Here is a 111242-nt window from a genome sequence, read left to right on the forward strand (position 1 = left end):
TGCACACCAGTAATGTTTTTTTCTAAGGCACATTTATAAAAGCTACTTAAATGCTCTAATTGAACAAAGGCCTAATCCTGTCTTAATCTAAAGCCTGTCTGTGAAACCAGGCCTTAATTGTTCATTTTAATTCTCATAGATTTATTATGAGAATTTTCATTATTAACTTTATGATTATAAGTTATATTATGAAATGTGTTAAGCATATCATAAAGGGTATAGGGTGGTTTAAACTGGTAAATCAGTTAGCTGCCTGTTTAGCTGACCCATGTCCAATATGGGCCATATTTAAAAGGTCATGTGAACAACCTCACAAAAAAAAGGATTTGAGCAGAAAATCTGAATTTTGTACTTTGGCTTGAGCAGTGAATGTTGTTTATGTGTGTGTTTGAGGGAACAGTGCTGCTCGTCTGCTGGTGACGTATGTGCTTAATCACTGTCTCTATACAGAAAGACCCACTCAGCACACACCAATCACACACAATCATGATCCCACACAGGACAGGACAGGGAAAGGTTTATCTGACTCTGCAGCTGGACACCAGCTGGGCCCCCCACCATATATGTGGACCACCACGGGAAAAAAATGAGGGTGGGGCTAAATTACACTCCTTCCACAGATACATTTACTAACCATGGACCCTCCCCCACGTAGCCAACCCCTCAAAAAACGGCTGCCACACACACACACACACACAAAAGGCTTAAGGGTCATGTTCACTTGCAGATGAATTGCCTGAAGTTAGTAGACACGATAGTGCAAAGAACACAAAACAGCAGCTGTGACACCTTTGACATTGAGACATTACCAAGTGCATGTCTCTAACCTGTAATTTCATCAGCTAAAGTGTAATGTGACTTCTCACATTAACTAAAAAAAGCCAGATTAAATATTCATGATTTTTGTGAAAGTCACTGAAGGCTCATTCAAGAGCTCACAGAGTGAATGGCATTCTCACTCGAGTAATACTTAATAAGAATCACAACTGAATTACTAATTGAATTCTGACACATTCTGTAACTCAATGACGCATTTTGCTAGCATAGCAAGAATTGTTTGTGAGTCCAGTCTTGTGTTTGAAAATGCATACTTCCCCACTATACAGTAGACAAAAACAGTAAATGAAATGATTAGTGAGTTAGAATTTGTAGTATTCGTAAAATAGGTGAAAAGTGGCCCAACTGATACCGCAGGTCACATGACAAATGACAACATGGCAAATGTTGTACATCCTGATTTAATTCCTACTACACACATTTATAATACAAACATACTTTTTTAACTGTTGCAAAGTTTGTTACTCATTACCCCCACAGGCGGTATGCGATTTTAGATGTAGCTCATGTATTTGTGTATATGCTTTGGGCCTAATGCCATCCCCAAACCTGCAGATGGGGTCTAAAATGCATGTGGAAACTCCCTCGGGATCAACCCTGAGGTTGAAATGACATGACCATGTATTCTCTGAGGACAGATGTAAGTTCGTTTGAGTCAGAATCTCTCCAGCATCAATTATCTTTAAACAGACAGGACGACGCTTGACAACATTGCTCCTTCTCCTGCTAATATATGAGGATGCGTTCAATACATTAGGCTCGTTTAGATGCCAATTCCTTGCTTGAAAGTGAGGGGAGGAACGAAATAAGTGCAGTCAAGATTCTAACCCAAACAATGAGAGGGAGAAGGGAAGAAATTGGGGAAATGAAAGAGTGAGATGATGGATTAAAGGACTTAGAAGGAAACAGGATGTTTTATTGGGAACACCGCATCCCAAACACCTTTAGGAAAGTACACTTTTAAAGGAAACTGACAACTGATTTGCTTGCCTCGAGTTTGCGCCTCCTCCTGAGAGAATCCTGTGCACGCAGTATTCTCTCAAAAAGAAGGACAAGTAAAGGACAGTATTCCCACAAATGAAAACCAAATATAGGACATTAATCATAGCACAGATGATGTCAGACAATCTAAACCCAACATTCACATCCTAACAAGGCTGTGCTTGAAAAATGAGAGCAGGCCTGCAGGGCTCAACACTCACGCACATGCCTGCTTGGAGGATGTTTAAATTATAATGAACATGCAAGTATTCTAATTGCAGAACATCTGTTTATCTGTCGTCTTTTGGAGTAACATCGAGAAGAGAGTTTAATAATCAGACCTGGAAGAACACTCCTAATCCTAAACAACCTGACTAATCTACTCTCCACCCTGTTATTGCTCAAATCCTTCATTTGATTTCTGTCCAGCATGTCTTGTTTGTCTGCGGGGAGCCACATATAAACACATAGTATACTCACAAGACATGAGGTCTTATCAAGTACACAGAGATCATAAACAATATATATATAAATATGCTTTATTTTGCTGTATGCAAAAATAAAGGAGCATTCATGGTAAACAAAAGTAAAAAATGTTAATATTCAAAACAGACTGCTTACGGCTTATGTTCAGCACATGTGAATGTGTCGCCTTCTGCTGGTGGTAGTGAAATTACACTTCAAATTCAGTCTGATTGGACTTGCACTAATAAAAATGTACAAATCAAAATCCTGTTGTGTTGTAAGACTGGCTGAACCTTAAGCTAAGTTCTAAATCAAAAGCTAAATCTCTTTATTTTTTTGGTTTTCTGATGATTTTTATTTGTACTGCTGTTTTTCCAAACCAAATATAAGTAATCATAGGTTGCAAATGGGCAAAAAGCATTGAATACAGTCCAGAAAAATGCAAATGTAACAAGAGTTAAAATGATCAAGCGTTATAAAACATACTGAAAACCTAGTTTTTATTTGGGCTTTTAAAACAATTTTATAACAGCCATAATTCAAAAAAGGAGAAAATTTTACCCTTTAGAATCGGTGTAATACCTGAACGGTAAGCAGCATTATTGTTTTGGAAGTTGTGAGACTTTTATAATGAATAACTGTAGTGTTAAAATAGCTTTTGACCACAAATACATTTCTTATAGCACCTTCAGCCCACATCTAGTAAGCTAGGAATCCACATGTACCAGATGTGGCCCGGATCTGGGCCGACAACTATGTTATATCTGGGACTGATGAGAGGCTGCTCACTGCAGAGCCAATGGGTGGAGCTTGAAGTCCAACTCTCTGGATGTAATGGTTGGAGCTTGAAGGTCCTGCCATTCATTAAGTCCAGCGAGGGGGTTCTGGATGTCATTTGTCTCTGCAGTGCAGTGAGCACCACTTGCCGCTGTCAGCTGTTTATATCATAATGTGTGTGTCCCCGGGGCCTAGCACACAAAATAGCAAACAGACCACACATGATGTGGTACATTGGCACAAAAAAATCATTAACACATCTTTTTCTCTCCACACAGACAGACAAAATACCAAAAGACACAAGCACGAACAAACACACACAATCAGGGCTTGACATTAACTTTTTTGCTCACCAGCTACAGTTTTCCAGAGCTACTAGCCTCTTGGCATTTTCACAGGCTACAATTTTGTTGTTGGGAAATTTCGTTTTATTTGAGGTATGCGATACATATAGCTTATTAGGCGAGGCGTTCAAGAACACTACCCCTCGGTTTCGCAGGCAAGGTTTAAGATAGTCCCAGACTAGAGGAGACAATTGCTGAGAGGGGTGCTCCCGAAAAAGAAGCCGAACACATAAGCTATTATGTTATTACAAATAACACAGGAGATGGGCACTAAAAACCACATCTTCCACTCATAAGGGCTTTGAATGATTAAGTTGAAGTGAATCGCTACATTCAGCAGGATCAGATGAGTGCAGGCGAACATGTAGAACTGTTGGCGATATGGTGTCTTCACCAGATTTAGAACAAACATGCAGAACCCTGTGAGGTACAAGGCAGATGAAATGAAGTGATGGTATTTGCTGAGCATGTGTATGTACTCCCTCAGCACCCGAGTGAAGAAATAATCCATGACCTTTTCTCCATAGAAGAAGTAAATCATGCAGAGCAGGAAGTACCAGCTTAGGGTTCCTAAACACGGCATGTGGTAACAGTGATGAACATTATTTTCACAACTAATTCTGATAATCTGATGGAAGTACTTGATCTGAATGGACAGCACACTCATCATCAGAGCCTTCAGACCCAGATAAATAGAAATGAAGATGAAGGAGGTCATAGCCAGAGTCATCCATTGTGAGGATAGGCCTGAGAGGACTTTGCTGAGAACATCTGGTGTGTCATTGGCATGAACGGGAACTTCAGGAACCCTGTAGTCTGATTTAGTCTCATTGTCCGAGGCTCTATCTCTCTGTTGCCGCTCAAATGGAAGGGGTTCAGAATAATCCTCCTACAAGAAAGATAATTCTACTGATGCTTAGATGGAGATAGACATGTAAAGTTTCTTGAATTCAATTCTAAGCATGTAAACGACAGCATGTGTGAGAGTTCTAAGTAATAAATATGAAAACCTCACCTGAAGGCCATCATCCACAGTGTCCTCATTTGGAGTATCTGAAGCTTGAATGACATCAACACTGCAGTCTTACACGGCAGAGACTGGAAGTTTAGGGACATTAAAGTTGAGAGAGTTGACATGAAAGTCACACATGACATCAAAGATTTCAGGGTGAGCAGTGATTGGTTCCTCTGCAGTAGGGAGGACTTCCGGGTCACTGATGATAGGCTGTGAAGTCTGACCTAAAGAGGGTAATGACATCCACATAAATACATAGTGCAACTAAGCTTGCAGTAAAAATGAAGTGACTTTTTAGGGGGGCATTCATTTATTCATTTATTTTTTAGGGGGACACATTTGCTTTCCACTTTTTCAGTTGTCAGTAAATGAGGATACCGTTTTGCACTATTCTGCATAGCCGCTTAATAAACTGTGTCCTTTACTTTAGAACAAAATAAAACCACGCTATCTGATTGGTTAATTAATACTTTGTTACAAATCATTGGCGATTTAAAGTCTTTTATAGGTATGGTCTATTGGCATGTATTTTAGGCAGAGGTGGACAAAGTAGCCTACACAACTTCCTTACTTGAGTGAAAGTACACATAGCCTACTACTGGACAAAATATTACTTACAAGTAAAAGTTGTAAAGACCGATTTTTAAGTAAAAGTACAGAAGTAGGCCTACTCGTTTTAAAAGTATAGCCTTAATTGTTTTATTATTGTTGCGTTGTTGTATGTAATACTTACAGTACCTTATGCCTATGAATCTATGCCTGCACCCTCATATCAATATCACATTTATTTCTAGAACACAGTTCCAGAAGTGTGTGATTGAATGTGAGATTGTATAAGTGCACTCAATAACATCCACAATGGTTTCGGACACCCAAATGGCCGTTCCTTCAAATAGTGCCCTATTTAAAGTTTTTGGGCTTTTAGTATGAATGTGTTATCCTTGCTGTTATCTCTAAGATAGTGTGCTCCAAAACAATGACAAAATTTACATTTAGAAGACCAAACCCAACGTTGAAAATGAAAATCAGGCTGATGTCAGAATCCGCTGTGCGTCACTGTAGTCATCCAAGTCTTAACTAAGGCAGTGTACATTGTAGTTTATATAGATTTTAGTGGGCAGTGCTTAGATATGGAGACAAAGCACCTGGGTGACGACCTCAAACAAAGCATGGAAATTAAGTAAAGAATCCAGGGTTAGGAACCCGCCCTAGACTCTATTGTTACCAATTCTAATCCAATCAGCATAACTATTCAACGACTGAGATTGGAGCTCCAAGAGCCATTAAAGAGAAAGGGTGAGAGTCTCAGTAATCTGACTCATTTAACTCACAATAGAGAGAACAGGACTGGCAGGAATCTCTTGCTGGAAATTTAGCTGAAATTTGTTGTGCATTTTGAGACAAAACAATGGCATTGACATTTTAAAGGTGCAGTCTGTGATTTTTAGCGGCATCTAGTGGTGAGGTTACGAATTGCAACCAACAAAAGTTACGGTGGCCGACAGGAATTGTCTCATTGTCTGAGACAGCAGAGAGTAGCCAGTTCAGCAATGAGGTCTCTTTACAAGGATACATTAAGAAATTATGTTTACTTAATTATTCAGTAAAACTATATGTTATTGTGAATATTATTGTTACTTGTTCATTATTGTGTCCGTGTTAATATGAACTAAGCTTGCTTCCTTCCACGAAGAGCAACATAGTAATGAAACGCGTTTGACCGTTTAGGGCTACGGTAGAAACACGAAGACACAATATGTCGACCTCCATAGAAGGGGGTGCCCACGGTTATGGAGATATAAATGCCTCATTCTAAGGTAATAAAAACATAACGGTTCATTATGCAAGGTCTTTATACACCACTAAAAACATAGTTATGGATCTTATATTGCATTTATTTGTCAATAGATCCTCAGAAATATTACACAATGCACCTTTAAGATATGTCAGTGCAAATTGCTTTCAGTTAAAAAAGCTCAAACATGCATTTTAGTCTGGGACCAGTGTTGGGGGTAACTTATTACAAGTAACTTGAGTTACGTAATCAGATTACTTTTTCAAGTAACTAGTAAAGTAACGCATTACTTTTTCAATTTACAACAAAATATCTGAGTTACTTTTTCAAATAAGTAACGCTAGTTACTTTTTCACATTTATTGACTGACAGCTCTCCTGTCTCCATGTTGAGAGAAATAAAGTGAGGTGTTGTGTGCATTTGCATTGAACATGCATTTACTCATCTCACTTGAACAAAAACATTCAGTATTCCTCAAAATGAATAAAAACAGTCAAATGCAATCACAGAATTTTGTGCAAAAGTTTTATAATTAACTATGTTAAATTACACAAATATACTTTATGTATTTAATCTCACTTTATTAACCAATGTCTTTGCTGCTGACCTACAATGATCTAATTCAACCATACTAATAAGCAAAAATGACTTTAGATTAGGTTTAGAAATAAGAGTGTTGAACTTCCTTCTCCTGTAGCTGAAAGGTTTGTTTGAGCGGCGCCCTCTACTATACAGTAGTAAATATGCATAGTAAATATGCATTTCCTTCAGCCTTACGCTTATTCATTTAACTTTTGATGTGAAAGGGCCTTAACAATTGGCAAAAATAGATTGTTTTAGCTGTTATTAAAAAACAAACAAACAAGCCCATGCAGGTGAGAAAAAGTAACGCAAAAGTAATGTAACGCATTACTTTCCATAAAAAGTAACTAAGTAACGTACTTAGTTACTTTTTTGGGGAGTAACGCAATATTGTAATGCATTACTTTTAAAAGTAACTTTCCCCAACACTGTCTGGGACTAGTTTAATATTTGTCTGTGAAACCGGGCACAAGTGTGTTTAATTTAGGATTCATTTAAGCTATTTGTTGTTTTAAAAGGATTACAATCTTGTTTCTGCATATGAATTAATGATCTAGATGGTTCATTCAAAGATCATCCAGACACATTTATACTTTCATCTGTCCATTTTTAACTGCATTATTCTCCATCCTGTTATTGCTCAAGTCTTTAATTTAATTTCAGTCCAGCATATTTTGTTTGACTGCAAAGAGCAAAGGTAAGACGTCTAGATGGATGGACACATACTGACAGGACATAAGGTATAGCATGGTTATAAAGTACACAGAGATCTTAAACAATATACATCTGCTTTATTTTGCTGTATGCAAAAATAAAGGTGCATGCATGGTAAACAAAAGTATAAATATTCATCTCAAATGAGAATAACAATATTCAAAACATACTACTGGCTAATTCACAGATGCAAGATTATGGTTAACATGTTCACCCCAGGTGAATGTGTCGTCTCCTGCTAGTCAGTGATTGTGAAATTACACTTCAACTCAGTCTGATTGGACTTACGCAATTAAGCACATGTTATGCTGTAACACTGGCTGAACCTTAAGCTAAATACAATTTTTTCTGATGATGTCTTATTACCCAAATATTAAGCAATCATAGCCTGAAAATGGGCAGAAAGCATTGAATACAACCCATAAAAATGCAAAAGTTACATATGCATTGAGATAAAATGATCAAGTGTTATAAAACATACTAAAAAACTAGTTTCTACGTGGCATTATTCAAAACAGAGGACATTTTATTCATTTGAATCGGCGTAATACCTGAACGGTAAGCAGCTTTAATGTTTTGGAAGTTGTGAGACTTTTATAATGAATAACTGTAGTGTTAAAATAGCTTTTGACCACAAATACATGTCTAATAGCACCTTCGATCAATCTGAATGTAGAGTATAAAGGCATATCAGTATAATATAGAACTGAAGGCACTGTGGCAAACACCAACACACGCATCTATACATAAACTCTATAGCATGTGGTAAGTGTGAATTTCATCTTTGGCAGAACAGCTGTTTATATCATAATGTGTGTGTCCCTGAGGCCCTGCACACAAAGTAGCAAACAGACCACACACAACTTGGCACATTGGCACTGAATATCATTTAACACGTCTTTCTCTCTATACACAAACAGACAGAAAAAATACCAAAAGACACAGGCACAAACATACACGCAAAATTATAGGATATGTGCTACATTCCATCATCTGGACCGCCAAGTAAAAGTCCATGCTGCATAAAAAAATATGAATGCAGCGAAGAGAATAGCTTCAATACTGTGGATTGAGATCGAAAGACCGATATAAGCGCAAAATTAATGACATGATTTCATTTAAGGAGTCAATACTGAAATCAGCACGTGAAAGGGTGCAGATCAAGTCCAGTGGTTTTTAAATCCACACACTGCACATATTCCTCTGCAGGCAGACATTTAAATCATGAACTGAGTGTATCCCTCCGCCCCTGTTACGATAACATCCATCCATATTCTCATAGCTTCAGGAGACGGTGCCACCATGAAGTAGACACGATCGTGAGTCTTCACACTGAATGTTAGGGAAGGGTTTGGACTCTGAGAAAGAGAGAGAGAGAGAGAGAGAGAGAGAGAGAGAGAGAAGATTACAGTTTGGCCTCAAGGGGGCAGCATGGCAGCATACAATTGTCTTACAGCAGTCATTTAAAGAATGTATTAATTAAAATAAAAGTAAATTATTAATATTTTAAATTTAAATATAAAGCTCATTATATTCATAATTTTTAACAGCACAGGAAAAGTACCTTGTGGGCACTCTTTAAGTGGTCGTAATACACTTCCTCTATGGCCTGGAAATAAATCACTCCTTTCAGTTTGGCCTCGTGTTTATCTGAAACCATAACAAGTACAAAAAGTCAATATTGATGTCATGTTAATCGATCAACTTCATTTGGATAATCATCTGACCTGCATAGTAGCTCAGGGTCCTGCGGTTACGGTCGAAGACAAACCAACGCTTCTTCCAGGTTTTGATTTTGCCGCCCATCTTAATGAGGAAGCCCCTGCAGGTTTTCTCTGTGATGGAGACGTGGTAACAAGTCTCTGTGTTGTGGCCGGCCGAGTCTATGTGGCCACGAAGGTCAAAGTCGTCCTTCCTTACAGGTAGGTAGCGTGTCAATGGACGAGACTGTGACGGGGACATGTAGGACGTTACAAGGAAGCCATTTTTATTGTGCTTAAATCAATCTAAAACTAGATTTTGACATTTTCTAGTCTGTATTTTATGTGGTTACTAATGTGTTCTGAGTGTTTTAACATGTTATGCCGTTTCTAAAGGTGTTTAATGTGGTTGTTTTAGCATGTTTCTGGGCAATTACTACAGTATTATGTAGTTGCCAATGTGTTATAAGTGTTACAGCATCTTGCTATGTGGTTACTAGGGTGTTCTTATGTGGTTGCTAATGTGTTTTGAGTGTTTTTAGCAAGTTAAGCAAGTTGCTAGGGGCAAATTACAAAAAGTTAAAGGAAATTCAAATGATGTCATTAATTACTCACCCTTGTCGTTACAAATCAGCAAGACATCTGTTCATCTTCAGAACACAAATAAGGATCTTTTTAATGAAATCTGAGATATTTCTATCCCTCCATTGACAGCCTACGCAAACTACTACCATTAAAGTCTTACGGGTTTGTAGCGACATGAGGATGAGTAATTAATGACAGAATTGTAATTTAATGATGAACTCACTCTTTAATATTTCAGGTTAGGAGTTTGTTTAATCTCTAACCCTAAATATGAGCACTAATAATAGCGATGCATGTCTTATCACAGCGCTCACCTGTACTCGCTGTTTCTCGCGCAGTTTCACTTCTCTCTCAATGAGTTTCTGCCTCCTGGTGGTTTCTTCTTGCAGCCGTTTCTCTAGCTCTTCTCGTCGTCTCCTCTCCTCTTCAAGGGCCCTGCTCTTGCTCTCCATCTCTCTCTCCTTAAACACAAATGACACCGTACTGTACAGATATGCTCCCAAACGAGTTTCTTTTTAAAGCTTCACACAATTAGTACTCTCCGTTCCAGCACAAACTCCCATGAACAACATCAGAAACAGGAAGAATGTCTCGATTCCCACAGTGTTCCTGCATTTCAAGCCGAATTAGTTGCTTTTCATGGCTGACCGGAAAACTTCTAACAGAGCAAACAAGCTTCTAACAGAGCAAACAAGCTCACGGTTTAATATCCATGAAGCCAAATGGGGTTCATGCGGGTTTATGGCGTGCTGAAAGACTGGACTGTGAACCTGACGTGGCAGGTTTGTTTGGCTGTTTCATTACCCTGTATTCCATGAGCTGGTGCTTCTCTGCCTGAGCCTCCCGGAGAAGACGCTCCATCTCCTCCATCTTCAAAAAGTTGGAGGTGCTGGCGCTGTTGAAAAATATGAGATGAGGCATTACGTTTCACTTCTCAGAGTGAACGCTACGACAACAAAAAAAATCCAAACCAGGCACTAAAACTTCACATTTTACCTATGGCGAGAAGAATGCATACACTTGCAATTGTAAACATGACGTATTTGCACTGGCATGCATGTTTATATGCGGAAGAACACAGAAGGAATCAATAAACCTGGTTACTAGAACACATTAACAATCCAGACACAGAGAGCTTGAGAGTGCGGCCCACAGTCGGATGTCTGATGCTTTCCATTTAGACTTTAAAAAGAACACGTGGAATAGATCTGACCAGCCCCTCCTTCCTGTAAAACTGTAAATTTCCCCTACAAACTTCACCTCACCGCTTGGCTCCTCAATATTATCCCTAAAAACCTTCACCTGTAAAGAATATATGGGAATCATCTTCCATGTCAAACCCCATATGCTACCATCCCATTTGTCATATAATGGCATTCCCCCCCCAAAAAACAATTAGGTTTTCAGTAACAGATGCCTTTGTGATGTTTCTAACCATGTCTGCATGAAGAAAATAGCAGTGCTTGCAATGCAAACCACACAAGAAAAGGGCAAAGTTTAAGCTTAATTTGTTTTGCATAAATTAAATGCACTCAGCGTGTCGGGTGTACATAAAAATCAACACAAAGTTGTAAAGGTGGCTATAAATGGTTAGGCAGATGTAAGAAAAAATAAGACCAATCAATATCCGGTATGCAAATGAACATAAGGAAAACCAATTGCAATTCACTAAATGAATACCGATGACATCATAGCTGTCAGATACAATTTTAAATTACAGTGCCAGCCTTGTAAGGTACAATTATTTTTTTTCTAGTTGTTTCTGTGAGCATGCTTTGCATGGTTGAGTCTAAAGCTGAAATTGAATGGTTTAATCTGATGATGGACAGCTGTCAATCACTAACAAGATGCCTCTGCATGCATGACAGAGAAGTCTTTCTTGTTCTTATAGTATGAAAAAAGCTTTTAGAGTCTTCTTTTAAAGTCTTATTGGTTAATTTTCATTTAAAGATACAATTCAAAGATGATCCAAAATGCAAATCAAGACAAACCAATCATGCAAACATTAAACCCACCATGCATTTTGTGGACGACAGATTTAAAGTAAAACATAAATAAAATTATTTCTGATCACAAAGCAGTAACATCTGGCCACCTTATTTCCATTTTTTTCTATTCACTTGCACACATTGTATTTCACTCATGTCCTTCATCAAAGAGTTCTTTCATCTTTATGGTATCTTACCAGTGGTGCCGAGGATGAACGGAGGTCATTCGTGATTTAGAACCCAAAGATCCAGCAGAAAGAAGTGGAACATACTACACAAAGACCCAAGAACAGTCCGAACCCGCGCTCTGCGTCTGATTACATTCAAACTCAGGGGGGAAAAACCCTGAATCTGTTTCCTCTAACTGTTCCTGCTGTAACCTGAGTGGATCCATCCCCGGAGCAGAGGAGGGGGTACCAACGGTCCTTCTCGGGCCCCTCAGAACTCACATTATTCAAGCAAACCACTCAAATTACACAAGCCGCCAGCACACATGCATACAGCATAAACACACATCGCTTTGAGAAATGACCTCATGTGGTCTCATCTGTCAAGTCTTTTCACTTAAGTCTTTAACTAGTCACTCTCAATCAGATTTGAGGTTTATGGTAACCTACACCAGAACATCCACCTGAGCATTCAAATACGGTTCCTGGATTTCAGTCTTTCTCTCTCTATTCTTTCCTCACACATTGCCTTTGTCCTCAGTATTTCATTCCTTGTACCCCAGACAGAACTCTTGGCTTGAACTACAATAGGAGCTGCATGGATGTTTTCGATTACAAAAACATGGTATGTGTCATGAGTTTATATGATCCGTCTGGTGGTCTGGAAACACACAATAGAATCGAAATGGGCACATAGCACTTCTGTTGTTTTCATATAAATACAAATACTCTTTATATTTATCTTTATTCCATTTACAACTATATACACAGACACTAAAATTCAAAAGTTTGTGGTCGCTAAGATTTTTTAAAAATGTTTTGTTCTTCCGTTCACCAAGGCTGCATCTATTTGATCAAAACTACAGTAAGAAAAGTAATATTATTTAAATTATTTATTAAGCGTGCTGGTTAATTTATTAAAATTTAAAATAGAATATAAGCAGAAACAGCATATATAAAAAAAAAACACACACACACACACATATATATATATATACACCCACACACACACAAACACTACCATTCCACTGACCCCAAATATTTAAAGGAAATAAATTGGTGTAGAAATAATTTTCACTCAGAAGTTGCCAGTTAATCTCAAACAATTACAAAGAAATGGTAAGAAACACATTGAATTAAACATGTAGAGAAATGTATTCTAATAATCTGTTATATTTACAACTTCAAAAATATTTTTTTACAGTATCATATGAACCCTTTTCCAAAAAATCCCCAGATGCCACTAAAACAAAGGTTTTGTCAGATTTATCTAACTTCCCTCACCTGGAGACATTGTCGGGCGAGCAGGCGGAGATGCTGGTTTCCATGCTGTCCGAGCTGTCCATACTCAGCGTGTCGAAGGCACGGCCGTTGTCTTGGTAACCAAAAGAGTCTAGGTAGACGTTGTTCTGGGAGGATGTGCGGCCACTGATATTACTCAACCTCGTTCGGTGCTCCTCGCCAATGTGCTGCTGACTGTGCCCTAAGACACAATCCAACCAATGAAAGAAAATAAGAATTTATTCAGCAGTAATGAACACTGTGGAGCAGCACCATTTAATATAAAGCATCCCAGAAGTCCTCCAGCCTGTTTTCAGGGCTAACTCTGCTTTACCTGAGAGTGCAGCATCACTCCCAGGAGCAGATTCTCCATTCCTGCTGCCCAGCTCAGTGTCCTCCGGCCGGGCAATGCCCAGGGCACCCTGGGGCCCTTCACTGTGCTCGCAAAGACCAGCCACCGTGCAATAATATCCTGACGCCCTACACTACTGTTCAAAAATTTGGGGTAAGATTTAAAAAAATGAAAAACTTTTATTCAGCAAGTATGCATTCAATTGATCAAAAGTGTCAGTAAAGACATTTTTAACACTACAAAAGATTTCTATTTCAAATAAATGCTGTTCTTTTGAACTTTCTATTCGTCAAAGAATCCTGAAAAATAGTAATCATGGTTTCTATAGAAATCTTAAGCAGCACAACTGTTTTCAATATTGATAATAAAAAATGTTTCTTGAGTACCAAAGCACCATATTAGAAAGATTTCTGAAGGATCATGTAACACTGAAAACTGGAGTAATGATGCTAAAAATTCAGCCTTGTCATCATAGGATTTTAAAATGTATTAAAATAGAAAATGTTCAAATTTATTTTAAATTCTAATATTTCACCATATTCCTGCTTTTCTGTATTTTTGATAAAAAAAATGCAACTTTGTTGATCATAAGAGACTTCTTTCAAAAACATAAACCCAAATTTTTGAACGGTAGTGTATGTGAGAGAATACCTTACTCTGATTCACAGATTGGATCCCAAGCCCCTAATGACGTCCTTCTTCAGCTATAAATCCAGAATAAAAAGATGGATTGATATATTTGCACTTGATATCCATTCAGTTGCCGTCTAATGGAACTTGTAAGTAGAACATCTAGTACTGCTAGAATTAGAGCAGTGGATGAGACTCAACTCCACTACAACTACTTGATAACATCAAACACAGAGACCCGCCTCTCTGATGATCCTACCCAGGGGACCTTCAGATAAACCATCCAAAAACACAAACTCAAGCTTTTCCACCTACATTTGTAAAGTCATAATTCTCACATATCGCATATCATCAAAAAGCTTTAGTGTATTAACATTAGCAAATTAATAAGAAAAGGGTCACATTTGTACTTATCAGGTTGAAAAGGAATGCAGATATTTGACTTAAAATAAAATGGAAGCATTTCCTGTTTTTCATCTTCCCAACATTCTTTCACTATCACTAACACTATCAAAAAGTTTCCACCCAGTTGCAATAAAAAACATTCTATTGGAGAACATCAATGCCTTATAAGGCATACTCACTTTAATTAAAGTATTGATTTGCTTGTTTTGATGGTCCAGAGAGTCTTAATTTGGAGTTACTACACAACACTATGAGGGGACCATGGTGTTGCATGCTGGGTATTTGATGAAGCCCAAAGTTATTTATTTCAGAAATCTAAGGGTACATTTACAGGATAACAATGTACTAAAAACAGAAAAGTTTGTCAAATCAGTTGTCAAAACAATCCCAGTTCACACGGATTCAAGAAACTGACTAAAAATGCTGTTATGCTGCCAGGCCAGTAGATGGCGATGTCACTTTGTAAGGAAAAACTACACGCCTATAGAGTAAAAACACAATACGCATGATGTCACCACTTTCACAAATTCACGTTTTTGTAGTTTACACGGAGACAATAACGGTATCGTTTTCAAAAACCTGCACTTTGAAAACAGTTTTCAAAAGTGTGTTTTCAGGCCCCCAAAATGCTGTTAAATGAAACGCATTAAAAAGTGTTCCTTTTTTTAGTTGAAAACGGTGTTGTGTAAACACCACCAAAAGGTGCGGTTACATTTACCATTGACTAGCAAATTTTTGCAGGCAAAATCCCATTCATTTGATTGCACACGATTGGAAATTTCGTGTGAGGGCGGAAGATTTCGCAACAGGTTTAAGTCGGTTAAACGGATTTCCCCCATTGACCAAAAGAAATCTGCTTGGTTTGAAAGTGACTTTTGTGTGAGCTGTGCTTCATCCAGTGCTATCGCATTAGACAATTGACCTTTTATTTGCCTGCAAAATTTCACTAATGTGAATGTGGCCTTTTTGCATTCTGCAGAGAAACTCTGAAGAATTTTATAGAAGCCTCATTCCAGCCAAAATACACCCACTATCAGCCCTGTAGTCCATAAACGGCAGGGTGACATAACAATTAGAGTCTATGAATAGAAATAAAATGAAAACAAAATGACTAAAGACAAACACCCAATCATGCAGAACTGAATTACTAAAATAACAATACCATTGTATGAAATTAATAATGTCATGGCTTAGTAATATGTACAAAATAGCAGCTTTATTTCATACAAGATTCAACCTCATATGAGAAGACCCATAAAAGACGCTGGTTAACAAGGGTGAAGAAATGCTACAGGTTTCTCCATTTCAGTAAGATCAGACTTATTAAAAAGCATTGAGACAGGGGCTGACATCAGCCAATGACTAATGCAATGAATGTCCCCCAAAGGAGGACATTCTTCACCAGAGAGGACATGCTAAAAGACTTTGAAATTATTTGAATGCAAATTCAAACAGGCAGATCTAGTAGGCAGACTACTGTACCTTTCTTAGATTTGCCTGCAGGATAGAGAAAGTCATCCAAGATTAGGCAACATTTGACTAAAGCACCACTTTTGATAAGTATGATGTAATGCTACATAATAACACTGTATATTTTAAACAGTGTGGGTATGAGGTGGAGAGCCTTACCCTTGTGCAGGCGGTGTGTATCCATGTGTGTCTCTTTAGGGGAGATGGCAAGGGCTCGATTTAACACACTCCCACAGCTAGAGCTTTGAGCTAAAGGTGGATGAGACTAAACACAGGGAGTGATGTTAGAGCCGGCTTTTACTTCATACATACATTACCATTCAGAAGTTTGAGGTGGGTATGATTCTGACATTATATTAAATTATATTATATTATAATATTAACCATTGTTGCCAAGTAGATATTTAATATTTAAATAAGTAAAATGTTTAAAGTAAGAAGTAAAACAGAAAAATACACAAAAAAGCATATTTGACACTTTGTTGAACTAAATAAACAAGGAAGAATTATATAATACTTTTTACTTAAATGCACCAATATAACAAAACAATATAGTAATACACAACAACAATTACCTAGAATATATTTTTAATAAAACATTTTAAAGCCAGGTCAGGAACTTAAAAGTTACTACACATTTGTTAGAAATCAATGCGACACTCACAAATATTGGATATATTTTATAATTGCAAACAAAATACTGAATATATAGTAAATATTCAGTATATCACCCATCCCTTTTATAAGTATTTATTTACTTTGTTATGATGAATTTTATTTATTTGATCCTTGGTTTGTTTTTGGCTACTTTACCTTTAAGACTAAAACACACAATATGTAAATGCCCAAAACACACATTAGAGACTTCTATGCATGTATGTAAATGTATAACATATCCTTACTTTAGAGGGTATGTTACGACCCAGGGTGGCACAGGTGAACTGTGGGGTTACAGTGGGCTGGGTCTTCTTCCGAGGAAGAGTGCCACTCAGATGAGCTCCGCCTTCCTTACCGTACCGTTTTCTTTCCTCTAGTGTGCGGAAATGCTGAGGAACAGAAGGTTTAAGGTAAGAAATGTCATTTGATAATTGCACTCATATGTACATACGCACTAGCAAGGTTTACCTGCCTGTGGCGGCGCTGTTTTTTGGCAGGTAGAGGAGGAGGTGGAGGAGAAGGGTTGAGAAAGGTGACCATGTCTTCAGGCCAGTGAACAGAGGGAGGTTTAGGGTTGGGACGAGAGCATGCAGTGAAAGAGGAAGAAGGGATGGTTGCGGACAGTGGACAGGAAGAGGGTGAGAGCTTTGACAAAGAGAGAAAAGGAGAAAAATCTGAAAATAAGGATGCCAGAAGAAGGTAGACCGATAGGATAGTTGATTTAAAGAGGTCATATTATGGAAAAATGATTTGACTAATGTTTTACAATAAAAAAAGCAAAAATATAGTCTAAGATGGAAAAACAGATCATCCTGAAATCTGGACAAATTATTATATAGTTCTAAGAATTATAGTAGTATGATATGACCTCCTTAATATAAAAAAAAGTCAAAGAGAAAGGGAATCAAATTGTATATATATATACACACACACTCACACACTCACACACACACGCACGCACGCACGCACGCACACACACACACTGACCATGTAACATGACCTTATACTCAATGTTTTCAGTACTTGGCATGTGTAACTAAATCCTGGACATGCTTCATTTTGAATTCCGAACACATATAAACCATCCTGATCACACACCTCACCCTCTCCTGGTGGGGCAGTGCTCTCTGAAGGACTGGGGTCAGGGCTGAGGTCAGTCCCTTTTGCAGGGGCGTCAGGGGAGGACTGGGTTTTGGTGGGGAGGGGGGCTTGGGTGGGGTCTACCCCCAGCTGAGAGTACAGTTCATTGATCTCAGTGACTGTAACATACCCCTGTGGAACAAAGCATTCGGAAAATGGGGGGAGAGGTAAGGGGTGAAAAGAAAGACATTCAAGGAGGTTAAATTGATTAATAAGCAAATTAATAACAGATTTTTAATCTAAACTTTTAATCAAATTTTAATTAAAATGTAAATAAATAAACAAGTAAATATAGCTAATGTTAAAGAGATAGTTCACCCTAAAGCTGAAATTTCTGTCATTACTTACCCACATATTGGTTCAAACTAGATATACTTTCTACTGTGAAACAAAAAAGAAGATATTTTGAGAAAAAGTTTTGGTACCACTTACTGCATGTACTTACAATAGTAATAACAGTAAATTATGCATAATTAAGTAACTAACCCTAAACTAAACCCTAACCCTATAATAAGTTAAATAACTCTTCATGTAGTTAATTAATATTACTCCACATGTAATGTTCCACAGTAGACGAAAGTCATTCAGCTAATGATTTGGGTGAACTACCTCTTCAAAGGATCCAAAAAAATGGAACTTATAGGAATTTAAAACATTAATAAAACCGTAAAAGAGGAAATAATTAGGATGTTACTTTCAATATCAAGAGCGTTATTAATCTTAACTACCCAGAGAAGTGGCATGTTAGTAGGTATTTTGGAAAGCAGGAAATGAGCAACATTATCTTGCATGCACATTGCTAGTGTGTTACCTCAGCGTTTTTGATAGACAGAGAGGAAAGAAGAGAATAAAACATCAGCAGGTCAGCAGGAAGTGGAGACAAGGTTTTGTGGGTATGGCAAAATTCACTATGAGGCGGACACACGTCAGCCAACTGGAAGCAGTCCTGGAATACAGGGGAAAAAGACCCCGTTTCCACGGTGAGGAAACACCAACAATTCTCTGCAACTAAAGATTTCCAGGTTGCAAGGGTTGTGATAAGGGCATGGGCGAAAAAGAAATGAAAGTGAAGACTTCCTTATTTACTATAGTTCATGGTGTTATAGTAACCTTTTGGGGCAGCCACACATGGTTGAAGTGCTCAGGCCCATAACACATGTGTAGTCCAAGAGAGGATGCCATAGTCCATGTCAAGACAAAGAAGATTTGCCTTAAATACACCGAGAAGACACAATCCTATCAGGCTTACCTCTTTCATACTGATGGGATTGACAGGGAAACCCAAAGCCCCAGTGAGCTCGGAATATTTCTTCTCCAAGTTGACAAGATTCTCCTTTTCCTGGAAAAAAAAGCAAGAAAGAGTGTCATGGTTCAGAAGCACCAAAAACTATTTTCAATTAAGGGTACAAAAAAGGAACCAAAAGACACTGTAGCATGGCTATATGGTGATATTAAAAAGACAGACCTGCTGTAGCATCATCTGAAGATTGTTCTTTTCCTTCACAAAGCTGTCCTTGTCCCTCTGAGCCTGCTGGGAAATCTGGGTACACTGTTTCTTCAGGGCCAGGAGCCTCTCCTAAAGGTGTCACACGTGTTGGAAATGAATGATCAGCATATTTAAAAAGCAGATTTTGTTTAAGTCTCAATTTTAAAGATGAGTCAAATAGAGAATCATGGTAGAAGCTAAATGGCATCAGTTTATTTAGTCTTGCATTCATTTTGTGAATGTTTACAGTGCAATATACATTAGTTTGTACTCAGTTTGTGTACAACTGGCAGATAACTAAAAATCTGGCCAGAAAATATTACTCATTCGCCACTTTAGAAGAGACAAGCTTATGATAAAACTGCATTTCCCATCATTCTCTGCGGTAGCACTAAAATGCTAAAACTACAACTACTGTTCAAAGGTTTGGGATCATTTGGGATGGGGCAAAGGTTTGGGATTTTTTTTAAAGAAACTAATTTCTATTCAAAGAATCCTGAAAAAAATTATAGATTTTCCACAAAAATATTAAGCAGCACAACTGTTAAATGTTAACATAAGAAATGTTTCTTGAGCAGCAAATCAGGATAGTAGAATGATTTCAGAAGGATCATGTGACACTGAAGACTGGAGTAATGATGCTGAAAATTCAGTTTTGCCATCACAGGAATAAAATTACATTTTAAAATAGACTGAAATAGATAACAGTTATTATAAATGGTAATAATATCTCACAATATTACTGTTTTACTGTATTATTGATAAAAATAAAAGCGGTCTTGGTGAGTATAAGAGACTTATTTCAAATAGATTTAAAAAGTCTTACCAACCCCAAACTTAAAAAGCTAAAACGTAATTACACACCTAATGGATGTCTTTTGCTCTTCATTTTGCTGGATTAAAATCTTCCAGTGTTTGTCAATAAGAGAAAAAGTCCCCATCTCATCACCTTTTAAACACAAATAAGTTCTTACTCATAAGTAACTCATAAGTAAGAACTTCTCAGGATGACTTGAAGGCACCTATAGGCTGATGAATGCATATCTAGGGAACTCACCTTGCGTGTGACGGTGCTCCGCTGGTATTCTGCGATCTCCCTGAGAATGTGTTGAGTCTGAGTCTCTTTCTCCTCATCTTGACGACTCTCTCGTTCCAGCTGTTGAAACTCTAGGTCTTCAAAACGCTTGGTCTCCACCTCTAGCGTCTCTGCATCCTGATACACAAAAAATATGACCGTCTACATTTATGCTAGATTCATATCTTCAAAGTGGAAAGGAATTGAAGTTGTCATACACCCACAGTTCAACCAGCCTCAAAGAAACCAACAACAGTTCACACCAAATCCCCTCTGCTCCACCACCTTCCCCACGGGTGGAGAGACAGGGGTTAAAGTTTCACTCTACTGGAACCAAGCCAAACAAGCCTTCAGCCGCCACATGCCAGTGAACAGAGCTGCCACAACTTTCACCCGTGACCACTGAGCTTTAGAGATCAATCACGTCAACACTCACATAACATGACTTTCTGCGACAAAGAAACTCAGCAGCCATTCCACTCTGCTACAGAAACAGCTCTACTCTACACTTTCATTCAATTCCCACCGGCTTTAAATAACCTTGTTCCTTCCCTATAACTTAATTAACAGTTTATGTGGTCACTACCAGAGAATGTGCATCAGCCTATCAGGGTGAATCTAATGAAACTTGTCAATAACATGTCTGGGACAAACATGAAACTGTATTTGTATATTTTTAGCATTGTTACATTATCTTCATGACAATTAATCACCCACTACCATCTTTCAATATTGTAATTTAACAATTTAATAATTTAATTGACTAAATTTTGTTTATTTCGATAGTAATTTATGTATATCACTCTTATATCAGTGAATTCAAATAATCTTTATTATTGTAATCTTTAATGTAATTTTTTTTGCATTACAATATGAGATATACAAAAAACACCATCTTCATTCATTTGAAGAAAATATACGTTTTTTCTTTAAATGATTTCCGATTTTTTGCAATATGAGATATGTATAATGTAATGCAGAAAAACATTACATTAAAAATATGTTTTTGATCCTATGCATTACAATATGCAAATTAGATTTTTTTGGAGGGGGGGTTAACAGTAATGTGAATTTGTGCTTAATATTGTCACATGCAAAAAAAAAAATAGTACAATTTTTTGTCTTAAAATGTATTTATCAAATGAAAATATAAAATAAACCTGACTTTACCCATTGGTGCCAGAACTACATTATTACATTATGTAAAATAAAAAATGTATTCAAACATTAAATTATTATTTACAGGAAGTGCATGCAAGACAGCCCAAATGACTTTCATTGAAGCGAGACACATGCAAGCATTAGTGAAGAAGAGGAGATAGACTCGGTTATGAGGAAGAGGGGGATGAAGGCTGTTTGTGAGTACTGACCCTGCAGAGCTGCAGCTGAAGTTGCTCTTTCAAGGCTTCAGGGCAGGTGTCCAACTGAGTCTTCTGCTCTGCAAGCAGATGCACCAGTCGCTTTAACTTTACACTCTCCGCATCTAGCTTGGCTTTGTCCTGCACGCGCGCAAAGGATGCAGGGAGAGAGGAGAGAAGGGTTAGTGCTGGGGAAGGTGGGTTGGGTAGGGTTAGTTACTACATAATGTCAGCAACAGCACAAGTGGGGTATGATGGATATGGAGGTGTTGAATTAAATGGAGAACATGAAAATGCAGGAAAATAATCATTTAGAATGAATATTTTTGTTGATTACATCAGCATTATGCCAAACACCTGAAAAATACCTCAGCAATCAGTTCAAACTGAACTACAATTGACAACATATTATAGTTCTCTCAAAATATTAGTTCTCCCAAAAATGACAATTCTGTCATAATTTACTCACCCTCATGTTGTTCGAAACCTGTAAGACTTTCGTTCATCTTCAGAACACAAATGAAGATATTTTAAATGAAATCTGAGCGATTTCTGTCCCTCCATTGACAGTATAAGCAACTGCACTTTGATGCTTCGAAAAATGCATAAAGAATTCGTAAAACTAATCCATATGAATTGAGTGGTTTAGTCCGAATTTTCTGAAGAGATACGATCGCTTTATATGATGAAAAGATTGAATTTAGGCTTTTATTCACATATAAACATTCATTAACGCACACATCAGATTTGGTAAACAGAAGCTCAGGCATGTTCGCTTAAGTGCGAGAACCAATGAGGTTTATTCTTGTGTGTTACGCAGCACGCTTGAACCAATGAGGCTTGTTCTTGTGGGTCAAGCAAGTAAGGTTGAGCTTCTGTTTATGTTCGCTGATGAATGTTTATATGTGAATAAAAGCCTAAATTCAATCTGTTTGTCATACAAAGCGATCCCGTCTCTTTGTAAAATTTGGACTAAACAGCTCGATTCATTTGAATTAGTTTTACAATCTCGCTAAATGTACATTTTGGAGCGTCAAAGTGGTAGTTGCATAGGCCGTCAATGGAGGGACAGACATCTTTCAGATTTCCTTGAAAATCTTGATTTGTGTTCCCGAAGAAGATGAACGAATGTCTTAATGGGTTTGGAACAACATGAGAGTGAGTAAATAATGAAAGAATTGTATTTTTGGGTGAACTAAACATTTAATGAAAATGGCCACTTTGCATGCAAGCAACACACACTGCAAAGAATGGCCACAAGTGGCAGCAACTGCAATATAATAACAGACACCAATGTTCAATAAATGACTTGCACCAAGTAATATTGTCCAACTGTAGGCAGCTTATGTTTGCCAAGCAACAAAACACAATATAGTATTCACTTGATAGTTGTTACAAAACCTTGTTACAGTAGCTCCATTGCCAACATAGCAGCATCCTAGACAGAATGGAACTTGATCAGGGAACAAATCAACCATTCTCTAACAGATAAAAACGTCCCAAGGGTTTGTATATCGAGTGTCTCTGCAGCTGCCAGGCTAAATGGAATGAGCCGGAAGTCAGGCTGAACTTGAGACGCAGGTGCCAGGGTCCTAGCTCAGAAATCCCTCACATCAACACAGTGTGGGGTGTCACTCAGTTTAGCAGGGGTGTATTTACAGCAGACACCGGTATTTCCAACTGTGACACCAACTGAGAGGCTGGCAGGAAATGCAAGCGTGTCTGTGTGTGAGAGTCTATAATTGATATTTCAGAAGTAATATGTATTGTAAACTAAATTTTTAGGGAAGGATACTTTGAAACCGCATCTTCGCAAAATTTTTAATTAAACTACGATTGTAAAAAATGCAATTAGCAATACTAGTAGCAGCCAACTTCACTAAAGCTTTCCATCAGATAATACAACTTCATCACTCAAAATAATACAGATCATATTCCATCAGATAATACAAATTAACAGCATTTTGTTTGGCACACAACCAAAGAGAATTTCAATAAGGGTGACATCAATAAACTTGAAAAGAAAAACGTGCAATAAAAACTATAACAACTATTCTAAATTCTACATCGGGGTCCTAAACTGTGATGAACTACAGCATTTGACAACAAAATGCCTCACAGGGACTTCCACAAATAGGGCCTCAAATGAATCAGTGATTCATTTTGGAAAATTGTACAATAGGATGGTTCATATACACTATTGTTCAGAAGTTTGGGTCAGTTTTGGTTTCTAAAGTTGTTGTTTTTGAGTCTTACTCTCACCAAAGCTGCATTTATTTGATCAAAAACTAAAACTAAAACAGCATTTAGAAATCTTAGGCCTGGATTCACAGACAGCTCAGACTAAGCCAGGTTTAGGCAAAAGTTCAGTTAGGACATTTAAGTAGCTTTTATAAACATGCCTTAGAAAAAAAACATTACTGGTGTGCATCTTACGACAAAACAATAGCACTGGCATATTTACTGACAATAGCACTGACAACATATATCAGTGCAGGTTGCTTTCAGTTAAAACAGCTCAAACATACATTTTAGTCTGGGACTAAGTTTAAGCCTTGTCTTTGGATCAAAGGGGAAATGTCTTAACTTAAAGCAAGGATGGATTAAATTGATCGAAATAATTTCTTTCAAAAAACAAAAACAATCTTACTGAACCCAAATTTTTCAACAGAAGCATAAAACAAGTGGCACACATATTTATATGAACCATCTGAATGAACTGATTTCCTAAAATGAATCTGATTTGCCAATACTGCACACTAAAAGAAAGGACAGGTCAGGAGAGCACATTTGAGTAAAATGAGTAGTGTCCCTATACAGTTAGATAACTACTCCTCAACACTGACGAAGACTTCATCATGTCCACATACCTGAGATTTTTCAATCTGCGCTTTGTTCTCGATGTCAGACATCTTTTCTTTAAGTTTCTCCAGAGCGTCTTTCTCCTGCTGTAGCTGAGCCATCTCAGAATCCTGCTCGCCTTCCAACAGAGCCCGTTCCACTTCCAACTACACACACAAATTTTGAAGTAATTTTTACTCAATCTAAAATTCTACCATCAAAACAATTGAAGTCGCTTTTAGTAACTACAGCAACGTATTCAATGATTTTGTGGTCAACTGTGATATTATGTCACCACGTTCAGGACCACCTAGAAGGTGCCTCATTTCACACAAATAAAAAGAGGCCCACATTCTGAGCTCATAAATGCCCAACCTCATAAAACTACATCACCACACTGATATTATGGGTTTGTTGAATGGAAGTCTAATGGAACAGCTGACTTAGCAGGAACTGCTGGCACGAGACCAATCAAATTAGAATGCTTTTTGATGGATCATATGATACTATAAACTAAAATAATGGCTGCTGAAAATTCAGGTTTGCCTTCACAGGAATAAATTACACTTTAAATATATTTAAATAGAACACAGTTATTTTATTTAGTAATAATATTTTAGAATATTACCGTTTCTACTGTATTTGTGATCAAATAAATGCATCCTTGGTGAGGATTATTCTTTCAAATACATTTTTATATTTCATACTTATTTCAAACTTTTGACAGGTAGTACAAATTCAAAACAAGTTGACCTTAAAAAACAGAAGCAGTTTGCAGAGGTCTCAATATGTCAAAGTAGGCTAATAAGAAATGCTGTTAGCCACTGCAACAATTGTCTACACTACTTTGAAGAGATATCATTGCATAATTGTAACATCTATTCTCTGACATCTAAAGTTGCTTGTCCCACACAAAGTTTCTTCTCATTGGTCCATTGTTTTTAGACTGACTGCAACAGCCAAAGAAATGCAGTAACAGAAAGAGTTAACAGTAAGAGTTTGTCTGGGCCTTCAAACCTCACAAAGAGAAAGGAGCAAATAGGAGAAATGAGGATGACAGGAAGGTAAAGTGCATTACAGTGGAGGGAATACAGGATCATTCAAAAATTTAAATCAAATCAGGGATGAAATCTGTAGTTTAAAGGGAAAAACAGAGAAAGTGAGGCTTGAAGTGAGAGAAAGTAAAACGTCACAGCTCCTGATTACTTCACCACATGCACAACTCTCCCACATAGACACTCTTCTTCCATTACTCCCACCATCCCTGATCTCTCCCACTCCCTATGACCTACGGATGTGTCAACTGTACCTCTCGGATGGACTCCTCCATCTGGTTATCCAGGTCTTTGATCTTCAGCTCTAATTCTTCCATATTGTTCAGAACCTGGATCCTCTCCTCCTCTATACGTCTTACGTCCAGCTTCAGCCGTGTGTCGTCCTCAGAACCCTGTTCAAGACATGATACTGAAAGCAACTACATAACTACACTGTACTGTACAATGCAGTAAGAATTAAAATATATTATAAAAGACTTTAGCCAAACAGTGTTGTATTTGTTGACTAAAACTGAATTTTTTTTAAAACTAATAAAAATGACTAGCACATGAAAAAACTATTAAAACTAAAATATAAATATAAATATTAAAATAATAAATACTATAATACTATGCAAATAATGCTGTCTAGGTAGGCAACTCATGATGGTTTTTACTTTAGTATTAAGGCATTATAGACTGTTCTAAAAAGTAGGCGGCAACTTCAAAGATACCTAATTGTGGCCAATTTCTAAGATAGTATTGCATGTATTTTGTACAGATTTAGGAAATCCTTGACTGCACTGCGAACTCTGTGAAAATCTTTGATGTTAGCACAAAGGTGTTTTTGAAATGGTTTGATTTACTGTATGGAGTGCTGAACCATTTACATGGAGGTCCTCCAATCCAATTATTTTTAAGGCCACATGTATAAGACGAGCAACTTTGGATCTTAATCTTACAAATTATTGTGTCAAAAGTTGATCAAAGTGCTGCTAACGACAAACCATTGTTGTTATTATTGGCTATTATTAACTATTAAAAATTGTTTGCATTAATTGAACTAAAGACAAAATCTTTACTTAAATAAAATCAGAAATGTTTTCTTGTCAATTAACTGAAGATGGGCAAATTTAAGTTGAAGTACTAAAATTACCAAAAAAAATAAAAAAAAATAACAACAAAATTACTGAAACTAGTAATTCAAAGCAGTCACTTATTAGGTTGTGTTTCAGGTAGGACACTGCCTTAGAGGATAGCTGCCTATGTAGAAAGCACCCGGCAAGGCAGCTCGCTAGGCTTCGGGACTGGGCTATCATATGCATTTCTCTTTCATTCAGGTATGTACACGTTTCAGCAGCTATTAGAGAATGTTTAACTTTCCAAACTCAATTTTTTATTAATGCTGGGCTTTGTATTGATCCCTAATGCTACATTTAGAACTGAATTCAGGGCTATGTCAATGCAAGTAGTGTAAAGCCCTTTAATGCAATCTATAGCATGGACATGCCCCCTTCTGGCAGCTGCACTGGTCTTTAGCTCTGCGAAACAGGATTTACTGAATGAACACCAACGACGAATGGGTGAAACGGAAACTTTGAGGAACAGAGGGCTGGGGAGATACATACTCGATTTCCTAAACCAATTATTTATCTAGGTTTTCAATATCCGTGAAAGGCAATCTGCTTATTTTGAGTTTTATAAGCTACAAGCTGACCTGTGACCTGGAAGAATCCAAATGCACGTGCATGTATGATTAGGTATAAGTGAAGACACTTCCATTGTGTGAGGCAGAGATCAACCAAACACAATGCGCATGACCCTGCTATATTTGGACAGTGATGTTTATATCTTCTCATCACAGTTTATACTATGGAGGGCCTGTCTCTTGTGCTGCTTCGGCTCTTTCTGTGCGGTCTTAAAGGGAATTTATAGTTTCTATAAACTGGTTTCTAAAGTCATGTTGTGTTCTATAGCATATATCTTTATATGGATAAATAACAGAACCAACGCATGACTGCTACTCCTGTGCGGAAGACTAATTAGATTAGTCTATATGGTAGTTGAAGGGAAGACACAGCACATTCCTTCACAAATTAAAGTGTGCATGAGGTTATGTGCATGCCAAGGAAGGGTGGGAAACTCTTAAATCCTCTCCAAAAGGTCACAGGAATTAGTAGTAAGGAAACAGCCTAGCTTTACAAAGGGTTCAATTACCTAACAAAATTAAAACGAACACTGTATGCAGAAAAGACTTCCTGCATAAAGCCATAGCGGAAAACAATCTGTCGGAGTAAAGCTGAAGGTCATCTGACCGGCACAGACCAATCAAACAAACACAGTTCAGGTCCTCTCAGAGTATGATTGTAGAGGCCTAATATGACGAAACAAAAGTCCATGGTTTATATAATATAATATATATATTTAAAAAAATTATAAAAAAAAAGAAATTCATTGTTTAATAAATTAAAATATGTACATTTTAATTTAAATATAGATATTATATTATATTACATTTTATTATATATTCCATGGCCCCAAAAAGTATTTGGACATTTAATTGATGGACTTGACGCAATGCAAATGCAATGACTGCCAAATGGTCCCAATTAAGGTGATTTTTAATAGATGCATGAAGTGAGTTCCTCTCATTCATTCAAATTTAAAAATAGCTGAAGTGGCTTTACCAATTACCTTGTTTATCCGTGTCAGCTGAGGAGAAGGGGTGGGGGTGGAGCCAAGGACAGCTGTTGTCTTCGCCCTAAGTTCTCTGTGTCCACTGTTCTTGAACTGTCGTACCTGTCTCTCCTCGCTGCCCTGGGTCTCCCGGGCTTTAAGCCCATAGTCGTTTTCAGCAGAAATGCTGGCTGACAAACTTGCAGAGTCTGAGAACGTAGACTCATCATCTGACACCTGTAATTTCTCCAGCTCCTTGTTGATCTTCTGCAGGTCTGCGACGGCCAAGCCAGTTCTGTCCTGCTCTGAGCAACCCAGGCCAGAACACAGATTGAGGATAGTCTCCAGACGCTGACGTTCCTATGGATCAGACAGAAAGAGAGAGAAAAAAATAGTTTGACAAAATTCATTCATACTCATGCAGCATCAAACAAAAAAAAACACAAAAAAAATCAACTAGACAGCTGGAGGGAATATGTTTGGAAATATTTCTCACCTTTGAGATGCACACAGATTTACCTGCAGCAGTTCTAAACATGTTAGCATGAGAGTTTTCTCCAAATAACAAACATTTCACACTAATGGTCCATGGGCAAAATACAGGAGAGCATTACTTCTATTCCTTCAAACATCTTCAAGAAGATCCAATATCCAAACATCTTTGATTCAAACGTTTAAACGAAAAAATGCGGAAAAGCAAATTTGACAGCCCCAAACTGTGGTCAGAGAAAGATCAGATGGAGACAACCAGGCATATACATCCAAACAACATCCTGGCTTATGAAGGAGTGCACTTGGCTTAAAAAAAACCATGCATTTATCGACTGATATGGAAATACAAACAGCAAGTTCAGGCGAGCATTTCCAGAGCCAAGAAAAATGATCACACAGGTTCATATAACTGTGAATGAACAACCTGACCTGCATCATAAGCACATTAACAGTTATTAAATCAAAAAAGAAGACGTTTCCTTGTAAACTGAAACCTGGTCCACAAAACAAGCCCAGCATTTTTACGCATTGGCATGGTCCTATTTATCAGAGAGCTCTACTTACCTTGTCAACATATCCAGAGGTCAGAGGGTACATGGTGACCTCCTCCTCACAGGAGAAGATCATGCCATCATCAAAAATATGCTAGGTTCAGTAAAGTTCCTCAGCACAGTAGGCATAAATGACAGAGACATGAACTCAACAACTTCAGCGCCACACCAAGCTGGTGTCAGAAAACAAAAACCCTCTGATGGGAGGTCGATGAGCCGGTGGGAAGGGAGATTGCGAATGGGAGAGAGAAAGAGAGATGGAGATGACGGTGCTCTCAGGAACTGGGCAGAGAGTGAAACTGGACCCAATAAAAATGCTGGCACTAGATGGGAAAGGATATACAAATAGTGCATATAAATAGTCATGAGTAATAACAAATATTACTCATGACACGCTATCAGCCCCAATGCATGAGCGAAGGGCAAAACTTCACTGGATCCTCTACCAGGGATATGAAAGGCAATATGAATAATCCTAAACAATTTACATACAATTTCTGTATCAATTCAAGGTCAATCTATTTTATCTATGGCACTCTTACATTGTGAAGCTGGCATGTTTTAATGGAAAAATGCGTCTCTGTTCACTAGACATTCAAAGTCATTGTTTAATCAGTCAAAAAATTTCCAATTAACATATTAATATTAATTAATTAATGGGTTAGGATCTATAAAATTAGATCTCAAATGCATGAAATTTAATTTTCCAGTGCTGCTGCCATAGTTTTCTCTCAATATTTTAGACCGCATTGGGGTCTGAAACAGAAAAAAATATGAAAACAAAACACAACCGCTCATGCTATGCAACTGTGTGATTAAATTAATGTTTTTTTGTTTTTTTAAATCATGTACGACCAGGTCTAAAGTCTGTAATATTACATTCCTCTGAGAGAGTATGTTTTTCTAAGAAACCCTGTGAAAGTCTATGTGTGGATAAACATCTCCACCTGTAGCGGCCTTGTTTTCACTCAGTTCTGGCCTTGTAAATATCACCAGCCTGTAGTTGTGGTGCTAACTAATGAGTGGGCGGCCTACGCTGATGGTTTGGCCTCTGCCCAGCAGGGCGGCGCCACAGGTGGCCTCCCTTAACCACAGCATACAAAAACTCTGATGCCTTTCATTTGAACCCCACAGAGAGCAGCTGAAAAGCAAGAATGGAGCATGTTAGCATAGGCAATTTGCCAGCATCTTCTGCAGCTGTGGGCGCCCTCCCAGAGAGAGTGTGTTCAGGAGGCCAGGTTCAATGAAAGTGGATGTGGTTCTGGGCTGTCAAGCGGTCTATTAATAGGAGGTTTATACAGCCACACCTCTGCTTGGGTCTTCCACCGCATCCACTACAGAGAACGAGAGGGGCCTTCCTCCACATGGTCTGTTTCTTATAACTGAGTGGAATGCCAGAGCACAGGTTTAGTGGGGAGATTAATTATACTGCTGGTGGGATCCCCTGTATCTGAGCTCCCTCAAGATCCCTTATTGCAAGAAGAACTGAAATATCACCAGCTTTTCACTTGATACCCCTCACAATGAGGAAAGTAAACAGGATTTCTTCTAAAATATTCAACATTCCTCCTCCATGACCCTATGTTCTTATATTAATTGAGTTTTAAGAAGAATGATACGCTTACAAAGAATTTAAATAAAAAGGAAACGGATGATTGGACATGCAAATGATTGAATTCTTCTAAAATGATTTTGTGTTAAAGTCAACATGAAACAGAATTTAAAACCCATTTTAAGAAAAAAAGGGTGGGATTTGAGTCATCGGGAATCGATTGGATTATGAAAGGGGCAGTCAGAAAGGTATCACAGAATGGAGGCAGTACTTCATTAGATAAGGGTTAATCGGCATTAAAATAAGGTCAACTATCGTCAGGAGTTAAAGAGGCTGTATAGTATGTACAAATAGTAATTTGGCTATTGATTAATTTATATGTACCTGACATCAGCAGAAAATGAATGATGTTCAGAGGCGGAAAAAGTTCTTAGATTAGAATATATGATAACCAGAAACATGTAGGCTACAGTAAATAGTTAATTTTTTTTAATTTTGACTTTAAAATCGTGATTGAATGGAAGTAGCAATAGATCTTTTCTTCCATATTATGACGTACAGTGAAACAGATTATCGTGAAAAAAAATATGTAGGGCATCTTGGTTCCATCCACTGGTAGTTGATTGGATGGAGGCAGATCTGAATGCAAGCTTACTGTCGATTGTAAGTAAGGGGTGGGGTTTAAGCCGATACATACTCATAAATCTTGCATATGTCACCAAAGTGAAATCTGTTGTTTCAGTCAAAGGTCACGTTATGACATTGGTTAAAATTATGAGCTCAACAAATATAATAAAATAAATGCATGGATGAATCATTCACAATAAGATCAATAACATGCATTTAAAGCAACACATCAACAACATAAAGAGACAAAAGTCTCTCACCAGTCTTTCGACTTCCTGTTCCCGCAGTCTTTCATCCCTCTGTCTCTGATGGTAGTCTTGAAGCTCTTCCTTTCCACTGAGAGAGCTGATGCTGCCCTTTCTCTCCCTGAAGCCACTCGGCGGACCCAGCCCTGCTTTTCCGAACGACTGCCTCCTTTCCCCGAGACCGATCTCCAGAGCTTGTGAGGGACCACACATGGCTTGCCTGTCCACTTCTGAGTAGGAGCTGGTGGAAGTCAAACTCACCTTCTTGGCTTGCCGGGGGCTGGTGGCTTCTTCTGATGTCATGGTGACATCCGGAGGGGCTACTGTGTGTTTGGTACCAGGTCTGCTGGACAGTGAGATGGAGACTACTTCAGAATGACCATTCTGGTGTTTGGGATCAGAGGCTCCAGTTGGGTGTGAAAGATGGCCGTCGGGACACCGATAGCTTGGTGGAAGGGTGAGTTGGACATCGTTGGGTCTATAGAGGCGTGGTAGGGAACGACTGTGTGAGCTCATTCCTGTAAGTGACCCAGCTGAGTACTTTCGTTGCCGTGGAGCGGGGTCGAGTCCAGCGTTACGTCCTGCATCTGGGGTGTGGAATCGACGAGCCAGACGGGGACTGGAAGGCATGCTAGCTGCACCACTAGCGCTCCCTGGTGCTGGAGGGAGGGTGCAATCAGTCCCACTGGTGGACGAGCCGTTCCACATTGAGAGTGCTGAGCCTGCGGTTGCAGCATGGCGACTGTCTGACGTATTGAGGAGCAGACTATCCTGAGATTGGTTCCGGCTCATGGGTCGAGAATAAGGAAGTGATGCGTCGCGATCACGAGGGTCGGAACTGCGAGGAGACGGAGGCATGCTGCTTGATGAATGCATTGGCACTCTGGCCATAAGCGGTGGCCGTTCGGAGCTGTACAATCGGCGGGCTTGTTCCTGATATGATATTGGAGAGGATGAGGTGATGGGTGACAGCAAATTGGGTGTGGTGGGTGGAGACTGTGTCATGCTGAAGTAGGAGGGGCTTGAGTCCCCATTGGCTCGCAAGCTGTTCTCCAACGCCTGCTTCTTTTTTTGTAAAGTGTCCATCAAATCACGGAGCTCAGAGACTGAGCGCATCCCTCTTGAGCCAGAGCCACCCAGACAGTGACTGAAGTCACTGCTGAACTTCAGATAATCTAAAAATAAACACAAGAAAGGTTCTTCAGAACAATAAACAAGAGTTTTTTTACTAGCGGCTTCATTTTTGAAAAGGTCAGACTATTACAAGCATGAGAAAGTGGTTATGAGAGTTATATAATTGTCTGCTTGGTGATTGTTAACTCCAGGAATTGCTTTACTTCCCATACAAAAATGTAATATATGGCCATATATGTACTTATATTTTAAATAGCATGACATATATCTATACATTTATTTGACTTATCTGAGAACACAATATATGCCTGCAACATATATGAACATTTATGTGTCCAAACATGTGAAGAAAATATTTGAGTTCATCCATATATGATACCATATATCTGCATATATTACAGTATAGCATTGGTTTCTCGCATATATGGACAACATTAAGTATAAATATGTGACATAGATATTTGTTTCCCACATATTTAATAAATGTATGTAAACATACATGCATGTGATACTGATGCATTGAAATAAGTACATATATGCATATATACATATATGCGTCTTACATATATTTAACATTTATGTGCATATACTGGAAAATATATGGCACTTACATGAAAACGGCCATTTTTGCTATATTTTGAAATATATGTTTCATATATGTTTATGTCTTTTATATATATGAATTTTGCATACATTCTCATATAGGCAGCAGACATACATGGGCACTGACATTATATATGTAAATTACATATATTTACATATATTACATTTCTGTATGGGTTGTTTGCAGGAATACAGGGAGCTCTGACTGCTGTACCTGAGAATCATTTGACCTGCAATGAACTGGAACAAAAAGATCATCAGTTTTCCCTTAGGGATGAAATAAAAATAAAGCCTGTCCGCCTTGCTGAATACTATTCCACATAGCTCTACAGCTTAAACTTGCATAAACCTGGTCAGTTAAGACATTATCTAAAAACAGATACTGACCAAAGTCCAACATTTTTTAGAAACAGAAAGGGAAACTGACCAAAATCCAGTCTTTACACAATATTGCACAATGAGGTAGGCTTGGAGTGCAAAAGTCACAAAAAAACTTCCTTAATAATCATAATTTGTTTAAAACTATAATTTAAAATAATGCAGATGATCCAGCACAGGCTAAGAAGAGATTGGATAAAAGATAGAAATGTTTGATTTGGCCTCTAGGTTTGCTATTCTATCTCCCTCCTTCACAGACACAATTTTCTCATCTGCTTTCTGGACAAGAGTTAAGTTTCAATCCGCCACGTGCCAAGACAGCGAAGATCAAAGAAATCCTACTTCAGATGACTGACGTGAATGCTCATAAAACACATAAACCTGCACATGCCAAGAAAAATCCCTTTATCTCTTTAAGGTGTGTGTGTGTGCGTATTTGGCTGGAGCAGAACTTTAATCATGGAAGAATCTCACACGTGAAGGTAACAAAGGAAATAAAGCATAAACTGAAAGATATATCACAAGGATGAAAGGTTAAAGGAAAGGCATGCAAGATCACACAAACTTTGACCATATATGGGAAGATTCTGGCTCACCATTTAGCAACAGGCTCACTTTTTATGGCTACCTTAAGAAACTGATGCATGCTGCTGATGTATATATACCACCCTGGTAAACTCTAATCCCTATAAACAAACTAGACAGTAACATAAGGTTTAAAGTTTACCTTATACCACTATAGTGAGCAAAGTCAGTCCCAGAATGTGTGTTTTTCCCAGGTTTACTATGTACGATGCACTTTGAGTGAGTGGGTTCACTTTTGTTTATGTGAAGATTCATGCCTGCTGTCTAGCAACCCAGTGTGAGAGCGAGAGAAAGACTGAGAGGAGGTGGTAATGATTTATGTGTTTCTCTCTACACCTCACTCAAAATGTTCAATCAATCAACGGGGTGAATCCAAACCACATCTGTTTACAGATCACACATTCCATGAGACAGACTGGCTCCCTAAGTGTGTGTGGGTTTGCTTAGATATACTAGAGTTAGTTAGCTAAATATATATATATGAGAAGAGTTCAGATGCAAAAGCCTCTAAGTGCCATCTGAAAATTTCTTCTAGAATGATCATTTTTATCAAGCTCGTATATTTAAGTTCAGTACTTTCACTTAAATGACTATTAATAGGTAATTTCCATTGTCATTTTATTGAAATTACTGAACTTAAATATACAAGCTTGATAAAAATGATCATTCTAGAAGAAATATTCAGATGGCACTTCTAAACTCTTCATATATATACACACACACTCACGGTTTCCCAGATCTAGCTAACTCTAGCGTTTCATTTATATATAAATTCTCTTTCAGGGTTTGGGTTAGAGTTGGTCCAGCAATTGTGATAACTTAATTGAAATAAACAAATAAAAGTCTATTGTATGTCCTCATTAAAGTCATCTTTATATTGTTTTTCTGGCACTGAATATGCACCATATATACACCATAAAATTGTGCACATTTACAGTTTAATGCTATACAAAGACATAAATAAATTCACACAATCATTACTGTTTAAGAAATTAATGTTTTAAATATGAAATTATGAATATTAAAAAATAGAAAAAAAACTAAAGAAACTGAAATTATAAATAAATATATATAAATACATTCAAAAATCATAAATGCATTTACATATTTCAGATATTGTTTTTGAACTAGTTTTAAATATTACCTTATGAATATAGAAACTAATAAAACATACAATTACAGATAGAATTATACATTTAAGCCACGCATTTACGTGACTTAAAGGCATTTCAGACAAAAATGTAAAATATATATTTTTTAAACTCTTTCGAAAAATATATTTTTTAATCTGATACTAGGTGCTGAGGTGAGTCATATTTTACTACTGCTTTACCATGTGCATCTTTACAAAGAAATTCGAGCAGAAACTGCTCCGAGCTCAGCTCTGTAAAGATGCCTTGTAAAATAGACGTTTAGCAATCTTAAAAGAGTTCTGCTTCATCAAAGGCTTAGAGGATCCTTTTGCAGACTGGAAAAAAAGAGCTGTGACAGATAACTGAAACCAAGTATTACACACACACACACGCACGCACGCACACACACACACACACAGAGAAGATCCTCCATGGATGAGCTGGCATGTTGTGATATGGGATACAGGCTGTGTGTGTGTGCACAAAATATCGATGGTTTCAGTTCCTGAGGGGGTTTGGGTGCAAAAGATGGATAGTTAAAGAAGAAAGATGAAGGAAAGATGATGAAGAAGGAGAGGTTACCTGTGCTGTAAACCAGCGGAGAGACGGGACTCTTCTGAGGAAGCATGCTTTTCATACGGCTGGCCTCCTCGGGATGGTTAAAGCGAAAGATATAGGATTTACCAAGACAGAGTGTGTAACCTGCAGGGAGAGGAAAATAAACACACACAGATCAATCTGAGAAAGACAAGTTTAGTGTTCAAGTCACTCAAATCCACAGTCCATTGAAACGGACAACAAGACACAGGGAAACTAAATTGTGAAATAACACAGTCATCTTCAAAACATTGAACCATTGATGATTTTTTCAACCATATCATTCAATTATTCAAGTTGTTACTCGGCATGGCTGCACATACTGAATCCGAAAAGCTTGTTTCACCATACAAACTGACTTATACATCATTTTTTCTGTCCAGTACTACTTCATCAGTGCCTGGGTCTGTTCTTTCCACTAATCTGAAATCAGAGACCACAGAACACTAGATGGATGCGAGCCCGGAAAAAAGTCATAGAAAGCGGAATAACAGCTCATGGAAAATATGTAGGACCTCTTTTTCCTCCTCAGTGAAACCCCAAAATATTTGCCTCAATGTTTTTTTGCTGGATCTGAGGATGTAAAAGCAGACATAACTTGTGTGAGCCTAAGAAGAGAACAATTCCATCAAAACAAGGACACATTGTTTGTAGACACATCTGCACATTGTAAAACATGATATGATCAATAAGTCATGGTGATATGTTTTTTCCCAATACTTTAATCAAACTGAACCCATTTCATCATTTTGAAATGTTCAAAATTTGAAATGACTTGAACAGCCAATTTTATAACACTTAGGCGAAATACAATGCAGCAACTGAACTTAAGCTTTTAAGTTATATGTGGAAATATTATACAGTGCATGTGTTTGTCCAGCACTTTTACTCAATGATGCTACGAACATCCCGGCTTGTGAGTCATTACATGCCAAACCCCTGACATTCTTAAATCTGTCTCACACATTCTGGAGTATGGTACACTAGCAGAACATTTCTTCAAAGATTTCTCTGGACTTCCCTTTAATGTGTCACAGAATGGACAAATACAGCTTGAGCTGCGGGATGCATTGATTTCATAACAACAGATGGACACAATATGCAGGAAAATAAAACCCTGAGTCAGTCACTTCCAAAGGCATAACACGTCCAGAGCGACTCTCCACAGTCATGAAACAGAAACACACGCACGTGCGTGCTCACACACACTCATAAGTGTTTAGTCTACCCAGCTGTGCTCCTAAGGCTAAATAAATACACTTTCAAAAGAACAAAGATATACACATCTAAGCTTGGCAACCAAGGTGACTGTATTGCAAATCTGTTTCATGTACTTCCATGCAGAATACATTTGTGTAGGTTCATAAAAATGTTTCCAAGACTTTCATGAAAAATTACTTGTAGTTTATAGCAAGTCCTTTCCTGCCCTTCTGTCCCACAAATGAATCCACAAACACAGCTGTTTCATCTTATAAACTTTCTCTTTTAAAGTCAGGCTTGGATTAAAAAAAAGATCCCTTTGATCGCATAATCAAATGTGCATGTTCCTTTAAGAACAGTTCCGTGCTCAAATTATTGGATTAACCCAGCACCACAAGGAAACAATCTTCTAGTACAATAAAACATTTAATATATCTGTGTAATGCTATAAATTAGAGGGGAGAAACAGTTAAGATCATAGCATGGATATTAGGTAAATGTTATTTGATAATTAAGAAGAAGGAAATATTATCTGGCCTTTTGCTCTGGAAACATAATCGTCACAGTTTATGTGCTGACATGCAAACACCACTAAGAGAAAACAATACAACAACACCCAACCATATGATACTCTAAATATGCATGCAGTAATCAAACTTTGAATGGCATCAAAAATTTCATAAATGTTAAATAATTATACCAACTACATTTTCTACTTTGAATTAAAATGAAACGGGGGTGGCAATAATTATTTCAAATATATACTTTTAATTTGATTATCACAATAAATTCATCAAAAAAAACAAAAAAAAAAACACGCTGACTGACAGTGTAGCAACAGACTTTCTTGACAATAATTTACATAAAGAGATAACCTGTGGATTTCTAAACCACATATAAAAGCTAGATCCACATAGCGCAACATTTTTTTTTTTTACAGTATATGGACTCCATGGTCACGCATGACAAAACATTAACAGTTTAGCCTAAATATTTACATATTTTTTTAAATTATGGCATCGTAAAAAAATAAAGATAAATATTAGTAGGCTTTCGCTTACAAGCAGCTCCAAAAACAAAGTTTTACTAATTAAAAAATAAGTGGCACTGTGACGTGACACTACGATACAGTAAACGAGCAGGTATAGGCGGCTTCGTTGATCAGCGTTCACGTCCTTGACATGCAGTGTAGATAGATTTAATGTAAAAGTCTAAACAACATATCTAATCAATTAGCTGGTAGAAAACGATGACTAAGAAAGAAAACAAACCTTTCAGGAAGTCACATTAAGCGAATATCTCAAAGCATGAGTGTAGTTCTGCAGTCAATTAGTGTTTCACGCCGAAAGCCATGACCCGCGTGCGCTTCACTGATACAAACCCGCGTGTGTCTCACGCGACCGCTTCACTTTCCACCTCTCCTGAGGTCACTCAGAGAGAATAAAGCAAACGCTCCAAACCCAACCTAAAGGGGTGGTGCTCTTTACATACTCGAGTACAACATAGGAGGGAAGTCCGGCTATTTCAACTTGTAATTTGAAAGTAGATAAAAGCTTATTGTCTTTAAAAGTTTCATAACATGGACATGGGTAGTCTCGAAAGTTGTTCTGTTTGTTAAAGCAAACACTTGTTTAGTGAAAGGGATGACTTAACCCCACCCCCTCCATTTTCTTTGTCTACCTACTCAGAGATAAAGTTACCTGATGGAATGTTCAGAGGAGAAGAAACGCTATAAAATAGTACCAGAAATGTTTATCAAAACCCTTTCTCCAAGATATTTTCCGTTCCCTCTGCAGGATTTGTCTGTTGAGTAATATTTTGCGCAAGTCTGACTGAAACAGAAATCAATTGTTCCTCTTGCACAAGATTGAACATAATCTTGATTAATTTTCTGACCTCTCCACATCATCATGGGGATGTCAGCACAAAACCCCCAGCCTTCATCAATCATAATGGTGTATATATGCAGACAATGAGAAATCTGATTTCAGTCTGGCTCAAGGACGTCAATTGCACAAAATGTATAATGTATGTATAAAATAGTTTTTTTCTATAGTTTTCAAACTTTTTAATGACAAGAACCCCCATGAGGAACGCCTATAGATGCATCTATATATTTTCATGTACTGCATACAGACCTATTTATACTGTAAGATATAATATTGATTATTTACTATTATTTGTAAGATAATATATTGTTTCTGAAAATAAATTATCAACATAATCTTGTAGCAATTCGTTATTGTTTTATGTTTTGGTGGCTATAGGTCGTATGGTTCAGATTATCTAATTTTTTGTGCTAATAATCATACTTTTCGTATTTTGATTCACATACATATTCATATGAAATCGCCTCCTCATAACATCCCAGGAAATCAGGTTGGAATTATTAATAAAAACATGATTATTATTAGAATACTAGAGAAACATTTAAAAAAAATTAATTTGTATAGCATTTTTCACAATTAATATTGTTATTAAAAATATACCATACAATCAGCGTGCAAGCTAAAGCAGATAGTTGATGAAGAAAATCTTTCTAGAAAGATACAACACAAATAAAAACTGATCTTGAGCATATGATTGATTATGAACATTTTGAAGTACAGTTCCAAAAAGTATATATAATAAGACATAAAAAACATGCCCTCTGCGGTCTGTTTTTAATAAGGTTTCTGCTATTTACATACCAGACACCTTAGTCAGGATTAGATAACTACCCAACAGACTCACATAGTCTGGAACAGTCTAATAATAGATTGAGTCTGACACCAATCAAAGAATTTGCCAATCAAATGAAGTTTTGTAATTGCCCGGGGAGACGTGACGTCACAGTGAGTGGTGGAGGTGAAATAGACCTCTAACTGAGCTCTGCTGATTATTACCAGTCCTATAGCTTCTGTGCTCAAAGCATTTAGAGTTATGGGAGGTTAGCCTCAAATATGCAATTGTTTTTCTCATTGACAGCAGAGCATCATTTTAACTAGCATGCGGCAGCTTGTTGCAATGCAGATGTATAATATGAGTTCCTCCACAACTGGGTATCTTCTAAAAACATTCAAAAACTAAAATAAATTTGTTTTAATTTGCATCACAGTCGTGCCTGCTGACATTCCCTCCAACAGAAACAAAGACAGAAGTTGAGGACCCATCTTGCAATGCTGTCAAATATTTGCATTTCGTGACTGAAGAGTGTCAGAATAAGTCTGGTAAATGTTTATCTGACTCCCTCTCACTGAGATGTGAAAGAAAATGAGCATGGAGAATGTTGGATCATTTGTTGAGGAACACGCTGAGGCTAAAGAATGCAGCAATTATGGGAAAATAACCTTAGGTTGAAAAGCTGAGCTCGGGAGCTTACTCTTAACGCTTCTTGAAGCTCTGAGTCACAGTGTCGCATTAAGAAAAGATCCAAAACCACACCAATTAAACTCTGAGTGACATCCAAACCAAAACCCTGCTGGATAGACACATCATGCATTTCCACTATAGCACACTTCATTCCCAGGTCATAAACCTCTTCCCCTTTTCATTTACTCAGACACTTTGTTTTCCAAAGCAAGCAAACAAAAACATGCATGCAATGCATGATGATTCTTTGTGTTAAATGCACTTTGCACTGTTTCAGATGCGCTGAAGTGCTGCAGTCATACTCATAATTCTGTTGTGGTTACCTTGCGTGAGTTGTGTGGGCCTGGTAACAGGGACTCCATCGAGTGAACACAGGTGTCCGCATGGGTCAAGAGTGACGAACCCTCCTCTGTTCTCAATCCTGCAGTGTTCTGCTTCAATGCCGGGACCCTCAATAGTGATGTCCTGAGGTACAGGGGCATCGTCACGGCCTATGCGTGTCACTCCTGTAATAAAAATCAACTAAATATGAAGTATGAAACATTTAGTGCTGCTGATTTAAATTAATCGTAGTGTAAGAAATAAAGACTGTAAATAAATACATTTGTAGTTATGCAGTGTGGATATGTATGTTTAAATCAGTTCATCTGTAAGACAGTTACTAGAAAAAAATAAGTTTGCGATAACTTTACAAGACAACAATATACTAAAAACCAAAATGTTTTTCCTTTGAGTTTTTCGTGTTTAGACGACAACGTCGTCAAAATGATCCCTGTTCAAGCGGATCAGCGAAAACAACTAAAAACGCTGTATTATGCATGCCAGGCCAGTAGGTGGCGATGTCACTTTGTAAAAAAATACTATGCGACTGAACACATAATACGCATGCAAATGACGTTACTGTTTTCATAAGTTCGTGTTTTTGTAGTTTATGCGCCGACAATAACGTAATCGTTTTCAAAAACTTGCAGTTTGATTCAAGGGTTTGTGTTTTCAGGCCCCTAAAATGCTGTTGTGCAAATGAACAGCCAAAATGCATGAAAAGTTTTTAGTTTTTAATTGTAAACGGCTCCTTACTCACAAGATTTTGTCACTGTCACCTCAATATTTTAAGCAGTAATCAATAAAATATTATTTTATACAATTTCATACAATTAAACTGTTGTAAATATGTATTTTTAATTGCATTGTCATATGAAAAAGCTGTCAATAAATTTATTCAGACCTAATCTCAATCCTACAAACCTCAAATACATATTACGGGACATTATCAGGGGACATTATGATGGAAAAAATATGAGATGGGAATAAAATGGCATTCCCCCGAGAAACTGCAAAAGTTTGGCAAGAGAACGCAAAAGTTTTGTTAGGAAATGCAAAAGTTTCACAAGCTGACGCAAAAGGATTGAAATGTTATTTATTCCCTTCATATGCAGGATACACTTGTTCAAGCTCTAAAACTGTAAGTAACTAATTCCACCTCACAAAAAAAAAAAAAAAAAAAAAACACTTTTCCAATTAATGGTGTGTTTCACATTTCCACTCTTCTCTGACCTCTGCTGGCTCACACACTCAACCAGTGACGCAAATCGGCCCCATACAGTTTTACTTCAACACCTCACAGTCTATTACTAACGGATATGTTCAAATATTTGCTCTTTTTAAATCTAAACATAATAAGGCTGCCTTAAAACAGCCAGTTAAAATCTTTGTGTGTGTCCAGCACTATAGAAGTACTGTAATACTTGTGATTTTATTACTCAGTCCCATGGGAGGAAGTCAGCTTGACTCGTTGTCCTGTCTCTATTCTGATAGGTTGCACACTTTTTTTCCTGAGCCATTCTGAGATTGCATTCCAGAGTTTACCATAGTGACCATGATAAGAGGGGCGAGGAATGAGTAGGAGCTTTATGTTTGCAGATGTTGTGTCATTAAGACAAGCTTGAAACTTGTGTGTAATCAGAGACAGGTGGACCTGTCTTCCCTGCCGCCTTACTTTTCTTTAAGGTAAAGATTAAATAAGACATATTGGGTTCCTGCATTGGGAATATTTGCATCAGAAAATCCCCATCATTCCACCCTCTTCTCTATGATAACCAAAGTGCACTTACAATAAAAGCTCCATCCACTGTTTCATGAAGGCATGTATAGACAGGGTCTTATTTACAGATCTATTCTTTGCAGGCCCTTGTTCATGGTTATTTGGGGTCGTGTTTGTGAGAGAGGGAGATCGAGAGATAAAATCAAACAGAGAGAAAAAAACCACATACCCTCCTTTAGAGGTAGCAGAGTAATGGCCACACTTAGCCTTCCGCTTCCCAGGCTGACAAGGTGAGGGGTGGCTGTTTGTACCTTCAGTCCTTTTCCTGTGTCAATCAGGTCCAGTGGTGGACTCTAAAACAGAGCATTAGAGCATTAACAGTTCTGATCTCAAAGAAAAGCTGAACAATTGGTCCACTAACCTTAGGAGAACCAAGGCTCTGATCTGACTCCGGTTCGAGGACATTCGCTGGGCAGTTTGACTGTGTATCCTGTATCACACAAGGAGGTGCGAATTGATCAAAAATACAGTAAAAAAAGAATATTGTAAAAATATTATTACAATTTAAAATAACGGTTTTCTATTTGATGCTAAGGAAACGCGAATATGATTTTAAAGGTCTGGTGGAAGGGAAATCTTTTTTTCTGTGAATAAGGGACATCAGTTTAGATCTGTGGATTCAGAAGACCTGGAATATAGTTAATAAGCATGAGTAAATATTTTTATATTGTGCTTTTTTGTCTTTTTTTAGAGCTCAAAAGTGCCTCAAAAAAACCTTTAACTTTATATGGAGAAGAGCAACATGAACATTCTTTAAAAATTTGTTTGCGATTCTTGGAAGGAACAATAATATACAGGTTTGGAAAAGCACGATGGTGAGGAAATAATGACAAAATTATAATTTTACTTGTAAATGATGTTTAGAGAATTATACTTAATACTGCAACATGGTGGTTTAGATCATGTGAAAATTACATTAATAAACAACAGAGTGTATCCAGGTAAGGAAAAAGATATTATTTTTAATGGCAGTCCAGTAACAAGATAGATACCATGCACATAGACACTCACAAACAGCCTCTGAGGGCAATAGACATCAGAGTGAACATACACTCTCTAATCCAGCCGCCACACGTAACATAGGTTGGAATGTGTGTGAAAACAATTCCAAAAGGGCAAAAAAGAGAGTGGGAGGAAAAGGCAGGAATTTTCCATGTCTACTATTTCCCATGAGTCATTGGGAGTGTTTGGCATACCATGCCACTGTATTTGTAGTGAGAAATGGCCCCTTGCCTTGGTGCTGACAGTTGCAGTTACCATAGAGAGGAGGGGGTCCCATACAGTACATTGCAGTTAACCCAATTCACCCAAACAGACACATAGACATGTCACTGTAAAAAAAATCCCGTTGTTTTTACGGAATAAAACCGGCAGCTGTGGTTACCAGAACTTTACCGTCAAAAATACAGTATCAACGTTATTGGTTTTACAGACTTAACGTAAAATTTACAGTAATAAACCGTATTTCATAATCTGATTTAATGTTAATTTACCAACCCATTGAAAAATTAATATCTGTTTTGTACCATTGCAATACACTGAGAACCAACAATCACCACAGCAGTGATGAGAGTCACGTGATAAATCAAAGCTTATCACAAGCAATCTTCCACAAGAAAGTTAATACTATTATATAGAAGCTGCACAGTGTCATTCGCACAAACATTAAACACCATCACGGTAACACACATGAAATTATACAAATGCAATAAACATTAATTTAACAACATTAAATGTGACATAAAACCCTAATGTACATAACTGATTAGAAAAGAACTAAGAAAACTAAGAAGAAACATAGTTATTTCAATAAAAATACATAAAATGTGAAGTGTCATGCAGGGAATTGTGGGAATGTCAATTTACAGTTTTTCACTGTAAATTATACAATGAGTTGTTCTTTTTCACTTTCAAAAACTGTAAATTTAACGGTATTTTACAGTAAAATTATCTATCACAGTTATTTACCGTATATAGTAAGGAAACTTTCTGTTAACCAATTAACAGTTTTGCACTGTAGCATTTTTACAGTCTTTTACTGTTAAAATCACGATCATTTCACTGTAAAAAAGTGCCCTGTAAAATAACGGTAATCTACTGGCAGCTGTAGTTGCCAGCAATGTACTGTTAATTTACAGCATTTTACCGTTAATTTACAGCTCTCCTTTTTTACAGTATGTTACCGTAAAAATACCATGGCAGGTAACTTATATAATATGGAAATCCGTTAAACAGTTCAAGTTCAAAAACTAGTATTTATACTTATAGTATCGTAAAATTCCTTCATTAGAGTCCACTGAAAATGAATATCTCTTTATATAAAACTGCAAACACATATGTAATAGTGAATTAATTAAAAACATTTTAACTAAAGTCTTTGCAGTTTGTATACCAAACAATAGCACACATGTATGTGTTAAAGAACATTGCAAGGAGATTGTCACTACATCAGCAACTACACAGTTACTGCTTTTAAATAAAGCAACAGGCAGCATAACATCACTGTTTCTTTGCTCATCTCTGACTGAAGCACGGGCTCTACTCTCCAGCACAATGGTGACCCACAAAACTAATTAATTAAACTAAAAGATCTCTCCTATATCATCTTGTGCAAAACACATAAAACACTTCAGTTTCATATTTACTCTCCTTATCAGTTATTGACTTTGCATTACTTTTTTTCTATGAACTTTCACTAATATTTCAGTGAAATGAACTTCTTTTGTTTAATACATCTGACTGTTACATTTTACAGAATATTACTGTTTTTCCTTGATTTTACGGTAATCTACTGGCAGCTCTGGTTGCCAGTAAATTGCTGTTTTTCTACAGTTTTCTACCGTAAATTAATTTACAGTTGATTACCGTTAAAATAAGCTTCACTCTGTTTTTTTTATCTGACACATTTAACCCTTTCATCCCCACTGCAAATTCTTTAGTTTTAAATGAACACTTGTGTGTCCACACTACATAGAGTTGGAGTAACACTGAAGCAGTGTTGAAGTTAATTATATAATTCAGTGATTAATCAACTGATGATTGAGCATTAGTGATGAACACCTGATGTTAACAAGCAGAATCACTGAAGGACAGAGGAACAACAAGAAAATTAAAAAGGGAAACACAAGAACTACAACTGAATTCAGCCACAGAACACATTAAATCTCTGAAGATCTCAGCAGAGGAGGATTAAATAACTCCAAAAAATAGCATTAGCTTCACTTATTACTAACCAGATTGACTTTATTTTTTCATATGTCTACATTAATTCCTTTTGAGTATTAACAGAGGTTTAGATGTTGTTTTGTTTCATTTGACGTTACCATTATGAAGATCAGTGTTTGCTTTAGTTGGGCTCTTGACCCTTGACTATAGCTTTAGCTTATTTTTGCCTGCTTTAAGTGTGTATTTTTAAGACACATTTGTTGTGGCGAAAACAAAGCCAAAAAAAATGAGATCAGGTGTTGATGATCATGATGTCATTATATGATGTTTGGATCACTAGTCTCAGCCTGTGTCTATTCCTTACCAATAATGTGTAAATTATATTACTAGACTGTGAAACTACAGCAAAAGATCAAGCAGTACTGCGTAATCAGTTCTGAAGGATTTTTAAACTCATCATACACTAAAAAAAATTGAACTACGGCTTTACTTCTACACACACTAACATCAAGAATCAGCCAATGAATCTCAGCAATGGTGACAATCAACAAAAAAGATAACATTAAATTTGAACATCTCAAAATACGCAACTAAAAGTCAACACAAAACCAAAAGCAAAAATAAAAGCAAAAAGTAAAAATTAAAGCAAATAACCAGAAAATTCAGCTGCATAATTTATTCATGCTGCAATGCATGCTGGGAGTCATGGCTTTTTTTTGGTACCCAACATGCATTGCAGCATAAAACTTAATGTTGTCACCATTGTTGAGATCCATACACCGATTATTGATGACTGTGTGTGTCTAGCTGATCAAGAAGTTCAAAATGTTCTGAGTATAACCTTCTTAAAATCATTAATATTTTCTGGACGTCAAATCCCCGATAGATCTCAATCTGTAAAATCACAATGACAACAAAATCAAAACTATGAATTGATGACTGTGTGTGTCTAGCTGATCAAGAAGTTCAAAATGTTCTGAGTATAACCTTCTTAAAATCATTAATATTTTCTGGACGTCAAATCCCCGATAGATCTCAATCTGTAAAATCACAATGACAACAAAATCAAAACTATGAAACAGTTTTACTGTTGTAAAATGTAAAATGGTAACATTTAACAACTTCAGGCAGCAAATGAGATCAGTGAATCAGGCCGTTATATGATGTTAGTGACTATTAACAACCAGCCATTGTCATCCTGTTGTCTTCGGGCTTTGTGCCATAGCAAACGTGTTTTAAAGTCAAAGCTACGGCAGCCAAAGAAAAACGAATGCTCAATAGTCAAGGGTCAAGAGCCCAACTAAAGCAATCACTGATCACCATTATGGTAACATCAAATGAAAATAAAATGACGTCTAAACCTCTGTCACCTTTTAATAAGAACTTCTGTAGACGTCTGACAGAAATAAAGTCAGTCTGGTTAGTAATAAGTGAAGCTGGTAATGCTGTTTGTGGAGATGTCTAATCCTCCTCTGCTGAGATCTTTTGTTAAGATTTAATGTCTTGTATCTAGATTTTATCTTTTTTTCTGTTCTTCTTGTTCCTCTTTCCTTCAGTGATTCTGATTGTTAACAGCAGGTGTTCATCAGGGTCTCAATTAACTTAGAAAATTAACTGAATTATTCACTCAGTCAATTGGAGTATATTAGTGAACTAATGTAGGGAATAGTGAATGAGGGTGTAGGATATGATTTGGAACACAGTCTCTGAGTGTCGACTTTGAGCGCTGTTAATTCACAGTATATTCCTGTAGGCTACTTTCTCGAAAACAACAAATATCACCCCGAATGCATTTTTTCTACGGTATATTGCTGTTTAAATGGAAAACAGCATATTACTGAAAAATTTGGCTGTTTTTTACGGCAATTTTTTACAGTGTTTTTACAGTGTACAGATGCCACAAAATGTATATGGACACTTAATGTAATAATTTCAATGCATTAAAAACAAAATATCAAACCAAGTGGTTGCAGATGCCATGCTAGACTGCAGAACTAACCTAAGTTTTCTGAGCCATTTTTGTAAATTGGTTACATTATGATTTTTAGGATGTACTGTATGAAATTAGTTTCCTTTATGTTTCAAAATTGAAACCTTAGAAACATCTTTTTTGTGAAATAGTTTGCTTCAAAAGATTGTTTGTGCTCATTATTTAAAATAAAACTATTTGTATATATTTTGCAATATATTTAAGAGTTTCTTAAGTGCCCACATATACTTTTTTTATGGTTTCTCCAGACCTGAAAACAGCCATTCCTATAGCATACTTTAATGTGCTATTCCTACTCAGCCTGAGAGGAATATTTGACCATTACCGCCTCACGCTGTTCCCGTTTCCTCAGATACAAAACTGACTTCCTGAATGAGGTCACTGCTGTTCAAACACCCTTATTTCCAATCCACACGCCATGGTCCAATCAGATTGCACCTACAACCATGCTTTTATACTACTTCTGTTTATTATATTAGAAACATGTTAGCAGTAGGCTACCGTTTTGCTAGTAAGTTTACACACCCCTTGCAGACTATGTAAGATTTATGTTTTTTCTTAAAGTGGTCATAAAAATTCATTTTTTTTATGTAGCACACTAATAAAGCTTTTTTTAAATAAAACAGACATTTAAATAAAATATTTAACAAACAAACATACTAAGAATGAGAAATTTGTAAAACTTTTTAGGCCTGCGTATAGGTACACTATTCTGTTCAAAGTTAGTGGTCAGAAAGATTTTTATATTGTTTTTGAAATAAGTCTCTTATGCTTTACAACCTGCATTTATTTGATCAAAAATATAGTTAGAAATGTAATATTGTGAAATTAAATTTTGTAAATTCCCTACTGTGAATTTCTTTCACAGTAGGGAACGGTAGTGTATTTCGATAAGGTTATTTATAAACCCTCTTGATTTAAAGTAAAAAGAAATGAAACATTACTGCATTCACTGCATTCAAACTAAGGTTAATTCTCTCTGAAAAAGGTCAACTTTATGTTACTTAAGTCCTTAAAGAACTTTTAGACCCCAAGTTCACATTTGGCCACATCCCAAGGGGGCACTTGACAATAACATGACCCACTTTATAGCTCAACAACAACTGCACATGAACCATAATCCCCTTCCTCAACTTTCTTTGCCCTCTTTCCAGACAGGTAGACAGGCATGCTCCTGCAGGAATGTCCCAGTGTTTTTCTTTTGCAAACTACTTGGGTATGTCACCCCAAGATGAAAATACCAGCTACATTCCTCTCTAGCACCTCTCCGTCCAATCAGCTCTTAGGATTATAGATGTGGGCAACTGTGGGGCGATAAGAGCAGGTTTGCTGTTTACACACAGACGGATCTTTGTTAGGTGACCCTGACTATGGCTTTAATCGTAAAGACCTCTTGTTGCAGGTAATGTTCAGCAATGCAATGTTCAGGCATGTTCAGACATCCACAGCAAACAAAGAAGCCAGATCTTTCATAAAGACTGCGGTGGGTTAATAACATGCAGGAAAGAAATCAAACGGGGGAAGGAAAAGGGGGAGAGTGTTAATTTGAAAACAACATTTGTTTTATGAGCCAAGATAAGACTGTGGAGAGAAAGACAGAAGTGCTACGAGAACATTGAGACGTCAGATCTACGATGAAAAAACAGAAGGAGCAGACAAGGCCAAAATCTTACAACAAAGGGCTTTTTGAGTCCTTTTGCTTTACGCATGGCATGATGTGGGAGGACATTCCTGACAACTATCAGCTCAGCTGTAACGCACATGGGATGATCAAAGAAGGATCACACATTTCATAGTCTCACCCAGAGCTGCAGGACGGGTGGTGACAGCCACAGACAAGTTTAGCATTTCGGCGGACGGGTGGGAGATTTAAAAAGGGAAACGGTCTGTCAACCTCCCCCTGTTTTCATTCCTTTCCCTCATCAGATCTAACAAGAACTCTGGCAGAAACATGGTTGCTTTCCAGGTCATTTCCAAACGCGTTTGACGTAGGCTGATCTTGTTTGTGATGTGATGGCTGGGTTCATCTTTTTGCCCTACATAAGGGCTATGTTCAGAATGGAAAACTAACTACGTACTGTATACTGCCACTTTTAAAAGTTCTTTGTTGATCCTTTCCGTTGCAAGGTTTTTAGATTACTAAATTGTTCTTCACCCTATGAAAAAATGCTTCCTTTAAGAGTCATTTACTGAAATGCTTTTTGGGGAACCCGAAATGGTGGTTCTATGGCACCGCTATTCGAAATGACAAATTTTAGGCATTATAGCACATTTTAAAACAGATCCTTGATTCTGATTGGTTGGGCTGTGTTCGAAGCCATTGTAAATGACTCTCCGAACCTGGCTGTGACCTCATTAAATGAGGCTGTTCTAGATTCACTGTAAACCACGGCTTTTTGAATGAAAGTTTACACACTTGCATCTTTAACAATATCAGCATAGAAAGCCCATCTGTTCGCTCGAAGGTGACAAAGCAGCGCTGCTTATTTAGTCCAGTCTGTCACATGTGACAATGATCTCATTGTGCCTGGACTTCATATGGGATTCCCTTCATGGCATGCAGCTCATTTACCAAGGGTTGAAGCAGCCCTCTTGCTTCCCCTGGACACACTCAATGATGCGAGATCTTTTAGGTGGACAAACCACTCTCTGTTCTGAGTTTCCTCCCCTTCTGCAGTCTTTCACTGACTATCAGGCCACTGAAAATCATCATGTTGCGTAAGGAGGGTGATATTAATGCTGTTATGTTTAAAAATAACAATAGTTGGCTATAAAGACTGTAATTACGGCAGCAATTTGGAACGGTTTGTAGGGGTATAGGGTAAATGTGACTCGCAGATATTTTGCTTTTTAATAAATGCCTTGAGGAACTGAATAATAATTCGCCTGCACCATTATAATGCAAGAGTTTTAAAATTGTCTGAAAAAAACATATTAAGACTTTTTAAGTCATTAGTCCCAAATTCCAAAGTTAATAAATGAAAGAGTGTGGAATGTTGTTACAGCTGCATCTGGCCGCAGGGATAAGAACCGTAAGGAAATCCACATTAGGCTGCAAAACCTTATGTAATATTATTTTAACAGTATTCCTCTCTATAGCAAAGATTTCTTTGAAGAAGCCATTACCATCATATACAGCTTTTCACAAAGTCACTTTAGTCAGTTTACAAATTGACGCTAACTCTTTACACTGTACGATTGTTGTTGTTTTTCTGTCAAATGACATTTGACATTTTTGACATTACATTAACATTCACTAAATCCTCCTGCACTCTAATTCAGTAGGCTACTTCTTCATATCAAAAATATAGTAAAATGAATGTTCTATATTTTGTCTCAATAATATTTATTCCTTAATATTTTGTATTTTGAGGCGATTTCTTGGTACTAGATTACTAAATGATGCACCATTTATTTAATAAAATACAAATAGTTCAAATAAAAAATAAAAAAATCATATTATTTTCAATTCATGCAGTGATTAAGTTAAAAGTGGAGCAAAGGTATTTAAATACCTTAGCCCTATATATAGATATTTACAGAGCTGTATTCCTAGTTGGATTTAAGAGTATTTTCAGACATTATTACTTACTTTTAATAGGTTTTGCATTTGGAAATATATTTAGGCATTATCAAAGACTACTTCACTGTCCATTTAGCCTTTTCTAATCATGTCCCAATTTTTCTGTGTTCATAAAGCAATTGGCGTAAAAGCCACCAAGTTTCGTACCATTCAGACAAAGTAAAAAATGTAACAATTTGAAACTTTTAAACTGATTTTTTTTATTTTATTCATTTTAGGGTTAAAAAAGAGAGGTTGTTTACAGGCATCTATGGTTTCATAAAGAACCTGTTGCATCCATGAGACATTTTCAATGTACAAAAGGTTCTTTTGAACTCTCTTCACAGTAGAAATAATAGTTTAAGAATTGGCATTGTGTGAAAAACTTGTTTTGGAACCAAGAGTATATGGTCCATGATTCACCTGACTCTGAGGTGTTTTTGAATGCAAGCAGACCTCATGCAGATGTTTTTTTCTTGTCGCAACTGATTGACAGAATCATCACTCAACACATGCAATTACAGTCTTTGTAACATCTGCACCATACTCAACAATGATTTCACACCTGTCCGCCAGTGAGAGCTCTGTAAGTCAGCAGGATCACAGGTTAACACACCTGAGCCAATTGTAAAAGTGTTGAGTGACGAGTCCAATGTTTTCACAACCATAGCATCTGGTTCACTAATAGCATCTGCATCCCTCTCGTCTGTCTACATGTTTAAATCTTTTCATCATCTCGCATTGACTCATGAAATAATTGCTGCTCTTATGCATGTTACTTATAACAATTGTGTGCTTAGTGTAATAGACAGTGTTTTTACAACAGTAACATCTGGTTTGAGGGTTCTAACGCTATTGTTTTTGCAAAGTGCATAGGTCGTTTAAGTCAACAACAAAACAATGCACAAAAACAACAATAAAAACAACTATAAACCTTCAGTTGTTTGTTCGTTTCAATTTGATTGATTCTTTTTTTGTCAGAGAGAATGAAATCCCTCGCCTCACGGCACAAGTTCTTGGTTTAAAAGAAGGCTATCATTGTCTCTGGTGTTTGATGTTTATATGATGCCAATCTCTCAGTTCAGAGTCATGATTCAGTGCCCATGATGAATTCAACAAACAAAACACATGCCAAATTGTGCCGAGAGTCGATCGTAGAACAAGTTAAATATAGACTGCGGCCAAAATAAACATTATTAGTCATATTCAATATTCAACAATATTAGTCAAAGTAGTTTCTTTATCCATTAGGCTTCACCAAACAGGTGAGTGATTCAGTTGGGGACACTTAAAATTAATTTGATATTTACATGTATACTTATTTATAGAGAAGACTGAGTCACAATACTGCTGTCATTACCATCACACCAAGCAATTTTTCATACAAAGGTTTTTTTAAAGGTCTATGATGGAAATGAAAGTGATAAAATATATCATAAGTGAACACATCTGCCAGGACAGCAGAGAGACTTTTTTTTTTTTTTTTTTTACATTCATGATATGAAAATACACTGTAAATTGTAACTTAAAGAGCTTTTTTTACTGGATTTAACACAAAAATAATTTTGTTTGTATAAATTATTGTATTTAGGTTGTTTCAGCAATATTATATATTTGTGACATTAATATTAGGCCTATTTATATTTTTGTACTTTTTGTCATTACCGAACCAGTCATATAATTTCATTAGACGTCACTAACACTGTCACTGCAATAACAACAATCCATCACACATGTATGAGATGTATAATATAGACTTTAATCTTCCAATATTATATGTAAATGTCCCTAAGTAAAGAATCACCCTGTTCATTATAGACAGAGACAGTGTGCGCTTATTTTGAGTAAACAGACTTTTACTTCAAGGTTTATTTGTGTAAATGATAAAAAGTCTCACCATTGCCGAAACGATGTCTGTCATCTTCAATGGCAAAAGACACTTATTACTACTTGAAGGTACGCAGCGCTCTTTGCCAAATATCCTGCGCGCTTCCAAATGACAGAAAGAAAAGCCTATTCAATATTTCCTCTTCTTTGAAAACTCCAACTCTCTGCCGACAGTTGATGATAAAAATTAAAACAAGTGTAACAGTCAGACCAAAATAATTAATTTCCAAAGAAATTAAACCAGTTTGTGTCTCTTTGGTGACTGGAAGGCGCTGCCTGTCGCTCTTGGCCAGCGGCGACTCCGCTGTGCTGTGGAATGCGCAACAGCTGGAGTGCGCGTGCGCATTGGAGCCCCCGGCGCGTGCAGTTCAGCCAGCACTGTGCACTATTTGTTGACCAAGGGATAAAACATTCATCTGTCATCATTTTTTTTTAATTAATCAGACTTTGTCGATAGAATGTTATTAACCCAATGTATACGATTTCATGTTTTCTGTTCAATTTATTACGTTGTCGTTAACAGTCTCTACCCCAAACCCGCCTGCCCTCTGACCATAATTTAGTAGGCTACTACTACCACTACTACTACTACTACTACTACTACACACACACACACACACACACGAATATGTGGTTTTATACTGTACAAACTGTATATTCTATAGCCTACTGTTTTTTTTACATTGCTTTAACTCATCAAAATAAGTTATTTTCAACGTTTTTCTAAAGATTCAACTCGTTTTTTAAGTCAGTCTAATCTAATGTTATTTAAGTTGAAATAACAAACATTTAAACATTTAAGTACAAGTTGATTGCATTTTTTTTACAGTGTATCCCCCTACACTAACCCTACTCCTAAATCTGCCCATCAGAAAACTTATCTGCATTTAAAAAAAAAAAACACTTAATGTTATATCAGGAAGTGTCCTCATAAACCATGTTTACGTGGTAATACCCAAGTCAGTATACACGTGTCCTCATAAACCATATATCATAGTGCATCTTAGACAAATAAGGTGAATCAATTCCAATTCTGACAATGATAAAATCAACCAGCTTTCTCCGCTCACAATTATCTAAAAGTTAATTACAGCTGTCATCTCAAAATATCCACTGAGAAACTATTTGTTTAATTAACATACAGAATCTACAATGTGTGTCATGCATTCTCACCCACCGTCGTTCACACCCTACGTCCAATTTGTGATTAGAGGTCTCATGTGACTGAATTCTTCAGTAAACAGGATGCTCCAGCGCACACTCATCCACGCTTTTCTTATCTCAGAAACGGGACCAATGCCTTTTACTAAATAAATAAGCAAGCTCTCCACGTGAAGGTTGTCTGCAATGGCATAGCTCTATTTTATACAAATGCAAATGCTGTTATTTTAAAAGATTTACTTGGAATCACCTGCTTTATGCATGTATATTTTCCTAAAACTCCATCAAACAATCTATCATTACTCTTTACTCTTTACAGTCCCCGAATGAGATGGACAAACAGTGGGAATGGAGAACTGGATGACATTTGGTCAGTTCACAGATGGCCAGTGTTGCCCATACAGCCTCCCTTCACCCTGGAGAACCCTCAAACAAAAAGGTTGAAGCTACGAGTGTTAAGTGAGTTAGAGAAAACATAGAGCATGTCCACTGTAGCAGTCGTTACCCACAAGGCCACAGTGGCGTGTAATTACACTGCAGTTAGTGTCCCTTTACTTAAGTTACTGCATTGCTGCCGACATGAAAAAAACAAACCCTGACATTCTTTCATGATCTGGAATGAAATAAAATGGGAGTGAAGAAAGGGAGAGCCCAGAAACAAAGGATGGAGAGAAAGAATTTTGTTTGTCAAGGTCTTAAAAAGACCACAGGTGCACACTTTCATGGAGAGAACAAACAATCTCATAGTTTGAAATCGTAGCTGGCCAGGTCACCATGTCTTGAGCTTCTCAAAAATTTGGCATAATGTTTTTTAAAGGTGCATTTTGTAATATTTCTGAGGATCTATTGACAGAAATGCAATATAAGATCCATAACTATGTTTTCAGTGGTGTATAAAGACCTTGCATAATGAACCGTTGTGTTTTTATTACCTTGAAATTAGACATTTATATCTCCATAAACGCGGGCACCCCCTTCTATGGAGGTCGACATATTGTGTCGTCGTGTTTCTACCGTAGCCGACAGCTATCATATTTTCCTGTCGGCCACCGTAACTTTGGTTGGTTGCAATTCGTAACCTTACCACTAGATGCCACTAAAAATCACACACTGCACCTTTAAGGCTTGGAATTACATATCAACTCATTGATACAGAAGGGTCCAAAAGTCTGATCACTAAAATTCATGTATTCAAAATCTAAATTTTGGAACATTTAAAACAAAGAAATTCTTACAAATTAAGCTTCCAAAAGGGCAAATGGGGGTTTTCACCATGATGCCATAGAAGAACCCTTTTTGATTCCTCAAAGATCAGTGAACAGTTCTTAAAATAACAATTTTTCTTCATTTGAAGAACACTTTAATAATCTAAAGAACCTTTTGTATACCTTTTGCAATATGGAAAGTTTCCATGGATGTTAAAGGTTCTCTATGGAACCATAGATAAAGAACCTTTGTTTTCAAGAGTGTATGCTGTAAAATAAATGAGAATTATGGAGTATTCTGCACTATTTCTAGGAAATTTAAATTGATCATGTGACTTCTTTGTACAGACAGTCAGATGTTCTTGCTTCAACTAAGCTCATTTGGGACATCTCAAATAATCCTAGAGAACATGATCATCAGATGTTACGCAAACTTATGTGTTATTTCAGTTCAGAGACATTGAGGATCAATGATTGTAACTCTAATGATTGTTACGTTGATAATATAATTTGTGATGAAATTACAAAGAAGTAAATACATTTATTTGCACTTGTAGATGTTTGGACCATGTCTTTTGATTCAAAACTGGACTGCATTTTTTCAGGTAAAATTCATTATGAATATCCAAACTAAAAAAGTCAAGGGGAAACATTCCCTTTGCGAGAACGGCGGCGAACAAAAACTGATTTTAAAGCCAAAGAGAACGAGAGCAGCTGTGCTGATTAGATCTGTCTCTTTCTCTCTTCCTAAATACCTCCATGCTTTAAGCACATAATTGTTCCTTCATTGGATTGAAATGCTCTGTGTGGACTCGTTCACATGGTCCTGATCATTATCTGATGTCACTGGAATGTGGACATGGTCACAGGGAAGCGCAGGTGTGGAAGAACCCAGGCTGCAGGGCCCATTTATGTGGAGCCGGTCACATCGTTTCTGTGAATACTGGTAGGAACAGTTTTTTAAATACTGAAGAGCAAAAAAAAAAAAAAAAAACTGAGATTAACTTAAGATGATTACACCTAATACTCATAAAAAAAGAGAAGATTTTCAGCATATCATTTAAAGGGCTTATTGGGTCAATCTCACAAAGACTGTCATGCTTTTTCACACTAAAATCAAAAAAGTATTTTTATATTTATAAAGTCACCATGGGAATTTTTTTTAAATTTAAAATTATAAATACATTTTTGTTCCAATAAAAGGTTATTTATTGGTTACCCCCCCCCCCCCCCCATTACTTTAATGAGAAATTAAATTATAAATGATTATCCGTCATGTCAGTATTTATTATAGTGCCAAATTTCAGAGAAAAATCAAGGCAAATTATAAATTAAATTTTTGTAACAATAAGAAGTTACTGAATCTATTTATTGGTAAAATGCTATTTTTTCACAACTTTAATGAGAAAAAACAATGATATATTAATAAAATTATTATCCATTATTGCAGTATTTGTTATATTGACAAATTTCTAAGCATATCTTGGCAATTATAAAAAAATGAATTTATTGGTAAACCCCCCCCCCCCCACATTTTCATAACTTTAATGAGAAAAAATAATGATGTATTAATTAAATTCTAAATTGTTATTCATCATAGACATATTTAAAGTGCCAAATTTCTGAGAAAATCGAGGCAACAGAAAATACAAAAACTCTTTATCATTATGTACATAATTATCATTATGTACATAATTATCATTATGTATGTATAAAAACTCTTTATGTTCTTCACCAGCTGTAAAAGAAAAGTGGTTCCTGTCGTGACCATGGTCCACATCTTCACTGTTAAACCACTCTAAGTGCTGAGATCATACAGAACACAGGATACTTTCTTTTTCATGATGCAACATAAAACTCAATAAGCCTGCTTCTTCTTGCCCTGATATTGTGATTTCATATATTTTTATATGACAGAATAAACATTTAATATTTATTAAAATGCATTCTAAAATATGAATCATAATTACACTTTTTTTTTCAATGAATAAAGTACGTGAAAGTGCTGTTGCGGTAAAATTATCAGACTAATGGCACTTAAAGCTCTGTTGAATGAAATACAAAAAATGGCCAGTTTAGCGTTTATTTGGTATCCGTCGCCTCTTGATAATCACATGCAGTGACATCCATGTGATCCCAGTTCTTCGTGGTCAGCACAACTTCAGTCTTTGCGGTGCTCAAATAAAAAGTCATGTGCCTGACCGATCTTGAAGCAGGAGGTTATTTAAACTAATGACAGTGTTTGCGAAGTCCACAAGTTCTACGAAGTCTGAAGTGATGATATTGACCCCATCTATGCCTGGCTTTTGTGCCCCAACCCATGTCATTATGGTTGGAAGGTTCCTGTGAAAGAAACAACAGAAGTGCATGTAAGAACAGACGGGTAGGATGCATTGAATAATGCATATTCTAATAGCATGCTGATTTATAGTGCTCATACACAAATCAAGCCTGCATTTACACTCATTTTCCACTTTATCTCTTCAATGAAAGACTGAAAATTGTATGTACACTACCTTTCAAAAGTTAGGAGTCCGGAAGATTTTGTTGTTGTTGTTGAAAGAAATGAATACTTTTTATCCAGCGAGAATGCATTTAATTGATAAAAGGTGACATTTATAATTTTACATTTATAAGACATTTATAATATTACAATATATTTCTCTTTCAAATAAATGCTGTTCTTTTGAACTTTCTTAATCAAAGAATTCATTTAAAATGTTTATCTACAGTTTCCACAAAGCAGCACAACTGTTTTCAACATTGATAATAATAAATAAAAATGTTTCTTGAGGACCAAATCAGAATATTAGAAGGATCATGCGACCTAAGAATGAAGTAATTATGCTGAAAATTCAGCTTTGCCATCATAAATTATATTTGAAAATATATTACGAAAATATATTATATAGAGAACAGTTCTTTTAAATTGTAAAAATATTTCACAATATTACCGTTCTTACTGCATTTTTTATCAAATAAATTCAGCCCTGGTAAGCATTAGAGACTTTTTTCAAAACACTTTCAAGGTTGTATGTGTATAGATTTGCATAAATACACATGCATGTTTAATCAACATGATAAAACCACACTCGTCTACAGGGAAGTAGCTGAAGTAGTTTTAGCAATCACAGAGTTAGTTCTACTTCAGGTCAGCTCAGACTCAAATTAAACTTCCCAAGCACCACAGCCATCTACAGCAGTAGCCAAGACAAAACCAGGAAATGGGAAGCTCAGGCTGTGTTTTTCCTGGAATAATAAACAATCCAACATCCACACTCAGGCAGATTTAAACAGCTTCCTCCGAGACGGCTGTCTCACTAGGATGTCCGCTAAGACATAGTACGAGGCTCCATATTTCTGTGTTGGTCAGTATATGTGCCACTATGTCATATTAAGTCAGACAGCCTAAGTTCATGTAGGGTATATTCAAAATAGTATACAAAATGTGGTCTGAATACTATATGTACTGTATGCAAATATTATGCATTGATCAAAAGCCAGCCCTACATTTCAAGGGGCCTTGGAATTTTTTATGGGGGGCCCTTTCAGCCTGTGTTAAAAAAAAGTGGGCTGGGACCTTAGCGGACCCCCTCAATGTGAAGACAGGTTATGTTTGTGCTCAGAAGGGTTCCTCACTCTGGTCCTCCTGACATTTACCAAATATGGGGCTGCCACCTAGTGGATCATTTGAAAATCATTCCAACATTTATAGTTTATTCCAATATGTGTGTGTGTGTGTGTGTGTGTGTGTGTGTGTGTGTGTGTGTGTGTGTGTGTGTGTGTGTGTGTGTGTGTGTGTGTGTGTGTGTGTGTGTGTGTGTCATAGATATACAATTATAATTTTTGGTTTTAGTAATTTTGTTGTGCGTTTCTGTCATTTTTATTAGTTTTTGTTTTTAAACATGTTTGAAATATATAGGGTTTTTATTAAGTTTTAGTTTATTTAGTTCGAGTTATTTTAGGGTATGTTCACACTTGACATGTTTGGTTCGATTAAAACGAACCCTGGTGCGATTGCTCGGTTCATTTGAATAAACAAACTCGATTTAAATATGAACATGACACGGACCAAAGACACCTAAAGAACCAAAGACAGGACGTGATGTTACAAGATGTGAGCCTAAAAAGGACAAAATGCTGAAGCATACCTGGGGGTTTTTTTTCGTCATAGAAGCTACGTTGCCCATTAAGCCTACAGTTCGGCATCAGAAACGCTGTTTCCTTGCTGCAGATATTTTCTTTTGTGTGCAACGGAGGAATTCCTCGCACGGTTTTGACTCCTTTACACATTTTATAAACTCAAGTTCTCAGCTGGTCAAAATACCATCATACATATGCACATACAACGAGTGCATTTAGCCCAGGACACAGCATTGTTTTAGATGTTCGTTAAGTTCTGTCGCAAAATATATATATATATATATATATATATATATATATATATATATATATATTTATCTTTAGGTTCGACCTAAAAAATGACAGTGTGAACACTAAGCGAACCAGGACTAAATATATTATTTTCTGTTTTGGTCCAGACCAAAAGAACCAAGAGAACCAAACTAAAAGTGTGAACACCCTAAATAATTCAGCTTAATTGAAAAAATTTTCCTCAACCTCAAAACTCACCTCTCCACCAGGTAGTTTCTTAGCCCCCGCACCAGCCCCCTGGCAATGGTCTTGACACGTGGGGTTAAAATGGCCTGAGATACATGGAAGCTGCCGTGTTTGGCTCGTTCACACAGCGTGGTCTCCAGGAACTGGATGAGCTTGGTAGTGTCTGTGGTATTGGCCCAGGGAGCGGGGATTTTACTACCAGGCCACATCACAGGGCAGCCCTCAGCAGATGGATGATGATAGAACACTAGGACCTGTGAAACCAAACACAAACTTGAGAAACTGAAAGAGCCATTATTCTCTAGTCAAAATAACATGATGGGCTCTAATGATGATAATGCTAATTTTATATTAGTGGTGCTTCCAAAAGGCTTGCTACGGCTCATATTTGAACTTAGTGAACAATCTGTATTAAAGTATTAAACCTTGGTGCATATCTCATGCCGTTTCCACAAGTCATGAATTATCGAATTATCTGAATTATCAAGGAGTGGTGTGCTGTTGCTCTTGGATAATAAAAACGGACCAAAAAAATCTCATAGACTTATATTGAAGTAGGGACTTAAGCCTTATATAGGGACCAAAGTAAGAGACTTGATGGTGGGTTCTAGCAAGTCAGCACTTAGTAAACACCCAAAACACCCTAGAAACCACTTGGTAAAACCCCTCAAAAAAACTCCTCAATCATATAGAAACCATCCACGAAAATCCTATAGACCAGTGTTTCTTAACCTTTTTTATTGTCCACAACATTATCCGATGGCTCCATGACTTTTCCAGTTTTGTATGATTTACTGGATAAGGACTAAAGATTATAAAAAAAAAATTGTTATGCCTTTTTCAGCCCGATAAAATATTTTAAATAAAAAATTTATAATCGTTATAAAAATAACCATGAAGTTCTAAGATTTTATTTTCCTAAATGAGACTATGACGTATATGGCGGAGAAATGCAACCTCCGGAGGACGCAGCTTTCGAAATGAGACACAGCTAAATACACTAAAGACACGGCTGCATCCGAAATCGCATACTTCCCTACTATATAGTAGGCGAAAAACAGTATGTGACAAAAGAAGTATTCACAGTACTCATAAAAGAGTACCCGGATGACCTACTTCATCCGATGAGATTCTGAAGTGTGTATACAATGGACACTTTACTATCCCATGAGGCCACGGGAGAGGATTTATGAATAGAGGTGAAGCGACGCAACTGACGCTGGTAGGTCACATGATAATGACAGCATGGCGAATGTAGTGTGTCAGGATTACATTCATACTATATAGAACATACTTTTTAGCTGTCGTGAAGTAATTACTAATTCAAAATAAGTACCTACTCAAGAGAGTATATGACTTTTGGTGCAGTCACCATTTGATAGCATGTGCTAACAAAGGCGGTCGACAGATGCGCACTAGAAAGGTTCATCTTTGTCCAGTGTCTGCACTATTTTTCTCCAGAAGTTATGACCAATACAAATGTCTTTGTATTCTTTTGAACTAAAGTTTCGTCTTTCTCATAACCACCTCACACATGTGCTTATCAATGCGAGTGTCTGTTATGTTTGCAGTCTCTGGTATTTTGTTGTTGTTGTTGTTCTGTCTCTTTAGTTTAATTTTCTACTGTGAATCAATGGTCTGAGCCAAATTCAGTGTGCATGTGCGACCGCAGTTACAAAAATCGAGTGTTGAGCGTACTATTCTATGGTGACAAATGACAATTTGCGGACCCTCGCGTACGCGTACAAACAGAATTACGTCAAACAGAAGGCTTCCTTATATTTTATAGTTTTTCAGGACTGTGGGATTCTGGGTTCTTCGAAATAAAATTTAATTAGAGGATGAATTAAAATAAGAAATATCTTGGTTTTTAGATATTGGCTTATTCTAATGCTTGTTTTTCAACTATATATTTTCAAGTTATCTTGAAGAAGTTTGGAAGTTCTCTTACGAGAGGTTCTCTCGTATTGCGTAAGCTAGCTTACGCTACGGGTAAAGTCATCTTTTCTCGAGATATTGAAGCCAAAAATCATCCCTAATTTTGCATTTATTGTCAACGCAGTGCAGCAGCCAGCAGACCTAGAGCAGCCAATCTTGCGTGCTCATTGGCTGCCGTGCGGCAACTGCTGCAGCCTACCGCGTGACGTCGCGCCCTCCACGCATCACAGCCCGCCAAAATGGGGGTGGCTTAGCTTATAAAAGCCAGGCTCGGATGCTGCGTCACTGATTTTCATCATCTTCAGTGAAGCTCTCCGCATCGCTGGATCTTGAGAGAAAGCGTCTGCCGTTGAAAACTAGCGACCCTCCGTGCCTGCTACGCCATCCGGCGTTGAGTATCCTTTTTGTGCCTGCCTTCTGTGACTGTTTGCCGCTGCGACACAACTCTCTCTCACTAAAAAGAGCGCGAGCGTTTTTGTCAAAATGCCTCGCCTTTCCTGCGGCTCGTGCAGAGCCCCGCTCAGCGCAGGAGACCGCCATGTGATTTACGCTCTCTGCCTGGGCCCAGACCACTGTGATGCGCTTCCGTTGTCAACCCTGCGGGCTCGACTCGAAGGCTTAACCCTGGACGCTGTCACTCCGCCCTCTGGACCGTGCAAGAAGAAGCGCTGTGCGCAGAGGATGCCGGAGCCTGTCCCGCCAGCCTCACTCTCTCCTTCTCCGCCCCTCCCGGACGCGCAGCTGCCGGCTTCGGCCCTCACTGCCGCCGCCTCATGGGACGAAGCTGAAGGAGCGTACCCAGGTGACAGCTGTTCTATCCTGGCATCGGATAGCGAGGAGTGGCCGAGTTCCCATCACTCCGCCTCCTCCTTGATCCAGGAATCCAGCAGGACTCGGGCTGGCGTGAACGCCGAGCTCATGCGCCTCCTTTCGAAGGCAGTCGACCAACTCGGCCTGGATTGGTCACCGCCTAAGGAGCCCGCGCCCAATAGGCTCGACGGCTGCTTCCTCCACAGCCGCCGCCCCCCGCCCGTTTCCAGATCTGCGCCATTTCTGCCAGAGCTTCATGCCGAGCTTTCAAAGTCGTGGAACGCACCATTCTCCGAGAGGCTCCACTCATATATCTCCTCGGCGCTCTCCCAAGTGGACGGCGCCGCCGAGAAGGGGCAAGCTGCGCATGCGCCCGCTACAACGCTGGTTGAACACCCATGTGCCTCACCAGGCTTGGGTTTCAGGCTACAGACGAATCAGAGTGACTAAGAGCTGCGTTTTGGCTCTGCAGCCCTGGTTAGCAGCCGACTGGTACCAGCGGGGAGTGACAATAGGGGCTGTCTCACACCGAAAGGTCATCTCTACGGACGCCTCCAACTTAGGTTGGGGCGCCGTCTTTGAGGGCCGACCGGTCTTTGGCCTGTGGTCAGACCAGGAGAGACGCTTCCACATAAACCGTCTGGAAATGATAGCGGTCGAGAACACGCTCAAACGCTTCCTCCCGTTCATACAGGACCACCATGTGCTAGTCCGCTCACACAACATGTCTGTGGTGTCCTACATAAACCGTCAGGGCGGTGTCAGATCCAGAAGCCTCTGCCATCTGACGGAACGCCTTCTTGTATGGTCTCAGTTCCACCTGCGCTCGCTGAGAGCTGCGAATGTGCCAGGCCACTTGAACGACGGTCCAGACAAACTGCCCAGGAACCATGTTCCCCCAGGGGAATGGTCCCTGCACCCCAGACAGTCCAGTTACTGTGGTGCCTTTTCGACAAAGCGAAAGTCGACCTGTTTGCGTCAAAAGACACTTTTGACAAAGCTTTGTGAACGCTTTTTGATCTTTCATTGTTCCTAGAGGCCCTGAAAGCATTCCCATTTGAACCGTTAAACTCCGTGGACCTAAAGTACCTCTCGCTCAAAACCGGTTTTCTGAAAGCTCTGTCATCAGTTAAACGTGTGGGGGATTTACACGCGCTATCTGTTAGCGCCGCGTGTCTTGAGTTCGCGCCAAATGACTCTAAGTCATCCTTAAGCCGTGACATGGTTATGTCCCTAAAGTGTTGGGCACCCCCTTCAGAGCGCAGGTCATTTCTCTTTCGGCTCTGCCAGCATCCGATAGTGAGGGTGATGTTAATCTCCTCTGCCCCGTCAGGGTGCTGAGGGCTTACATTAAGCGCTCTCGCCGCCTCGAAACAGAGCCTGTCCAGATGGATAGTGAAGCTATCACATCTGCTTATGAGTCTAAAGGTCTGCAATGCCCCTTGGGCATCAGGGCGCATTCCACCAGAAGTGTGGCCTCGTCGTGGGCTTGGTCCAGCGGAATTTCCATTAAAGACATTTGTGAGGCGGCAGGCTGGGCCTCTCCGTCCACATTTGCTAGGTTTTATAACCTGGAAGTTCCCGCCTTGCAGGCTAGACTTCTGTCAGTGTGAGCGGTGTGTTTGTCCTGCCCAGATTATCATGCGCAGACTACTCTCATGCGACGTTAGCTCTCCTGGTTGAGCTGCACTATATGGTGAATAGTTATATGGACCGGCGACGCCGCTCTGTATACCCTGTATGTGCTTATAGCATGTGCTGGCCCGCATTGCTGGCCAACTGTTTCCCACTTATACATGTTCCCCGAGAATCCCTGGGACTCATGAAGTGGAGTTCCCGTAGCGTAAGCTAGCTTACGCAATACTAGAGAACCTCTCGTAAGAGAACGTACTCGGTTACTTACGTAACCTCGGTTCTCTCTAGAAGAGGGAACGAGTATTGCGTAACCCGACCGTGCAGACGCCACAAGCGATTTTTGCTTCAGTTGATGAAACCAGTGACGCAGCCTCCGAGCCTGGCTTCTATACGCTAAGCCACCCCCATTGGGTGTGACGTCACGCGCGAGGCTCAGTGGTAGGCTGCAGCAGTTGCCGCAAGGCAGCCAATGAGCACGCAAGATTGCCTGCTCTAGGTCTGCTGGCTGCTGCACTGCGTTGACAATAAATGCAAAATTAAGGATAATTTTTGGCTTCAATATCTTGAGAAAAGATGACTTTTCCCGTAGCGTAAGTTAGCTTACGCAATACTCGTTCCCTCTTCTAGAGAGAACTGAGGTTACGTAAGTAACCGAGTACGTTTCCTGAGGCTCCCTGGTTAAGAACCACTTCCTTCATTCATGGAACTGTTACTACTGCACAGGCAAACACCCCTCACATTTTCAAGAAGATTTAAAAAACATACCTGAACATATGTAACCAGCAACTCTGCCAGAACATTTAAGATCTTGGTTCACCACCTTTTCTGTTACTAGCAGAATCAGAATCAGTAACTGTATGTCCATAAAGACTAACATGAGAATCTGCTAATCTGAAGCTGTTCACAAAGAGCATAGTGCTTGCAGGGGATGTGAGTGTCCAGTGTTTGCCATTTCTACACCTGTCTTCCTCCATCAGAGTGGAAGTGAGACGTTAATCTGACAGTGACTAGGATCAGTGCACAGCAGGAATAGCTGACCCTTTGGTGCAGCACACCACAGACACACAGAGTCAGCACGTCAGCACTAGTTCACACACAAGTTGCTAACAAAAGTTTAGTATAACAGTCAAATGCAAACCCACACAATTTCCCCTCATTTCCATAGTCATTAGTTCATGCATTCATGACCTCTAGACTAGATTAATAATGCATTAATAGCTGGTTGTCCTTCATCCACAATAAACAAGCTACAATTAGTCCAAAATAATGATCATATAACACCAATCTTATCATCTCTACACTGGTTACCTATTAAGTTCCATATCAATTACAAAGTATTGCTATTGACCTATAAGGCCCTAAATGGTTTAGCTCCTGTGTATTTAACTGATCTTCTATCGCCCTACAATCCATCATGCTCTTTAAGGTCACAAACCTCTGGGCTTTTGCTATAAAGTTACCTAGAATATCTAAGTCCACTAAAGGAGGGAGAGCATTTTCACATTTGGCTCTTAAACTCTGGAATAGCCTTTATGGATCCAGTACGGTGGCCCAGTAGTGCACAACACAACGAAATTTAAAAAGCAAACATAAGTTCACAACACAACGAAATGAAGACACAACACAACGAAATGAATCCACAACACAACGGAAATGAGCCACAACACAACGGAAAATGTACAACACAACAGAAATGAGCAACAACACAGCGGAAATAAGCCACAACACAACGGAAAATGTACAACACAACGAAATAAAGCTGCAACACAACGGATATGCTCCCGACCACTAACGTTAGAGGACTCTCGGAGCGCGATAAAGTTAGTTTTCCTTGCCATTGTTCTATATATCAATACCAAGATTAGTTTTAACAGTATGTACCTATTGTATACCGACATAAAATATTACTTCAAAATCACCTACATGAATTATAGCTTCGTATTTATAGACCAATTTCGAGCCGACGTCACAATTACTTCACGGCGCTAGCTGGAGGCAAAACAAAGGGAAAACTGCAGGCGGCTAATACAAACCAGCACAGTTTCGGCTACATAATAAGGAGCTTAAATTACTATTATTATTATTAAATGTCATCTTGTTGTGTTGTTGGATGCAAGAATCAATGAAAAATGAATATGCTGTATATCTGGAATTTTTATTTCTAGAAAATATTCACATTATTAAAATTTCACCGTAATGTCACTCTTTACATTGACGTCTTCTTGGTGCTGGCTAGGCAGAACTGCGGATCGTACCACACAAGTCTTGTACATGACCATTCATCACATAGTTATAGGCATCTAAAGATTTATATGACCCCAGTATGTCTTTACGCTCGGTTTCTCTATCGGATAGGTGTAGGACTGAGCCTAGCGTTAACGTTAATCCTGTCAGATCGTCCATCCATTGCCTGAGCGTGTACGGGTCAGCCAATCTGGTTCCGTCTGTTAAAATTAACTTTTGCAAATAACAATCGTGGTCCTGGACAGTGAGTGACCTTGCACATTAAGATAAAATCAGATTTTCTCCAGTCATTGTTAAAAAACAAGCTAACAAAACTTGCAAACTAACGTTAGGGAAGCGGCCAGAGGGATCGTTCTGCAACCACCTAAGCTCCGCCCACAGAAAAACGTCACCATGTTTACCAACTGAAAAGGGGTCTATGTGAGCACGTCCCAGCCGGGTTCGCACTTATTTGGTTCCCCGGAAACATTTCCGTTGTGGTCTGTGTTACTTGCAGCGAGTTTCTGTATTTGGTTGTGTGGTGAACTTTTTCAGCGCGTTTCTGTATTTGCTTGTGTTGTGAGTATTTGGAGCACGTGTGTTGTGAAACTGATGAAGCTTCAGTGAAACAGCTGAAAACTGTTTTTTTTAATTTGGTGGTGTTTTTTTCTATTTGCATGCATCTTCTTTAGGTTGCAGCAGGTTGAGCTCTCTCGGCCACCGTAATTTTTAATGTTAAAGTGTAAAGTTAATGAAATTAATTTAACTGTGTGATTTGTTTATTTACATTTCTTAAATGCATAACTTAAAAAGTTACCTCTGACAACAGATCACTCTAAATTGTAATGTAGACACATGCATTTTCTGTAAAGCTGCTTTGAAACAATGTGTATTGTGAAAAGCGCTATACAAATTAATGTGAATTAAATTGAATTATAGTTGGTGCAGATACAGATTGTCACAGTTCTGCTGAGTTAGCTTGTTTTCATGGACTTTCAGTTGGTTTTCATCACGTGTTCCATTGTTCCTTGTCATCGTAAGTTATCATGGACACTCATTTATCATCACAGCTGTTTGTCATTGTTTTATCACCACCGTGTATTTAAGATCCTCCTTTTCATTCAGTTCAGTTGTCTGGTATTATTTGTGTAACTGTGGTGGAAATTTTAAACTGAATATTAATCAAATTTAATTGAATATTACTAACCATGTTTCTAACATCTAACCTTATCTAACATATTAACACTTTGAAACACCATGTATTAAAATGCTCTGTGTTTTTAAATGTTGTTGAGAGGGGTGGGCGATACTGTAAAATTCGGTATCAATCCGATACCAAGTAAATACAGGGCCAGTATTGCTGATATCGATACCGATACCAATACTTTTTATTTTAAAAGCATGCACTTGAACTTACATGCACTTTCCTGTGCTAGAGCAGTGTGTCATGATTTATGAGGTGAATGCATCATTAATATGCTAAATCTGAATACGTTTTCATTACCACTAAATATTTTGTGATTTGTGCTCTCAACTCGCCTGTAATTAGTCAGTGACTTTTACCAAACTAAAAACCGTTATGTAAACTTTTAATTTGTTTATTGCGAAATAACTCCCGATTGTTTCTCTGTCATCTAAGCAAGGCTTCTTTGACTAGGAGACTAGGAGAAATAGTTCTACCCTACACAATTATTCGCTAACATTCGCTTATATTTAAACTTAGAAGCTTTTTTTACGCACTGAATTGCGTTCTAAATTAATAAAAATTACTGGTAAAAAAAACACATTTGGATCGATATTTTTATGTGAGGATCGATCCTTTTCGATACCACGTCAGTATCGAAAGTATCGATACTTCAGGATCGATCCGCCCACCCCTAGTTGTTGGCCTATGTTGCCATACCCCTGTTGAGTGTATAAATAACAAATATGGGAAATGAACCTAGACAGATGTCTAAACTTGAAACCTTGTTATTAGTTACCAAACAAAAAAAGAATTTGCTCCTACCTGGTAACAGAAACGTTTGCATATGAAGAACCAATCAAATTCATATAATTTTACCTCCCTATTCTATAAAAACTGTTGTATCTGTGTTAACTGGTGGGATTCACAATGGAATGTGTCTGAGATCCTCCGGCCTTGCTTAAAGCTTCTTCTTGGGAGAGATGCACTGAGAACTACTCAAGTACTCCCCCGGCCGTGATTAAAGCATTTAAAGGACATTTGCTGAAATTTCTTTGTCGATTATCCCTGCGCAGGAAGTAAGCCATAGTTCGAATTACAGGGGGTACTGGGGGGTACTATACCCCCCAATGAAGACCAAGTACCTCCCAAAGGGACAGAAATATCAGTTTTGGGGGGGGTCAGATAATATTTCTGATATTGTGAAAAAATATAATTCGAGTTACAATAGGCTACAAGTCAACTCATATTTTCACTGTAGGAACATTTTAATGTAAAGCGATTTCAGACACCCCTATTGTGGACCGTACCATTTTTAACCACCGTGGCTAGAAGCAACGGAGATAGAGAACGGTTTGCTGCTGACGTGCATGGATAAATGTAAGTTGCTAGCTGACGTCTAGCTTGTTGATTTTATAACCTTCATTTATTAACGTGCTTTGTTCTTTCATTGCTCATGTCACGTCTTCATACATTGAATTACCGGCTACTTACCTGCTACTTACCCATTGAGGCTATTTAAGTGGACCTTATTTACCAAGGTTAGGTAGCAAGATAATTCTCAATTTAAATCAAGCTTTACATTGTGGTGAGGTAAAATCAGGGGCGGATCTACAAACAACATTGTTAGTGTATTAGAGGCTTGGGCGCGATCGAACTGTGTGTGTGTGTGTGTGTGTGTGTGTGTGTGAGACAAAGAGAGAGAGAGAGGCGCGGGCGCGATCGAACTGTGTGTGTGTGTGTGTGTGTGTGTGTGTGTGAGAGAGAGAGAGAGAGAGAGAGAGAGAGAGAGAGAGAGAGAGAGAGAGAGGCGCGGGCGCGATCGAACTGTGTGTGTGTGTGTGTGTGTGTGAGAGAGAGAGAGAGAGAGAGGCGCGGGCGCGATCGAACTGTGTGTGTGTTTGTCCTATGACTAAATCTGTTCATATTTCCTCAAAACTCACTAGAAGACATCATTTGAGGGGTCTTTTTTTTTTTTTAAATCTCCTGGGGTGCAAACCCCAAGAATTGCTTTTTCACAAAGTACAATTTAATTATAGACTACACAGACTGTTGATAGTGATTACACAGAGAAAGGGTCCACAATTCACAAATTAAGACCCTCACCATCCAAAAACCCAGCTACATCTCTGATTTGACTCCCACTCCGTGTGATGTAGTGTAGAGAACAAAACACATTCAATGAAAACCGTAGCATTTTAAATTATGAATAATGTCCATGGCCCCCTTCCTGAAACCTCATGCCACCCCTTTGCCACCCCAGGTGGTAGTATGGTTTTTCATAGTATGCTCCTTAATCACATTAAAGATTGTGTTGATTTGACACTGACTACCATAGACTACAATGGAAAATTGGTTTCTGTTTATACAGTATATGAGAGGGTTGGGTCTTACCTCCAGGTCTTATGAAATCTAAAAATAAACCAAATCAATATTTCATGAAATAGGCAATAGGCTTCTTGAAAAGGTATTACTTTTACTAGTAATTAGAATGGTATTTCAGTGCACTTAACTTCTAACTTATGGGAGTTGATCAAAACAGTTCTTTTCTGGATATATAATAACAATGAGATATTCTGTAGCCTACTGATTATCAGTTTGTCGCATGTTTAGACCTTGTATGTGTGTTGCACAACACATGTTGCACTTGGCGATCACGGTGGGGATTGATATGGTAGTGGACCGTGATGGTCATATAAGAAGTGAAGGGGCAGTACCCCCCAATTATGGTGGGGTATTTCGCACTCTGAAGTAAGCTAGTTAATTGAACAAGTTATTTAGCGAAACACTAGAGACCTTACTACCAAGTGATAGTGTGGAGCGTGTTAGGAACACTAGTATGGGATCAAATTCCCGCCAAATGTATTGCGTCCACGGATCAAAAAATAACAAGCATGAAAAAAAACTTTAAACACATTAAAAAATATTTTTTACAAAACTTAAACTTGTGTTCATGCTTTCTTTAAAATTATGTTTTCCTTGGTTTTTATTACTCTGTACTTTGCGCTCTCTTTCATTTTCTGCTCATAATTAATTTTTTTGTACGCTTGTGCTGTTTTTCTCTTCGCTCTTCTTTCCATGTTCTGCGCTTGCTCTTCCAAATGTTGCAGTTCGAGTTTCATGTAAATTAGGGCGGGCTTAAGCGTCACCATTGGTCCACTAGTTCTAGATTGACAGCTCCTCCTCTAGCCAATCAAACGAAGAGGGGAGTTGACGTCACTCCAATGCGACTCCCGCTACTGATGTTCTCTCGTAGCTACAGGTGAAGATAACCATCAGCTCAGCTGGCAAAAATCTTTCCGTGGCAGGACACCGTTAAACTGTATGTGTGCCTGCATCTCGATCTGTTACGTCTACCTGGCGATCCGTTATCGTTAAATTCGTCACCCTAACGACGACGACATGTTGTGTCGTCAGTTAACAATTGTGCCTGTCTGACGATCCATCATATTCACCTTTAATGCCCTGGCCTTACTTCTGGACCTTGCACTGTGAGCGTCGATCTCCTGCGAGCCACACAACAGTGTTTCATTAAAGAATTCCTGATTTGAACGAGAAGTTTGAATGACTCACTCATAAAGACAGTATAACTTGCCACCACCCACTGGCTGTTTTACTTTCATATTTAATCTATGACATGGAAGGGCGATGTCGGTCCTCCTGGGTGCAGAGTTTAGCTCCTCCAACCCTAATCAAACACACCTGAACCAGCTAATCATCCTCTTTAGGATTATTAATACTGCTAGCTAGGTTTTTATCGGAGTTGACGCTAAACTTTGCAGGACAGCGGCACTCCAGAAACGACGTTACCTATCCCTGATCTTTTCAATAATTTTCATGTTGCTGTATTAAAAATTGAAGCTATATTTAAAACATTAATCCTAAAGTAATATGCAATTATGTAGCTATGTAAATGAACACAATAACTATAATAAATCACTGCATATCAAATCCACCTGGTTTCTGTAATCTCCTCTGTACACAGGCCCGGATTGGCTAATCGGGAGCACCGGGAGAATTCCTGGTGGGCCGGTCTGTTTTATTGCCCAGGAGGGCCGGTGTTGTCATGGCACTGGGTTGAATGCTCCAGTCTCAGCGCAGCACCACTATTTTTTTATTATAATTTTCTCGCAGCCCCACAAAAAAAAGTCAGTTGTTAGAGATGTGCGAACAAAGAATAAGAGATGCAAAACATGGATAATAGGCGCAAAGGCGGCGCTGAAAAGGCCAGAATAATAAAACATCTCTAGAAACTCAAGCGGCCAAATAGCCTCAGAGCCGTACCGACCATTGTGGTCTCCGAGGTCCGGACCTCGGTCATTTTTCTGAGTGTATAATGAACTTTGTGAAATAATTGCCTAATACTCTAATTTGGTGCTGCAATGATTCGCATATCGCGACGATAACCGACCTCATAATCTGAGCTGCTTCAGTAGCTACTCAACACCGCTCGTCGGCAATGGCAAAATGTTTGAGATGACCGATCAAAGCAAGCGGGATTTATGTTAACAGAAGCGCGAGCCGTGGCCGCGCGCGAATCCCAACGCGACGCTTCAAGAGATTAGCAAGTGGAACTAAACTAAACAGCTGTTTTACGATAGAAGTTTTAAACGACCGAAATAAATAATCAGTTTGCAAAGACTGTATCAATCAAAGCTCAGCTTCGGGAAGGGGAGATTTACAGGTAACCTCAAGATAAAGAGACTGAGAGAAGAAGAATGAGAGAAGGAGATGAGAGAGGAGAGCAGGAAGAGCAATAGCCTATTGCATACTATGCCCAGAAGGAGAATAACTTTATTACAATGGATTCCTATTTAACACAGATACATGTTCTTTGCCAATGACAGTGGAAAAATAATATGCCCCCGAACCCAGATCACGTTTGGGACCTTTGTATTTATGTACGGCTATTGCACTGAATAGACAATTATATTTTTTGAAAAATACAATGAATTACAAGGCTGTACAGAACAGTGCACTATTGCAGACTTATATACTGAGGGTTTAATTACATTATTTTAATATAGTCGGTCGGGAACTAAAGTGGGCCGGTCTAAGGTATGAAACTCCAGGGCTGAAAACAAATCCCACTCCGGCCCTGTCTGTACACTATAATTTTCATTAATCTTTTGTCAAATGGTACATCTAGTCTAGAATTAATTTACCAGGCTACCTAGGCTATATGATCGCTTAACAACAACAATTAAGAAAATATTTCAGGATGGCGTATTTAACTGTAATGGATCACCAGGTAGGCTGTGCGTTTTTTTCCCTTTTACAAAGGCTACAGGTTTATTTTAAATGTTAGTTGTTGTTGTTCTTTGTTTTACATACTCTGAACTGTACCACAAATGCCTTTGTATTTGTCTTGTACTTTTTGCACTGTATGCCTTGTTTGTAATGGAACTAAATAACATATATATATATATATATATATATATATATATATATATATATATAAAGGTAGGATGTGTGTACTAGCGTTGAAAGGTCAAAGTCCTAAATTCTTCAGACGGGTAAAATGGCCGTTTTTAACTTAATTTTTGCAAAGAAATGTAGTGTTTCAAAACGGCATGATGTTTTAGAGCTGCCTTAGCATATTAACATCATGAGCCAAGTATTGTTTAACACCAATTACCAGTGTGCGCATTAAAATGTAGGCTACCTCAAAAAAGAGGAATTTAATAATTTGTATATGTCCAGAGTTCAGATAGCTTTACTGCTTAAAAGTCCTTGTAAAGTTTAAAATAAACTGTTGTCTTCCCCTGTACGAGTGAGCATCAGTAGCGCGAGTCGCATTGGAGTGACGTCAACTCCCCTCTTCGATTGATTGGCTAGAGATGGAGCTGTCAATCTAGAACTAGTGGACCAATGGTGACGCTTAAGCCCGCCCTAATTTACATGAAACTCGAACTGCAACATTTGGAAGAGCAAGCGCAGAACATGGAAAGAAGAGCGAAGAGAAAAATAGCACAAGCGTACAAAAAAATAAATTATGAGCAGAAAATGAAAGAGAGCGCAAAGTACAGAGTAATAAAACCAAGGAAAACATAATTTTAAAGAAAGCATGAACACAATTTAAAGTTTTGTGAAAAATATTTTTTAATGTGTTTAAAGTTTTTATTCATGCTTGTTATTTTTTGATTCACGCTTATTATATTTTGATCCGTGGCCGCAATACATTTGGCGGGAATTTGATCCCATACACTAGAGACCTTATTCCCAAGTGATAGTGTTCGATAGGGGACGAGACGTCATTCGACTCTTTGTGAGACTCTTAGGCGGGGTTAGATTGTGTCAACTCGCGTTCAGAGGTAACTCAACTGAGTATAATATTTTCAGGAGTCAAGGACACCAGGTTCAACCTAAGTCAGGTGCGTAGGGGAAAAATCTACCACAGTTACACGCCGTCTTTTTGTTTTATTAAACTAAGTTGATATTGATTGTAGGGTATCTGGCTAAATCATAGGTCGTTCATCTGAACACATATAAATGCACATTCCTTCTGAAATCACAAAGCGTTTAGCCTCTGAAACTCATGGAGGCAAATTATGCATCAGGCTCCGGCCAGTCTGCAATAGACGATTCGGGTGACAATTTTATGGCACCCAGAGGTTTAACAGACAACAAGACACCGAGCTTCACAGAGATGTTGTAACTCCTGATCCTCCTCCGGGGATCTTTTCCTTTGTTTGTTTGTTTCTTTAAGTTTTTATTTTCCATTTTCGAATTCTCCTTTGTTCATTTCCACCGACGAGTGAAATGAACTTAGCCTGAATTTTCAACCGGCAACTTCACCTCAAACGGACATTCAAAATCGCCGCGCTTGGCTCGCTCTGGAAGAACGAGTGAACACGTGACGCTCCCAGGATCGAGACACACACGCCTTCTTCATATCAGCCACACAAAAGACCTATAGATGTGCAAGTATTTTGTTTACTAAGCTTTCATAGCATTAAGATTTGTTTACCCCCGTTTAGGGTGATGTTGATTTCTTGTGGTCTCTCAGAGGGTTTTGTCCAGGTGAATTTTGCAGAACTGTGATCCTTACGGATCTCTCTCTCTCTCTCTCTCTCTCTCTCTCTCTCTCTCTCTCTCTCTCTCTCTCTCTCTCTCTCTCTCTCTCTCTCCCTCTCATTCTCTCTCTCATTCTCTCTCTCTCTCTCTCCCTCTCATTCTCTCTCTCTCTCTCTCCCTCTCATTCTCTCTCTCTCTCTCTCTCTCTCTCTCTCTCTCCCTCTCATTCTCTCTCTCATTCTCTCTCTCTCTCTCTCCCTCTCATTCTCTCTCTCTCCCTCTCATTCTCTCTCTCTCTCTCTCCCTCTCATTCTCTCTCTCATTCTCTCTCTCTCTCTCTCCCTCTCATTCTCTCTCTCATTCTCTCTCTCTCTTTATTGATGCATTCTCTTTCATGGTGTCATTGCCATTATTGTGTTTGTAAATACATTTATTGTTTGTTATATACGTAACTTTGCCTTTATTAAATGCATTATATTCATTTATTGATTCTTTCTTTTCGCTCATATACAAGTCCCTTTAATGTATACGATCCAGAGCTACAAGCTTTAAAATTGTAGAATACTTTAAATAGTATTGTTGCAAAACAGGAAAACTATCTTTCACGGCCGGAAAGATTGTCTTTTCCTGCGAGTCCCTTAATGGTAACTTCTCTATAGGAGTTGATGAAGATCGCATGATCAGTTTGCTGGACAAACAGATTCTTTCGATGACGAATTAATTCCCTTAGAAGTTATCCTGGAAACCTATATATTCTGGACAATTTGTATAGGAATGTTGAATTATAATTCGTTATGATTTGATTATTGATATATATAATTGATCTATTTTTGCCAATATGGGGGATGATTGATTATAAATCCGTTGTATTCAGTCGTTCATACAGATTGGCAACGTATTATCCCTTTTTTGGGAGATTTAACATGTATGATTATCTGGGTCAAACCGTATGAATAATTATTAATTGTGAAATTACTAATTTTAAAATACATATCCCCAAAGCCTGACCCAGGTTCCTTACATGATCCTGTCTTCAGTCCATCTTGTTACAGATCAAACACACATTTATGTAACAATAAACTGACTGAATTAATATCAAAAGTTGGTTATTTGATGCCATGAGACAGAGCTGGCATTTGAATCAGTAACAGGAAAGGTGTTTTCCAGTTTTCGACAGCTGTTTTTCAAGTATTGTAGACAGTTTCAGTATGAATGATCGCCTAATCTCTTCATAGATCTTTAATTAAAGTGTTAAAAAATGTAAACATCTTCTTATTAGTGTCACTCACACCCGGAGCAGTGGGGGTTGGGTGGACTAAGGACACTTCAGTTGTGGGTATTTAGGTTGGAAGAGATTGCTATTCATTCACTCCCTCACTTACATTTTCCTGCTATTGAGGATCGAACCCACAACCTTCGGGTTACCAGTCTGACTCTTTAAACATTAGGCTACAACTACCCTATTGAGTACTGTTATTATCAGATTACAAGATTTTGCTGCTTTGTCTTCTCGTCAAATTACATTTCAAAATTTTTGTCTTTATGTAAAACCGTCATTATTATCATCAGATTTGTCTAATGCGCACAACGTGGCGTCCTTAGCTCACCTGGTACCTGTTCTCCCACAGATAGTTTAGAGTGATCTCCTCCACCACGTCAAGCTTGCAGAGCTTGTGACCAAAAACGTCCTTCAACATCTTGATTAGGTATTGATGATGCTCCTCGCTCATTGCATAATGATGATTAAAGTCTAAAAAAACAACCTCTTTCTTGTGCACGTTCAGAAAATGGTTAATGTCATTAAGGCCATCACGTACTTTGTGTCCAAACAGCCCATGTATAAAGTATATCTCGTGGCCTGGTTCTCCTGGTTTGGTTGACACACGCAGGTCGAAATAGCGTATTCCTCCCTCGAGCTGTTCCCTGAAGGTGAGGTTCTGAGTCATGGACCACTTCTTCATCACCTTCTTGGCAAGAAAGCGGAATATCCCAGCTAGGTGCTTCACATATGCTTTCTGGTCTGGGCCGACTGGTGCGTGCTCATCCACCCAGAAGCTGAAGGAGTCATGAGACCCTAAAACATGAACACAAAGGCAGAATCAATAATACAAATTCAAACATTTCAATATGCATTTAAAAAACAGTGACAGCTTCAATAATCAATTGCTGACTATTAAAATAAATCACAGAAACAGGTTTGACCATTAAGACTGTCCACTAAGGAAACAATAAAAAAGGAGACATTCACATCACTGAAAGGATTATGATATCATTGTGACATCATTTTTTTTTTTTTAATAAAGGGGATTTTAAGTCTTAAAAAAATATATAAAATAACAAAAATGTGTAATATATTTCATTATTTAATATGTTATTATTACAATTAATACATAATACATATAAAAAGAAAGGGAATATAAATAAATAAAACATAAATTAAAAAGAAATCAAGTATACATTTAAATTATATATTTTATTAAAATGAACAATTAATGTGAAGGATCTACGGATTCTCAATAGCAACCTGTGTGTGTATCTTGCTTCAATAATAATGATTTAATAATCATTTATTCATATTATTATAAGATTTATATTATTCATAATTTATTATTTATTCATAATTTATTATTTATTCATAATTTGATATTATTCACTATCCATTTATATTACCTATTATTTTACTTCCTTGTTCCAACAACGTTATTTTTGTTTTATCTTATCTTAATCTTTTTTGTGGTTCAAGAGGGGAAATTACGTTTTCGAGGTATAGATAAGATTTCTCAATTTCAAGGTTTTTAACGTCACAGGACGATGCTGAGAAGCAGTATTTTTCCATTGTTTGTGCTTTGGTATAATAACAGTTGTTGGATTTGAACTGGTCTGATGTTTGAGCATTGAAACACATGCAAGATTATTCTATAAACTCTGCTCTTTTTATTATCATAACTTTGTCTCCTGCTTCTACTCTTACCTGGCTTTCTCAGTCAAACTCTCAGGCTGATAGAAGACTGTTAATAGAGTTTCGGGTACCAGATAAGACTTGCTGTCGACTGGTTTTCCTGGTTTTGGACAAGACTAAATTGGTATCTTTTGATAGGAACAAGGAAAACCCAAACAATTGCATTTAATCCCTATTTTAACTAAATAAAGTACACTGTGTTTAATTATTTTTGTTTCTTAGGCTTACATCTATTTGAAAAATGGCCAATTTTTGAATTCGTCGCTGAATTAAATAGCACTTAATGGAATTCACTTTAGTTTTTAAATTAAATGTCAAAGGTCAGAGAAGTCCTCTCACCAGGAACCGCCAGGTGCTTGAGGGGCATTGATGTGAGGGCAGGGCACAGGGAGCCCATCCAGTCGGCGTTGGAGGTGCTGCCTTTGGGTCGTGTCTTCATTTCCTCTAGTAAAGCCTTTCAGCGCTAGCATGCACGATCACGATGCCAATTCAATACGATTCAGACCAAGCTAATCCAGCAAACATTGTTACTCCTCGTGAAATCATTAGGCTACAGTCAATCGGCATCAACGGGCGATTTAAATCAAGATAACAATGATTTACTCATTATCAATATGTGAGGCAAACTGCAGATGGAAAGCGAGCTCGTCTACTAAGTTAATCTTCTTAAACTGGAATTACAATCCTTATCCTCCTCCCTGCTTCCCTGCTGGCGTTAAAACGTCTCGGTCAGGGCTGATTACCCCCGCTCTCTCTTTCTCTCCCCATTAGACAGGTAACAGATGGGACACTTCACCTCCAGTACTGCAAGTGGATATAGCTTGTAATGTTTGAAGAGCATGGATACTTTTGACTTACTGACCCCACCAATGAGTGTGATCCATTTCAGCATTTGTTGCAGTGAAGAGCTGAAATTGGAGACTTGTCATTGTACTACCACGGAAATTAAATGTTTAAAAGCACACAAGGTAGTGGTTTTGATTTCCAAGTAACTGAAATATTTGAAATCACTTCACTTCAAACAAATATTTGAAATCAGCTCACCCTTTCTGAAAGTAACATGTTGCACCATGCGGGAGTCAACTAGATGTGAGTGTAGGCTAATAAGTGCGTCATTGAAGCATCACTCAATAGATTGGTCTCCAAGTCGACCGAATAATAGCAACGTATAAGCAAATCTATGTTTTCCTTTCACTGTTGAATATGACATTATTAAGTTACAGTAAATGATTAAGAGATAAACAAATAGCCAAAACCTTCAGCAGTTCAAAGGGAGAACTTAAAAGGATAGTTCACCCAAAATTTTAAATTCTATAATCAAAAGAAGATTTTGAAGAATTTCAGCCTAACCAAACAGTTGATGGGCCACATTGACTTCCATATTACTATTATTTTCCATACTATGCAAGTCAATGGTGCCCCACAAATATTTGGTTACCAGCATTCTTCAAAATATCTTCTGTGTTCAGCAAAAGAAATTCATATAGGTTTGAATCAAATTGAGAGTGAGTAAATAATGGCAGAATTTTCATGTTTTGCTGAACTATCCCTTTAAAGTTGCAGTATGTAATATTGGCAGCTAGCGGTTGAAGTGGGTACTGCAGTCCAAATTCCAAATATTGGAGTATTGGGTCTCTGCGGAACAAAAGTGGGCGTTTCTAAATGTGTGGGTGTTTTCAAACTGGTGGGTATTTATAACTCAAGCAATGAAAATGATGCCCTTTTTTACCCGACCCCACCTCTAAACCACCTTCACTGTGACGTGGGCAAATCAGGTAGATCGGTGAAACGCCCCTCTGTTTATGGCCTCGCTGATGTAGTAACTCCCCTATGGTAACTCCTACTACTGTCCTACAGAGACGGAGCGTATTTAGGTGACGCCCACGCCAGGGAAAAAAACAATCCAAATGAAGAGGAGGGGGCGGGGGAAACGACTTTCCGAATATTTTAAGAATCTCACAGACCAAAACAAACAGACAGTCCGACGCGGAACACGTATTTCAAAGTAGAAGAACTGGCTAGCATTATTTTTCAGTGAAAAGTGCATGTGAACTTAGCATGTTTCCTAAATACTTGCAAACATATGCTATTTTTTATGCTTTAGTACAGTCAAAAAATTACATACAGCACCTTCAAGTGAACCAGAAGTTCACTTAAAAGATTCGTTCAAATTCACCGACTGGTTCACCACTATTATGAAAGCTGAAAGTTCAGGTGCAGACAGTTCCTTTCTTATAAGGGTATATAAGGGGGAAAATGTATATAAACTAAGATTGGAAACAAAAGCTATGTCACATGATTATGTGACTGAAAACTTCCCAGATGCAACATACTGGAATCCACATTCAGATGTGGGCCGAATCTGGGCCGGCACTGTTTCTGTCCGTGTTCATTTTAAATGTGTGAAAACTCCCCTAAAGCAAATTTTTGAAGTGAACATGCTATATCCTACACTGTAGCCTATGTTTAAAAAACTAGCTATTCTCGTATCTCTATAAGATAAAGACAATTTCATGTAAGTTAAATTAATAGAGGAATTTTACAATTCTTCAGTCGTGATCTACTTGTTGCTTTTGACATATTACACTTCCTTGGCTTTGACCACTACTAAGCACACACACACACACACGCGCGCGCGCAAACCGACTTCCGGTGTGAAATTAGTTGGTTCGCGTCTGCATTATTTTATAGTCTCTGATGGAAAGATGCTAACACTGGCTTGAAGTGTCTCATAATTTCTGAGTGTGGGCATCAAGGAAGTTTCCTTTCGATTCGTTTCTCTAAACTGCATGTAGTTTTGCGGAAGAAGACGTGTTTTGAGCAAACAGCAATGAATTGAATTGGCAGCACTCATATGTGCGATGTGAAACATGGACCATCCAGCGTATCATGGGCCGATAAGTAAACAGAGATGCGAGGAGCTGCTTTGCAAGAAAGGAAAGGACGGGACTTACCTCATTCGTGACAGTGAGACCATTCAGGGAGCTCTCTGCCTCTGTGTTTAGTAAGAAGCCTACTGTTTCTTATTCACTATTTTTTAGGAACTGACTGACAAATTGAGTAGACTCTATCAAGGCAAAGTTTTGGATAGGCTATATGTAGACCTATTCTTTTGGGTATAATCTCCTGATTTTCCATTTTCCTCTACCATCATCAGATACAAAAATAATATCTAGCATAAATTAATGAATGAATTGAGACTGCAGGATGGGTTAAGCTGATTTTTGGATTTATCAGTTGAGTTGTCACCACCATCAAATTTAACATATCAGTAATGACAGCTATAGTGTTGACAAAAATAACTAAATGTTGCATTTTTCACACAAATGCAGTAGCTAGTACGTGTGTTGCTGACTACTGAGACCTATTATGGAAATATTATAAATCCCAGATATTTTCTTCGCCAATTTTGGAACAGAGTTGATATAGTAGAAAATATAGCCTAAGCGTGATTAGCTAAAATTATTTAAACAAAACAAAGAAAAACAACAAAGTTCACTCACTAAAGTTTTTTATCTTTTTGAAAGTTTTAATATCTGATGGAGTGGAAAACAGTTTATGCAAGTGAACTTGTATAAACTGACATGTGGTTTTCGCAGAAGTGAGTGATAATATAAATTCATATATATTTTTATAAAATAAAGAGAAAATCAGTGAGCTCATTGTTTCTGCATTAAATTAATACATTGTTTAAATGAATACCTTTTTCACTAACTGTGATTTTGTATGTACATTTCTGAAATACATTACTTAGAAAGTTAACTCGGATAACAGATCACTCTAAATTGTATGGATTTTCTGTAAAGCTACTTTGAAACGATGTGGATTGGATTGTGAAAAGCGCTATACAAATAAATGTGAATTGAATTGAAAATCAAAGCAAATGGTTAAGTTGTATTTGGGATATTATAGTGATTATCTCTAATTAAAGTGGAAATGTTGTTACTTTCAAAACTAAGGGTACATAAATTGGAATATATTATGTAATTTGGAATATATTTTGCTATAAATATGTTTAAATCTATATCTCTTCTAACCATTCGTTCCTAGACGTGCATTTTTACCGCAGTATTATTTTTAAATTGGTCCAGTTGACGCATTCACATTTTTGCAAAAAAATGGCCATATTTGGATCTGACAGCATTTTCCACTTCTGTATCACCTACATACACCAAACTTTACAGTCGTATTCCTACTGTGAAGGTTTGTCCAGAGGGATTTGTTGATATATCATTCTTGGCCTGAATTATATGACATTTTATGCCTAAAAATAGGGCGGAAATCTATTTTTTAAGGCTATTGGCAGTATTTTCTGATTTACAGGGTAATGAAAAGAGATATTCATAATCCCCTCTGGTAATGTATTTTCATTGAATATATCAACAAAATGCTAAAATAATTTTGAACCTTGCTTTTTTCAATGGTCAGATTCGTCACTTCAAAATATATGCAAATTAGTACATATTTAACTAGATATGGTCTGATTAGCATATTTAAACATAAAATTACAGAAAACTTGCAATAAATTTTTTCTCCTATTCATGCGAGTAATCAACTGGCAAAGTTTCATGGTGATATATGTAAGTTAAAATGTTTACCCTATTCATCTGTAGAGTCCCGCCTTAATAGAAATGATACCCAGATTTTTAAAAACATTTTAAGGGCTAGTTTCATAAATTAAGTAAAAATGTATATCATTGTGGGAAGTTGTCTAACTGGAAAGACACAAACACAATATATAATTAGATATTTATTCCACAAAATTTTCCTAGTCTAAATTACATTCTATAGATTCTTTTGGTGCGGTTCAGGGTGTTGCATTCAACAAACGCACATTTACAAAAGGGGAAATAAGCAGCTCTTTATAAGCGATAAAAGAGAAGCGGTAGTTCTAGTTATTCACAGTAGTATCGTTGCACTGGAAAATATATACACTGCTCAAATACTTGAAATGGTAATCATAAAGTGCATGGCTTTGTAATAATTGTTTGTTTAGATTGGGCACATTGAATACAATGAATGACACATATTTAATATGCTGTCAAATTAGAAAAATCTTTCTGAAGTCCCCTGCGTTCTGTTCCATTCTGTTGCACTTCAAAAAACACATCTTGTGCTATTATATATCAGTTGCATAACAGTAATCCAATGGTTACCGTTTCTAATTTCTTTGTGTTCTTCTGAATGTTTTGGTGACAGAATATGATAAGACTGAAATTAGCAAACAGAGGACAATTGCTCTGTAGTCTTTGAATGGTAAATAAATGTTGAAAATGTAATGGAAATCAGCTATAATCTATGTGTTAGTGTTACTGTTATTTTCAGTGATGATAAAGTAGCCTTACATTTTGGCAACATCTTAGCCATCTGCTTATTTATTGATGCTGTGATCATTTATATATGGCAGTGTACAGAATGCACTCTAGACAGATTGAAAACAAAAAATGAAATCTAAGCTTCATAAGATTTTTAACAGCTTCTAAAATAACTTAACGAGGATACGGAAACACTTATCAGTGATTCTACCAACCCAAACAAAGCATGACACTTAAGAAAGTGTTTGGCAAGAATATACACAACTACGCAAGAAATTATGATGTCAGTTACCATAACTGTGTTGTCTTTTCGTCTAAAAAACTGTAAAAAGGAGAAATTAGTTTTTTTTCAGTGTTTTCATTAGTGGTGGGCATAGATTATTTTTTTTAATCTAGATTAATCTCACTGTAATCTTGGAATTTGTCTAGATTAAAATGGCTCATTTGAATTCTGTCGAAGGCATTCAGAATATGTGTGCTACCCAAATAATGACTAAAAGTAGGCCTAAGTCTTTGTGAACGCTCCATCTCAGCTCCCAACCCAACTTTGAGAATAGATTAACGTCGATATTTTTTTTATCGCCCGATAAGAGTCTCACGTTAACACAGCACGTTAACGACGATAATGGCCCACCACTAGTTTTCATACAATCAAGGTCATAGTATCAATTCTTACACAATTCTTACATTTAGTCAGCATAAAACTGAAGTTGCAATGGTCTTTTTTTTCCTTTTGTGATGTGTATCCAAGTGAACCAGCTTTTGAACAAGAAAAAATGTAGAGCAGAACTTGAAGCTCCGGAGCAGCTTATGTTCCAGGGTTAGTTTACTTCAGAGGTGTTCAGTGCATACGTGCCCTATTGATGAGGCTCCACTGGGCTTGACAGATAATATTATATTTTATAGTTGTATGTATATGGGTAAAACAAAGACTGTTTTTTTTTGTTCAATTAGCATCAAACAAACAATGAAATTCTAGTTCATAGTGATAAAAAACTGATTAAAGGGATAGTTCACCCCAAAATGTACAATTTGTCATTACTTACTCACCCTCAATTTGTTCCAGACATGTATGAGTTTCTTCCTTCTGTTGAACACAAAAGGAGATATTTTCAAGAAACCGAACAGTTGATGGCACCTATTGACTTCCATAGTATTATTTTCCTATTGTGGAAGTCAATGGGTCAACTGTCAACTGTCTGGTTACCATCATTCTTGAAAATATCATATTTTTTGTTCAACAGAAGAAAGAAACTCATACAGGTTTGGAAAAACTTGAACAAAATGAAAACTTCATTTTTGGGTGAACTATCCCTTTAATGATTAGGGATAAAATTTAAAAGAATTTGCACAACTGCCCCGTAGGTGCATGGTGATATGCACCAAGAATGTAAATAACCATTAAACAAAAGAAGAAGAAGAATAGCTTGATTTTTTTTTTTTTGCATCCGTTTCCATGCTCGATTTTATACTCCATGTTGACTAAACTTTCACCAGTCAAAGGTTTTGGATCCTGTGAGTAAGCAAGGTTACTTACTTCAGTAAGTTAGTTATACAGTTATAATAGAAATTATTCAACCACTAAACCACTTGAAACATTTGTTGTGTTGAGCTATTTCAATTACTTTTGTTTGATTTGATCATTGCAAACAGCTAAAAGTCAGTCAATTTAGCTAATAAACCTGATTTACAATGGGAGTTTGATTAAAGGATTAAAAAAATAATAATGATGTGCACGGATAAAAAAAAGAAATTGTCAATTTTGTTTTCATGTTGACCTTAATTACTTACTTTATTTATTTTTTTATTTTTACAGTAAACAAAAAGTGGTCTATACTTATAGGATCCTTCAAACTCACTCTGGATCCTACACTCTACAGGTAGGACACACTAAAATAAGATCTCTGTGGTTGATAACTTTGGCATAACAGATTTAGCATTAAATGAAATGAATAAATATGTATAAATTAGTAATTATAAATTAATTAATTTACAAATCATTAAAATGTCACAACACTATTTGTTTCAGGCTAGCTCAGGTGTAGAGGAGAAGTTCTTCAAGACGATGAAGGATCTTATTCGTCATTACAAGCAAAAGAATCAAGGACTTGCAACACACTTATACCGTTCCCTGAAAAGAAAAACATTGCAAGAACAACCTTTGCCATGTCCAGAGCCAGTAGTGCCTGATGAGGAAAACGAATATGAAAGTGAGTGTCAACTGTTATAATATAAGAGATTTAACAATCATGAGACAATTACCAATGTCATTACAAGTGATGGCGGTAACGCATTACAAGTAACATGAGTTATGCAATTACTTTTTCAAGTAACTAGTAAAGTAATGCATTACTGTTTAATTTACAGCAAAATAACTTTTTCAAATGAGTAACGCAAGTTACTTTTATTGCATTACTTTTAAAAGTGTCTTTCTCCAACACTGGTCATTACAATGACAAAACATCATTAGTCGATTACAATAACATATTTTAGCAGGAATCATGTGTGAATTAGAACCAAAGCTGTTCCCTTCCCCTAACTAACTGTGAACCTTTTCTCTCTCTCAGATGTTGATTGCTCAGGGGACTATGTTGTTGTTCTGCCAGATGATTTAGTCACAATGTGATGTTCGGCCTGGATAACGGGATTATCTAACACGAAGGATATAGATGTGCAATTCTCGTAATGTGTCTCGTAAAGAACTTTCTGGGCTGTTTCACCTCAGATATGGAAATTGCAAGTGATCGCATTACATGAATCACATTTTATCAATTGTAGGATTTTGTGCATGGATGTGCATTTCAATGCTGTAATGTGGATTTTGTAGTCATTATAAATGTTATTCTCATCATAATAATTTGAGCTAAAAGTTTGGTTTGGTTTGCCGAATGTCTTTTGTTACGTTTTGCTCTAATGATAAATGATTCAATATACAGAGGATTTTACACGGTCAGTGTTTCAAAACCTAGAAATAGTGCTAAATTTTGTTTATTTATTTCACAACATTGTGGCAATTCTATATTTGTAGAATCTACATTTGTGTCAAACAGAGTCTATTATAAAGTATGCAGTGTAAATATTTTGTTCCTAATGAATGTGCTATGTTGAGAGGTTTTACATGTAAATATATTCCATTTACTTTACCACTTAAATGGGCCCACATAAGAACAGTTTCCTATGCACTGTTCCATATGGCCAAATAGAGAACTGATGTCACTGCCTAAATTTAAGTTAGGTTGGTGTCTTTTAATAAATCAGTTTAAAAAAAAAAAGAAGTCAACTTGTCTGCCATATTTCTCCAAATGCTTCATTTCTTATTATAGGCTAAATTAGCAAATATTTTTTTTTCTTCAAAAAGAGCAGAGGCCAGTTGCATAAGCCCATCCATGTTAAGACTGCATCTTAAAAACTAGTCTGACTCTTACTTTTTTAGATTTTATTTAACTGATTACATTTTTATGTATTTGTAACTGACTTAAGTTTACGACCAAAATTAAAGAAATAAATTGATGACTAACTTACAGTTTGACTAGTTAAAGTGTACAGTTGTATTTCTTATATTCAAGTTTGTTTGTTTGTTTGAGGATCTGAAAATACAAATGACTCCAAATATACCATTCAAATACAGGGATAGGATAATGAAACTGAAACACTGGTTAAAATAAAGTGTTGAGGTTTCACACATATGCCTGGCATGGAGACCAATCTTCACTTATTTTACATTCCATCAGAAATAGCAGTGTGGAAGTTAAATTAGCATAGCAGTAACTCAGCTGTACATAAAATATTGCAATCCACATAACATAATTGGAGACATATCAGAGGACAAACTGTTGGTGCGAGTCTCGTTGGCTCTTCTGTGACCAGAACACCACAACATAGGATGACCAACATCCAACAGGTGTAACTGTCGACGCAAGAAGCTTTCTGAAAAGGATGTCTAGGTACTAACCCGGAATGTATCCAAAATACATAAAGCCACAGCTGCCCAAATCACTGCAAATTAAATGTGCAGCTCGACTCGGTTTCCTATAAAGAGCCTATTGCTATAGATAGCCAAACCTTTGGTCACTCATTCCAATGACAAATGTCGGCTTCATTGCTGCTAACAGTGCAAATCTTGGGCCATGGATAATTTGTAAGCCAAAATGGGGTATTTTGGAGGGGCAAGTAAGACATGTAAGAAAAGAAATGTCCACCTCCAGCATCACAGTGACCTGGCCACTGTTCTGGGTGATGAATGGCTCAAAATCCCTCAGGCCACTGTGAAGGACTTGTCATTCCCAAGACGAATTGATGGTGTATTGCGGCAAAGCAAAGGGAGACCTATATCATACTAATAAATTATTGTGGTCTAAACCCAGGTGTTAGAATTTCATTGTCCAACCTCTGTAAATTCTTTATCTAAATATGTTCTAAAATGAAGAGAACAACAACCAATGCTTCTGACGTACACGGGTAAATGAACGTAGTTACGTCAGTGTGACGTCAATTTCTGGCTGTTAACCATTTGTACTAGATTGGGGGGTTGTAAGCTTTCCTAAGAACATAAAAAAATTGATTAATATAAAAATTTAGAGAAAACAACCAAAAGTTCATTCATTTATCTTTATGCTGCTTGGTAAAATGTTTCACCCTATATCTTAAATCTAAATATTTAGACATTTGCAAATTTCGCCAGCAACCCCCCTACGCCTTTCGGATAATGGACTCTTCTCGCGATTCGAAGTGTTAGCGGGAAGAAGTTGCTGTTGTAGCATCGGATAGTGCTGTGGGAAACTTATTATAAACTTTTAAGTAAATACTACCTAAATAAATACTAGAGAATGTCATTTAAAATACAACAAACCTCAATGCTTGATTAAAGCTTTGTATGGGAGAGAGTCATCTAACGTTATATCCGTTATTTAAACTCAGTAACATCGTCTATTATCAACTAGCATAGCCTACTGTATGTTTAAGTTACAAAACCGAACGTCAACTTAACTTAACGTTACATAGAAACATGTTTATTATAATTTTTTTCTTCTTTTTTCAAGGACGCCATTGACCGTCGTTGTGGGTAAAGATGGATGTATCGACCTGTTTGAAGTCTCTTCTGTTGGCCATCCGTCAGTACAGGAATAACAAAAGCGTTTTAAATGTATCACAGCTGCAGAAACACATTGAAGTGAGTGAGAACAAATTTCTATGCTATAACGTTTCTATGCTAAAACAATCCGTTTTATTTGTGTGATCTGTCCAATTCGGTCATCTTTTCGTCACCCACACTTTGTTCCAGAGTCGTATGACTTTTTAATAATGTGAAGTACAAATGGAGTTGTTAGGGAATGACAGTTTCAGTCAACATGTCCATACATGAATGGTGACTGAGGCTGTCATTCTTCACCTTTAATGCTCTCACGGACATACATTATTATATAGTCAATATACATTTCTTTTAGTTATGGTCTAAAAGTGTTTTTTAATCTTATAGATGCCACAGGCTCTGAAATATTATCATGAGAGAGACCCACATCCTTAAATTTAAAAAGAAATTATATATATTTTTTCACGTATAAAGACTTGTTTAAAAATATATATTATAAATATGTGTGTATTATATTTTTTAATAATATAATATTTTTTCTTGTACTTCTAAATGTACTTAAACAAGGACAAGCACCCTCATTCAAAAACAGACAGACAGAAACTCTGATCCTCTATCTTTGTGAGGACTCTCCATTGACGTAATGGTTTCTATACTGTACAAACTGTATATTCTGTCTCCTTACAGTACACTAACCTGACCCCTAAAACCTACCCATCACACATTTCTGCATTTTTACATTTAAATGTAAAATATTTTTGTATGATTTATAAGTTTGTGTACCTCAATTTAGGTCCTCACAGTGACTTGAGTCCCCTTGAGTCTGTGTGCATTCAGGTTTAAGTCTCCACCAGGATAGAAAAACATGTACACTCTCACACACTGCATAGATACATTATTTAATCAAACTGGCTTCACAGCAGGTTGTGTTGGCTGTAGTCAGATGAATTGAGCTTTTTTTGTTTTGTTTTGTTTTGTTTTTAATGTACCAGTGGTCACTCTGCTACAGCTGATCAAAGTAAACTAGGCATGTTTAACAATTTCATCTTTAATATGAATTAGTTTGTCTGAATTTTTCATAGTTTTTTCTTGTATACGTTTAAGTTCCATTTATTTGGTGCTTTGTTCAATCTCAAACCATCATTTTATTTTTACTATTAAGATGTCTGCACAAGAGTTAACTGTAATCTGGGCAAACATTAAACTTTGCTGAAATTAAGCGTCTCGCTTTGGGCTACACTGGAAGTTTTCTGTTTGCTCTGCTAAACTATAATTACTAAAACTAAAACTGAAACTTAAAAAAAATAAAATAGAAATGTGTTGGCAAAATAAAAACTAAATTAAAACTAACAAAACCATTAATGAAACTAACTAAAACTAAACTAAAATTTAAAGTAAAATTGAAAACGATATTAAAATAAAAACTAATTTAAAAAGCAAAACTATAATAACCTTGTTTTGTACTATTGTATTATTTATCTTATTTTCTACTTGTCATTGTTTATATATATATTTGTATTTACTTAAATCAAAATGATATTATTTTTTATTAATTTTAATCACATTTATATTATTTATTTTTTCCAACGGCCACCATTTGAAAACAGTTTGATTTTCAATAAATTGCTCTGTGTGAATGCAGTCTCTATTTTGTAATAACAAATGACTGGAAAAAGGAAGAAGTTCAATTGTCAAACACTCTAACTCAGTGTGGGCAGAAGTGACAAAAACGTTTTAATTTTAAATATGATGTACTTTAATATAAAATATCTAATATACTTTTTTTTCATTCTGCAGGAAGTTTGTGGGCTGAAATGTGGTGGAGTAATGTTCTCAGGTCAGGTGCTGCCCAGCGAGTGTCTGAGTGGACTCATTGAAGTAGCTGGAGACCCCAACACCAATCACACACTGACAGGGACCATTATATCCCTGCTGGCACAGTTTGGTACTAAACTCTTTAACATAGTTATTCAGTCAGTACATAGTCACAAACACATCCACAACTGTTTACCCATGCATTTACTTTTCTTAATGGCCCAGCAGCTTCTGATGGTGAGGCCAAAGAGGCTCTTCACAGCAGCTACAACTTCACCGGCACTCTGGCAGCCATAATCCACTGCAACAGAACCACACCAGAAGAGCCTCTTGTGCTGCAGGTGAGAGTCCTGCAGTTTTTTAAGAAGTCGTCTGCAACTTATATGCGTCAAAACACAATACCGGTCTCTGCTTGTTGGTAACATGGACATGAGGACATCTTTTGACTTAAGTTGACCTAATTGTCCATGTTACCAACAAGCTAAGACCAGTATTGTTTTTTTTATTTTTTGTATTCATATTTAATCTGACTTACACTACCATTTCAAAGTTTTGGGGCAGATTTTTAAAAATGTTTTCAAAAGAAGTCTCTTATGCTCACCATGGCTGCATTTTATTTGATCAAAAATACAGTAAAAAAAGTAATATGTTGTTATAAATGTAATTTAATTTAAAATAATGTAAAATAACAGTTTTCATTTATTCCTCTTATGGCTTAATGTTCCAGTCTTCAGTGTCACATGATCCTTCAGAAATCATTCTAATATGCTGATTTGCTGCTCAAGAAAAGAAATGTTTCTTATCATTATTGAAAACAGTTGTGCTGCTTACATATTTTATCAAGATTATTGGATGAATAGAAAGTTCAAAAGAAATCTTTTGTAACAATGTAAATGTCATTACTGTCACTTTTGATCCATGTAATGCATCCTTGCTGAATAAAAGTATTAATTTCTTTCAACAAACCCCAAACTTTTGAACGGTGTATGAATTACTTTATTAAATGCCATTTGATTGCACAGATGTTTTTCAAGGTGGGTTGAAGTAAAAAAATAAACAGATTACCCTGGGGATTATTTTATTTGGTCATGTGAATAATGTCTCTGATGGTCTCCACAGTGCCTTAATGTGCTGCAGCGACTGACCTACAACGTGAGGACTCTTCATTGCGTCTCTCACATCCATGAACTCATCAGCTTTCTAATGCAACATGTGTAAGAACTACAACATTCATTTTTCCGCTTTGTGTGTTCATGTTTGTGTAAAGTAGATGGCTCAGCCACTTTTTAGCAGAGCATTCTTCATGTTTATAAATGTACCGATGGTCTATATAACTACACTACTGTTCAAAAGTTTGGGGTTAAAAAACCAGTGGTGAAATAGACAGTTCTAAACAAAAGCAGCAAATGCATTTTTTTTAGCACAATAGGGATTTTTATAGTAATACACACCAATACTTTCAGAGTATTATGGTCAGAGCATTTTTCAGGTTACAAATGATAAAAATCAAAAATAAAACCACTCATATTTGAGGGAAGTGCTGTCAATAAGGGCCATATATAAAATCATGATATTGACAAGTGGTCCCTAGTCTTCTATGAAACGCTTTTTGGTTTCTCGTTCAGAGGAAACAGGCTTGTGTAGTGGAAAACCACAAAACTGAATTGAAGTGTAGTTTTTGCTTTTAATCATGGGGGCCTGTCTGTCTTGAAGCACTCTTTATAATGTGGAAGATGCATTGAACTATTGCACAGAAATGCTTACACGAGCAACATTTCACAGAACTGTGTATTTGACACCCTAAATTAGAGCAAGTATACTAAGACGAACAGTAATTGTTCCTTTTTACTTATTTTTAAGTATGCATTTATTATCGGAAAAAAAATACTGAAATGCTTCAGAACGATTTGATTGTATTAAAATGCAATGCTTTTAATGTTGTCTTTAGCCAGTCATGTAATGATGACACTGTAAAGGCATGCCTGGGCCTGATGGCCAACCTCTGTCGACATGACATCTCAGTGCAGTCACACATCAAATCTCAGGTGAGAATCGGCATTAGCTCTGCATATAAACTCTCAATATGAACTTTTATCATTTTTGTTCGTGAACTAACCTGCTGATAAATATTATGCCTACTTTTCTTCTTTTGCAGAGTAATGTGAAGGCTTTCTACAGAGCCTTGATTAATTTCCTGGGTCATAACTGTCTGACTGTGGTCGTCTTTGCGCTGTCCATTTTATCAAGTTTGACTCTTAATGAAGAGGTTGGGCAGAAAGTAGGTCAAGATACCCAACAGTTTGAAACACAGAGCGCTGTTGCTTGTTAAGCTCACGTATCTTTTTCATCATCTTGTCTTGTGGATGGAAACAGACCTATACTTGTTTTCATGTGTGGTATTGAGGTTGTATTAATTTGATGGGTTTTTTTTTCAGCTGTTCAATGCAAAGAACATTCATCAGACCTTTCAGCTAATCTTTAATATCACCGTCAATGGAGATGGCACATTAACCAGGAATTATGCTGTGGACTTGTTAGTGGATCTCCTGAAAAACCCCAAAATAGCTGATTACCTGACAAAGTATGTGTTTATTGGAGTTCGATGGCACTGTTTGAAATGGCTTTTTAGGAGGAGTGTCTGAACATGTTTTTTTCTCACGTTAGGTATAAACACCTATCGGTCTGTCTGTCCGAGGTTCTCGGGCTCTTACACAGCAAAGATCCTGATACTGCATCAAAGGTGAAATACATTGTGTTTTTTTTTTGTTATGCAAAATATATCAAATTTTAGTCATTAAACATTAGCTTGTAGATCTAATGGTCTATCGAGGCGGGTGGGGGTTGGGGGGGGGGGGGGGTATATAACCCCTGTAAGATCCCATTTACAAATCACCAGTAATCTCGGTGATGTCTCAGAGAGAGCTTTATGATTGGCCCAAAGAAAACTTCTTGCGTCAGCACATCCTGCCATTCTACATGCTCATACCAGTAATCCTATTCTTTGTTCACACATAACTCACTCATACTGTTAATTTATTGGTAATGTTACAACTGCCATTGCCAAAAATAACTGATTTACTGTAATTGAATTTACCAATAAAGACTGTATGTGTGAAAGGGGTTAATGAGAGACAAATTCTAGTCTAAACTGGTGCAGATAGTAATAAGTTCTTGTCTGTGCAGGTTATGGAGTTGCTGGTTTCTTTGTGCTCAGTCCCTTTCCTGCGTAAGCTCGTCTGCCAGACGGTGCTCCGACCTCCAGCCCCTCGAATACAGCCTGGTACTAGAAAAGGTGTCCAGGCTCGAGGGTCTGAGCCAAGTTTAGCACTCGTCCACTGGGTCACTTCACCTCTGGATGGTCCAGAACAGTGCTACATGCAGGCTCTGTCCCTGCTGACTGAGCTTTTTGAAGTATGCTGGTGTTTCTTTCTATTCAGTTTATTTGAACAATGTTTTCCCAACACCCAAGTTAATGAGCTCAATGTGAGAAGAGAACTCCCTTAGATGTTTTGTGTACAAGGTAGGGATGCGCTGACATAATTCTGTCCATAATTATAAATGATTCATTCATTTTCATATTTTGGCCAAGAACTGCTGTTAGATAAATGGATAAAACCAGTCATTTTAAATGCCTAAAATTAATTTAGACATCACAACATTATAATGTACAGTATGAACAATGGATATTCATTTCAAGATTACTTTTTAGTGTTGTTAAATTGTTTGTGTTTTTAAAGATTAACTAAATAAGCGTTTAATGTATGATGCACAATTAAATATCCAATTTTGACCAATACTGATAAATTAAAGAAATTGTGCATCCTTAATACAAATAATTTTAATAGATTTAATCAAATGTTTTATTAAATTATTTGTTGTATATAAATTATATTTTTCTGATCATTTCTATAATATTTTTCTGTAATAAATTAGGATTCCATGCACAATTCAAATAGTTGAGATGTAGGTTGGGATCTGTTATCATGTTAGAGACTTTCCGCCTTATTATTCCATTAATTTTTGCTTGTGTTCATCCAGGAGGCGATTGATTCCTCTCTGTGCAGCTCAGCTCAGTCGTTTGTGGAGCTCCTCCTACAGGAAGTGTTGGTTTTGCTGCAGTCTCCAGACTCCACTGAAGGAGACCAGCTGCTAAAGAAACACTGTCTACGTGCAGGCCGTGTCGTTGACTTTCTGCTAGATATCCTCACTTATTCAGCGCAAATCATCACACTTCAACACGCATCACAGATCAAGCCGTCTGTTTGATCTGTTAGTGTTAGTAACCGATCGAAATGGGCTTTTCAAAGGCCAATATCAATATCTACACAGCCGATGGCATATATAGTATTGAGACAAGCTAAACATTACTGATATTGAATAAAAATGTATTGACAGTTTATAAATAAATTAGAATATGTAGTGAATTAAATAATTACAACCAAAAGTGTCAACATAGAACTAACAATATGGGAATTGTTATTCACTGATATCAAATCTCAAAATATCTGCTAATTTATTATTTTGGCTTATATATATACAGGTCCTTCTAAAAAAATTAGCATATTGTGATAAAGTTCATTATTTTCCATAATGTAATGATAAAAATTAAACTTTCATATATTTTAGATTTATTGCACACCAACTGAAATATTTCAGGTCTTTTATTGTTTTAATACTGATGATTTTGGCATACAGCTCATGAAAACCCAAAATTCCTATCTCAAAAAATTAGCATATCATGAAAAGGGTTTCTAACCGAGCTATTAACCTAATCATCTGAATCAACTAATTAACTCTAAACACCTGCAAAAGATTCCTGAGGCTTTTAAAAACTCCCAGCCTGTTTCATTACTCAAAACCGCAATCATTGGTAAGAATTCCGACCTGACTGTCCAGAAGGCCATCATTGACACCCTCAAGCAAGAGGGTGAGACACAGAAAGAAATTTCTGAACAAATAGGCTGTTCCCAGAGTGCTGTATCAAGGCACCTCAGTGGGAAGTCTGTGGGAAGGAAAAAGTGTGGCAAAAAACGCTGCACAACGAGAAGAGGTGACCGGACCCTGAGGAAGATTGTGGAGAAGGACCGATTCCAGACCTTGGGGCACCTGCGGAAGCAGTGGACTGAGTCTGGAGTAGAAACATCCAGAGCCACCGTGCACAGGCGTGTGCAGGAAATGGGCTACAGGTGCCGCATTCCCCAGGTCAAGCCACTTTTGAACCAGAAACAGCGGCAGAAGCGCCTGACCTGGGCTACAGAGAAGCAGCACTGGACTGTTGCTCAGTGGTCCAAAGTACTTTTTTCGGATGAAAGCAAATTTTGCCTGTCATTCGGAAATCAAGGTGCCACAGTCTGGAGGAAGACTGGGGAGAAGGAAATGCCAAAATGCCTGAAGTCCAGTGCTGCTTCTCTGTAGCCCAGGTCAGTTGCTTCTGCCGCTGTTTCTGGTTCAAAAGTGGCTTGACCTGGGGAATGCGGCACCTGTAGCCCATTTCCTGCACACGCCTGTGCACGGTGGCTCTGGATGTTTCTACTCCAGACTCAGTCCACTGCTTCCGCAGGTCCCCCAAGGTCTGGAATCGGTCCTTCTCCACAATCTTCCTCAGGGTCCGGTCACCTCTTCTCGTTGTGCAGCGTTTTTTGCCACACTTTTTCCTTCCCACAGACTTCCCACCGAGGTGCCTTGATACAGCACTCTGGGAACAGCCTATTTGTTCAGAAATTTCTTTCTGTGTCTTACCCTCTTGCTTGAGGGTGTCAATGATGGCCTTCTGGACAGCAGTCTTACCCATGATTGTGGTTTTGAGTAATGAAACGGGCTGGGAGTTTTTAAAAGCCTCAGGAATCTTTTGCAGGTGTTTAGAGTTAATTAGTTGATTCAGATGATTAGGTTAATAGCTCGTTTAGAGACCCTTTTCATTTTATGCACATTTTTTGAGATAGGAATTTTGGGTTTTCATGAGCTGTATGCCAAAATCATCAGTATTAAAACAATAAAAGACCTGAAATATTTCAGTTGGTGTGCAATGAATCTAAAATATATGAAAGTTTAATTTTTATCATTACATCATGGAAAATAATTTTTTGAGAAGGACCTGTGTATATATATATATGAATTGACTACCAATTTTATAGTCATACTTTTATTGTATCTGTCTGATTCTACTGTGTGCAATAGTAGAGATATCCTTGACTCTTTCACTGCTTTGCGGCGATGATGCTCTGAGGATGCTGGTGTCTCAGCGGCTCAGTCCTGAGGTGTGTGTGTCACAGGTGGAGCTTCTGCTTTCCTACTGTCAGGATCTTGCTGGGTCCACCTGCTCGACCTCCAACTACCAGCTCAGGTAATTATATATTTTGGAAGAAATACCATTTTTGAGAAAATATTGACACTTGCACTACTGTTCAAAATGTTTGCTGTTTTTAATAGTTTTTAAAGAAGTCTCCTGAGCTTACCAGGGCTGGATCAGAACAGTAATATTGTGACATTGGTTTCTATTTTAAAATGTAATTTTGTAATGTGATGACAATGCAAAATGTTCACACAATCATTCTAAAATGCTGATTTGCTGCTCAAGAAACAAGTCTTATTATTATCAATGGTAAAAAAGTAGTTGTGCTAATGTTTTGTGGAAATTGTGGTGTTTTTTCAGGAATAATTATTTGAAACCGAAATCTTTTTTAGCAATGTAAACGTCTTTACTGTCACTTTTGATTAATTTAATGCATCCTTGCTGAATAAAAGAAGTAAATTCTTAAAAAAAACCATTAGATCTACAAAAAACTTTTAGGAGTGGAAGTGAAAGTTTTCAATGAACACACTATAGTAAACACAGGTATTATGGTTTTTTTTAAAGTTGTTAACGTATGTATCTCTAGTCAGGTTTGCTCTGAGGTGGTGTTGAAGACTCTAGAACTGATGAGCCACCTCAAGCAGCAGATGCCAGACATGGAGACGTCTTTCTACAGGATCCTACAGGTACAAGACTTATGCTGCCCTTCCTCAGAGTTTCTGATCAGTCTGTATTAGTTTTATAACACTACCTTATACATGACCTCTTTTCCATTTCATGCAGGATCAGCGCATGGTGACGCCTCTCTCATTAGCTCTGACCTCGAACTGTAGAGAGCGCGTGCAGGTAGCGCTTCGCATCCTTTTTGAAGCGGCCCCACTCCCTGACTTCCCCTCTGTCATGTGAGTCAACAGAATACATCGCCACAGTGTGAACAACTTCTCTAAGGTGTCAAAACGTTCAAACATTTTTTTGTTTCAAATCCGAATTAATTTCTTTCTTCTGCTGAACACAAAAGATATTTTGAAGAATGTCGGTAACCAGACAGGTGACGGCAACCATTGACTTCCATAGTAGGAAAAAAATAATATGGAAGTCAATGGGTTCAGTCAACTGTTTGGATACCGACATTCTTCAAAATATCTTCTTTTGTGTTCAGCAGAAGAAAGTAATTCATACAGGTTGGAAACAACTTGAGGGTGAGTAAATGATAACAGAATTTTCATTTTTAAGTTAACTATTCCTTTAATGATTGAATGTACTTAGGAACTTGATTAAAAACGCTCAGAAGTCCTTAGAAATCACACCTTGGTTATTACCCACAACACTCTAGCATTGTGGTGGGAAGTTTTTGCACTTTCAAGTACTGTTTTCGTCTAAAATTGTGTGAATGTTGTTTAGCTACCAAATTATACACTACCATTTAAAATGGGGGTAAGATTTTTTTTGTTTTTGAAATTAGCTAACCTAAGCTGCATTTATTTGATCAAAAACACAGTAAAATTGTGAAATATTATTACAAATTAAAATAACTGTTTTCTAGTTTAATATGTCATTTATTCCTGTGATTCCAAAGCTGAATTTTCAGCATCATTACTCCAGTCTTCAGTGTCACATGATCCTTCAGAAAACATTCTGATATACTGATTTAAAAAAGCATAATATATTGTTTTCAGGATTCACTGATGAATAGAAAAAAAACAGCTTTTTTTTTTTAAACGGAACTTTTGCAACATTGTCTAAATAGTATACTGTTACTTATGATTAATTTAATGCATCCTACCCAGTGTTGGGTAAGTTACTAAAAATAATCCATTACAAATTACTAATTACTACTTTAAAATTGTAATTTGATTAGATTACTGATTACTGCAAGTAAAAAGTTATCAGATTACTAACTACTTTACTTTCAAGTTACTTTGAAAACCTATTAAATCTACAGTAATACACAAAGTGAAACTCAGTTCTTTCCGTAATTTAATATTGCAGACATCCCAAGTCTCCCGGAAGCTCCGGGAGTCTCCTGCATATTGATAGCGGCTCCCTGATGCCCGCAAATTTTTTAAAATTTGAGTAGGAGACCTTGCGTGTGTGCGCGCCTCACGAAGCGGTAATTCTACGGTAATTCATTAAAGCGCATGCTCATTAACTGACTCAGCCGGCCAAACGTGATTAGAAATGCATTTTACTAAATATTATTTTCTTAACAATACATTTGTAACGCAAGTAACTTAATTTTATTGACATCAGTAACTGTAATAAAATTACATACATTTTAAGTTACATTACTGCGTTATCACGAAAAGTAATTAGAATACAGTACAGTTACTTTGTAATGCGTTATACTCAACTCTGATCCTACCTGAATAAAACTATTTTTAATTTCTTCAATCTTTCATTTCTTTAAGTCTAGGGGACAGTATTGCTGCAAATAATGCATATCGTCAGAGGGACAGTGAGTTGTCGATCCGAAGCAGTTCTGCTTGTGATGATGTGTCCTTCGCGGGGAAGAGTTTTTCCATGATGCATGCCGAACCCTCTGGTTCTGCTTACCACAGTATAGACAGCCTCATCAAGAAGCTTCGGAACGGAGTAGAGGTGACTGCATGTGTCTGGATATGTGCAGCTGGCAGCTGAGTTAATAGACCTGTGACCACGATGTCTGCAAATGTTCCATCGTGGGTTTAGCCGCATGTATTTCCGAATAGACAATAGAATTGTTTCAACAAGTGGGTGGCATGATTGAATAATGAACCAAACATCGTCAAAGGCATTTGAATCAAACTCATGTTTTGTTTTCTCATGTTGTGGTGTTGTAGTTACAGGAGAAGGTCAAAGATGTACACATGTCTGAGGTCATTGATGTGTATGAGCAGAAGCTTTCTGCACTTGCGGTAAGTGACCAAGCATGTAGAATCTTCCTGTGTATATTTAACTTGTGCAGATGTTTGTAATTTTATGTACTTTGTCTATGTAGTGTAAAGAGAGCCGTCTGCAGGACCTTTTGGAGGCCAAAGCAGTCGCACTGTCACAGGCTGATCGACTTATTGCCCAATACCGCTGTCAGAGAGCTCAGGCGGAAGCTGAGGTTTCACAAATAGACATAAATATATTTTTTTCCCCCTGCCTACAATTTCCACACCACATTTAATAATGCATGTTTCTTGAGTTGCATATATGAGCACATTTATTTTTAGCACATTTAAAATGTATATATGCGACTGTATGAGCACATTTATTTTCTGTCTTATTCTCTTGTTTATTGCTGTTTGGCTCTTTTCAAAGTTTTCATTTCTTCCAATCTTTTTCCCCCATTCTAGGCACGTAAATTAGCCTCTCTCCTCAAAGACACAGAGCGGAGGAAAGAGGATCTGCAGACGGAGTTGAATGATCAGCTGCTGGAGGTGGAGAGGCTGAAGTCGGACAGCCAGCAGCTCCTGGAACACAACGGGCGTTTGCAGGCAGTGGCTGACCAGCATCAGGAGCTGAAGGGCACATACAACCAGCTGCTCAGTAGGTCAGTGTCCCTCTCTCACACACTCAGAGACAGCTTCTTAGTCATTCAGGAATGCATCCGTCAAGTGATTTGTTATAGATAAGCAACCTCTTCTTTCTCCTCCTCCCTTTTTTAGGTATGACAAGGGTGAAGGGATGCTGAAGGAACTGCAGGCTGCCCATATCTCTCTTACCCAGCAGGCCGAGGGGCTGAAAAAGATCAATGAGGGATTTAAACTCCAACAGGAGAGGTCAGTGTTTGAAACAGTGGTTTGAATGTCAGGGATTATTGACTCATTCATGGGGGGCATAAAGCATAACCCAATTCTAATAATAATCATAATCTTAATGATTATATTACTATTATTTTTGCTACTATTATTATTATTAAAAAGGTTTTAATCAAATATTATTGTTTTATTATTTGTTGTTATTATTAAAGTTAGACTGTGCTTCATGCCACCTTTAAATTAGTACAATTATTATATTATGATTATTACATAATCCAACTCAAATAATAAAAATATTATTGTTATTATTATTATTTTTTTTTCTCAAGCTGGGTTATGTGGAATGCCACCCTTGAATTAGATATTAATATTATCATTAATAGTTGTTGTTATACTTTTAACAATAACAAAACAAATAATAATAATAATTTATTATTGTATAAATAACAATAATTATTATATATAAATATATTTATTATACTTTATTTATTATTATATATGTGTGTATGTATTTATGTATGTATATATATATATATATATATATATATATATATATATATATATATATATACAATTTTAATTAATATTAATTTAATGAAAATTATTGTTGTTATTTTTTATTGGAGTTAGTTTACCAACCCTGAATATGTCAAGAATATTATTATTATTATTAGTAGTATATATTAATATAGCAATAAAAAAACTTTATTACTACACTCAAAATAATAATTAACTTGATAAAACAAAAAAACTTGACTGTTGATAGAAAATGAATACCTATAAAATTATTGAATGATTTTCAAATATTTGGTGTTCTGTCTGCTCAGGAATCTTGCAGAGATGTCAGAAAAAGAACAGCTGATAAAGGGCCTAAAGTCAGACGTGCTAGAGAAAGACAGAAATATATCAGGTGAGAAAAAAGCTTGAATCATATGGGTTTAATGCACGTTGTGATGTTTCTGTCATACACCCTTGTGTGCTTGGTGAGAAGTATACAATAATGTGTCTTGCTGTGCTGTATTAGGTCTTCAGAATGAGCTGAAAAGACAAGAAGAGCAGATCCATGAGATGGAGGAGAATATTTCCAGCCTCAGGAAAGAGCTTAATAAGACAGAGCAAGCCAGGAAGGACAGCAGTATCAAAGTACTGTCAACACTCATTCAAACCTCTCAATTCATACTGTCTATTAAACAAAACACACATAAACGACAGATAGGCCGCATAATGATCCAGTGTGTTTTCTGTTGTTGCACTCATTTTGTAGGCTTCCTCTCTGGAGCTGCAGAAGTCCCAGCTAGAGGCCAGGGTGGAGAAGATGGAGGAAGATCTGAGCAAACACACACAAATGATCGCCATGATACACAGTCTCAGCAGCGGCAAACTCAAGGACGTCACCGCCAACCTCTCTCTGTGACACACACATTCTCATGTACACGCGATGAAATACTTCACACGCTTAATGAAGTGAAAATAACTTATTCTATCTGTTTTGTCACTTTTAATCTGTATTCTTTTTTAATTGGTCACTAATCTATCTGTTCAATGATTTCATACTTTCGTGAGTTTATGTATGTATCAATGAATTCTGCTTTCATTTTGGATTAAATTCATTTGAAATTATTTCAGACTGAAATTATTCAGTGGATCATATGTGTAGGATTATGAAATATTAATCCTTGGCCACGAGAGGGCGCCGTACAAGCACAGTTTTTGACAGACACGATTTAAACCTTTTCCCCCTTTTTGTTTTTCAATTGTATAATTGAAAAACAGAATAATTGAAAAACAAAGAATAATTGTTAATGCTTCAACTACAAAAAAAAAATTAATAATTAGAAATTTTTTCCAGATCATCATAGAATGTCTATCAGAGGCATTCTGGCCAACTGGATAAATTATGTTCCTACAAAAGTGGTTTAAGGGTCTTGCACAACAGAGCAAATGTTCAGAGATCATTCTGAAGTTTCACTTTGATAAGAATAATGTTTTACAGCAGAAAGTGTGTTTTATCAGGGCCATTCATGTTAAAGGTATGTCTTCCTTGTTAAAATGATTTCATGGAAAAATCACTGATTTCACATTATTTCTGTTTATTTATTTCATAAGTGCACTCTTCCATTTAAATTATGTTTATTGATTATTAGTTTAAGTTTGAATTACTAGTGTAGTTTAGAAAACTAGTTTGTAGAACACAACATAATGTGCAAATAAACCAGAACAAGTTCAGGTATACAAAAGCGTAACTCTGAAAAGGACTGAAATAGTATTTTTTGTGTGCAAAATATTCTCCAATAAATTGTTTTATTTACAACTTTGAACAATTATTGTTTGCAGTATGTAGAAAAACAAAAAATGACAGTATATACAGCTCAGAATTTTTTTTTTACTCTTTTAACATTCAAGTTTCAGTGTTGCATTTGACTTTCTGTTTTGTCAGAACCTGACTTGTTACATACTTTCATAGTTTTGACTAGTTGATGCCACACATTGGCTCTTTGAGTGATATTCTGACACCTGAGTGTGAATGTTTCTTCAGTTAATCTCACTTCTGACTGTTTGAACATTCTCTCAGATTCTCACAGTTTGTCAGATTAATGCACTAACTGATAAATCAGTAACCACAAACAACAGACTAAAAAGGAATTGTGGAACCATTTTCTTTAAGTTAAAGCTGTACTTGGAATAAAAAGCTTCCTGTAAAAAAATTTCCTGTAGATTTCCTAGACTTTAAATTTAAGAACAATTATTTTTCCGTCACCAAATTCTGATTTATTTGTAAAATGAATCGTATGATGAAGAGTTGTTGTTTTATAGCTGGAGGTGTGTCTCCGTTTCAGGCTAAAGATATTATTTCCTTTATGACTTGATTCGTATGTGAGTCAGAGTTTCATAAAGTTTACAGTGACATACCAAGCCCTGTTATAGAATGAGGGAAATTACATAATCATTTTAGAAAAGTATTTATTTACATCATTACATTCATTGCCAAGTTGATCTTCATTAAATTAAATAAAACTGCAATTTAGACTGTAACCAAACAGTTTACATGTAAAAGAGCAGCAAAAAAACAAACAAACAAACAAACAAACAAACAAAAAAACACGATTGACTCTATAAAGTCCCTAGTTTAGTGTCTTCATTAATCGACAGGTGGATAGACAGCTTAAATATGATAATCATTGTAGTGTTGGTATGTTGTCATAGTAACTAAGCTTACTAAAATTCCTAACTTGCTATAGAGGGACTGACTCTGCTGAGTTTTGTTCTCTTAAGAAAGTTGGATTAGTTTGGAATCTGCAAAAACTGGTTTCATGCTCACGTCACGGAACTGAGAACAGAATGACAAGAATCTGATCTATCCACTACTGTAATGTAAAATATTTTAAAAATGGGAAAGATAGAAGAAAAAGTCCTTCAGTATGCAGAAAACATTGTCTTAAACCTCAAAGCGTGGAGGTCTGTAAACTGGCAGTGAGTTTCGAAGGACTATCGAGTCTGGGCAGTGACTGCTTCAGTGATGCTTCAGACTCAAACCAAAGCTAAAACTTGGAAATTACAACGTGTTTCATAAACACGTAAAGTCTTTGCCTTCAATAGTCTTCTTATTTATATTCAGGCTTTAACTGGTCCTCATTTAATTTAAGTCCTGAAATAATAAATATGAATACGCAAGATAAGGTGCTGGGATTTCTTGTCATTTTGCCATCCACAAATTGTTAAATCATCTCCAAAGGACTCTGCATGGACTTGATGAGATGTCATGTTTTTGATTGTGTATTATTTTCCTATTCAGTCAACGCAACGCTCTCTTTCTCAGACTTTGGATCTCCGGAAAATTTCTGTGTAAAGGCACATGGCAGCTCAGTTTTAGGTTAGCATATTGAGGTAAAATGCATACAGTTCTGAGTTTAAAAGCAGATTAATTTGAATGAAATGAAAACAGTGGATATGGTATATATAATGGTCCTATCTCTTTGGACTCAAAGCTCTTTACATTTTTTTGTGTTAAATTTCAAATGTATAAATAAAATTCTTACATAACAATAAAAAAAAACAAAAAAAAAACTCACCTTCTTTTTCTTCATTACAAAAAAAATGGCAATGGCAATGGCAATGGCAGCAACGGCAACAATAATGCCTGCTATGGCTGCTATAATGCCGGTCCTTGCCGATCCTGTAAAGTTGGCTGTTCCCGAACCTGTACGGAAAGAAAAGAGGATTAAATCTCTTCGACTGAAATCTCAACTGAAATATATATATATTGGTGTTTGTTTTATTGCTTTACCTAAACCAAACCTGAAGCTTTCTATAGTAGAAATGTTGATATACCTCTTGATGAAACTGAGGCTTGCATAATGTATCTGTCCTAATCTGCACTGTTGCTGTGTATGTTCCCAATTGCTCTTTAATTATTAAATTCACATTTCTTATATATTTGCATAGTGCTTTTTACAATACACATCGTTTCACATCAGTCCATGATGACTCATCCTGCACTCCACAGATTTTTGACCAATCAAATGCTTCAGAATAAGAATTCCCCACCCCCTAATACTACTGTGGTGTAAACTAACGGCTACTGGATATTTCTTCCATTGAGATTTCAGAAACAGAATATGTTACATTCTGATATCACTAAAAATGTTCTGTGGGCTTTATTTTCACTTTGAGAGTTTTATCTTATCTCTTCCAAAGCAGTTATTTCCTTCAATGGAATTTACAGTAGTGGAAAATGAAACTAAGATAGAGCTGCCTTTATTACTCACCTATAATCTTATATATTCTGTAACTCAACAATATTTCAATTTACCTGGCTCTTCCAGAGTAGCTGTCTTTGTCCTGTCCTTACTGGTTATCGAGCAGGTGTATTTGTAGGTACTACTGATGACAACTACTTTTAGTACACTTGTCACCATAAACAGTTTTTCTTCTGTTTGCTGGAAAGTATTCAATGTCTCGTTCGCGGGGGGGTCTGAGGACCACGAGACTTGTGGTTTTGGATAAACTCCACTGGTGTTGCAGGTGACGGTATCATTTTTTAAAGTGATATCCACTGATTTAATTGGAGCTAAAAACAAATAGTGTCACAGTATTATTTTCTCTTTCTAAATAAGGTCATATTGGTTGTGTAATTTTAAATGAATATTTCTAATGCTTTTCCCCCACTATATACCATAAGTATAGCATCACATTTAGACTCCTAGGAAAGAACATTCATGAGATATGACTAGACTTTCTTTAAAAAGTCATTTTTTCAAGTTTTAATTTAAAAGTTAAAGAAATTCTTCCTCTCACCTTCTACAGACACATACACAAACTTCTCTTCATTTGTTTTTTCATTGGCAGTGTAGCACCTGTATCGGCCTTCATCTTGGACCCTGAGGTTTTTTAGTAAGAGTGATAAATTTCCATTTTTGATTTGAGATTCCGGTAACAGGGAGGTTCTTCCCTTATAGTCCTCGGACTGATGGCCCAACTGGTCTTGATTGTAATAGAATGAATGCACTGGTTTACTATCCTTGTACCAGTGGATGATGTCAAGGTTGGTGGATGTGCAAGGTAACAAGCATTCCGCAGAGTAGAGACAAGTGACATAGATGTCTGCAGAAACACCAGTGTCAAAAACAAAACACAAACATACTGTCATAAGATTATACAGGTGTATTCAACCACTGTCATGTGTGTTGCAAGTCATTTTATGTATATAAATCATGAATAAAACATAATAAAAATAAGGTCATGGAGAATTAAGCTGAAATAGACTGAAAATTGACTTCAATTGGCCTCGATAGATCATCTGGTTTCGTCTTCAATCATTTACTTTTGTATCAAAGTTCAAATCTGAGTAAGCCTATTCTGATGTGTTTACTTTCAGCTGAAAGTATTTAAAACAATCTTTTTTTAAATTATTGATCATAACATTAGTATGAGAAAAAAATGATTCATCTAAAATGTAGATGTATTACAGTACTTCTGAGGTCGATAACAATTATTTCTGTAAACAATAAAAACAATCACCCTGTAGTTCATGACGTTTACATGATAAAAAGTTAAATTAACATTGATACAATTAAAGATTGAATTACAGAGGAGCTTATGTGACAGAACAAGGTTGAGTTAGTGAGACTTTTGAGGCTGTATTGATCTGTATCAGACATGCAAATAAATGTCAGTATATATTTTATACATATTTATATAACTTTAGTTTCTTACCTCCTAAAGTTACAGGCAGAATCCACAGCAAGATCACCAGCTTCATAATCACATAATATTAAACTATTTGTGTGTCGTGTAGTCTGTCGGCTAGTTTTTTCTTTTGATTTGACATATCTCTGTGCTGACTAACAGAGAATTGTCACTAGAACTCCTCCTACAAAGCAAAACGCATCATCCTTGATCTTTGTTCAATTACCTGTAATCCCAACTCAGGAGTGAGACACTAAAACCAACCGATGGTCGTGTATGGCATTAAACATACTAGTCTCTATTTTCATGCTACTACTTATTTTTTAGATACCTATTAAATAGATACTAGTTCTTATTCATTAGATACTTATTGGGGATCCGTCATTCAGATATCGACTATTCAGTTCTAACTAGTATGTGTTCCATTTGTGACTAGTACATGTATATTAGATACTAGTAATTATTCATTATGTAGTACTTAGATACTATAGTACCTATTAATAGATACTAGTATTTATTTAATAAATACTAGTACTAAGTCATTAGATACTAGTACCTATTAAATAGATAGGCTATAAGTACTTATTCATTAGATAATTGTGGTGTAGAGTAGCCTATGACACAGTGGTTCTCAATCCTGGTCCTGGGGACCCACAGCTCGGCACAGTTTGTATGTCTCCCTCATTTAACACACCTGATTCAGATCATCAGCTCATTAGGAAAGAGCTCGATGAACTGAACTGGCTGTGTCAGATAAAGGAGACATATAAAATGTGAAGAGAGAGCAGTGGGTCCCCAGGACCAGGATTGAGAACCACTGCATTACAACATATAAAATATCACAATCATGATTATTTAATGATTTGCCGCCTCCTACTGGATTCGAAAGGAATTACAATTTTAAATTACTTTTTTTTTATGACTGAAATGAAAATGAAATCTCAGATTTTAGTAATGCAAAGTACAGATACTGGTCAAATATTACTCCATTACAAGTAAAAGTTGTAAAGACCGATTTTTACTTAAGTAAAAGTACAGAAGTAATCATTTTTAAAAGTAGCTACTTCAGTATCAAACGTAAAAAGTAAATGTCAATGCATTGTTTTATTATTGTGTATATGGTTTCAGATACCCAAATTGCTCGCTCAAATAGTGCCCTTTTTAGTTTTTTTGGCTTTTAGTATGAATATGTTAGCCTCAATGTTATCTACAAGCTAGTGTGCTCCAAAACAATGACACAAAAATTCACATTTAGAAGACCAACGTTGAAAATGAAAATCAGGTTGTCAGAATCCAACGTCAGATTGACGTTAACCTCCAAGGTTGGACAGACGTGTATTGTGGTTGAAAACGAAAATCGGGTTGACGTCAGAAACCAACATCAGTCGGGTCCTGACGTCAAGACTTTTATTTACAATCAAAATACAACATCAAACCGATGTCGGATTGACGTCAATACTTTGTTACTATCCACATCTGATTATTGCAGTTAAATAAAATACTATGACAAAGCTGTTAAAAGGTAGACTGATTATATGCTTCAATAGCCTATAACAATATTACAAATATATTAGCATTTAACATAAAAGTTTAAATAAGTGAAAGTTGATATTTAAAGGTAGCCTAGCCTATGCTACACCATAACTTTTGGCCTTCTCGCCAACATTGTTTGGTTGTGCTTTGGCTCTGCGACTGCGGATGAATATGATTATCCTACTGCTCATAAAACATTCACTACAAGGCTTAAGAGATATAACCAGTTTAGATGGAAAAGATCTCAAGTTGACTAGCTGAAGACGTTTAGTAGGCTACTTCCTTGAAAATAAATTTCAGCAAAGTGCTACAACAACCACAATGAAATGACCTTTCACAATCACCCGCTTCGGATGTTATCACCCGATTGAATGGACATTATCAGTGGTTATCGGCCCATTGGTATGGGCCAGTAGGGCCTTACTGTGCCTCCTAGCAGGTGCAGTATGTTGTCATCATCTATTCACATCGCTGATCGCTGAATAAACTCTGTTAAAGAGCTATATGAAATTTTTGTTCAATAAAATAGGCTACCACCTGTTAAGTAAAAACGACATATCCGTGTCGCTGGGCGATATGAAAAAAATAAATTAAACAAAAATAAAAGGCTACAATTCAGATTTTTTTTCAGAATGATTGACCGATTCACAATTTAGATTTTTAAAAATGTTTAACTAGTCAACTTAAAAACGTAACTACAGCATTAAGTAGCCTAACAGATAACAATATAGGGTCCTCACACCATCGGTGCTCAGGTGCCCTAATTACTTATTTGTTAAATATCTTTGCATAAAATATACATGAAATATGAAGGCAAATGTTGTACAAACATATCTTATACATATTCTACACACTCAGAAATAATATAAAATAAAAATGCTAAATATTTCTTAGCCAGAATGTAGTAGGCTAATAAATACCACCAGTAATAGGCTATAATAAACAGCAAATACTTTGTAAAAACAGAAAATAACAGCAGCTTTCAGTCTGTCACCATCATGTAGCCTAAACATGAAATATCAAATATACAGTAGGCCTACCTAGTAGTTCATTACAGGTTTTTGCATTCCATTGCGTGTTGCACAAGTGTCTCCCAGGGGCGTTTCCAGCATTGAAGGACATCCGGGGCTTAGCCCAGACCATTTTATGTAAATACAGGGAGCACTCGAAGAAACTTGCAGATTAGCGTCACGTAAAGGAGGGGTTTGGAAAAATTTATCTTTGAACGATTCATAAGGGAAGTCGCTGAGTTAATCAGCTAAAAATAAATGCATATTATAAGACAACAAAAGTGTTTTTTGTCATTGCATGCATGTAAAACTGTTGTTGGGGACTCCCAAAACAATATTAGGAACATTTTAAATGCCATAATAGGGGCCCTTTAATATAAATAATTTAAATTTTTTGACATAAATAGTTAAAATGATGTATGAGATCCTAAGTTAAAGCAATACATGAATGACTTTAATCTACGTTCACTGACACACCATGGCATCAAACTGTATATAATTCTCAATGTATATCTGTCAAAAACATTTCATTAGGAGCATTGGGATAAACAATGTTTCACTTTTAACTTTCTCCAAAGTAGAATGACCGATTAATTGTTACCAGTTTCCATGTCTGATCCTCCCCAGTCTGCAGCTCATCTTTGCTACCCTCTACAAAACCATTTAATCAAATCAAAGTGTATATTTACTACAAACTAATAACACAAAACAAGTCACACAAACATGTTATGTTTATACTTATTGGTTATCTTTAGAGAAAACAACACCTGATAAACAAGGAAAGTATTCAGTGCAGTGGTGGGATAAAACTAATGTTTCTGGCTACCCTTACGAAAACTTCAAGTTCATTTTATGAAGAAGTATTATTCGTTTAAATGTATTATAAGTATAAGAGTAGTAAACTTTAAGTACACAACTAGGTTTCTCATTTGTAATGCATCTGTACTAAAAGTGAACTTATAAGTATAGTAGTAGTAGTTTACTATTTAATACAATTAGTATTTTTTTAGTTTATGAAAGTACACACTGAAGTGTACTCTCAGTAAACTACTAGTTTAGTAGTTTATACTGCAAGTATACTTGCAAGTTTTCTTTAAGTGAACAAACTTATACTTGTTATAGTTCACTATTTATGTATTATTTTTGCACTTGCAGTATACTATTATGTTAAAATGTAGATATTATTTTTTATTAAAAAATACATTTAACTGTACTTTAATTTTAAAGACATTTTATTAGCTTCATGAATTATTTTTTTATCAACACTTGAATGTTGGTAAGTTTCATAAAGAAAGGCAACATTAGAATTGTAATTTAAAGGACGATTAAATAAAATGATGCAGACAAAATTAAAACTCGGCACACTGCTTATGACTTGCGTGACGCGGGACAACAAAGCTTCACATTCTTCACAGCTTCACAAAATGCGGGACAAGAGGTCCCCCTTTGATAATATTAAGCGCGTTTTTGATTTACACACTGTTTATTGTTTGATGATGATCACGTTATTTTATATTTGAGTGAGTGAGCAATCTTCTATCACTTGTTTCAGCTTCTTCTTCTCCTGTGTTTTTATCCGGAGGAGATTCTGTACTAGAAAATGCCAGTACAAGTGCTAACCTATAACGTTAGATGATGATATATCTTCAGACTTTAAGGTAAAAAAAACAATTCTTACCCACTGACTTTTTTCCGAAAAATCCCCAAAGTCTCGTTTGATTCATTTTTCTTTAATTTTTTCTTTCCCGCTCGTTGCTGTCTCAGTTGTTAACTCGCACTCTTGCGGTTGACTGTTAGCTCCTCCTCCTCCTGCTGCTGCTGCTGCATATTCAACAGAGAGGAAGAAACGGAGGAGCCCATAGGCTACCGACAGCAAAGAAATGTATTCTATAGGCTGGATTATTTTTAAGGTCTATTTTTACAGGCTATATGCAGTATATATGCAAAGCCAAAGCGCAATGATTTCGGGTGTTTACATAGGCTATTGTCCAGTTTCATATTTGCTCAGTGACAGTCAT

The 111242-nt window shown here is 37.1% G+C and overlaps 5 protein-coding genes across 16 annotated transcripts; 2 read left to right on the forward strand and 3 right to left on the reverse strand.

Annotated features, from left to right (window-relative positions):
• Positions 1–7567: 7567 nt before the first annotated feature.
• Positions 7568–53871, reverse strand: phldb2b (pleckstrin homology-like domain, family B, member 2b). 7 transcript variants are annotated; one of them, XM_077244849.1, is made up of 22 exons: positions 53519–53828; positions 43266–43334; positions 43074–43197; positions 41127–41309; positions 36238–36357; positions 31838–32997; positions 28374–28715; positions 25955–26092; positions 24675–24812; positions 21817–21945; positions 20429–20584; positions 19351–19461; positions 19135–19224; positions 17844–18017; positions 16991–17134; positions 16248–16353; positions 13235–13433; positions 10600–10690; positions 10110–10256; positions 9238–9457; positions 9075–9160; positions 7568–8868 (listed from the first exon to the last, which is right to left on the reverse strand). In XM_077244849.1, the coding sequence occupies exons 1-22, from the start codon at positions 53540–53542 to the stop codon at positions 8728–8730; spliced, it is 4092 nt and encodes a 1363-aa protein (XP_077100964.1). In that variant the 5' UTR covers positions 53543–53828; the 3' UTR covers positions 7568–8727. The 7 variants fall into 7 exon arrangements, with proteins under 7 accessions (XP_077100964.1, XP_077100965.1, XP_077100966.1 ...); XM_077244850.1 differs by lacking the exon at positions 21817–21945 and having other exon boundaries at positions 53519–53871; XM_077244851.1 differs by lacking the exon at positions 17844–18017.
• A 4048-nt stretch (positions 53872–57919) lies between these two features.
• Positions 57920–78849, reverse strand: plcxd2 (phosphatidylinositol-specific phospholipase C, X domain containing 2). The gene is made up of 4 exons (XM_077244856.1): positions 78599–78849; positions 76908–77374; positions 60507–60748; positions 57920–58217 (listed from the first exon to the last, which is right to left on the reverse strand). Exons 1-4 carry the CDS (start codon positions 78696–78698, stop codon positions 58064–58066), a joined length of 963 nt encoding a protein of 320 aa, XP_077100971.1. The 5' UTR covers positions 78699–78849; the 3' UTR covers positions 57920–58063.
• A 2054-nt stretch (positions 78850–80903) lies between these two features.
• On the forward strand, positions 80904–86846 carry LOC143751503 (SH2 domain-containing protein 1B). Its single transcript, XM_077244063.1, has 4 exons — positions 80904–81263; positions 85391–85454; positions 85604–85784; positions 86142–86846. The coding sequence occupies exons 1-4, from the start codon at positions 81130–81132 to the stop codon at positions 86198–86200; spliced, it is 438 nt and encodes a 145-aa protein (XP_077100178.1). The 5' UTR covers positions 80904–81129; the 3' UTR covers positions 86201–86846.
• A 1423-nt stretch (positions 86847–88269) lies between these two features.
• Positions 88270–102115, forward strand: cip2a (cellular inhibitor of PP2A). Of its 6 annotated transcripts, none has more exons than XM_077244857.1 (22): positions 88270–88345; positions 88614–88744; positions 90461–90608; positions 90704–90819; positions 91598–91692; positions 92427–92523; positions 92634–92756; positions 92914–93059; positions 93143–93218; positions 93662–93889; positions 94517–94676; positions 96680–96821; positions 97357–97456; positions 97554–97672; positions 99179–99368; positions 99590–99664; positions 99748–99858; positions 100091–100287; positions 100403–100516; positions 101323–101405; positions 101520–101638; positions 101760–102115. In XM_077244857.1, exons 2-22 carry the CDS (start codon positions 88643–88645, stop codon positions 101907–101909), a joined length of 2691 nt encoding a protein of 896 aa, XP_077100972.1. In that variant the 5' UTR covers positions 88270–88345; positions 88614–88642; the 3' UTR covers positions 101910–102115. The 6 variants fall into 6 exon arrangements, with proteins under 6 accessions (XP_077100972.1, XP_077100977.1, XP_077100975.1 ...); XM_077244862.1 differs by having other exon boundaries at positions 88282–88525; positions 90707–90819; XM_077244860.1 differs by having other exon boundaries at positions 88305–88371; positions 90707–90819.
• A 1324-nt stretch (positions 102116–103439) lies between these two features.
• On the reverse strand, positions 103440–106823 carry hhla2b.2 (HERV-H LTR-associating 2b, tandem duplicate 2). The gene is made up of 5 exons (XM_077244864.1): positions 106709–106823; positions 105791–106096; positions 105306–105563; positions 104566–104693; positions 103440–104334 (listed from the first exon to the last, which is right to left on the reverse strand). The coding sequence occupies exons 1-5, from the start codon at positions 106752–106754 to the stop codon at positions 104281–104283; spliced, it is 792 nt and encodes a 263-aa protein (XP_077100979.1). The 5' UTR covers positions 106755–106823; the 3' UTR covers positions 103440–104280.
• Between the last annotated feature and the right edge of the window lie 4419 nt (positions 106824–111242).

The sequence above is a fragment of the Siphateles boraxobius genome, unplaced genomic scaffold (genome assembly GCF_051911475.1).
Source record: "Siphateles boraxobius isolate OS27281-9 unplaced genomic scaffold, OSU_SipBor_1 26, whole genome shotgun sequence".
In the NCBI taxonomy this organism is placed as follows: domain Eukaryota; kingdom Metazoa; phylum Chordata; class Actinopteri; order Cypriniformes; family Leuciscidae; genus Siphateles; species Siphateles boraxobius.

Bases quoted from the DNA above. Each gene is read 5' to 3' on its own strand.
- phldb2b (XM_077244849.1), bottom strand. From the start codon at position 53,542: ATGACAGACATCGTTTCGGCAATG. The intron at 41,310-43,073 runs GTATGTGGTTTT...TTTTTATTACAG, and splicing joins TCTGCTACCTCTAAAGGAGG to GAGTGACACGCATAGGCCGT. The intron at 13,434-16,247 runs GTAAGGCTCTCC...ATTGTGTCTTAG, and splicing joins TACACACCGCCTGCACAAGG to GGCACAGTCAGCAGCACATT.
- plcxd2 (XM_077244856.1), bottom strand. From the start codon at position 78,698: ATGAAGACACGACCCAAAGGCAGCACCTCCAACGCCGACTGGATGGGC. The intron at 60,749-76,907 runs GTGAGCTAAGGA...TTGGTTTCACAG, and splicing joins TGTGGGAGAACAGGTACCAG to GTCCTAGTGTTCTATCATCA. The intron at 58,218-60,506 runs GTGAGTTTTGAG...TTTCTTTCACAG, and splicing joins AGAAACTACCTGGTGGAGAG to GAACCTTCCAACCATAATGA.
- LOC143751503 (XM_077244063.1), top strand. From the start codon at position 81,130: ATGGACCATCCAGCGTATCATGGGCCGATAAGTAAACAGAGATGCGAG. The intron at 85,455-85,603 runs GTAGGACACACT...TATTTGTTTCAG, and splicing joins CTGGATCCTACACTCTACAG to GCTAGCTCAGGTGTAGAGGA. The intron at 85,785-86,141 runs GTGAGTGTCAAC...TCTCTCTCTCAG, and splicing joins TGAGGAAAACGAATATGAAA to ATGTTGATTGCTCAGGGGAC.
- cip2a (XM_077244857.1), top strand. From the start codon at position 88,643: ATGGATGTATCGACCTGTTTGAAGTCTCTTCTGTTGGCCATCCGTCAG. The intron at 92,524-92,633 runs GTGAGAATCGGC...CTTCTTTTGCAG, and splicing joins AGTCACACATCAAATCTCAG to AGTAATGTGAAGGCTTTCTA. The intron at 94,677-96,679 runs ATATCCTCACTT...TGACTCTTTCAC, and splicing joins TGTCGTTGACTTTCTGCTAG to TGCTTTGCGGCGATGATGCT.
- hhla2b.2 (XM_077244864.1), bottom strand. From the start codon at position 106,754: ATGAAGCTGGTGATCTTGCTGTGGATTCTGCCTGTAACTTTAGGAG. The intron at 106,097-106,708 runs GTAAGAAACTAA...GTGTTTCTGCAG, and splicing joins TCTGCCTGTAACTTTAGGAG to ACATCTATGTCACTTGTCTC. The intron at 104,694-105,305 runs GTAAATTGAAAT...CTTTCCGTACAG, and splicing joins AGCTACTCTGGAAGAGCCAG to GTTCGGGAACAGCCAACTTT.